The sequence below is a fragment of the Aotus nancymaae genome, unplaced genomic scaffold, assembly GCF_030222135.1.
Source record: "Aotus nancymaae isolate 86718 unplaced genomic scaffold, 86718_ANA_hifiasm-v0.15.2.pri h1tg000049l, whole genome shotgun sequence".
Taxonomy (NCBI): domain Eukaryota; kingdom Metazoa; phylum Chordata; class Mammalia; order Primates; family Aotidae; genus Aotus; species Aotus nancymaae.
Genome location: NW_026988463.1, coordinates 31,267,078 through 31,411,256, shown reverse-complemented (window position 1 = coordinate 31,411,256; position 144,179 = coordinate 31,267,078). Strand labels below are relative to the sequence as shown.

General features: G+C 40.1%; 3 protein-coding genes, 1 non-coding gene and 1 pseudogene across 8 annotated transcripts; 3 read left to right on the top strand and 2 right to left on the bottom strand.

The window, feature by feature from the left end:
* Nucleotides 1–23,198: 23,198 nt before the first annotated feature.
* Nucleotides 23,199–45,416, bottom strand: LOC105730225 (putative zinc finger protein 487). The gene is made up of 5 exons (XM_064362906.1): nucleotides 45,382–45,416; nucleotides 41,684–41,744; nucleotides 36,205–36,222; nucleotides 24,082–24,208; nucleotides 23,199–23,799 (listed from the first exon to the last, which is right to left on the bottom strand). The coding sequence occupies exons 1-5, from the start codon at nucleotides 45,414–45,416 to the stop codon at nucleotides 23,579–23,581; spliced, it is 462 nt and encodes a 153-aa protein (XP_064218976.1). The 3' UTR covers nucleotides 23,199–23,578.
* A 6,314-nt stretch (nucleotides 45,417–51,730) lies between these two features.
* On the bottom strand, nucleotides 51,731–101,632 carry ZNF33B (zinc finger protein 33B). 2 transcript variants are annotated; one of them, XM_064362751.1, is made up of 6 exons: nucleotides 101,304–101,632; nucleotides 100,827–101,135; nucleotides 99,660–99,711; nucleotides 95,375–95,519; nucleotides 95,005–95,100; nucleotides 51,731–57,062 (listed from the first exon to the last, which is right to left on the bottom strand). In XM_064362751.1, exons 3-6 carry the CDS (start codon nucleotides 99,666–99,668, stop codon nucleotides 54,979–54,981), a joined length of 2,334 nt encoding a protein of 777 aa, XP_064218821.1. In that variant the 5' UTR covers nucleotides 99,669–99,711; nucleotides 100,827–101,135; nucleotides 101,304–101,632; the 3' UTR covers nucleotides 51,731–54,978. The 2 variants fall into 2 exon arrangements, with proteins under 2 accessions (XP_064218821.1, XP_064218822.1); XM_064362752.1 differs by having other exon boundaries at nucleotides 51,731–57,059.
* LOC135269151 (small nucleolar RNA SNORA40) lies at nucleotides 63,449–63,541 on the top strand (annotated as a pseudogene).
* LOC135269130 (U6 spliceosomal RNA) lies at nucleotides 69,154–69,259 on the top strand. Its single transcript, XR_010337438.1, has one exon. It is a non-coding gene; the product is annotated as a U6 spliceosomal RNA (small nuclear RNA).
* A 179-nt stretch (nucleotides 101,633–101,811) lies between the features above and the next one.
* LOC105730234 (zinc finger protein 25) lies at nucleotides 101,812–140,518 on the top strand. 4 transcript variants are annotated; one of them, XM_064362753.1, is made up of 7 exons: nucleotides 101,812–102,019; nucleotides 126,593–126,699; nucleotides 126,807–126,923; nucleotides 132,360–132,486; nucleotides 132,788–132,883; nucleotides 136,655–136,718; nucleotides 137,206–140,518. In XM_064362753.1, the coding sequence occupies exons 3-7, from the start codon at nucleotides 126,909–126,911 to the stop codon at nucleotides 138,272–138,274; spliced, it is 1,371 nt and encodes a 456-aa protein (XP_064218823.1). In that variant the 5' UTR covers nucleotides 101,812–102,019; nucleotides 126,593–126,699; nucleotides 126,807–126,908; the 3' UTR covers nucleotides 138,275–140,518. The 4 variants fall into 4 exon arrangements, with proteins under 4 accessions (XP_064218823.1, XP_012326721.2, XP_012326722.2 ...); XM_012471298.3 differs by lacking the exon at nucleotides 101,812–102,019 and adding an exon at nucleotides 122,289–122,451; XM_012471299.3 differs by lacking the exon at nucleotides 101,812–102,019 and adding an exon at nucleotides 122,718–122,886.
* The last annotated feature ends 3,661 nt before the right edge of the window (nucleotides 140,519–144,179 follow it).

Below are 144,179 nucleotides of genomic sequence, written 5' to 3'. Positions count from 1 at the left end.
CCTTGGGCGGTATCCAGGGAGGAGGATGGGGTCCCCCTGGGCCCCGGTTCCCCTACTGCCGGGACTTCTGTCCCCTCTTGGGTGTCCTGCCCCTTAGGGTCCAGCCCTCCGGGCTGTCTGTGGGTATCCTTTCATCTGGAACTGGAAATAACCAGCTTCAAAGAACGGCTTAGCAAATCCATCGCCCATGGACCCCTTTTTCCCCCCTCATCTCTAGTGTTCTTTTTGTTTTGGGTCATTTGCGTTTTTTCTATATTGATGTGAAGCGTTTTTAAAGACACTTTATGGATTAGTCCTTTATTGGTTCATTTCTGTTGGAGGTAGTTGTTTCCTAATGTGATCTTTATTGTTTAATTTCATTTTTTATTTCCTGCTTTCTTGTACAAAGGAATCGAATCGATTTTATACCTTGATCATGCATGCAGCAGTAACTTCGCTTAATTTACCCATTAACGGTCATTATTTTAGGGTTGTGGTGAATTTTCCATGTATATAATTGTCAGTCGCATGTAATCGTTTGCTGGTTAAATGTTGGACATTTTACTTAATTTATTTTTGTTTTATTGTCCTAATTAAACCTCCGATACAGTGTTAATTCGGGTGGTGTTTTAAGGAAATCTTGTTTAGTTTTGATTCCAGGGGAAAGGTTTTAATAAGCATGTATTACGTTGTTTTTAATAAGTTTATTTTAGACTAAAGCAAATTAAAGAAGTTGCCCTCTTGGGCCGGGCGCGGTGGCTCAAGCCTGTAATCCCAGCACTTTGGGAGGCCGAGGCGGGTGGATCACGAGGTCAAGAGATCAAGACCATCCTGATCAACACGGTGAAACCCCGTCTCTACTAATACAAAAAAAAAAAAATTAGCTGGACATGGTGGCGCGTGCCTGTAATCCCAGCTACTCAGGAGGCTGAGGCAGGAGAATTACCTGAACCCAGGAGGCGAAGGTTGCGGGGAGCCGAGATCGCGCCATTGCACTCCAGCCTGGGTAACAAGAGCGAAACTCTGTCTCAAAAAAAAAAAAAGTTGCCCTCTTTAACATTTGATAAGTTATGTGTGAGTTCTTATTGAATTTTAATGTGCTTTTTCACATTTATCCTTAATAATTACGATTTTCTCCCTTTCTTTGGCCCACAATAGGATATTATACATGATTTATTTTTAAGGGTTAACCACTCTTGCATTTTTTAGTATATTGCAGTTGGTATCAGTGAATTAGGTTTTTAATAATGGTTTAATTCATGTAACAATGTTTTTCTTAGAATATTTGTATCTGTGTGTGTGAAACAGGGCATCTATTATTTCTGGAATTTTTTTTTTTCTATTGCCTGGTCAGATGGTATATTAAGGTAATGCTGGCCTCAGGAGACAAATTGAAAACATTCCTTTTTTTCTCTTTGAGATAGTCTGAACAGTGTTGATATTTTTTTCCCTTAAATATTTGGAAAATTTTCAAAGTCTGATCCTGGTGTTTTTCCTTGTGGAACGTTGTTTGTTGACTTTTAAAAATAGTTAATTAATTTTGTTTAATATATACAGGGTTGTTCTTATGCTAATTTTTGTGTCAGTTTTAGTAAGTTGGGTTTTCAGCATCATCCACTGTGGTCTCTGTTGTCAGACTTTTGATCCTATGCATTTCACAAAATTCTCTGATCATCTTATTATTATAATACTGCTATGTAGAGCAGGCTGTTGTTTTGATTCTGATATTGGTCGCTTGTGTTTTTGAATATTTCTTAATCCATTTTGCTTGTGGTTTATTAACTGTATTAGTATTTATAAAAACAACTTTTAGCCTTGGTTTATATCTGTTGTATTTTTTTTCCATTTCATTGAGGTTTGTTCTTGTCTTTATTATTGCCTTCATCATTTATTCTTTCAACTTGATTTTTCTTTCTTGATTCTTGAGAAAGAAGTTGAGGTGATAGATTTTCAGTGTTTCTGGACTCCTGCCCTGCACAGATCCTTTCTCACTGTAACCTGTTTCATGTGGGGTAGAGTTTAGAAAATGTTTCTTGGCCTCTGTACCTTATTTTTTTTTCATATATTCTTCTTACTTTGTTAACTTTTCTTTAGGGTTTTTTTTTTCTCCTTATATTAATTTGAAGGACTCACTGTTAAAAATCTGTAAGTTGGCCGGGCGCGGTGGCTCAAGCCTGTAATCCCAGCACTTTGGGAGGCCGAGGCGGGTGGATCACGAGGTCAAGAGATCGAGACCATCCTGGTCAACATGGTGAAACCCCGTCTCTACTAATACAAAAAATTAGCTGGGCACGGTGGCGCGTGCCTGTAATCCTAGCTACTCAGGAGGCTGAGGCAGGAGAATTGCCTGAACCCAGGAGGCGGAGATTGCGGTGAGCCGAGATCGCGCCATTGCGCTCCAGCCTGGGTATCAAGAGCGAAACTCCGTCTCAAAAAAAAAAAAAAAAAAAAAAAAAAAAATCTGTAAGTTAGCCCTTTATTGGCTCAGTTTTGTCATAGGTTCTTGTTCTCCAGTTTGATTTCTGTTATTTAATTTCTTTGTTTTCATAGTTGTATATAGTAATCTGGTTGCTAATGATCTTTTATGCAGTAGCTTTACCTAATTTAGTTATTAATTGTCACGCTTTATATCATGTTAGGCTGTGCTGAGTGCTTCTGGGAGCAGCCAGGTCTCCATGAACTCCCCATTCACTCTAAAGACTTAACAGCCCACATGTGTGCATGCTGAATAATATCACCTGTGTAGGGCAGTGATGTTGGGGAGGCAGTGACTCTGTTGTTCTGTGAATCCACCGCATTATCACAAATATTAGCATTAAAATAAAATGGACTGTTATGCAATTGCAAAGAACTGATGCACCTATGTTGCACAAATTTGTCTTTTCACATTCAAAGTACTTGTAAGAGTTTCAGGTTCCTCATACTTAGCCACTAACCTCAGGGGTCTTGGTACACAGCTACCCATATACACATGAATGCACACATGTGCACACATATTCATACATACATGCAGATGCACACACACAGATCTGGGTGAGAAAGTCAGATGTATATGAAATAGTTCCTGTTTTGTAAGCCGTCTGGCCGAGTAGGGAGAAAGAGGGGAAACAACACCCTGGTTATCTTGGAAGAGGAGATGAAGGGAGGAGAGCTGGATATGTCCAGTGGGGAGAAAGCCATGAGCCACTACACCTAAGATTGAGGTCTCCACATGGATGGCACCCACAAAACATAACAACAGGAAGGACACAGTCACCACCAGGTCAATGGTGAGTTTCACGAGTGTCAGCTAACTGTGGCCATCTGCATTAAAGACCTGCAGTGGGTTAAGTTAGCAGCTGAGCTTTCTGTATGTTACCTTACTTACTTTCTGTATATTTTCTTATTAACTACATGTAATTAAATGGTGATTAACCATTTTCTGAGCCAAAAGCTTTGTATAATTTCAATGTAGTAAAAAAATGTTATGAGTTTAACACTATAACTTGAGATCTAAAAACAAACAATTGCATAAGAATTGGTCAGATACCTTGTGTTTGAAACATTGAAGTCTTCAAAATTAATCTGATAGCTCTGCAGTTGGTATGTTATGTAAGAGAAAATATTTGGCATGAAGTGAGTAAACACACTACATGTGTGCAAGTAACAATGGAAAGAATGTTAACTCTAGACTTACTGAATAATTACTCTGGAATTCATGTGTAGAGAAATTCATTAGGAATATATGTGGTCAGATTATTAACAACCTTCCCAAAAGCAGAAAGCTCATTGTCAAGAAGATCGATTTAAATGGAATGATTTGGGAGATGATTTCAAGCGCAACTGTGTATTGACTCAGCATTTATTAAGTTGTACAGCAGGCTGCTGGAGGCCTCGTTGTGGCCTGGGCTGGCATTTGGTGTCCTCCTCCTTCCTTCTTAGTAGACTTCATTGGCCTTGATAACAATACATGTTAACAAACACAAATCTCAAAATACACATAATTTTCCTCCTCCACAAGCCAGAGTATCAGCTCTGCAAATCAGATGACCTCAGGGTCAGTAGCGGTGACAGGGAATGCCACCCCACTTTCCTGCTCAGCTTCCATCTCCTGAGGAACTCTGGGGCCTTCCTTCTGGACAGGGAATGTGTCTGTCTGGCTTCCTTTGCCAGGTATGAGAGGCTTTGAGGACCTGTGTCTGTCTCTGGAAAGGAGGAAGGAACCTGTGGCATCTTCCCCAAGCAAAAGCACATCCAGCCCATGGCCCAAACTTCAGAGTGGGGCAAGAAGTCCAGCACAGCCCCTCCATTTCTGCAGCAGAGCCCAGAAGATGCATCTGATGTGGTGGCTGGCTCAAACCTCCAAACGTCATAGGCTTGAAGTGTCTTTGTTGACACAGCCATGACCACTGTCCCCATGGGCCATGGCAAGTTTTTATTTTTGGCTTTTGTTATTTGTTTGAGACAAGGTCTCACTTTGTGGCCCAGTCTGGAGTGCAGTGGTGCAAACTCAGCTCATTGTAGCCTTCGCTTCCTGGGCTCAAGCAGTTCTCCCACCTTGGCCTCCTAAAGTGCTAGAATTCCAGGCTTGAGCCACCACTCTGCGCCTTGTGTAGAAGTATTATACATGATTTTTAAAACATAGTTTGGTGCTAATAATCTAAAACTGGGTTGCTGTTTATTATTAATATGCTCTTTGTGGAGCATCTAATAAAATGCTTTGCTTCATAACCTGAAACAAAAGGTTTCACTATATTTCCTTGATCAGATCAACAACTGTGGAAGTCTTGGATAATGATATTGTCACTCCAAAGAAAAGCAACAACCCATCTTTAAGGAAACTTTCTCTGTTTTATTGGTAGTTGAGAAAGAACAGATTCCTTCAGCAGTGGCAGCAGTCAGATAGGATATGGATTTTTATTTATTTATTTTTTTACTTTGCTAAATATTGAGGCTCTGTTGAAGAGGAAGCTTCCACAGTAGGACCTAGGAGAGCTGCAGCCGCCATGTCCACACTGTGTTAGGCACAAACAGCAATGTAGTTTCCCACAGAAAACAACTTCCAATGGTAGATTTGTGATCAAAGTTTGTGAATAGCTTTACAAATCCTTAGCAAGTCTGGACGTGGTGGCTTACACTGGTAATCCCAGCACTTTGGGAGACTGAGGCGGGCAGATCACCTGAAGTTAGTAGTTCAAGACCATCCTGACCAATATGGAGAAACCCCATCTCTACTAAAAAACAAAAATTAGCCGGGCATGGTGGCACATGCCCATAAGCCCAGCTACTCAGGAGGCTGAAGCAGGAGAATTGCTTGAACCCAGGAGGCAGAGGTTGCAGTGAGCCAAGATCATGACATTGCACTGCAGCCTGGACAACAAGAATGTAACTCTATCTCAAAAAAAAATCCTTTGAAAGATTATTTACTTATAATCTCCTCCTTCCTCAACAAGTAGTCTCAGCATTTCTGCAGTAACCAAGTCTCAGCATCCAGTGAAGCAGCTTGCAACATCTGGGAGCTCAGGGTATTGCCACTGTACATGGGGCACTTGGTGGGACTTTGGCAAGGATTTCTTCATTAACACTGAGCAAAACTCTATGAAGACATAGGCATTCTTTTAAAGACTGAAAACATAAGGTGGGGCGTGATGGCTCACACCTATAATCCCAACACTTTGGGAGGCCAAGGAGCTCAACACCATCATGGACAACATGGCAAAACTCTTCTCTCCTAAAAATACAAAAATGAGCTGAGTGTGATAGTGCATGCCTGTAATCGCAGCTACTCAGGAGGCTGAGGTGGGAGAATCACTTGAACCCAAGATCAGAGGTAGTAGTGACCTGAGATTGTGCCACTACATTCTACATTCCAGCCTGGGCAACAGAGTGAGACTCCTAAAAAAAAATGAACAAAAATACTTAAGATTGAATATACGGAGTTCTTCAATTTCTATAGGTAATCTTCAGTCTTCTATAGAAGAACATAAAAAATTAGAAAATTACATAGCCAGGTGCAGTGGCTCAGGCCTGTAATTCCAGCACTTTGGGAGGCCGGGGCAGATGGATCGCTCAAGGTCAGGAGTTCGAGATCAGCCTGGCCAACATGGTGAAGCCCCATCTCTACTAAAAATACAAAAAATTAGCCACGTGTGGTGGCAGGTGCCTGTAATGGCAGCTACGGAGACGGAGGCAGGAGAATTGCTTGAATCCAGGAGGCGGAAGTTGCAGTGAGTGGAGATCATGCGATTTTACTCCAGCTTGGTGTTCATGACAAGACTGCAAGTTCCTCAGTTCCATTGTCTATTTCATCTGTGGCTGTGGTTGAAAGGAATGACCTGAATCATGCACCTCATAACTCACAGAGTGGCCCCAAGCATTCCAGTTTTATTTTTTTCACTTAAATTCTGAATTATCCATGTAGTTTAAGATGTTCTGTTGCTCTTCACAATTCTGTCTGTGGCTAATCTTATGTCCATGGGATTCATCTGAGTATGGAACATGTCCCAGATGGCAAGATGCTGCATGCCATTGTATTTTCAAAATCCATGAACATGATTGTTTGGCAGTTCATCAGTAAATAAAGATTTGGAGTGTTCAACTATTTCTTTTATGATGTATGCTCAGGTATTGATAGTGACACTGTTGAATTTTACTCGAGCCCTGAGGCACTGGGAAACAGTGATGTTGAAGAAATGCTCACCTTGTGTTTCTGCCTTACTGCAAAAACTCCCTTTCCCCATTAACTTAGCTAAGACTCATGGATGCCTCTCAAAGGATGTCCCACCTATGACAAGGCCACACACAGACCACACAAATGTCTCTTTCATGAAAGTTTAGCTGAACTTCTTGTCCCCACCGATGCATAAGGATAAAATGCTAATTAGCTTGGCTTTGATCTGGGCTTTACCATGTCCTTCAAGACCTGCTTATTAGTTAAAGGCATTTTGGACTGCACAACTTCTTCAAGGACATTTTATTTTGTGCTTAATCATATAGAAATGCAATGATTTGATAGACGAATCAATGTGGTTTTCCTCCCTTGTTCTACAGTTGCCCACTATTTCACTTCCATTTAGGCTAAACCTTGGCATCTTGTCTTTTGAAGGGGACATTTTAACAAAAGGACAAAGAGAAAGAAAAGAGTAGACACTCACATTTTGAGTTTTAATAAACTTGGAAAAATGACACAAGAGCGAGTTTGTCCCATCCCAGAGCAGATGAGGAACTTCTGAATGAGAGTCGGGGAAGGGATGGAGCTGTTGACACTCGATGGTGATTACACTCATGTAGATGGGGACTTTGAGTGGTAGAGTCTAAGGGTACCTAGCACACCTCCTCAGACAGACAAGAAGAAACTTCCAAGTGTAGACACAGATGAGGAGTCACAGTGAAACCTGTCACAACATTCAACCTTTATTCAGGAAATACTTCATAAGACTTAACACTGTGCCCGGTACTTTTCTAGGCACTGGACATACCGTAAAGAATAAACCCATAAAAAAAAAATCGTCTTGGTGGAACTTGCAATTTTGTGCAAAAGAGCAAATAGTTCACAAAAGAAATAAGCATAACTGTAGAATGTTGGAAAATATCAAAAGTTATGGCACAAAATGAAGGAAAGGGGATAGGCACTGCTGAGGGGTGAACTGCAATCTGAATTAGGGGGTAGGAGGGGATGGAGTGAGAATCTCCCATTTGATCACTACCTTGACACAGGTGAGAGAGGCAGGAGGTGAGTGTGGGCAACAGCCACCCAAGCGGCTATAGCAGGCTGGGTGCTGCATTACATAGGGCATATTAAGTGAAATGTGATGGCAATTTTGTGTAATCTTTTAAAATCTCAATAGAAATAGGACTGTGTGTGAAGACTACATTTTGAAATAAATATTTTCAAAAGTAATTATTTCAAAAAGAGCACAGCAGTTGCATCCTTCTCAGAAGTGGGAATATTAATGATAGGTTAAGGTATCATTTTGTGTTAGAATATTTAAGCTAGTATGGCTTGGTGTGGTGGCTCACATCTGTAATCCCAGCACTTTGGGAGGCTGAGGAGGGTGGATCACTTGAGGTCAGGAGTTTGAGATCAGCCTGGCCAATATGGTGAAACCCCGTCCTACTAAAAATACAAAAATTAGCCAGTTGTGGTGGTGAGTATCTATAATCCCAGCTACTGAGATGGGTGAGGCAGGAGAATTGCTCAAACCCAGGAGGCAGAGGCTGTGCTGAGCCAAGATCGTGCCACTGCACTCTAGCCTGGGTGACAGAGCAAGACTCCATCAAAAAAAATATGTTACAACCATTAACGAAATTCCAAAGTCCCAGAAATATGGCAAGACAAGCAACCCTACTGATGGCCCTAATGAAACCCTTCAGATTTCTCAGAGGAGCCTCTATGAGTTAGAACCATACCTTAGGCCGCAGCTGGTTAAGACATTCTCCGTCAGCCTCTGGGATCAACCGTGGAGTGTGGAGGTTGTTTGGATGGGGCTGTGAGCCTCCCTCTAGGTAAAACACAAGCACAGTGGCTACATCTTTCTTGGTTTTTCCTAGTGTAGGATCACAGGCAGAGCCTAGTGTACTCAGAGCATCTGAGATCCTAGGCAGAGCATTGGATAAGATGCTGCAGATATTTCCTTCTAAAAATAAAAACTTCTCTGGGAAATGCTCAGGCATCTCAATGGCCACACCAGCTCTTGTGTGTGTTCCCAACTCCCTTCATTTGGCTCTGTATCAACTGAAATTTTTCATGTGAAATCTGGGAGGGGATTGGACAGTTTGCACAACTTAGTTAATGACTCTCCCACAGTCTTATAGATTTCACTTATCTCTGAGACTATTCACCCACCATGTGACAAAGTCACCTACTTCTGGAAATTTGGGCCAGTTCATTTTTCTAGGTCTCAGTTTGCTCATCCGTATGCAAGAGGTTTAGTGTAGGTAAACACATGGATGCCAATGTGCCTGTCTCTCCAGATGGTTAATAACATAAGAAAATCTGAGCTGGGGGCTGCAGTTCCAAGTCCCAATTCCATGCCTCCAAGATCAGCTGTTTGTCTTTATTTGTCACCAGGCATGTATTTCTTTGATACTATGTAGACATAAAATGTGACAAGACAAATTATCTATGTGCATTTTCTTCTCCATTCTACATCTTTCATTTTTCTGTCACCCAGGCTGGAGTGTGGTGGCACAATCTCGGCTCACTGCAACCTCCGCCTCCCGGGTTCAAGCAATTCTCCTGCCTCAACCTCCTGAGTAGCTGGGATTACAGGTGCCCACCACTGTGCCCTGCTAATTTTTGTATTTTCAGTAAACACAGGGTTTCAGTATGTTGGCCAGGCTGGTCTCAAACTCCTGGGCTCAAGTGATTTGCCCGCCTCCGGCTCCCAAAGTGCTGGGATTAGAGGGGTGAGCCACCACGCCCGGCCTGCTTTAACTTCTTTCCTGCTTTATTAAATTTTTTTTTTTTTATTTTGAAATAATTTTAGATTTCAAGAAGAATTCCAGAGATAGTATGAATGGTTTCAATGTGCCTTTAACTTCCCCTAAGGTTAACGTCTTATGTAACCAGACTATTTTAGTTGCCTCTTAATCAGAATAAAAAACCACGTAAGAAGGACAATAATGAACAGAAATAACTCTAGAGGAAACGAAGCAAGAGAATGAATATTCTGAAAGTCTGTTTTCAGAACACAGTGGAAACCTTTAAGATTAGCTGAAAGTGTAAGATGTAAAGGGGAGAGAGTGACACAGGAAGTAAGGTCCTGATTGTTCACAAGACAGGTCGAGAACACTGGCAGCAATTTATAAAACATGATATTTGTAATGAACTCATGTACTCCAAGCCTGTCTGTAGCCCTTCCTCTGCAGATAGGCTACAGCGCTAAAAGGATACTATAAAAAAAGAAGACCTGCAGGGACAGAACTTTGAGTTGGATATTCAAAATGTCTGAAACTAGAGGATGTGTCTTTACGAAGGATATTTAGTCTGACTCTCTGATTCTTTAGTTGTGTTAAGCAGACCCAATGAGAAGAGTTATAATTAAGAGTTAAGTAGCCAGGCTGTGATATAACTGAACTTTGCAAATTTAATGACAAGACTCTAAAATTCTAGGGCTCATCCTTTTCCATTCTGGGAAATTTGAATTTCAGACTCAATGCTGTTTGTTCTCGCGAGATTGGCTTTTAGACAGTTGGTTCCTGGTGAGCACATGCTGCTAATAAATTAAGCACTGGCAGTCCTTGTTTACATTTTCATGTCCCCATTTGTCATTTTAGACCCCATTAAGTATTCTAATCTTAATCCAATATAAGTTTTAAACATATATATATATATGCATATACATATATAAAGCTTCTTTCGTAAGTTTCCTGATTTTCTAGGGGCTTTTTTACAAAAAAGACATTCCATGAAGTACATAGTTCAGGTGGTCTATGACATTTTCTTTCTAAATCCTACTTTGTTAACTCATGTTTTTAGCTGCATTTATATCACCAAACACAGCAATAAAAGGTAAATTTATAGTTTTTCACACTGAAATCTATACTTACTCTAAGTATAGATTTCTTTCTGTGGTGTCACACTGCAAAAATTTGAAGTCAGTTGAGCTGACTGTCCCCAGAAGGCACTCATTTCTCCAATAATGAATGCCACAAGCATAGGTGAAGTTCTCTCTACAAGAGGCTTCGTACATTTATAATAATTTCACACTCTAAAGCAATCACTAACGGCAAAGCAAGGCAATTATAGTCACTCTGCAAAGTGGGCCCACAGTGCTGCATAGATACTTGATTGACTGGGATGTTAGACTAATGTAATTTTCTGATTAATCAAAATGTCTGGATTACAAAGAGTTATTTATTTTAGGATGCCAATATCATGAGTCATAAACATTTTAAATATAATAAAAGAGGAGCAAATTAGGACTTCCAATACAGGACAACTAATATGCTTCAAAGAGTATACTTTACCATTAAAATTGATCCTTAGGGGAATAAAGTCAAGAAAAATGGCAAAGTACAAAGTACCAAAAATCTATCTCTCCATTTGCACAACAATTATATTGAAAAATATTGGCTGAGGGGACTATTTTGAACCTCTGTAGTTTATTTAACACTTGCAACTTCCAGGGGATAGCTTGGCTGGTACATTATGGTAAGCTTTGTTTTATTTAAGCCACTAGCAGAGTTGCAACGACCATCCCCCAACGACAGTCTCATGTCATGCAGCATTGGGGTCCATAAATCACATTCAAGGATGAAGGGTCTTGCTGGAGCCAGGGTGAGCAATAAAGACCTGGCCTTCCAAATATCAGGGCTCTGTGTTCTAATTATGGAATACATCTCTGATAACTGTGGTGTGGGCGTGTAGGCTGGTCACCAGTTATCCAATCTCTATAAACTGAAGTAGCCACCAAGGGATTCAAAAAGGATACACCTGTTTTTGGAGACTAAAAAGTAATTGCATATGTGAGGGAATTTAGAAAGCCGACATACCTACCCAGGGAAAGACAAACACCCAGGAATCACCTGAATAAGACCTTAAGTTTTTACCTCAGGCTGATCGCTAAAACAGGGACAACATAAAACATTTTTTTAAAAACCAACAAGCCCTGGAGAAAGAGGGAGAATCTGCTTTCCATAGTTTCTACATTATAAGGTTCAAAGTCCAGTCAATAAAAACAAAACCACAAAGAAATAAGGCATAAAAAAGGGGACTGGTGGGAGGTAATTGAATCATGGGAGCAGTTCCTCCATGCTGTTCTTGTGAGAGTGATTTCTCACAAGATCTGATGGTTTTATAAGCTTCTAGCATTTCCCCTGCTGGCTCTCATTCTCTCTCCTGCTGCTGTGAAGAGGTGCCTTCTGCCATGATTTTAAGTTTTCTGATCAAGTCCAACTGACCAAGTTTTTCATTCTCTTGTCTGTGTTTTTGGTATGTCCACAAATCCGATATCATGAGGATTTTCTCCAATGCTTTCTTCTGAGAGCTTTATAGTTTTAGGTCTTGCCTTTAGATAAAAATCTATTTTGTGTTAATTGTTGTCTATGTCATAAAGCAAGGGTTCAAGTTCATTATTTTGCAATCAGATCTCCCATTTTCCCAGCACTGTTTTTTGAAGACTATATTTTTCCATGGAATGGCCTCAGCATCTTTGTCAAAAACAATTTACCATATAGTTGAGTGAGATGTTGACCACCACTTGTGGAAGTCTGGCCTGCAGACCCTGACTCAAGGACGGATAAATGAATGCACTCTCACACCATTACAGTGATACAAGTGGGCTAGGGATGGCCTTTGGCTGCTTTCAGAGGGTGAAATGCAACCAATCGACCAAGACACTCTATCCATCCACACTTTTAATCCATAGATGTTACAATAGAGGTTCTAGGTTAACACACTTGTGGGATACTTAACATGGTTAAGAGAATGGTTTTACAACTGATAAAGGTTTTAGGTTCTGGTGCCCAGAGTAAATACTATTAACAGGTAATTTCCATTTGATCTTCCCTGGAGAGGGCAACCCAGCACAAAATTAACATGAGTAAGCAGAGTGGAGACAAAGGGATGTGGGGTAAGGCCTTTGATTGTCTCTCTTTCCTGTGTTAATGAGGGGGCTGCCTTCAGCAAGACCCAATAAAACCTTTTGGCCTTACAAAAGGTTTGAGATTACAATCTATAACTTTTCCTAATAGTTAATATCTTGCAAGCTACCCCAAGTGAATATCAACATTTGAGGGTTTACTGCTGGGATTTCCATTACATTAATCTATTAGTACTACAATATTTTAATTACTGTAGCTTTGTGGTAGGTTTCAAAGTCAGGAAGTAGGAGTACCCCAAATTTATTCATCTTTCTGAGGATTGTTTTGGCTATTTGGTGCCCCCTGTAATTTTTTTTTTTTTTTTTTAAAGACAGAGTCTTGCTCTTGTCACCCAGGCTGGAGTGCAATGGTGTGATCTTGGCTTACTGCAACCTCTGCATCCCAGATTCAAGTGATTGTCCTGCCTTGGCCTCCTGAGTAGCTGGGATTACAGGTGCCTGCCACCATGCCTGGCTAATTTTTGTACTTTTAAATAAAGATAGGGTTTTGCCATGTTGGCCACGTTGGTCTCGAACTCCTGACCTCAGGTGATCCACCTGCCCAGGCCTCCCAACGAGCTGGGATTACAGGTGTGTGCCACCACACCCAGTCATGTAATTTTGTATTAATATTGTTGTACCATGTTTTTAAAACATTATTTCTGCCTATCAATGTTTTTTGATTGGAAATATTTCTCTGTTCACATTTAAAGTAATTACTGGCAACACAGGGCTTAATTTTGCCACTTCGTTGTTTGTTTTTGTTATGTGTTACAAGGTTTTGTTCCTTATTTCCTTCATTACTGCCTTTTAAAATAATTTTTTGTAGTGAAAGTTTTGATTCTTATCTCATTTATTTATGTGTATATTCTTTAGATATCTACTTGGTAGTTACTATAGGGATTACATGTTGTATCCTAAAGTTATAACAATATAATTTGAATTGATAACACTTAAATAGCATACAAAAACTGTTACTCTATAGTTTCATCCTACTTTCTGTTATTAATGCCACAGGCTGCATCTTTATTCATTGTGTGCTCAATAATATAGATTACTGATTATTTTTACACATTCATCTTTTAAATTCTATAGAAAATAGAAAGTTATATTACAAACCAAAATCGGAAAACAAAATTATTTTTTATAATTGTCCATGTATTTACTTTTACCTTGCCCTTTTTTTTTAAGAAAAAAAAATGGTGTATTAGTCTATTCTCAAATTGCTATTAAGGAAATACCAGACACTGGGTAATTTATGAAGAAAAGAGGTTTAATTGACTCATAGTTCCATGTGGCTGGGAGGCCTCAGAAAACTTAAGAACTTTTTTACATCAAATAATACTATCAAGAAAGAAAAGAGACAACCTACTCAATATGATAAAATAATTGCCAATCATATGTCTGACAGGATAGCAATATCTAAAATATATAAAGGACACCAATAACACCACCACAGAGATAACCCAATTAAAAGCCAGCAAAGGATTTGAAAATTCTTTGACGTTACTCAAAGAATATACACAAATGACAAACACTTGAAAAGACGTTTAACATTATTAGTCATTAGAGGAGTTCAAATATCAGTCATAATTATATACCCCTTTCTACTTAGTAAGATGTATATGCTAACAAAAAATGGTGAATAACATGAGGTGACAAGAAAGGGGTGAAATTGAAACCACTTGCGCATTGCCTGTGGGAATGTAAAATGGTACAACTGCTGTCAAAAGTAGTGTGGTGGGCTGGGCACAATGTCTCACACCTGTAATCCCAGCACTTTGGGAGGCCAAGATGGGTGGATCACTTGAGGACAGGAATTCAAGACCAGCCTAGCCAATGTGGTGAAACTCAGTCTGTACTTAAAAAAAAAAAAAAAACTTAGCTGGGCATGGTGGTGCACCCCTGTAATCCCAGCTACCTGGGGGGCTGAGGCAGGAGAATCACTTGAACCCCAGAGGTGGAGATTGCAGTGAGCTGAGATTGTGCCACTGCACTCCAAGCCTGGGTGACAGAGCAAGACTCTGTCTCAAAAAGAAAAAAAGGAAGGATGAGGGGATGGAGAGGGAAAAGAAAAGAATGTGGCATTTTCTCAGAAGTTTAAACATAAGAGTGCCATGTAACCCAGCAATTCTGCTTCAAGGTGTACATTCAAAAACCTGAAAATAGAGATCTGAATGGACATATGTACATTAATGTACACAGACACATCATTCACAATAGCCAGAAGGTACAAATCACCCGTGTGCTCATGAACAGATGAATGGATGAAAAAATCATGGTTTGAACATGGAAAGGAACATGATTCAGCCTTAAAAATTGTTTTTTTTAAATTTATGCTAAACATGGATGGACCATGAAAATGTTATGCTTAGTGAAATAATCTAGACACAGAAGGACACATATCTTATGATTCCCCTTATATGTTGTACCTGGAATAGGCAAATCCACAAAGACAAAAAGTAGAATAGACGTGACCAGCCAGGTGCAGTGGCTCACCCCTGTAATCCCAACACTTTGGGAGGCCAAGGCAGATGGCTCACGAGGTCAAGAGATCAAGATCATCCTGGCCAACATGGTGAAATCTCATCTCTACTAAAAATACAAAAATTAGCTGGGTATGGTGGCACATGCCTATAGTCCCAGCTACTCGGGGGGCAGGAGAATTGCTTGAACCTGGGAGGTGGAGGTTGCAGTGAGCCGAGGTCATGCCACTGCACTCTAGGCTGGTGACAGAGCGAGACTCTGTCTCAAAAAAAAAAAAAAAAAAAAAAAAAAAAAATAGTGACCAGGGACTGAGAGGAGAGAAGGAAAAGTTGTGGTTGAGTAGATCAAGTTTTTCTTGGGAAAGTGAAAAAGTTTTAGGTACAGATAGTATTGATGATTATATAGCCTTGTGAATGTATTTGATGCCATTGAATTGTACACTTACAAATAGATTAAATGATATTGTTTATGTGTATTTTACCAAAGTAAATCATCCCCAAATTATGAAATCAGGATGGAACAAGAATACCGATTTTTAGAAACAAAACCCAAAACAAACATATGTTAGTTGGGATAAGGGGTTTTGGGCAATAAATTTGAAGGTAAGTACTTAAATTATGCCTAAATATAGTGGAAAATGATAAACCTCCTAATAGGTGAACTCTCTAATGGCAGTTTTATGAGATGCATAGAAACATGTTTTAAAGATAGTTTTTTTTCTTTTTAAGTGAAAGCAAGTTTATCAAGAAAGTAAAGGAATAAAGACTGGCTACTCCATAGGCACAGTAGCCAAGTTATAGTTTTTTAACACAGAAACAGAAAACCAAATGCCTCATGTTCTCACTTATAAGTGAAAGCTAAACATTGAGTATACATGGACACAAAGAAGGGAACAACAGACACCAGGGCCTACTTAAGGGCGGAAGGTAGAGGTCCGTACACCAAACCCTGCAACACACAATTTAACTATATAATAAACATGCAGTTAGTCTCTGACTTAGCTTCCAGAATATCATGGTGTACCTTTAGAAAGAAGGCCACATGATCAGAAGAAATATGGGGGAAAAAATGACTTTTAAAATTTTAGTTCCTGATGCAAAATTTTCAATGGTGTCTCATTATCTAAAAGATAAAGCCCAAACTTCTTAACAAGGAATCATTTGGGACAGAAAGTATAATATTCTCAATCACTCCTAGTGAGTACTAGGACTGAGTACTCAAATCTTCCTAGATTGAGATTGCTTCTATTGAGTATGCATCGCTGCTGTGATTATGCTCAGATGTGTGCAATTACTTAATTCCTCCCACTGCATTTGATTGTAATATGGTTATTTTTGCTCAACATCACAACCCCAGGGCCCAATATGAATTAATGAATTAGTTAAGCCTATTAGGCCCTCTGTCTCTGCATCTTCCCTCCTATTAATCCCTTTCTCTCCTTACGTCTCTTACCAGGCCTCCTCACCCGTAAACTCTTATTGCTCAATGTATATTAAAATCTTCTGATGAGTTTCTAAAACACAATTACATCCTGTACTTCAGTGTGGATATCTTTCTCTGTTCTTCAGTAGTTTGTTTCCAACCGCAAATTTCTAGATTCTCCACATTGATCTTACATTTTTCCACACTTATTAACAAAACTGATTCACATTAGCCGCAAACATCCCCTAACCATTAGGTAAGCAACTTCTCTCAGTTTAAACTGCCTATGTGTTTCTCCGTTCACTAGAATTATACCCAAGTATCAAAATCTGCTTTAATTGTCTCTTCTTTCAGGTAACTTTCTTGTTCTTGTTCTACCTGAAAATGCAATTCTTTTCTTCTGCTTCCTTGGCACTACAGCCACACCTCTTTTATGGCATGCATTATATTGAGTTTATTACACTTCTGTAAATATTTACTTCGGCCCAAATTCTGTTGAAGCCATGAATTGGGCTGTATTTACTTCTGTGTCAATGGCATCCTCCTGAGAGTAGATGCAGGCTTGGTGTGTTAGAGAAGCTAAGGAAAGGGGTCCTGAAATGAGCTGGAGAACCAGAGAAAGATGTAGGAAGAAGTGGGAGAGCCTCTAACTCAGGTGTTCTACTAACAAACTGGCCCCTTGCAACTCCCCATCATATACCACCAGTGCACTTAGAGAAATGCACCACCTGAATGAGCTGTGTAACATTAGGAAGGCACATCGTTAGTTGAAACATTTCTGGTTTCACTTAAAACCAAGTATCACACACATTATATACACCCTTTGTTTTCCATTTTTCATTTCTAACACTCATATATCAGTATTAAAGAGAGAAATACAATTTGAGTGTTTTTATCAGTGAAGAAAGAGGTTGGCATAATTGAAAAGATGAAAACAGCAGACATTCTGAGGGTCCTCAATCTGGATGTTATTGATTTTGAAACAATTATAGGGCTTTAATGCCTCAACCTAGTCCAAAAAAAGCCAACAGCAAAACCCATACAACTACAAATCTCACTGGGTATAGCTCCCATTCTATGAACATGGCCAAAGGTGAACATATCAGTCTTGCCCAGTTCCTCAGCTTAGATCTATTTGGGGGTCAATTTAATACCATCATATAAAATTATTTGGTAATTGGAATATTTCAGCAAAAATGTTTACTTTTTTGCACTTCAAAATACAAAAAGATATAGACATAGTGTGCATCTTTATTAGAGAATACCGAAAGTCCCTTCAGGTACAAGGTTTGAAATCCCCACTTGACTGTTTGGCAGAATAGCTCATTGTCAGGTAGAGAGCTCTTTTCTAGGGCCCAAACTACATGGCTTAGATACAATGCACAGAGAAATGGACCAACTCCACCTCCTTTCTAGATCATTGGTTATTAGCAAAAAGCTTCAGCGTGGGCTGCAGTTATGGCTATAGTTGTCTTCACATGTGTGCTAAGATTTTTGCTTGATGGAGAAGGAAAACTGTGATGACAGGGCTGTTGCATGTTGCTGTGGTGGCTTTTCACTGTACAGTGAACCACCCGATCATAGCAGCCCTAAGCAGAAATGGATAACATAGTTCTTAATGGTTTCTTCCTCACTGAGTATCCCCTGACCTGAGTGGCTGTGAGGCGTTTTTACAAGGCAAAGATATTAGCTCAGTGATCAAGTAGAACAAAGGAATTGTTGCTGAACACCAGGGGTTTGGCCTAGGTGCGGTTGTTCACCACACAGCCAGTCACTAAGATGAATATTGTCAGGGACGAAGGGCTTCATTGTGGATGCTGTCAGCCTAACCATCAAATCCAACCCTCTCCCAACTGGGAAAACAGGAACTAGAGAGAAAAAAGAGTAGTTAGTACTAAGAATAAATATTGGGGCCGGGCACAGTGGCTCACACCTGTAATCCCAGCATTTTGGGAGGGCAAGGTGGGCAGATCATGAGGTCAGGAGACCAAGACCATCCTGGCTAACACGGTGAAACCTCATCTTTACTAAAAATACAAAAAAAATAGCAGGATGTGGTGGTATGTGTTTGTAGTCCCAGCGACTTAGGAGGCTGAAGCAGAAGAATCGCTTTAATCTGGGAGGCAGAGGTTGCAGTGAGCCAAAATCATGCCACTGCACTCCAGCCTGGGTGACAAGGTGAGACTCCTTCTCAAAAAAAAAAGAAAAAAAAGAATAAATATTGGGAGTTTTATTGAAATTGTATTAAATTTATAAAAACATTTGAAGAAAACTTATAATAATGGTCTTTCTAATCACTGAAATTTTACTTTATTTTTAAGTTTTACATACTAGGTGTATATATTTATGGGGTACATAATATATTTTGACACAGGAATGCAATGTGTAATAATCATATCAGGGAAAACAGGGTATCCATAACCTCAGGCATTTATCCTTTGTGTTACAGACAATCCAATTATAATTTTAAAATGTACAATTATTATTGACAATTATAGTAACCCTGTTGTGCTATCAAATACTAGGTCTTAGTTATTCTACTTTTTGTACCCATTAACATTCCCCACTTTCCCCTCACCATGCCCTCACTACCTTTCCCAGTCTCTGGTAACCATCCTTCTACTATCTCCATAGGTTGAGTTGTTTCAACTCCAACAAATAAGTCAGAACATGTGATGTCGCTGTGCCTGGCTTATTTCACTTAATGATCTCTAGTTCCATCTATATTGTTCCAAATGACAGGATCCCATTCTTTTTTATGGCTGTATAGTACTCCATTGTATATATGTACCATATTTTCTTTATTCATTCATCTGCTGATGGGCTGATGGACACTTAGGTTGCTTCCAAATCATGGCTATTGTGAGAAGTGCTGCAATAAACATGGGGGTGCAGATATATCTTTAGTATACTGATTTCCTTCCTTTAGGGAATATACCTAGCAGCGGAATTGCTGGATTGTATGGTAGCTCTATTTTTAGTTTGTGAGGTACCTCAAAACTGTTCTTTATAGTAGTTGTACTAATATACATTTCCACAGTGCATGAAGGTTCCCTTTTCTTCACATCCTCTTCAGCTTTTGTTATTACCTGTCTTTTGGACAGAAGACATTTTAACTGGAGTGAGATGATATCTCACTGTAGTTTTGATTTGCATTTCTCTGATAGATCAATGATGTTGAGTACATTTTCATATGCCTGTTTGCCATTTGTATGCCTTCTTTTGAGAAATGTCTATTCGGATTTTTGCCCAGTTTTAAATCAGATTATTATATATTTTTTCCTATAGAATTGTTAGAGCTCCTTATATATTCTGGTTGTGAACACCTTGACAGATGGTGATATTGCTTGGATAGTTGTCTGTCCAAATCTCATCTTGAGATAAAATCCTCAGTGTTAAAGGTGGGGCTTGGTGGGAGGTGTTTTGATCAAGGGAGAGGATCCCTCATGAATTGATGCTGTCCTCACATCAAGGCCCATATTTCTGCCATACACGTTTTGGAAAACTTTTTCCAGTGTTAAGAATAAATATTGGGAGTTTTCTTGAAATACTAAATTTATAGACACATTTGAAGAAAACTGCTATTATTTTAATAATGAGTCTTTAAACATTGAAATTAACTTTATTTTTAATTTTTTGTGGGTATAAAGTAGGTGTATATACTTATAGAGTACATGAGATATTTTGATACAGGCAAGAAATGTATAATAATCACATCAGGGTAAATGGGGTATTCGTGACCTCAAGCACCCTTCACAAGATCTGAGTATTCACAAAATCTAGTTATTTAAGTATGTGGCACTTCCCTCCCCCTCTCTGCCCTTGCTCCCACCATGTGACATATTCAGTCCCCTTCTGCCTTCCACCATGGTTGGAAGCTTCCTGAGGCTTCCCTACAAGCTGATCAGATGTTAGCACCATGCTTCCTGTACAGCCTGCAAAACCATGAACCAATTAAACCTCTTCTTTATAAATTACTGTCTCAACTATTTCTTTATAGTACTACAAGAATGGCCTAACACAGATGGATACTTTGCAAATACTCTCTCCCATTCTATGGGTTGTCTCTTCATTTTGTTTCCTTTGCAGTGCAGAACCTTTTTAACTTGATTTGAGCCTATTTGTCCACTTTTGCTTTGGCTGCCTGTTTGTTAGGTATTACACAAGAAATCTTTGCCCACTCTAATGTCCTGGAGAGTTTCTCCAGTGTTTTCTTTTAGCAGTTTCATAATTTGAGGTCTTAGATTGAACTAGTTTCATTCTTCTGTATATGGATATCCAGTTTTCTCAGCACCATTTGTTAAAGACACTATCTTTTCCCCAATATATATTCTTGGCACCTTTGTCAAAAGTGAGTTCACCATAGATGTATGAATTTGTTTCTGGGTTTTCTATTCTGTTCCTATGTGTTTGTTTTTATGCCAATAACATGCTGTTTTGGTTACTATAGCTGTGTAGAATAATTTAAAGTCAGGTAATATGATTCCTCCAGTTTCATTCCTTTTGCTAAGGATAGCTCTGACTATTCCTAGGTCTTTGTGGTTCCAATTAGGATTGTATTTTCTATTTCTTTGAAGAATGTTAAAGTTTTCTGGATGCTCCACAGTTTATCAAGTAGCCTGCTGAATGACGTCTTTCTTTCTTTTTTTTTTTTTTTCCTGTGACAGGTTCTCAGTCTGTCACCCATGCTAGAGCACGGTGGCACCATCACAGCTCAATGCAGACTCAGTCTCCCAGGCTCAAGTGATCCTCCCACCTCTCCACCTTCTGAGTACCTGGGACTACAGGTGCATGCCACTGTGCTTGGCTAATTTCTGTATTTTTTATAGAGACAGTTTTGCCATGTTGCCCAGGCTGGTCTCAAACTCCTGAGCTCAAGCAACCTGCACCTCAGCCTTCTAATGTGCTAGAATTACATGCATGAGCCACCGAGCCCAGCCAGAGTATTTTCTTACTGTTAGGTACATGAAATGATTCAGGCTCATCTTGTATTTCTCCCAATCTCTGACTAGGAATCAGCCCTGGTCCCCTTTTTAGTGGATAGTATTCAGGAACTAATAACTTGGCAGTTGATGTGCTTACTGTTACTGAGGTATCATTATGTTTAGGTCCTCTCAGTAAAATCACAAAACATATGCATGTATGCACACATAAACAATTTCTGTATTTGTTCCTATATATTTAAAAGATGTGAGTTCTGTATCAATCACACACTCCAAGGTTTTCTAGCTCTCCTCATTTCTATTTTTATAAATACCTTCTCTAACAAAGAGAAACCTTGTTCTCATCATTGAAGGCATGGCTCAGTTTCAGCCATTATCTCTTCATACCTACATTATGACAACAGTGTGCACACTTCCAGTTTTATACCTCTTTTCAATTCAACACAGCAGCAACAATCAAATTTCTGAAAGTTCTAATTCATAAATAGTCCTATAATCCAGGCTCCAATTCTGTGTGATTCTTTTGTTCTTGTTTGTTTTGAGACAGAGTCTTGCTCTGTCATCCAGGCTGGAATGTAGTGACACAATCTTGGCTCACTGCAATGTCCACTTCCTGGGTTAAAACTATTTTCATACCTCAACTGTCCAAGTAGCTGAGACTACAGGCATCCACCACCATGCTTGGCTAGTTTTTATATTTTTAGTAGAGACAGGATTTTGCCATGTTGGTCAGACTGGTCTTGAATTCCTGCCCTCAAGCAGTTCACGCACATTGGCCTTCCAAAGTGCTGGGATTATAGGCATCAACCACTGCACCTGGCCTAACTGTTTTTCTAGCTCTGATTCACTTTGAATAAGAGTAAAATCAATGAGTGAACAAGCCATACTTGCCATAGGATCAGGTTTATGGTTGTATTCTGGCTACGGAATTTGCCCTTTATTCCATCAAATGTACTATATAGTACTGAGTCCAATGTCCCAAAAAAACTTTTTTTTTTTTTTAAACAAGGTATCACTGAAGTAAACATATCTTTACATTTAGATTCAGATTAGAACCAAGCCATTCTTTAACAAGTCTAGAATGAATATATTTCACTCTAGATAAATATATATGAGCTGTTTGTTCCTCATAAATTACTCATTCCCATCATAATCTCATACTGATGGTTTTCTCATTGTCAGCTTATGGTCTAACAATGTTTTTAAAAAGTTGCCTTCCCAGATTTCTCCAGCACTTCCAGCTTCATCTACTAAAAAACACGAAAGGGCTGTTTGTATAATTCATTTAGGCACAAACATCAGCTGATTGCTATAACAATATTCTTTGTTAAACATTGAATTTTAAAATATTTCATGCACTTCTGTTTTCATTCACCAACTATGTTCCTGGAAGCCATTATTTTATTTATGTTTTTCTCTCAGTGTTCTGCACAGATATTTAAACCAATCGTATTTAATAAATAATGTTTATCAGTGTTACCCAGAGCTTTTTATTTTTTAGAGACAGAGTATTGCTTTGCCACCCAGGCTGCAGTGCAATGGCACAAACACAGCTCACTGCAGCCTCTTCCTAGGCTAAAGCAAGACTCTAACATCAGCTCTACAATAGCTGAGACCACAAAAATTAGCCAGGAATGGGACCAAAGGTGTGTACCACCATGCCAGTTTTTTAAGTTTTCATAGAGTTGGAGTCTCCCTATGTTGCCCAAGCTGGTCTCAAATTTCTGAACTCAAGTGATCCTCCCACCTCAGCCTCCTAAAGTGCTGGGATTACAGACATGAGCCACTTGGCTGTAATCCCAGCACTTATATGCTGTAAAAAAAAAAAATGGTAAATATGATAAATGCTAACAAATGAGCAACTCAAAAAAGCATGTATAGAAAAATATATTTAGTATTTTATAGATGGAGGGATGTTCTTTACTGGGAAGAGGACACCAGGGAGTTTTCATAGAGATATTGAAAAATCACTCTCAATGTTACATATATTCATATATATTCATCTCAGTGATGGATGCATGTGTGTGTGTGTGTATGTGTGTGTGTGTATAAAATTTTATTAAGCTGTGACTTAACTATGTAATTTATGCCACAATTAAAAAAATACAGGATGTGTGTACGGAATTGATACAGGGAGATGCTGGGTGATTCAAAGCCACTGGATATTTGACTCTTGTCAACATGTTACTTGTAAAGGTCTGGAGCCTCTAAAACATGATTCCTGAAGAACATTTCAATGGTCTTATTATCTGAACTTACCCTTTGTGATCTACCTTCCTTTAAATTCCACCTGGCACATACTAACTCACCCAGATGACTCTGGCTTGGAAATTTTTCCTCTGATATCCATGGCTCCTTGCCGTTCTCCAACTTGAGGATTACTTCTGGTTTAGGGATGCAATACCCTGTGAATGAGAATTATATTACTTGGGACAAACTGGGTGGGTTTCCCTAAGGAGGAAGACAGTATACCCCAAACAGTACACACACACATACATAGCTCATTTAATCCTGTCATGGGAGCAAAGGAAAAACCCTTCTTTCTGGTATCCAAAAGGGATAAATTGTCCTTGACCTCTGAATCTCAAACCTAAATATTTTTATATTCTACAAAAGTTCCACAAGTTTCTATTGATAAGAAAGGACATGCATTCAGGCCTTCTATATGGAAAACAATTCCTACCTACCTACTGAGACAAGGTGGCTGTAGTTCTCCATCATCACATCCCTGTACAGGGTCCTCTGAGCAGGGTCCAGATGCTGCCACTCCTCTTGAGTAAAGCCCACAGTCACATCCCTAAATGACACTGGTCCCTGGAAAATCACAGTTCTTCTCAGTTTCAAGTGATAAGAATCAGGTGATATGAAGAAAGATGTTTAGGGACTAATTCTTACCATTTTTATTGTTGAAAATTAAACAGAAAATGTTATAAAGGGCCTCCATGACACATGTGTTTTATGTTATACATTGTGGGTTTAAAATCATAGTAGAAATATCCTGTTGGTGCATTAATTTATTACTTAATGGAAAAATATTTAGTGCCCACATGTGCCTATAGGTTTCTTAGTTTCTGAGTATTCCAATTTGAATACAAGACTCTTCCTTACAAGAGAAGAATATATCTTCTCATGAGGAAACATACATACAGAGACATACCCACCACAGGACTGAAAAGATTCATACCACAGATACGTGCAACACAGATGGATCATAAAAAGATTCTGTGCAAATTCAGGTGAGAGTGTGTCAACGTATTAGATTTCACTAAAGTGATAAAACTTTAATTCCTTTGCAAACATATAACAAAAACTTACGGAAATGTTAAAAACCTGAAAAAAATATGTGGCAAGTCAATGGAATTGCTTAACAGGATAAGAGGGCATGGCTGACCTGTGATGAGGTAAAGGTTGCAGAGGCATGGGAGATGAGGGAGACTAGGAAATATTCTTGGCTTTAATACTGTTAGTGTTCTCCAATTATTTATCACTCATCTAATCTGTAAAAAAATTTTAGCAACTACTAGTTTTATTTATATTTATTTATAAAGTAAATAAAATACAGTGAACCCACATATAAGGGCAGCTTAATTTTGTTATTTTTAGATAAAAATATAAATAGGCACACTGATATTTTCCTCCCATTCCCTAAAGAACTGGCAGTATATGACATATACCCAATTATCTTGCACAATTCCTTTAGGCCATAGGCTCCCTGCTCCCCCAACACCAGATCATTGATGTGAATAGCAGAAGTTGAACTGAAATACACACCTGAATCCCTGTAACATAATTCCATTTTCACCAAGGAAGTAATGTCACCCAAGTAAAGTGGAGACTGTGCTGGGGAGCTGCATTAGAGGTAGACTGTCTATATTAAGTGGCAGCAGTGGAGATGTGGAAGAGAGAATTCACTAATCAAAGGAAGAGAGGAAGAGTGACTTCCAGAGGGTCTGCATAGAGGGCTTAGAAGGTCTGGAAAGTAGAACCAGGAGGTTGGGGGAGGGGGTAATTGCAGAGTGACAATAAGTTCACATGGAGGTCATGCAGCTATTGGAATGTCTTCATGTCATGGAAGTCAGCATGTCCAGTGGAAGGCTACAGAGATTATTCTGAAGCTCAGGAGACAGATCCAGCATGGAAATAAGGATATGGGTGAAAACGACAACTCTGTGTCACAGGGGCCACCAGTGATCAGATATTCACAAAGGAGACAAAGATGGAGGAAAAAAATTGCCAACACAGAATTTAAGAGAATACAAATATTTAAGTGGCTGGCAAGAAAAAGAAACATAGGCCACAAAGGCTGAGAAGGAATTTACAAAAATGTGAGAATGGAACCAGGAGACATTCCAGAGTAATGGAAAATAAGAGAGAACACAGTTTCAAAAGTAACTGACACTTCCATTTAAAGATGGTGAACCTCAAACACACATCTACCTCTGATGCCTTCAAAAATATAAGTGGAAGAAACATAAACAATAAATGTGCAAATAATATACACCAAAAAGACAATTATATAATTTCTGGAAGATATCAGTAGATAGTATCAGATATGAGAAACCAGAGGCAGGGTTCCTGCCACTTATACAAGTATAGGAGGGGCAGGAGTGGTGGCTTCCAAGCATAGCCAGAGACAGTGCAGCTCTAAACCTTCAACCAGGGTTAGGGGTTAGCCAAGGAGGTAGGATCAATGACTGACAAAGTACTTAACTTCCAGGGCACCTTGGTGGGCCTTACTCTTTAGACACCTCGCAGCTCATGAAGATGGAAACTAATAAGCAGCCACCTCTGGAAAGTGAGGGACTTTTGTTTAACCAGTTCTATACATAGACCATATGGACAGTTCCACCCAAAATAAAGCCAACCAAGAAATATAACTCCCAAAATATCAATCCTCTATAAGAGCATATAGTTTGTCTTAAGGCAACTACTTAATGAAAGAGAAGTCAGTGTTCTAATTTCAGGAACTGACAGATTTAAATGAAGAAATACAGAGTTCTATAATAATAGTTGGATGCTTCATTAGTCTGCTTTCATTAATGGACAGAATATCCAGACAAAAGATTAATAAGAAAACAGAGTAATTGAATAATGGTATAAACCAAATAGGCCTAAAAGAAGTATGTGGAATGCTCTACCTACCAATAGTAGAATATTCATTCTTCTCAAGTGTACAAGAAACATTCTACAGGGAAGCCCATAGATTAGGGCACAAAATAAATCTCAGTAAATTTAAACAGACAATACAAAAATAGATGTACACATGTGTATTTGTGTGTGTGTGTGTGTATTCATACATATATTTTCTAACTCTGTCAATTGAGAGGGTCTGAGGCAGTGACAACCTTTACCAATGAGCACCCAGATCTTGGTTTTTAAATTCTATCCTCCACTAAAAAGAACAATGTCCTTTGGAGAAATGGCTGATGGCAGAGATAGTGCAGGAAACGGACAAAATGGGCCAGGTGCATCTGTTGTGCCAGAAAGTAATTACTCAAAAACTGATGTGGGAGTCAGGCTGAAAATGGAATAGGTAACTCCAAAACTCCATCCCAGACAAAGCAACAGTTAAGCTGGGGGTGGGGGAACCCTCTCAGAATCAAGCTTTTCAGAATTCTACAATCTAATTAAAAAACTAGTACACCCAGAACATTCCTGGTATGCCTTGCTGGTGCCTGTGCCAAAGTAGACAGTATGCACCTTGTTTTCAGAGAACTGTAGTTGTGTATTTTGATCTCTTTGTGCAGGCTCTCTGAAGAAGTGGCTCACAGGCTTGTCTTTGTTTTGCCTGCCTTGGAACTTTCTCAGAGTTAGAGTAGTCTTCCAGGAAGTGCTTGTGGAAAACATTTAAAGCCAATTATCTGGCCATAGCAGCCAGATGAGAAAAGCAGCAGATGGACCGATAAAACTGGGAAGGAAATACATGGGGGCCACAGGTAGGAATAAGGGGTTTGAAAAGCATCTGCAATACCAGGGAATTGAGGTCATGTGCAAGGCCAGGGCAGTATGCATGCTCAGAAGAAAACCTGAGAGGAACCTAAGCTTTCACATCTGGTTGACTTTCAGTCTCTGTGTAAGCAGGAAGTAAAGGATAAGGCAGAGATGTAAATGGCCTGGCAAACCGTTACAGGAGTGCCCTAAAACGGGTTGATATGCAAAGACCAGAAGGGTTTTTTGTTTTATTTTGGCTTTGGGCATTTAAAGAAATCTCTGTCAAATCACAAAATAACCACTAAACTAACAGAACAGAGATTTCAATGATCATGTACAACAAACAACACTGACTTTACAAAAATAGTTTAGAAAAGTCACAAACAATACAAAATAAACAGCAACAACAAACTCTGGGAAAAAGGAAGAATCTGATTTCTAGATTTAGCACATTTTAATATTCAAAATGTTCAGTTTTCAATAAAAGATGAGGAATGCAAAGAAGATAATATGATCCACAGACACACAAAAAAAGAAATGAATAAAACCTGTCCCCAAAAACACCTTTGATATTGATCTTACTAGATAAAGAATTTACATCAGCCAGGCATGGTGGCTCATGCCTGTCATCCCAGCACTTTGGGAGGCCAAGGCAAGCAGATCATGAGGTTAAGAGTTCAAGACCAGCCTGGCCAACATGGTGAAACTCCATCTCTACTAAAGATACAAAAATTTAGCCAGGAGGAGTGGTGGCAGATACCTGTAATCCCAGCTACTCAGGAGGCTGAGGCAGGAGAATCACTTGAACCCAGGAGACGGAGGTTATAGTAAGCCAAGATTGCGCCATTGCACTCCAGCCTGGGCAACAAGGTGAGACTCTGTCTCAAAAAAAAAAAAAAAAAAAAAAAAAAGAAAGAAAAGAAAATAGCAAGAGATAAGGGACTAACCATGTACAAAGGATCTGAAATAAGATTAACGGCCAATCTCTCATTAGAAACCATGAAGGCCAGAGGCAGTAGGATAATGGCACCATTATAGTGCCAAAAGAAAAAAAAAAATCAAGAATTCTATATTTGGCAAAACTAGCTTTCAAAAATGAAGGAGAAATTAAAACATTTCTAGATCAACAGAATCTGAGAGAATTTATCAGTACTAGACCTGTCCTACAAGAAATGCAAAAGAAGTCCTTCAAGTTGAAACAAAAGGATGCTAGACAGTAACTCCAATCCAAACACACAAAAAATTCAAATGATAAAAGTAACTACTATAAGTAAATACAAAAGCTAGTCTTATTGTATTCTTGGCTTTTATGTTCTCTCTTTTTTCTATATGATTTAAAAGACAAATACATAAAACAATAATTATAAATCTATGGTAATGTGCACACAATTTATCAAGGTATAATCTGTAACAATAACAAGACAAAGGATGGGGACAAAGCTGTATAGGAGCAGAGTTTTTATATACTATTAAGGTTCAGTTGGTATTAGTGGAAACTAGATTGTTGTAAATTCAAGATGTTAATTGTAATTCCAAGTATAACCACTAGGCAAATAATGAATACAGAGAAATGCAAAAGGAATTAAAATGGCACATTAGAAAAAAAAACACAAAAGAATGCCTACACAGAAAAACTGAAAACAAGAAAGATGTAATACATATGGAAAACAAATAGCAAAATAGCATAAGTCCTTTATCAGTTTATCACTTACTTTAAATGTAAATAAACTCCCAACTAAAATACAGAAATTGGCAAAATAAATACAATTATATGATCCAGCTATATGTTGTCTATAAGACACTCTATTTAAAATAGATACAAAAACACAATAGGTTAAAAATGAAATGACAGAACATAGTAACTGAAAGAGTGCCAGGATGACTATATTGAGACAAAAAAAGACTTTGAGACAAAAAAAGACTTTAAGTCAAAAATCCTTACAAAAGAAAAACATTACATACTGATTTAAAAAAAAAAAAGGTCAATCTACAAAGGAGACATAGTAACAGAAATAAATCATCCTGAAGTTTACATGGCATTTCAAGGGGTCTCAAATAGCCAGTATAGTCTAGAAAATCCATGCATGTATGGTAAAATGATTTTCAACAAAGTTGTCAAGAATAGTCAATAGGGAAAGGACAATTTTTCTAAAAAATAGTGTTGAAAAAACTGGATAGCCACATGCAAAACAGAAAACTACCATAAAAAAAGTAACTCTGGCTCACACCTATAATCCCAACACTTTGGAAGGCCAAGGCAGGCAGATCACGAGGTCAAGAGATCGAGACTATGCTGGCCAACATGGTGAAACCCCATCTCTACTAAAAGTACAAAAAATTAGCCAGGCGTGGTGGTGCATGCCTGTAGGAGAATTGCTTGAAACCGGAAAACAGAAGTTGCAGTGAGCCGGGATCACGCCACTGCACTTCAGCCTGGTGATAGAGCGAGACTCTGTTTCAATTAAAAAAATAAAAGTAACTCAAAATGAATCAAAGACCTAATTTTAAGAGCTAAAGTTACAAAATTTATAGCAGAACACATAGGAGAAAGGGTTCTTAACATTATATTTGGCAATAATTTCTTGGATATAATACCAAAAAGCACACAACAGAAGTAAAAATAAATTGGACAACATCAACCTTAAAAACTGTGATCAAAGGACATGATTAACTGAATGAAAAGGAAACCAAAACAACAGGAGAAAATATTTGTAATTCATGTATCTGATGAGGAATTAATATCAAAAATATACAAAGAACCCCTACAACTCAAAGCAAACAAAATAACCTGATTCAAAGATGGACAAAGGACTTGAACAGACATTTCTCCATAAAAGATATACAAATGGTCAACAAGCTTATGAAAATATGCTCAACAGGCTGGGCACGGTGGCTCACGCCTGTAATCCCAGCACTGACCAACATGGTGAAATCCCGTCTCTACTAAAAATACAAAAATTAGCTGGGTGTAGTGATGCATGCCTGTAATCCCAGCTACTCAGGAAGCTGAGGCAGGAGAATTGGCTGAAACTGGGAGGTGGAGTTTGCAGTGAGCCAAGATTGTGCCACTGCAGTCCAGCCTGGGCGACAGACTGAGACTTCATTTCAAAAAAAAAAACAAAGAAAAAGAAAATATGCTCAACATCACTAATCATTAGGGAATTACAAATCAAAACTACTGTGAAAAATTACCTTACACCCATTACAATGGTTGCTATCACAACAATAAAAGAAAATAATGAGTGTTGGCAAGGATATGGAGAAATCAGAATCCTCTACACTGAGGGTGGGACTGTAAAATGGTGCACCTTTTGTAGAAAACAGGTTTGTGTTTCCTCAAGAAATTAAAAATGGAATTACCATAGGTTCCAACCATACCACTTCAGAGTATATAACCAAAATAACTGAAAGAAGGATCTCAAAGAAATATTTGTACACCCATGTTCACAGCAGCATAATTCACAACAGTCAAAAGGAGGAAGGAACACAAATGTCCTCTGACAGATGAATGAATAAACAAAACATGGGTACAATGAAATATTCAACCTTAAAAAAGATAAATTCTGACACATGCTACAACACTGAGGAAACTTGAGGATATTATGCTAGATGAAATAAGCCAGCCACAATAGGACAAATACTGTATGATTTCACTTATATGAGATACAGCAAAAGTAATTGTCTTGCTCTGTCACCCAGGCTGGAGTAGCTGGGATTACAGGCACTCTCCACCATGCCTAGCTAATTTTTTGTATTTTTAGTAGAGATAGAATTTCACCATGTTGCCCAGGCTGGTCTCAAACTCCTGAGCTCAAGCAGTTTGCACACCTGAGCCTCCCAAATTGCTAGGATTACAGGCATGAGCCACTACGCCCAGCCTTAAAATAAAAAAATCTGTTTTATCACTCTCTGTAGTATTAATTGAGGAAATCATACATCTGTGTTTAGCTGTAATTATGTGCTGATGCCTTTCTCCATTTTTACATACTGACAAAAAGCTTCAAAAGGAATCTTTCCTCATTTAATAAATCTCCACTTTTCAAACAATTCGTCACAAAGTTTATGCTTGCATTTTGGTATTTGACGTTCAAATACACACAAATAAGAATAGATAATAGCAACTACCACAAAAATTGAACTGAGTGTATTTGATAATCTCGTAGCTGCCTTTGTGTGTCTGTCACTCACACATCTGACCTCAGAACTAACCTCAAAGAGGGGTTGAACCATTGAAAGCATTACAAACTTGCAAACTAATAATCATTTGAAGTAGAGTTGCTATTGAAGTGGCCTGAGATGGCTATCCTATCCTTCGCTGGTATCTGGGAATGTGAATTTTGGGAAGGTTTGGGAACCTGGATTTCAGAAGGGTTCCCTCCACCGTCACTGACCAAGTAGCTCACTGTACCTAAACAGTACAGTTTTTGAGGAACACCTGCTTTTTTTTCTGGGAATCTGGAATTTTGGTGTATGCACAGTAGACAGTGTCTTCATGACCATCCCCCAATAAAAAGCCTGGACACTGAGTCTCTAAGGAGCTTCTGTGACAACATTTCACATTTGTTGTCACAGCATGTTGCTGGAGGAATTCAGCACATCTTATGTGACTCCACTAGGAGATGATGTTTAGAAGCTGGTGCCTGGTTTCCTCTGGACATGGCCCTATGACCGTTCCCCTTTGCTGACCTTGCTGTAATAAATCATAGCCATGGTGTGACTACATGCCAAGTCCTGTCAGTCCTCCTAGCAATTTGATTAACCCAGAAGTGGTCTTGGGAATGACCTATACAGTTGGTATCAGAAGTAAATTTTTTTTGCTTCTCTGTCACCCAGGCTGGAGTGCAGTGGCACAATAATAGCTCACTGCAGGCTCAAAGTCCTGGGCACAAGTGATCCTCCTGCCACAGCTAGGACTACAGATATATATTCTCCTGAAGAGCTGGGACTATAGGCACATGCCACCATCCTGGGCTTTTTTTTCTCTGTAAAGATGGGGGGTCTCACTATGTTGCCCAGGTTTATCTTGAGCTCCTGGCCTCAAGTGATCCTACCTCAGCCTCTCAAAGTGCTGAGATTACAGGTATGAGTCACTGCATCTCACCCAGAGGTGGAATTTGCTAGAACAACCATGTCTCATGAAGATTTAGCTCTTTCACTGTTTGGGAAAAGGAAGAATGAAGGGGAATGGTGATGAACCTTTGGTACCTGGGTGTCTATGGAGCCCTCCAGGATTTGAGAGCAGCAGCTGAACTGCTGTCTGCTGTTAGAAGCCCCAGTGACCTATGGGATTAGAAATGGATCCAACCCTGGCTTCTTTGAGCTATGCTGGATGAAGTGAGGGGGAAAATATACAGCTGCATAATCTCTTCTTCAGGTGGAAGGAAAAAAAACAACAGTGAAAAATTATAAAGGTGAATGTTGGGTGCCCCCAAAATGTTAAAAGTTCTCAGGACTAGAGCAAAGCTGGGCTGGGAGGGTGGGGAGGGTGCAAAGACTCCATCCAGCCTCCTCTTCAGCCCAGCTGCTGCCATGTTGCAAGAGCTGCCTCCTTCTTTACCTCTCCCTTTACTCGCCCCTTCTGCTTTCCAATCTGGATCTGTCCCACAGCAGTAATGCTAACCTAACTGCAAATGCTGGATTTACTGTTACGGGTGTAGTTTGCAATAGAAAAAAAAATGTTTAATGGCTTTGTGTTTTGTGGCTATTACAGCTACATGTCTTAGTATAAAATTAGTACAAAATGTTAAATGCTTTCAATTTCATAAATTCTAGAGGGAACACACTGATCAGGAAAAACTGCAGAGGAAGATGAGCGGGACACAACTTCCTCACTTTTCGCAGCTAGTGGGCAGCTTGAAATTTAAATTCTCAATACTGGAAACAGAACTTATCTCCAAAATTAACAATTTGTGCTATGGGTTTTGCCTATTGGAGCCACTGGGAATACAATGTGAACAGAGGCATTCTTGAGCTAGAGATATGCTTTGGAATTTACAAAGCAGTTTTTCATCTCTAATGAGCTCTTGTAAGATCAGAGAGCTGACCCTTAGAGGCTGGTGATTTTCTGGCCTGATGCGTGTAGTTTTGAGTTGGTCAGCTTGGACTCTAAGGTGAATAAGGTAAAAAGAGCTCAACAAAGCCTTACTTGTCACTCCGCTAGGAACACAGCTGTCTGGCCCTGCAGTATCTCAGTCTCCAGGTACTGGAAGAACATACATTAGATGTTGGGGAAACTATAAGGCTACAGGGTGACCCTGCATGTTGGCAGGGAGAATTGTTCAAGGTAGAAACTATGGGGAAGAGAGAGAGAGATTTCCATCTGTGTAGCTGCTGCTATGTGCTAACTTGGGGGTAAGAAAAATGTTAAGGAATAAAAAAATCAAGACCTCTGTCCTCACAGGGCTTCCAGGCTAGAAAGGAATGTGGCCACCATATAAATTGTACACACCTCAATTAGTACTTAAGAGGTCTGGGCCAGGCATGGTGGCTCATGCCTGTAATCCCAGCACTTTGGGAGGCCGAGGCGGGTGGATCACAAGGTCAAGAGATCAATACCATCCTGGTCAACATGGTGAAACCCTGTCTCTACTAAAAATACAAAAAATTAGCTGGGCATGGTGGCATGTGCCTGTAATCCCAGCTACTCAGGAGGCTGAGGCAGGAGAATTGCCTGAACCCAGGAGGCGGAGGTTGTAGTGAGCCGAGATCGTGCCATTGCACTCCAGCCTGGGTAACAAGAGCGAAACTCCGTCTCAAAAAAAAGAGGTCTGTTTTATTGCTTTGAAACACAAGTGCAGGATATTTAAGGTTTATCTGCAGCCTTTCCTTTTCTGGGAATTGTAAACTAAAAATAAAATCTTAAGCCCCCACCAACTGCAGGACACTTCCCTTAGCCAACGGGACCCCAGAAAAACCTTACAACTGAGTTCCTGGCCATGACGAGATGGGAAGTCACACATGTCTCATTATACCTTCTCATGTTTATGGTTTAGACACAACAAATTACCAGCATTAATGTTAATATAGAGATCATAAGACTGGCAGAGCAGACTTTTTGTGGGAATGAGATAGCAAATTATAAAGACCTAAGGCCATGCCAGGCCAGGGTTAAGTCAAGCACCCTAAACTTAAAGAGTAAACTATGGTCTAACTGCCACAAGGCTTTTCTCTTTTTCTCTAGCAGCTAAATAAGCACTGGCCTTGAGATAAGCAAAATGAAAACACTTGTAGCTCATCGCCAAACCCTAATCACCAATTCCTGTCCCAAGCATTGAACTACAGCTTTGATTGGAAAAGAGACTGAATTCAGTAACTCTCTCCTGATAAGACCACCCACCATGAACTGGTTCTGGCTGGATTTACAGAAGTTTCACACTTCAGTGCCTTCATGTCCTGAAAAGATATTTTGACTGATAGGGCCTAATACATTGAAATATTAAGTCTCCAACCCCAAATAAACATGGGCCAATTGTTACATGCATGTTGATTCAATAAAGATGCATCAGGACCACCTTCTTGCATATTCGTAGCTCTTCCTGTAACCTGTTGAATATGTATATTTAGCCAACTGGTCCAGCATAATGCTTCTACCCCAACCTGTCTTCCTTCAAAGTGCCTATTTCTGGTCTTAGCCAGAGGCACTCTTCTCAGCCTATTGCAGGCTGTAATCCCTTTTAAGAAATAAAGCCTCCTCTCCATTCCAAATACTTAAATCTTGTGATTTTTTTTTTATTGAGATGGAGTTTCGTTCTTGTCACCCAGGCTGGAATGCAATGGCACGATCTTGGCTCACTGCAACCTCTGCCTCCCAGATTCAAGCAATTTTCCTGCCTCAGCCTCCTGAGTAGCTGGGAGTACCCATCACCATGCCCGGCTAATTTTTGTGTATTTGGTAGAGACAGGGTTTCACCATGTTGGCCAGGCTGGTCTGAACTCCTGACCTCAGGTGATCCAGCCACCTCAGTCTCTCAAAGTGATGGGATTACAGGCATGAGCCACCGTGCTCGGCCTAAATCTTGTAAACAGTCAATTAAATGGTTCCTTGATAGAGCAACATTTAAGGCAGATATTAGCTTTTATTGCCCCATAACACTTCAGTAAGTTTCCCTGAATCTTTGCATTTACTTGCCAATCAACTCATAGTGATTGAGGCAGAAGTAAAACCCACAATTACCTTACCCCTGGCCTATGCGATAAAGTAACAGATCCTTTATCACATATTTGAGAGGCATCTCTGCTAGAGTATATTTCCATTTTTATTTAACCTTTTGCTTTAGGTTCAGGGGGACATGTGCAGGTTATATAGGTAAACTCATATCATAGGGGTTTATTGTGCAGATTATTTCATCACCCATGTACTAATCCTAGTTATTTTTCTGATCCTCTCCCTCCTTCCACCTTCTACCCTCAAGTAGACCCAGTGTCTGCTGTTCCCCTCTTTGTGTCCATGAGTTCTCATTATTTAGCTCCCACTTAAAAGTGAGCATCAGCAATTGCTGACCTGTATCTCTCTTGGGTGGATCTCCCAAGACATAAGCAAAAGACCCTTGGTCACAACTACTACCAAGGTCCATTCGTCTGCTGCTTCCAAGTTTGTGAGGAAATGTAAGCCCTAAGATCACTCCAGAGCTATGGTGGGAAGCCTAGGAGAGCTAAAACCTGAGTAGTTTTAAACTAGAATATGCCTGTGGCTTTTTAAAGATGTTTGCAATTTTTGCTATTCTCTCCTTGAGAGTTGGGGGGTCTATGCCCACACTTACCAGACCGGACACTAGTGCTCACTTGTCACTGATGCATGACATGGAAGTGATGCTGTGTAACTTCCCAAGTTATGTTTAAAAAGGCCATGAGCATCTGCCTGGTTCACTCAGGTCACTCACCTGACGTGCCCTTGACCACTAAGTCAAAGCTCTGAATGTTCAAGGTAGCAGAGGACTACCTGGAAGCCTGGGCACCTGGGAAATCTGGGAGGTCTCCTGTAGGTACTGCACCCATGTCCTCTGCAGACATGTGAGTGAAGTCACCTCCAGATGATGCCAACCCCTTGCTATGGATTCAACTCCAGCCAATGAGTCTTCTTCTGCAGTCCCCAAACACCAATAAGCAGCAATAAGCCATCTTTTCTGTCTTCCTAGCCCTGTGAACCATGAACAAAATAAAATGATTGCTTTATGCATTATTTTGTGGTGGTGGTTCTTTCTTAAAAAAAAATTCACAGTGAAAGTAGCAACAATAACACACTTGTAGGACATTCACAAGGTACAAAATAACATACACTGAAATCTAAGTTTTCTTTTTTCCCTATTGTGCAGCCTACCAAGTTCTGCCTCTGAAACTAACAATGGTTAAGTTTCTGCACATCTTTCTAGATTTATTAATTAAGCAATCATATAGCACTGACATTGTGACAAAGCTTTTTAAGGGCTTTGCTTACATTTATTCATTTACTCTTCATTTACTGTGGACACTCAGGTAGCAGCAGGAAGGAAAGTATTTTGCTCATCCAAATGAAAGTCTGATCTGCTCTTTGAATGTTTTTCCTTCAATCAGAGAGCTCTATTTTATTAATATATTCCTAAATCTTTTCTTATTTTCTCCCCTAATTGAGTATTCAGAGATGTGACTGTTTTCTAGTTTTTCTTAAATATCACCACTAAATCTTAAACTTCATATGAGAGAGGCAGTGATGAAATTCCTGAGTCACTGGACATGTATATGTATGTTTATGATAGTCCCATACACACACACACACATTTTTCTATCTAGCTATTAACCATTAAAATTCTATACCCAGTCGGGCACAGTCGCTCATGCCTGTAATCCCAGCAGGCCAAGGTAGGCGGATCACAAGGTCAGGAGTTTGAGACTAGCCTGACCAACCTGGTGAAACCCCGTCTCTACTAAAAATACAAAAATTAGCTGGATGTGGTGGTGAGCACCTATAATCCCAGCTACTCAGGAGGCTGAGGCAGGAGAATCACTTGAAACCAGGAGGTGGAGGTTGCAGTGAGCCAAAATCATGCCACTGCACTCCAGCCTGGGTGACACTGGAGGTGTCCTGTAGGTACTGCACCCTGTCTCAAAAAAAAAAAATTCTATACTCTTGAGTGAGGAAATACCACATGTTTCTTCCCAAACCCTGTAAACTACCCCCTCAAATAATCCCTGGAAAAAAAATGGCAACATCTATATTAATGCAATTTTTATATCTCATCCATGACCCATTTGATGAAACTTCTAGAAACCTGTGATGAATCAGCAGTGATGGAAATTTGTGCTGAACCATTTCATATCTAAAAGGGTATCTACTGTATTTTAGACATGACAGCTCTCTCCTGTTTATTACAGAATTTTTCATTGTTGCATGTTTAAAGGGCTTGTCAATTCCCTTCCCTTTCCTAATTCTCATGACCAGATCATAAGAGTGTGTGTGATCAGGCTGACTGATGTGCCACAACACACATTTAATCCTGGAATTTGGGGTTATCAGAAGTCTCCATTTTAAAAAGTATTATGTTTTCAAACAACCCACTGGTGAACATATAGTGCTTCATTTTTCTTAATTTGTCAGTGAATAACCAGGCTTTTATGTGTATATGTGGTAATAATTTTTAATTCTCAAATCTGTTTCTTTTTAAAACTTCTTAGCTGTATATATCAGAAGTTCAGCCTTTACTGTATTTTTTTTACACATTATTTACAGATCACACATCATTGTCTTCTGTTTCTTTTCCCCTTCAAAAATCTTTGTACTGTAAGACAAAATGTTGGCTAGAATGGTAACTTTGCCCTTCAACTTTTCCATCAGTTTTTTTTTTTTGAAACAGAGCTTCACTCTTGTTGCCCAGGCTGGAGTGCAATGGCATGATCTCAGCTCACCGCAGCTTCTGCCTCCTGGGTTCAAGCAATTATCCTGTCTCAGCTTCCCAAGTAGCTCGGATTACAGGCATGCACCACCATGCCCAGCTAATTTTTGTATCTTTAGTAGAGACAGGGTGGTCTGGAACTCCTGACCCCAGGTGATCTGCCCACCTTGGCCTTCCAAAAGTGCTGGGATTATAGGCGTGAGCCACTGTGCCTGGCCTCCATCAGCTCTTTTAACTTTTCCCCATATTCTATTTCTGCTGTTATAATACTAAAATATTGATCTCAAAGGTTAAAAAAAAAGTTTTCCTCAGATGTAACATGATTTTGTACTCTTGACTTTTTTATATGTCTGAATTGTTGCATGTAATTAGAAAACTTCCCATGCTATTAGGTTGGTGCAAAAGTAATTAAATTTGTTTGTTTGTTTGTTTTTTGGGTTTTTCTTGAGATAGAGTCTCACTCTGTTGCCAGGCTGGAGTACAGTGGCATGATCTTGGCTCACTGCAACCTCTGCCTCCTGAGTTCAAGCTATTCTCCTGCCTCAGCCTCCCAAGTAGCTGAGACTACAGGTGCCTGCCACCACACCCAGCTAATTTTTGTATTTTTAGTAGAGATGGGGTTTCACCATGTTGGCCAGGATAGCCTTGATCTTTTGACCTCGTGATCCACCAGCCTCGGCCTCACAAAGGTGTGGGCCACCATGCCCAGCTGAAGTAATTATGGTTTTTGCCATTGCTTTCAATGGCAAAAACTGCAATTACTGCACCAACCTAATACTAGGAGCCATATATCCACATGCTCAAGGTGCTAGATTTCATGTTTACATTCCTCTGTAATACAGTGTTCATTCATGACCTTGAACACATTGTGCCTGTGTCTAATTAAATTCAAGTATCCTTTTCATCAAGTTTGACTTCCAAGTTATTTAAATAGACTTTATTTAGGCACTTCCCATTCTCAAGTATACCTTAGTTCAGGTTGTTCAGGTAAGTTGCTCAGATTAAGTCAGTGAGACAGTTGGGGTCACAGATTTAATTTATTAAACCACTAAAGCATCAGCCCCAGGTAGCCCTATTTTCAGTTAATTCCAATTAACTGCTAAGGGTTGACCAGTTGAATGGAAGTTGATTCTTGGCACAGCCATCAAGTGACAATTGGTTTAAAATGTCCTGAGTTCTAAGCCAGCTTGGGGGCTGATATATTTTGGATATGTGTCCCTGTACTGGAGCCTGGTGGGAAGTGATTGGATCATGAGGGTGTATGTCTCATAAATGGTTTAGGATCATCCCCTTGTTGCTGCTCTTGCAGTAGTGAGTGAGATCTCGTTGTTTAAAAGTGTGTGGCACCTCTTCCCACCTTGCTCCTGCTCTGGCCATGTGATGTGCATGCTCCCCCTTAGCCTTCTGCTATGATTCTAAGTTTCCTGAGGCCTCCCCAGAAGCCACATAGATGCCAATATCATGCTTCCTGTAAAGCCTTCAGAACCCTTAGCCACCTAAATCTCTTTTCTATATAAATTACCCAGTCTCAGGAATTTCTTTATAGCAGTGTGAGAATGGCCTAATACAGAAAATTGGTACAAAGGAATGGGGCATTGCTATAAAGATACCTGAAAATGTGGAAACAGCTCTGGAACTGGGTAATGGGCAGAGGGTTGAAAGAGTTGGGAGGACTTGGAAGAAGACAGGAAAATGAGGGAAGGTTTAGAACTTCTTAGAAACTGGTTAAATGATTCTGACCAAAAAGCTGACAGTGATACGGAAAGTGAAGTCCAGGCTGATGAGGTCTCACATGGAAATGAGGAACTTACTGGAAACTAGAGCAAAGGTCACACATGTTATGCCTTAGAGAAGAGCTTGGCTGGATTGCATCCATGTCCTAGGGATCTGTGGAAGTTTGAACTTGAGAGTGATGTTGTAGAGTATCTGGCAGAAAAAAATTCTAAGCAGCAAAGTGTTCAAGAAGTGGCATGGGCCAGGCATGGTGGCTCACACTGGTAATCCTAGCACTTTCAGAGGCCAATGCAGGCAGATCACTGGAGCCCAGGAGGTCAAGAGCAACCTGGGAAACATGGCAAAACCCCATCTCTAACTAAAAATATTTAAAAAATAGCTGGCGTGCAGCATGAGCTTGTAGTCCCAGCTACTCAAGAGGCTGAGATGGGACCATTACCTAAGCCTGGGAAGACTAGGCTGCAGTGAGCCACAATTATGCCATGACACTCCAGCCTAGGAGACAAAGTGAGACCTTGTCTCAAAAAAAAAAAAAAAAAAATGGTGTGACTGCTTCTAACATCCTATGCTTAGATATGGAATCAAAGACATAAGTTGGAACTTCTATTTAAAGGGGAAGTAGAGCATAAAAGTTTGGAAAATTTGCATCCTGCAGCCTCGTCATGTGGTAGAGAAAAAAGCCTATCTTCAGAAGAATTCAAGTGGGCTGCTGGGCAACCACCTGCTAGAGAAATCTGTATAACTAAAAAAGAGGCAAGTGTAAATTAGTTCAACCTTTGTGGAAGACAGTGTGGTGATTCCTCAAGGATCTAGAACTAGAAATACCATTTGACCCAACAATCCCATTACTGGGTATATACCCAAACCATTATAAATCATTCTACTAGAAAGGCACATGCACACATATGTTCATTGAAGCACTGGTCACAATAGCAAAGAATTGGAACAAACCCAAATGCCCATCAATGATAGACTGGATAAAGAAAATGTGGCAAATATATACCATGGAATACTATGCAGCCATGAAAATGGGTAAGTTCATGTTCTTTGCAGGGACATGGATGAAACTGGAAACCATCATTCTCAGCAAACTAACACAGGGAACAGAAAATCAAATGCAGCATGTTCTCCCTCATAAGTGGCAGTTGAACAATGAAAACATGGACAGTGGGGGGAGGAAACATCACACACCAGGGCCTGTCAGGGGTTGGGGTCTAGGGGAGGGATAGCATTAGGAGAAATACCTAATGTAGATGACTGGTTCATAGATGCAGCAAACCACCATGGCATGTGTATACCTACATAACAGACCTGCACGCTCTGTACATGCATCCCAGAACTAAGGTATAATTAAAAAAAAAAACCTGTGATTGTATTAGGAAATTCTTGTAGTTGAGTTTTTTTTTTTAGCTCTAACAGATCAAGTTGGTTCATTGTTAAAATGGCTATTTCATCTTTCAGCTTCTGTGTTGTTGCTCGTGTATTGTTCCTGTATAGTTCCCAATTCCATGAATTAGGTTTTGACTTTCTCCTGAATCTCCACGATCTTTGTTCCTATTGATTCTGAATACTATGTCTGTCATTTCAGCCATTTCTGCCTGTTATGAATAATTGCTGGGGAACTACTGTGGTCATTTGGAGGTAAAAAGGCATTCTGGATTTTTTAGTTACTAGAGGTCTTGCACTGGTTCTTTCTCAACTGTGTGGGCTGATGTTCTTTTAATCTTTGAAGTTGTCCTTTGGGTGGGGTTTTTCATACTCTGTAATACCCTTGAGGGTTTGATCGTGTAAGAAGGTAGGTTAAGTTAATTGGCTTTGTTCTGGAAAATATCAGGGGGCCAAGGCTCAGGTCAGCATTCCTGGGCTGCATGTTCTAACCCTGGGCCCCAAGCATTGTTCTGTGGACCTCAGGTTTGGAACCTGCAGCACTGGAGATGCTGAAGTGCTCTCATTCTACTAGCAACAACACTCCAATGGGGTGAGGGTGCTAGCCAAAGCACTTCAAAGGGTGCTGGCAGTGGGATCTGTGCTCACTCATACATGCATGGCCAGCAGCAGCAGTGGCACAGAGGACAATCTTGAAGTCCAGTTTTTTCATAACTGTCTTTATCTAGTGATTAATTTTCCATTTAATAGGGCAACCATTTTATCTTCATCAATATTTGTGTCATATGTTAGTGTACAGTATGAACTGTAATTGTGACATCACTTCTTCATTAGATGCTGGCTTCATTTCTTGTTGTATCTAAAATTAGACTTCTCTTCTCCTTCTTCCAAGACATAATGAGTTTGTTTCCAGGGTCCCTCTCCCAGCCTGGGAGCCTGAGCCAAGCTCACCTGCACACTGAGCAGTAAGCATAGCACCTACACCACTGCATGGTAGCATGGCCAGGGAAGCCCCTTGGTGTGTGATGTGGCTTAAGAGTGATGGAAGCTGCGGCAAGGGGGACGGGATCCCTGATCACTTCTCAGCTCCAGGTCTGAGGCTGACCACTCCTTAACCATCTCTAACATCCAGTCCCAGGACAAAGCTGACTGTATCTGTAGTATATCTCACAGCACTGCAGTGCCATGTGAGTGAAGCACAGTGACCCAGATGAATGGAGATGTGGGAGAAAAACTGTTTTCTCCACTATGAAGGCTGCCACACAGCTCTCAGAAATTGTCTGGTCTCATAAATCCAAGGAAATGTTGGTGGGTTTTTTGTTGTTACTGTTGTTTCCTTTTTAATATTACAAGGAGTGACAAAGATGCATTCTGATTCCTGTCAAGAGTTCCTTGGGAACCAGTTTGCTACAAAGATCTTCGGTAATGCTGCAAATTTTATAACAGCTCTTGACACCTCTGCTGGTCACTCTCCCTGCATGGGGGATGCAAGGCCATTCTCTCTCCTCTCCAGATAGTTTACTGGGACTCAACTACATGCCTCCTTCCTACCACATCAGGGTTCATCCTAATGACCACCCTTTGAAGATAACATGTATTTTTTTAATTTTAAATAATTTCTATTTTTATCTTAGATCCAGGGGTTACATGTGCAGTTTTGTTACAGGGGTATACTGCGTGACGCTGAGGTTTGGAGAACACGATTGATTTCATTAACCAAATAGTGAGCATAAAGCCCAACAGGTAGTTTTTCAACCTTGCCATAAACACATTTAACTCAGAAAGTCTAAATTTGGTTTTCACATTTATTTTGAAACTAAATGTTTCATTAATGTCCCCTTTTTCAACTGGTTTCTAAGTTGTTTGTGTGTAACTTTCTGTATGGCAGGAGATTCAGTTTTTGGTATGGATCTCCGGATGAATGCTATCACCCTTTCTAATCTGTGTAATGCCCTGTGCCCAGTTAATCATGGAGTGTGTATCCAAAAAGTACAAACACAGAGCGACCACTGGGTCTCAACACCTTGAACCTAGCATCAATATAAGGCCTGTGTCTGCATCACAGATGCAAATCCACGACAAATCCTTCCCACAGCTTTGACCTATTTCTCTGTACCAGGCTGTCTCCCACAATAATCTGAATAGAAATTGTTTTGAACCCAAGTCAAAAGAATCCCCTTCAAGCATTATTTGAGCAGAACTCCTATCCTGGCATACGAACCAGGGAACAACTGCACAAAGAAATTGGCAGTCTGGAGTCTGGGATACAGGTGGGCTTATATTCCCATTTCATTTCCTTGGTGTCAAAAGAAAAGAGAGACGCTGGGCTAAGCAGTCTCCAATTGTACCATGTTGAGGATGAACTGAAATAAGATCCCCTATCTCTGCCTTTTACCAATCTTGGAACACATGGTCTCATGTAATCATTGATGGGAGAAGAAAGTGAAATTGGGCCTTTTTCCTGATAGGAGAAAATTAAATCATATTTGCATGTTCTAGAGAATATAGGTAATAGGGTCACCATGATCATGATAGGTTGTCATTGATACCTGGAACCAATGTCATTGATACCTGGAACAGAATTCTTGTTCTTTAATAGGCCGTATTGAAAATAACGAGGTCAGGGCTGCCATAAAGTCCCATTTTTCATCCCATGGATTTTGTTTCTTATCTACTGTTATATTTTGAGACAGAGTCTTACTCTGTCACCCAGGCTGGAGTGCAGTGATGCAATCTCAGCTCACTGCAACCTCTGTCTCTCGGGTTCAAGCTGTTCTCATGCCTTACCCTCCCAAGTAACTGGGATTATAGGTATGTGCCACCACACTTGGCTAATTTTTTTATTTTTAGTAGAGATGGGGTTTTGCCATGTTGGCCAGACTGGTCTTGAACTCCTGGCCTCAAGTCATCCACCCACCTTGGCCTCCCAAAGTGTTGGGGTCACAGGTGTGAGCCATTGTGCCATGAGCCACTGTGCCTGGCCTCTATAAAGTGTTTTTATGTGAGTTTTACACACTTAATCTCGTTTTGGAATAATATTTTGAGTAGAATAATGGATATAAAAATGAAATCATTCTCCAGTTAAGAAAGAAATAGCTGGAAAGGTCACAATCACACCAGAAGAAGTGTATCCAGACTGTGAACAGCTAAGTAAAAGAGACTCTGTTGAAGAAAAGCCTATGGTCAGGGTTTCATATCAAATGCTATAATCCCCAGTAAGTGCTGGGATACAGGGATCTGAGTTTCAGGCAGGTCAGGTGAAGACGTATTTCCTTCTCTTTATGCACCCAGTCCAGGTGTCAGAGTGCTTCATCAAATCCCAGAATGACAGCGTGTAGGAAGCCATGGAGATCGGCTGGTGCACTGGCACCAGGCCCACCTGAATTGATGGTGGGGAAAGAAAGTACAAGAAACCATGTAGAAAGAGGCTGGATCTGCCCGGGTATTCACTAATGTATTTGTTGCCTCCACATTTCCAGTCATGTTTAAGACTTCTTTCCTGATCATATTTGAAGTGATATATTGAGAGAATAGATTTAACAGTTTTACAAACTGCCTGGGATGTAAGAGCAGGTCAATAAGTATTGCTTGTCTTTTGGGATAGAATCTTTATCATGAGTTATCAAGTCCCCACATGAAACACTCAGGAATGATTAAAAGCACATTCCTCTATGCCCTCCAGTAAGGAGGAGGCAGCCACACATTTTGATTATGACAGTCACAATCTATTTAGTTAGGTATCTGGTTCATAGGAGTCTTCTTATCTAGTATTGCCTTTGGAATGAATGAACTCTCAGGTATATATGAATAATTCCAGCTCAGGAGCAAGTATTGGTAATTAGTGAGCTCCTCTTTATATGAATTCTCATCAGAGGTCCCTTCACATGGATTGTGTGTTATGAAACGCCTTTGACTATGGGGAGATGACAGAGGGCCAAGGAAAGTCAGTCAGTCCTTGACCAAAGACTTGGTGAGACCTAGCAAGTGAGAGGGAGGGCAGAGAGAGCAAATGAGAGTGAGAATGAAACAAGTGTGGGGTGGGGAAGAGGTGAAGGAAGAGTGGACACATACCCATTGGTCAGCTCTCCCTTTAGGATGCCAGCCATTGTCTCCTAACCCAGGGTCCTTTCCTTTGGAGACCACGGACGTGACAGAGAAGGAAATGATTCTTGGTATTGAGCTCAAATACATACTTAACATTATGTAAAGTAGACTGGATAAAACTGGAATCTTTTCCCACATAATTTTGTTTTCAAAACCAGAGAAGACACTTGAGGCTGAGCTGGCTGCAGAGTGGACACCCCTTGGGAGAAGAGTAGCTCCAGGGACACAAGAAGCCTCAGCCCTGGGCCCCAGGTGAGTCCCCAGCAGTGCCACTGCAATTCCTTAGTGCATCTCTTTGAAGTAGAAATGTCTCTTTAGGCTGTTTCCAATTTTGTTGCAGAGAATGCTGATGTCTCTTCCACAGCACACTAGTGCTGGGGACGTGACCAGCATCCCCATCTGGTGGGAAGGTAGTTTGGAAAAAGGGAAGGCCATGGATCTTCCAGTCCTGGTATGGCAGACAGTACAGAGTCTCTTCTTTAATCCAAGAGCCAGGATCAGTGCATGAGCACCTCAGGGGCCTGAGAGGGAGTCAGGGTACTAAAAACAATATTTTTAAATGTCTACTTAAATGTCTTTTAAATGTCCCAAGGTTGATGTGAAGATGTCCTGAAAGCCCTCTTTTCTTCCTGTGTTTTCCTCCAGAATGCTTAACAAAGGAGGGAGACAAAAGTGATGCCATCACTAAACTGCAGACAGGTGTCCTCCTTCAAGCCTTTCAGAGGAACCAGTTCCTGGGAACTGCCATCAAGGAAGAGCTGGCAAAACAAACAGGCACTCCAGAATCCAGAATGCAGGTAAGTTTTCTGTCTGTGGTGTACAATTTGTCCCATAAGAAGTGGTAGTGCCCGTGGAGATGGTACTAGAGAAATGGGAGCTGGTATCTTGAAAGAAGATGACAGTTCCTTGTTATGAGGGTGCTGTCTTAGGTCATATTTGTCTTATGTCTTATGTGTTGTTACCTTTATCTCCATCCCAGGCTTCTAGGCACTAAACATCAGTGTAGATTCTGCCCCTCCACTAACCCCGAGGTGTGATAATCTAATCATCTAGGGTCCTCTCTTGTGGGAAAATTCTGCAATCCTAGCATATCAATGTGCGATCCATTCATGGGCCAGTGCAGTAATTCCCCTAACTCATCCATATTTTGCAGACTAAATGTTACGTACAGACAGAATCACCGAGATTAAGCCCAACATATGTCACTTCTGCCTCACAGATGGAATGAAGCAGAACCTCTTAGGTCTTCTGACAGCCTTGTTTCCCTTTCTCTGTCTTAGACTTGGGCTCAGAACTGAAGAGCTCAGCCCCCAGGCCAGAGCAGAGGCAGCCCCAGTCACAGACCTCGCCTGAATGCTCAGCAGCAGCACAGCAACCTGTGCATTGCCCAAGCAGCTCTGCACACAGGCCTCCCTCAAGCTCCCCACAGCTCCCAAAGCAGCCATCAGTCATCTGTACCAGGCCTTCCTCCACTGTGCAGGTCTGTGGCCTTTAGGGGGTCTTCTGGGGGCTGTGTGAGCCAGGCACCAAGGGCCATGATGTGCCAGTCCACCTGGGCTGTGCCACAAGATCTCTCCTTTCAGGACCCATGTGTCAACAGGACCAACTCTCGGAGGAGCACAGCCACTCACTTAGTCTCCTTTCTGGCATGTGTACCAAGGAAACTGCCAGGATGACAAGAACAGTGATGACACCATCCTGGGAGTTCTGCCCTTTAAGGATGCTACTCAGCCTCAGCCTGGTCATTCTGATCAAGGATCACAAGGTTGTCAAGACACAGCCCACCTTAGGCAACAGTGGCGTGAGTAGCCCCAGGATGTGATCAAATCACCACCTGGGGACAGGGTGCTGCTCCACAACCTGCTCGCACAGACACACCTACAGCAGCCTAGGGGATGGCCAAGCAAGGGGCCATCCCTTCCCTTTGAGCAATCGTACCAGCAACCTGCACACACCTCACACCAAATTTTTTTTTTGAGACAGAGTTTCACTCGTCACCCAGGCTGGAGTGCAATGGCGCGATCTCACCTCACTGTGACCTCTGCCTCACAGGTTCAAGCAATTCTCTTGCCTCAGCCTCCCGAATAGCTGGGATTCCCACAGCCACACCCTGCTAAATTTTGTATTTTTAGCAAAGACAGGGTTTCAACATGTTAGCCAGGATGGTCTTGAATTCCTGACCTCAGGTGATCCACCCACCTTGGCCTCCCAAAGTACTGGGATTACAGGTGTGAGCCCCCGTGCCCAGCCTCACTTCATACCTTTTAGATGAACTCCTAACAACCTCAGAGTTTCAGAAATCAGCATCACCATTTAGAATTAGGACAGGAGAACCCTCTGTGGCCCTCAGCCAAGAAGAGTTTCAGGCTCGGCTTGATGCCCTGCAGAGCTCACTAGGGCTTCAGGTTTAGGAGCAAGAAGGTGTCCTTCTCACCACTCTGTCAGGCCTCCTCCCCAGGATGAAGTAGCGTGACCCACAGGAGGATGAACAAGGAGACACGTGGATTCTGAGCCCACGTCTAAGAAAGAGAAAGGAAAATAAGGATGTCAGAAGACCTAAGAGGTTCCAGCTTCAGTCCCTCATCTGTGAGGCAGAAGTGACATCTGTCAGGCTTCATTGTGGTGATTCTGTCTGTACATGTCCTGGAACAAGACTAATGCAAGGGGAAACTGACCACTTGGAAACCCAAAAGGAGTGTCTTTTCTCTGCCTTGTGGATGCTGCTTAAGTTCTGACTTCACTTCATGGCCTAAGTGATTGTTTCTGAGCTCCACACTGTCCTGTAGGCACCATGGACACCAGGCAGTGGATATCTTTGCCACATCCTAAGGAGCCAAAGCATTTTTATGACAAACATGACCTCCTCCCTGTGACTGTCACCTCCTGAGCAGTCTGGACAATGCACAAACTAAGGTGAGAATGGGTAAAGGAAACACACCCGCACTTCACCCCCTTCTGATGAGTTCACAGGGTGAGCCTGAAGGCAGGCTGATGCAGAGAAAATGGAGGTGGTATATTTCTTCATGTGAGTTCATCAAAAAGGGTTTCCATCTTAGCTTTTACCAGTGGAGATGGGAACTGGAAGTTATCTCACTATCTAGCTACCAATGATTGATAACACAAGCTTAGATGGATAATACTGAATAGTGTTCACATGTAATCCTCCCTTTAAACATGTAGACAGAGAACATGACAAGGAAATGCAAAACAGCAACTCCCTGAAATCACCGAACAAAGCAGGATGTTCATCTTCTCACAGTTAGCATTTTGCATAAATTTATATGCACAGCTATGCACAAAGCTGCCCTTTTTGTTATAAATAAATTTCTGTCAAGTTTAAGCCTCTTGGTTGTCTTTGTGTCTCCTCTCTTCCATTCAAGTGGTACCTTCTGAGAATACACTACGGAATACCAAGCTATGTCTGCTTCCACTGGTACCTTAAAAATATCCTTAAAAAGAAAATGTGATTTCTTTATCAAGATGCCTGTCTTTCCCACAATTCTTGCATTCATTTGTGCTGTCTCCTTTCCATGTGAACCTGTGGGACCAGAATCAGGATGCCTTGCTCTAGTTCATAGCTTTTATCTGCAAAGATGTTAGTCTGTTATTACTACACACAGACACAGATGCATTTTGCTTAAGGATTTCTCTAGGGTGTGCCTATTCCAAATTCACTGTTTACTTCCAGATGATTGGAACAGGATACTTCTCTTCAGATTGTTTTTTGTTTGTCTTTAAAGAGATGGAATCTCACTCTGTCACCCAGGCTGGAGTGCAGTGGCATCATCATAGCTCACTGCAGCCTTGAATTCCTGGGATCAAGCAATCTTTCAGATTGATTCTATTAACTAGGGTATTATAAATCTCTCTCCCAACCCCACCTCACATACACATAGGGCAATGCACACACACACACATGCAGTCATTATAGTCTCACAGTTTCCCCTGAAAATAATCAGACAAATGTCTTAGGCAGCATTGGGACCACACTGTTGGGTGTTGGCCTTAATTTTTTCAATAGTGCCCCAACATATTCTTCATGTGCAGCGATGAGACTATAGTATGGATGGTCAAATGCCAAATTTCCAAGAGACATTTTGTCTTTGTCCTTTTGTGCTACTATAACAAACCATCGGAGACTAGGTCGTTTATAAACAATAGAAATTTACCTCTCACAGCTCTGGAAGCAGGGAAATCCAAGATGAAGGCACCAGAAAAGTGAGTGTCTGGTGAAGGCCAAGTATCGGCTTCCAAGGCAGCCCCTCCTTGCTGTTTCCTCTCAAGGGGAGTGACATTGGGCCCTCATATGTCAGAAAGGGGAGGGGCAAAAAGGGGTCTAGTGTGCTCTCTCCAGCTTGCTCCTAAGATCACTAATCATTCAAGAGGTGGAGCCCTCATGACCTTACCACCTCCCAAAGGCCAAACCTTTGCAAGCTATTGCACTGTGGATTCAGTTTCAACATGACCTTGGTTTTTTGTTTGTTTTTTGGTTTTTTAAGATGGAGTCTTGCTCTCTTGCCCAGTTTGGAGTGCAGTGACACAATCTCAGCTCACTACAACCTCTGCCTCCTGGGTTCAAGCTTCTCCTGCCTCAGCCTTCCAAGTAGCTGGGGATTACAGGCACCTACCATCATGCCTGGCTAATTTTTGTATTTTTAGTAGAAAGAGGGTTTCACCATGTTGGCCAGGCTGGTCTCGAACTGCTGACCTCAAGTGATCCTCCCAAAGTGCTGGGATTACAGGTGTGAGCCACCACGCCTGGCCTCAACATGACTTTTGGAAAGGGCACAAACACGCTAAAGCATAGTGGATGTCACAGTCACTCTCCCTATGGTCAGAGTAAGGTCATGTGGTCTGTGGCCCAGGTGCAGGCCATGAGGCCCCGTGAATCTAAGGTTCACCCAGTGGTATGTTGGCAAGCAGCAGTGCCAGGCCACGCTCAGGCACACTGGTGAGGAGTTCTGCATTGGGAGAGCAGGACAGTTAATTCCTCTGGTAATCTGGGGAGAACTGGTACCTTTCTCTCTTTTCATAGCACCTGGGCCATGGGCCACCATGGATATGCACCTTGACGCTCTGAGGGGTCAGGAGAGCATGTGTGATAGCAACAAGTAAAGGAGCAGCAGAGGAGAGGGGTGCAAGTACTACCCTTCCTGAATGCCTTGTTAAGCAAGTAGAGTTCCACACTCACCTCCCTCAGTGGTCTCCTGCCTTTCCACAAACCTCACAATAGGCCATCTGCATGCACAACCCAGGAGTGTGTAATAACAATGTTCTGTAGGAATGTTCCATGCAGCCAGTGATAACCAAAGAGCTCCAGCCAGACCCCTGGAAAGTGGGGCTCAAGTGATTAGTTCATGTGCAGTGTGATCACTACCTTTATAGGTGGGAGCCTCAGAGACCACCTACCAAACAGGTTGAGCCCAAGTCAACTCATGCAGGGATACAGCCAATGAGTGAGCACTCTTATCCTGCACACAAGAGCATTTTAGGATGGGAAGAGATGTGACACTCACCTCTCCTAAGAAAAGTGCATTACAATGAAGGCCAAAGTGCAAACCTGCCATATCTGGTGGTTCTGTCCAAAAAGCACTTGCCATAATATGGAACCTGTCAGTTGGCCAAGAGCAGTTAGTTAAAATTGGACTAGATGACCCTGGCTTTGATGGGCCATCCTGTTTATTCCAATGGTTGTAACTACTTACTTTTCACCCTGATGGTGAAGGAGGTAACCCCACCCTGGTGCTATAGAAATGTTGAATGCTGAACACCTGACGCTGGACAGATAAGATCTAGGTGAGTTTGTCAGTGACACCAAATCTCAGAAAGGTAACAAAGACTACATGCCAGGCAGAGCCACACAGGGTTCTGCTTGGGAGCAGAGAGGAAAAGCAGGGGCTGTGGTGAGCAGTTGTATTATCCAGAGAGTACAGTGACCACTGTTTGCTGTGGGAGGATGTGAGAGATTTGATAAATAATTCCAAGAGTTGGCAAGGAAGCAAATCTTACTATTTAGGAATAAGCAAGAACTGAGCCTAGCCCCCTGGACAGGGAGGATTGTCTGCTAAGTTACCTTACCTGTGGAAGCACGGTGGGGATGGAAACAAGGTTAGATCATTTGAGGCCCTTTCAGCTTCAGATGTCAAAAGAACCAAGAATACTAGACCTTACTTTCAGGCCACAGTTACCATAATTTGAAATATATTCAGGACATATAAAAGCAATTCAAATGTTAATTCATGGTGATTACAGGTTAAGTCAGAAATATATGACTAATAAAAGAACACCCCAGTACAGAAACAAGATGGTAGTCAGGTTCGTTGGTTATTTACTTATTTATTTACTTAATATACTTCATTTTTTTAGAGTAGCTTCAGGGTTACAGAAAAATTGAGCAAAAAGTACAGAGAATTGTCATATAACCCTTCACCCCTCCCATCCTCCACAGGCTCTCCAATTATTAACATCTTGCATTATTATGGTACATTTGTTACCATTAATGAGCCAATAGTAATAATTATTAACTGAAGTCCAGAGTTGACACTAGGGTTCACTCTGTTTTCCATTCACTGTTTTCCATTCTCTGCATTTTCACAAATTACAGTACCCTAGAGAGTACTTGCCCTAAAAATCTCTCCACCTACCATCCCTCCTTTCCCCTGAACTCTCAGCAACCACTGGTCCTTTCACTGGCTCCATAGTTTTGCCTCTCCCAGAATGTCACATAATTGCAATCAGAAACAAATAGACTTTTCAGACTGGTTTTCACTTAACGATAAGCATTTAGGAATCCTCTGTGTCTTTTAATGACTTGATGTCTAATTTCTTTTATCATCTGTCTGAGCACTATATCCTGCAACCTTGCTATAATTGCTTATTAATGCCAGCAGGGTTTTTGCTGGTGTTTGTTTAGAATTCTCTACAAAGAGAATCATGTTATTTGTTAACAAAGACAGTTGTATTTCCTCCTTCCAAATCTATGTGCATTTTATTTCCTTTTTTTTTTTTTTTTTTTGTATCACTGCATTAGATAGCACTTCTAGTACAATGCTGAAAAGGAGTGGTGAGAGGGAATATCCTTGCCTTGTTCCTGTTCTTACCAGAAAAGCATCTAGTTGGAAGGATGATGTTAGCTGTCTTTTTTTTGTAGTAGTTCTTTACCAAGTTGAATAAGTTCCTCTGTATCCCTTCTGTGTTGAGTTTTATCATGAATGGGCATTGGATTTTGTCAAATGCTTTTTCTGTACCTATTGATATGATCAGATTTCATCTATGAGCTGATTATCAAATATTGAACCAGGCTTGCATTCCTGATTTGCTAATATTTTGAGGATATCTGCATCTGTGTTCACTGGCAATACTGATCTATAGTTTTCCTTTCTTGTAATATCTTTGCCTGGTTTTGGTATTAGGGCAATGCTGGCCACATAAAAATGAGTTGGGAAGTGTTATCTCTGCTTTCATTTTCTGAAAGAGATGGTAGAGACTTGGTATCATTTCTACCTTAGGTATTTCAAAAAATGCACATCAGTGAACCCATTTGGTCCCAGTACTTTCTTTTGGAAGGTTATTAATTACTGCTTCAATGTATTTAACAGATATATATGCCCACTGAGGTTTACCTTGTATGAGTTTTGAGAGAATGCATCTTACAAGGAATTGGTTCATTTTAGCTATCAAATTTATGGACAGAGTTGTTCATATTTTTTATAATCCTTTTGGTAATCATAGGATCAGCTGTGATGGCTTTTCATTTTTTGATATTAGCAATATTTGTCTTCTGTTTTTTTTTCTTAATCTAGCTAGAGGTTTATCAATTTTACTGACCTTTCAAAGAACCAGGTTTGGGTTTTATTGATTTCTTTCTTCAATTTCACTGATTTTTACTCTAATTTTTTCCCAGGTTACTTTGCATTTAATTTGCTCTTCTTTGTCTAGTTCCCTAAAGTGGAAGCTTAGATTACTTGCATAATCTAGGATCACTAGACTGTATAATCTTAGATTATTTGTATGATCTGATCATGTAATATAGTGTACAGTCTTCACACTGTCAATAAAAGCCCCACGCCACCTTGATCCTGGCTCTGCTCCAGCCTCAACCCTCCTCTTCATATTCTCAAAAGTCTCTGAGGGCCCAGATCCCTGTCTGGGTACATTGAGCCTTGAAATGACAGTCCAACAGCCCTGGACAGCAACTGCACTATATTATATGTGTCGGCCTCTTTCCAGGGCCTTGTCTTGGAAAGCAGCTGCTTAAAGAAAATTTGGACTATCATTTAGGCTGAAGGCTGAAGTGTTCACATATGTACCCCAGGCACTTCATGGCATGGGATGAGCCATGGGTAAGAAGAGAAAGGGAGTAACATGGAGGCAGGCCTAGATTTTCACATGTAAAGGACAGATTGTTTTTGGACAACTTGTTATTTTGACTTATTACTTTAAATGGATAAACATTAGCTCTGTGGGTCTCCTTTAAATTGTTTCAGAATATGACAAACATCTGGGATGGGCCTGATGATGTAACCACTACTAAACTAGGGATACCTACTTCTTATTGACAATTACATTAAATTCCATTATGCATATGAAGCACATGGTTTGTATCACATACCACTTGCATATATGTAAGTCCTATGAACTTCAGAGATAATTCACAGATGTGTTTAATGCTATTGCCCTGATTATTCAATTTATCTATGCTTTAAAAAAAACTTCATATTCAAAGTGGATGCCAGGGATAGGATTGCAGAAAAGGTGTGGTTATTAATACAAGGGAATTACTTGAGGATAAATCCTGATTCCTTTGTAATCCTGATACAATATGGATCTCAGATTCCTTTCCAGTTAAGTGTGTTGATGGTTACTCAAATGTAAAAGTGGTAAAAGTTTGATATAACCACACACACATACATGATACATGCAAACCATGGCAAAATCTGAGTAGGTCTGTATCTACTAGCATGGTAACATCAATTTCTTGGACTTGACCATACACTATGATTATATATTATCCTCACAGGAAGCTTGGTGAAGTTTACATGGGAATTCTCTGTACTCATTACAACTTCTTGTGAGGTTATTTTAATTATTACTTTTTTTAAGTCCTTAAAGCTTTACATTCTACAATATACATCTATAAATTATTGTTAGGTGCCCTAAAAACTATTACGGCATCAAATGGAAAACAACATGTTATGTTTTATTGCTAAGCAAAATTTTCACTTTAGATTTCTTAAATTGACACTTTTCTCCACAGTGTAAACTCTAACATAATCATGTTTGTATTTTTGCCAAAAACTTTCACAAATTCAAAAAATTCTGTAAGGTTTTATGCCAGTATTAACCATCTGATATTCAATAAAATGTAACTTCCTAACAAAGGCTGTCCTATAATTGTTGTAGTCTATGGGTTTATTTCCTGCTGTTACTTTGGAGTAACATAAGGCGAGTTTGTGGATAGTTACTAAACATTCAGGATGTCAATAGGGCTTTCTCCACAGTGTGAATACTCTTGAGGCACTGTGGAGGCTGACTTGTGGCTGGAAATTTCTAATATCCATTTCATTAATAAGGTTTTTCTCCTATGTGTGTTCTCTGATGTACAATGAGGTTTGACTTTTGAGAGAAGGTTTTCCTGCATGTGTTACATTCATAGGGCTTTTCTCCTGTATGTGATCTCTGATGTTTAGCAAGGTCTGATTTACGGTAAAAGATTTTTCCACATTCATTACATTGACAAGATTTCTCTCCTGTGTGAGCCCTGTGATGTACTGTGAGTGATGATTTGTGACTGAAGGATTTCCCACATTCACTGCATTCATAGGGTTTCTCCCCTGTGTGCTTTCTTTGATGTAAAATAAGTCCTGACTTCACACAGAAAGATTTTCCACATTCATTACATTTATAGGGCTTTTCTTCTGTATGGGTTCTCTGATGTACAATTAGAGCTGACTTATGGCAGAAGGCTTTTCCACACTCATTACATTCATAGGGTTTCTCCCCTATGTGAATTCTCTGATGCTGAGTGAGTTGTGACTTCTGGCAGAAGGTTTTTCCACATTCATTACATTCATAGGGTTTCTCCCCTGTATGTGTTCTATTATGTTTAGTTAGGTATGATTTATTGTAAAAGATTTTTCCACATTCATGACATTCATAGGGTTTCTCCCCTGTGTGTGTTCTGTAATGCTGAGAGAGGGTTGACTTATGGCTGAAGAATTTCCCACATTCAGGACATGCAAAGGGTTTCTCCCCTGTGTGAGTTCTCTGATGTACTGTGAGGTCTGACTTCAAGCAGAAGGTTTTCCCACATTCATAACATTCATAAGGTTTCAACCCTGTATGAATTATCTGATGCCTGGTGAGTACTGACTTGTGGTAGAAAGTTTTCCCACATGCACTACATCCATAAGGTTTATCTCCTATGTGAGTTCTCTGATGCTGTGTAAGATGTGATTTTTGACAAAAAGATTTCCCACACTCAGGACATTCAAAAGGTTTCTCACCTGTGTGAGTTCTCTGATGTACTGTAAGGTGTGAATTCATACAGAAGGATTTTCCACATTCATAACATTCATAGGGTTTCAGCCCTGTGTGTGTTCTCTGATGTTTAGTGAGGTCAGATTTCTGGTAAAAAGTTTTTCCACACACATTACATTGATAGGGTTTCTCCCCTGTATGTGTTCTCTGGTGTAATGTGAGGGCTGACTTATGGCTAAAGGCTTTCCCACATTCATTGCATTCAAAAGGTTTCTCCCCTGTGTGTGATCTCTGATGTTTAGTGAGGTTTGACTTCTCCCAGAAAGTTTTCCCACATTCATTACATTGAAAGCGTTTCTCTCCTGTGTGCACCCGCTGATGTCGCGTGAGATGTGACTTCTCCCAGAAAGCTTTCCCACATTCATTACATTCAAAGTGTTTCTCTCCTTTATCACCTTTCTGAAGCTGTGACAGACACAATTTCCTCCTGAAATTATTCCCACTTTCACTACAATCATAGTGTTTCATAGGTACCTCATGATGCTTAGAAAAGGCAGACTTCACACATAAGGACTTCTCACAATCACTAAATTCATAGTGATTGGCCTTTGAGGGAGGTTTCTGATGGAACAAGAGGGATGAACTATCACAGAAACTTCTCCCAAATTCATTATATTCACAGTTATTCTCTTCTGCATTCTCTCTCTTCTGTGTATTGAATATTGCCTTTTCAAGGATTGTTTCCTGACATATACTATATTCAAAATTGTGCTCTAAAGTTTGAATCTTCCCATGTTCCAAAGTGTCCTCACGAAGACTCAGAGTGTTCCTATTTTTCAAAACTTCATTTTTCTCTTGAGTATGAGTTTTACCATGCTTAATATTGAGTAACAACTTCCCACAGGCATTAAATTCATCAGGCTTTTTTCCTAAATAGTTTATCTTACTGAGAACCAATTCTGAAACAGTGTTGAAACTCATTCCACATGAGTCACACTGACAGAACATTTTTCTGGAAGGAAAAGAACTTACATCCAAGTTAAATGGTATTCCTATTACTTTACCTCGTTCCTTAGTCAGCATTTCATTATTGATGAATACAACTTCCCACAAATGTTTAGATTGGTTTTCTTGGCTCTGCTCTTTTAGGTGATGAGCTGTCCAGACTTCTAGAAACAAGCAAAATTAATCTTAGCATATAAATACCAGAACATTTCTTAGGGAATGAGATCTCTATACAAATGCCCTATGTTGTAGCCAATGCTTGTTTTTTGGCCAAGTCCCAGAGATGAACATAACTGTAAGTACATGTTTTTTGTATTTCATGGGCTTGGGGTGAAAAAACACAAAATCCAGAAATAAAAGACCTAGGCTAGTGGAAAAACAGAGAGGAATTTAAAATTTGAATGCACACATTTGGTTTCTAATGTAAAAAGAGTAACAGCAACTGCTTACATGTATGCATTTCCCATGCATCCCCCCAAGAACTATAAAGGTCAACATAAGTGGAGCAAATAATATTATTTGTAATAACCCATGACTTTAGCATAACTAGGAGATGGAGAATATTACTAATTTCAAATCACCACTAAGCAATAAATATTCCAATACAGCAAAAAGTAACAGCCCATGCCAACAAAGAGTCAGCCAGAGACTGTAGTGATAATGTAGAATAGAGGACACAGAGAGCCCAGAGGATATGAAACACAAAACTACTCCCAGAAAGGGAAAGTTTCACTATGAGTGGGAAAATACTCAGAAGATGTCTGAGTTCATGTAGATTAAAGCTCAGGCTACTGGGAAATCCAAAAGAAGAGACTTGGATTGCATGCAAACTAAAGAGGCAAAGGGTAATCAAACTCAGGAATGAAGTTGTAAAGAGGACAATAATCACAGAAAATAAGACTTGTAATTTAGGACTTATTAAAGACATTCCTTATTAAGAAATCTGTTATGGACTAAATTGTTCCCCCCCAAAAATGTATATGTTAAAGCCCCAACCTCCAGTGTGACTGTATTTGAAGATGGGGACTTTAAGGAGATTAACAAAGGTTAAATGAGGTCATAAGGGTAAGACACTAATACAACGGCATTGGTGCCCTTATAAGAAGAGGAAGAGACTGGAAAGCATATGCATAAGCTCTCTTTCTACCCCTCACCCCCAACCATTGGTCATATGCACAGAGAAAAGGCTGTGTGAGGACACTACAAGAAAATGTCATCTGCAAGCCAAGGAGAGAGACCTCACCAGAAACCAAACCTGCTGACACCTTGACTTTGGAATTCCAGCCTCCACAACTGTGAGAAAGTTTATTTAAACTATCCAGTCTGTTGAACGTTGTTACAGCAGCCTGAGTAGACTAATACAAAGCCAAAGAGGAAACTATACTTGACTGAAACCGGAATAAACAGCATTGTAAAGGAGAATGAAACAAGAAAAGAGAGAAGCAGCCACAATTTTAAAAGAGTAAGAAAAAAGAAAATTGGATCAGAAAGTTCTAGATAAAGATGATCTACAATTAAATAAATAAATAAAAGTATAATGTAGTATATATGTTATTGCAGTCCTTACAGAAGAAAAAACAGTGGAATAAATCTAATATTAAAAAGTATAATCTAAGACAACTGTCCAGAAATAAAAGACCTAATCCATATATTCAAAGGAACCACCATGAACCTGGGAAAACTGTTCAACAACATTTTTCTCTAAAACAAATCTTAATAAAACTACTAGATGTTAAAAATTGAAGAAAAAGTCCTCTCAAGAAAAAGACCAAGTCTCAGCAAACTTTTACTTTGATAATGAGTCCTGAAATCAAGTAATGTTATCCATACAACTCAGCTTTTATTTATTTTTATTTTTTATTTCTAGACAGAGTTTTGCTCTTGTTGCCCAGGCTGGAGTGCAATGGCACCCTCTCGGCTCACTGCAACCTCTGCCTCCTGGGTTCAAGCAATTCTCCTGCCTCATCCTCCCGAGTAGCTGGGACTACAGGCACGCACCACCACGCCCGACTACTTTTATATTTTTAGTAGAGAAGGGGGTTCTCTATGTTGGTCAGGCTGGTGTCGAACTCCCGACCTCAGGTGATCCACCCACCTCGGCCTCCGAAAGTGCTGGGATTACAGGCGTGAGCCACTGCACCCAGCCTTTCAGCTTTTATCTTTCAAAGTTTTAATTATTCCCGTGTATATTTCCACATAAAGTTTAGAATTAGTCAATTACTATGAGAAATCCTGCTAATTACTACATGGAATTATATTATTTTGAATCTATAAGTCATTTCAAAGAGAAAACATGTTAACAATATTGAGCTTTCTGACTTTTCAATACTGAGCTTTTCTCAATGAAGAGAGAAACTTCAATTTCTCTCTGCAGATTTGCCAGACAGAGCTGCAAAAAAAAAAAAAAATATTTTTGAAACTATTACAAATTGAACCTTTTAAAATTTCAGTTTCCAATTGATCACTGCTAATATATAGAAGTAAAATTCATTTTTACATATTTTTATCCTACTACCTAGCTACATTCAATAATTCTACTCATTCTTTTTCCTGTATCTTGGGAGACTCCATTAGATTTCCTATATAGATAATCATATCTTTTGTAAATAAAGACATTTTTACTTCTTTTCCACTCTAGTCTCCTGTTTTTTCATTCCTGGTTATACTAGGTAGTATATATTTACAATAACAACTATGAGTGCACATCCATGTCATGTTCCTGATATTGGAAAGAAATCATTCCATTTTTCACAATTACATACAAAGTCAATTATACATTTTCTGTAGATGACTTTTATAAGATTAAAGAAAGTTATCTTCCATTCTTCATTTGAGTTTTAATCAGAAATGGATGCTAAATTTTATCAAATGCTTTCTCTGCATATATTGAAATCGTCATATGGCTTTGACTTTTTTTCTATTGTTTCTTTTTAATACAGGACAGAGATGACTACATAATTGATGGGGCCAGTGCAAAATAAAAATGTGAGGTCAGTTACTCAGAATGTATAAAAAGTATAGTAAAAGGTAGAATAAATTATGTTTTGTAAAAAATATTTTATTACTTGTAAAATGTAATAGGTATAATAGAAATATGTAACAGCAAATTTACAAATCATAAAAGAAGTTTTGTTGTAATAACTTTAATACAATGATTTCTAATCATTTGTTAATATGATATCTTGATTGATCATAAGATTTTCTGGCACCTCACAAATTCATTTATTAAGTCATCAAAATTTATATCTTTAGCAACCTCATTTTCAACATATAATTGAAAGTAACATCTATTCTTGGCACATGCAAGATAAGTAATTTTTAATTTTGAGAAGGTTGATTTTTCAGCTGATGCAATCATTACTGGAGCTCTCTCTCTCGCTCTCTCTCTCTTCATGGAGTCTAGCTCTGTCACCAGGCTGGAGGACAGTGACACAATCTTGGCTCACTCTAACCTCCCCCTCCCAGGTTCAAGCAATTCTCCCGCCTCAGCCTTTCAAGTAGCTGGGACTATAGACACGCGCCACCAAGCCCAGCTAATTTTTTTATTTTTAGTAGAGACAGGGCTTCACTATGTTGGCCAGGATGGTTTCAATCTCCTGACCTGGTGATCCACCCACCTTGGCCTCCCCAAGTGCTGGGATTACAGGCATGAGCCACAGCACCTGGCCGCTCTTGGTTCTTTATACATTGTGACAATATGGGCTAAATTTCTGATTTCTGATACATTATTGCATAATAAAAGTTAAAAATATATACAAGTTGGGCCAGGCACAGTGGCTCACATCTGTAATCCCAGCACTTTGGGAAGCTGAGGCAGGTGGGTCATAAGGTCAAAAGAAACCATCCTGGCCAACATGGTAAAACCCGTCTAATAAAAATACAAAAATTAGCTGGGCATGGTGGTGCACACCTGTAGTCCCAGCTACTCGAGAGGCTGAGGCAGGAGAATCACTTGAACCTGGAAGGCGAAGTCTGCAGTCAGCCAAGACTGTGCCATTGCACTCTAGCCTGGGGACAGAGCGAGACTCCATCTCAGAAAAAAAAAAAATACACACACACACACATATAAGTTTTGGTATATATAGACATAGAGACTAGAGTAGTAGTTCTCTGAAATTAATTCTTCGTGAATAGTTTTGTACAAAACTGAATTCAATTTTACATGTAAATTTATACAGTGGCACTTAACATTTCCCCTGATATTTTCTACATCTTGTACAAGAAACCAAAAACAGCTTCATTATTTGCGTGTAATTGGAAACACCTGTTTATGCAGTGTATTGCTATATTTTCAAATGCAAAAAAAACCTATTTTTAGAATTGACTTCTTTGTTAACACTTGATTCATCCAAAATTTCATGTAAAAATAATGTTCTGTCCTATCAAATGAAATTCCTATTTCTAAGCATGTAGATATTTGCTTTGTGATGTTGCGGCAGTTCTTAAAACCAGAGAATTTACACTCCAAAGAATTCTAGTAACTGCCTAGTCTGCCTTAACACAATGTCCACAAGTATGCTTTTATTTTCTAATAATTTACTGACAAGATAACTGCCTGAAGGCTGGAGGTTACCATCCCAATGTTTAGCCCAAAAAATTACTATTTTCTAAGATGTCAAAGGGACAGGCTCAGGGAAGAGACAAGCAAGCCAGCCTCACACTATGTGTCCTCTCTGGGATGCAACTATTTGTGAGTTTGCTGCTGCTGCCACCAATGTGGACAAAGGTCATGGCCTTGGCCACCCACACACAATTCCAGGACACTCCCAGGCCATACTACACAGACTAGCTTAGTAGGGCACTACCTCTCAAGTATCCTGTCTACTTGCACACATAGTCCAGTGTCCATCAGACTTCACATACGAATCACAAGTTCAAATATAAAACTGTGAAGAACTTCAAGATGGCAACAGCAGGGCATTAAGCCAAGTACAGGGTCCCTTCTTACAAGAGTGCAGCAGCATGTGACTGTACAAGTCACCTAGCCACAAAGTTGGCCTGGACACAGGGAATTACACTGACTGCTTTTCAAATGTTGAAGAAGCCCACCAGGGATTAACCACACTTGGTCATGAGGTATTAATCTTGTTATATACCACTGGTTTCCAATCCCTAGAGTTTTTTAATTTATGTTCATGAAGGGCACTGGTCTATAGCTTTCTTTCTTTGCAATGTCTTTGTCTGGTTTTGTTATTAAGGTAATGCTGGACTCAAATAATGATTTAGGAAGTATTCCCTCTTCTTGAATTTTCTGGAACAGTTTGTATAGAATTGGTACTAATGTTTGCTGGAAGTCACTACTGAAGGCATCTGGAGACCTGGGGTTTTCTTTGTGGAAAGGTTATCTATTTGTTTTGGAGTAAGTAGTAGCAGTTGTTTATTTGAAGGAAACTGTTCATTTCATCAAAATGGTAAAATTGATAACTTACAGGTAGAGTATTCCCTCACTTCCTTCATAATATCTATAGAACCTTCAGTGATCCATCATTCTTATCTTTGATATTTGTAATCTGTTCCACCTAGACGTTTATCCATTTTATCAATCTTCTCAAAGAACCAACTTTTGGTTTCACTGATTTTCTCAACTGTTTTTCTGTTTTTACAGATTATATTGTTCTCTGTTTTTTGTTATTTCCTTTCTTCTACTACTGTATGAATTTGTCTTATTTTCTACATTCTCAAAGTGGAAGTAGCTAAGACCATTGATTTCGACCTTTCTTCTTATCCAACACAAGTTAAACTTCATGCATGTGTATACTGGATATATACATATGCATAAATATATACACATATGAAATTCCATATATGTGAAATTTACATATTATATATTTAATATATAATACACATAATACATTATATCCCATATATGAGAAACATATATACATTTATATATGGTGGATATATATACACACACAATACAAACATACACAATGCCTATTTGTGTTGCATAAGAAAGATCTCAGGCTGAGCATGGTGGCTCATGCCTATAATCCCAGTACTTTGGGAGGCTGATAGTGAGGTTAGGAGTTTGAGACCCACCTCACTAACAGCAAAACACCATCTCTACTAAAAATATAAATAATTAGCCGGGTGTGGTGGCATGCACCTGTAGTCTAAGATACTCGGGAGGCTGAGGCAGGAGAATTGCTTGAACAGGGGAGGCAGAGGTTGCAGTGAGCAGAGATCACACCACTGCACTCTAGCCTGGGCAACAGAGCAAGACTCCGTCAAAAAAAAAAAAAAAAAAAAGATCTCAAATCAATGACCTCTGGTGCTTCCACCTTAAAAAGCTAGAAAAAGCAAATTAACCCCAAAAGTAAGTAGAAAAAAGGAGTAAGGATCAAAATGGAAAACAATGAAATCAATGAGTATTATATGTATTTTATATCTAAATTTATATATGTAAATTATATTGAAATTTCTATATCTAAATTCACTATATGTAAATTTCCCATGAATTCTGTTCTCATTAACCCAAAGTTCAAAATACTTTGTAATTTCCCCTTTGAACTCTTCTTTAAAGCATGTGGTATGTAGAAGTATATTCAGTTTCTCTTATGGATAGGTGCAAAAAATAAATCCTCTTTTGTAACCCAGAACTCATTGTTCAGTATGAGTTTTGATACATATAAGAAGGGATATTGTGAAAGAAATAACAAATAAAAATTTATTCAGTTTCCAACTATTAGGGATTTTACAGATACTTCTGTTGATTTTTAACTTAACTAAATTTAAACCCATTCTGGTGGGAGAAACTATTCTATATGACTTAAATCCTTTTAAATTTATTAAGATTTGCTTTGTAACCAAGAATGTGATTTGCCCGTTAATATATTCATTCATCTGCCCTTGAAAAAAGTGTATATTCCACTGTTTTATTTGGGAAGAAGGGTACAGAAGAATATTTTATAAATGTCAATTAAGTTATTTAGGGTTAACTCTATTATATCTCTGCTCCTTTTCCATTTCCTGTTTTATCAATTATTAGAAGAATGCTAAAACCTCTGATTATAACTGTGGATCTGTTTTTCCTTCCAGTTCTAACAGATTTTGCTTCAAATATTTCATAAATCTGTTACTAACCTAAGTTTAGGATTTTTAAATCCTTTTGACGAATTGATCTCTATCAATATGAAAAAATCTTTATCACTGGTATACTTGGCTCTGAAAGCTACGTCATCTGACTATCACAGCACTGGAGCCTTATGAGTACTTGTATCATTCTATATCTTTTCTCATTCTTTTTATGTTTATCTATTTATCTTTGAATGTAACATGTTTCCTTTATAGGCAGCATGATTGGATCTTACCATTTTTATTTATCTTATCCAGAAATCTCTGCCTTTAAATGGGGTGTTTTAGACCATTTATATTTTCTGTGATCATCAATGTTCATAAAAGCTTTAACTAGGCTGGGCACAGTGGCTTGTGCCTGTAATCCCAGCACTTTGGGAGGCTGAGGTGGGCAGATCACAAGGTAAGGAGATGGAGACCATTCTGGCTAACATGGTGAAACCCAATCTCTACTGAAAAAATATATACAAAAAAATTAGTCGGACGTGGTGGCATATGCCTGTAGTCCCAGCTACTCGGGAGGCTAAGGCAGGAGAATTGCTTGAACCTGGGAGGTGGAGGGTGCAGTGAGCCAAGATCACTCCACTGCACTCCAGCCTGAGCAACAGAGCAACAGACTCTGTCTCAAAAAAAAAAAAAAAAAGGCTTTAATCAGTGTACTTTTCAGTAGTAGTACATATATGAAACTTTAAATAGTATATACTTCTTTTTCATAGCCTTTTTAGGCTATGATTGTCAGATACTTTAAATATATGTTATAAACCCCATAATACATTTGTTGTTATTTTTGTATAAAGTTAATATCCTTCTTAGAGATTTAAATAAAGAAAAATATCTGTATACATATCCAAATAGTCAACATTTTCTGTTCTTCATGCCCCTGGATAGATACAGATTTCCATCAGACATCAGAACACCTCTTGTGGTGCAGGTCTGATGGAGAGGAAATCTTTCAGCTTTGTTTGTCTGAAATGTCCTTATTTCTTCACTGTTTCTTACCGCTATTATACTGAGTATAAAACTCTACATTGAGTTTTTTTGCTTTTAAAACTAAAAATAATATTCTATTATCTTCTCTGTTGCCTCATTTAAGGAGAAATCAGCTATCATCCTTACCTTTGTTCCCCATAAAGCTTGTCCTTTGTCTCTGGCTGCTTTGAGGACTCATTTTAAGGCTAATTTAGAGCATTCTAGTTATGATTCATGTGCCTTGGTATAGTTTTCTTCATGCCTCTGTGCTCAGGGTTTGATGAGCTTCTTGGATCAGTAGGTTCCCATCACATTTGGAAATGTTTTCATCATCCTCAAAATACTATTCTCTGTTCCTTTCCCACTTTCCTTCAAAGACTCCAATTCCATGTGTGTTAGCCTACCTGAAGTTCTCTTAAAGCTCACAGGGGCTTGTTTATTTTTCTTTCTTTCTTTTTTTTTTTTTTTTTTTTGAGACAGAGTCTAGCTCTGTCACCCAGGCTGGAGTTCAGTGGCGCGATCTCAGGTTGCTGCAACCTCCACCTCCTGGATTCAAGCAATTCTCCTGCTGTAGCCTCCTAAGTACCTGAGACTAATAACAGGCGAGCACCACCCATGCCCAGCTATTTTTGTATTTTTAGTAGAGATGGGGTTTCACCATGTTGGCCAGGATGGTCTCAATATCTTGACTTTGTGATCTGCCCACTTCAGCCTCCCAAAGTGCTGGGATTACAGATGTGAGCCATCATGCCCAGCCTGTTTTTCAAATATGCTTTTTCTGTTTCATTTAGCTGGTTTCTATTACTACATGTTTAAGTTCACTAATCTTTTCTTCTGTATTATTTAATCTACCCTTAGTTTTTGCCCTATGTGTTATTCTTTTTTTCTTTTCTTTCTTCCTTTTTTTTTTTTTTTTTATGGAGACAGGGTCTCACTCTGTCACCCAGTCTGGAGTGCAGTGGCACAATCTTGGCTCACTGAAACCTCTGCCTCCCAGGTTCAAGCAATCCTCCCACCTCAGCCTCCCAAGTAGCTAGGGCCACAGGCATGTACCACCACACCCAGCTAATTTTTTTGTTGTTGTATTTTTTTGTACAGACAAGGCTTCCCCATGTTGCCCAAGCTGGTTTCAAACTCCTGAGCTCAGGAGATCCACCTGCCTTGGCCTCCCAAAGTGCTGGAATTGCAGGTGTGAGACACCAATGGCCGGCCATATATTTTTCATCTCAAGCATTATCATTTTCATTTCTAGAAATCTGATTTCTATCTTTTCTGTTACACTGAATTTTGATTTAGGATTTTAAAAAATTCTTCCGAGTCGGGTGCAGTGGCTCACGCCTGTAATCCTAGCACTTTGGGAGGCTGAGGTGGGTGGATCACCTGAGGTCAGGAGTTCAAGATGAGCCTGGCCATCATGGTGAAACATCATCTTAAAAAAAAAAAAAAAAAAAATTCTTCCATGTCTCTACTTAAGTTTTAGAACAAAGAGAACCCAATTATAACACTGTTTTCACTTAACTTCTCAGTTAATTCTAACATATACGGCAATTCTGAGTCCATTTCAATTTCCTGGTTAGTCTCTGAGAAAGCTCATGTTTTCCCATATGTCTGTAGGTCTGGTAATCTTTCAATGGATGGAAGACTGGGAATTTTACTTGGCTGGATGTTGGATACTTTTGGCTTCCTGTATGTTTGTGCTTTGTTTTAGGAGGCACTTAAGTCACTTGGAAACAATCTAACACTTTCAGGTCTTGCAGTACTCAGTCTGAGGCACATTACTCCTCACCACTGAGAAAAGACCTTTCTGATCCCTCTACCCAATACTCTAAATTATGAGTTCTTCCACTCTGGCAGGATCAGTCGTTTTCCAGGCCCTATGAGAGTACTGTGTACTGTTTCTTCTGATTCTTTTTAAAAGTTCTTTCACTCATTTCCTCATATACATCAGCTGATTAGTACTTTGCTGAACATTCCTGGAGGCCCCTTTATGGATCTCCAGACCTCGCTCTGTGTGCATCCATCTCCTGCAAGCCACCAACACTTCTCAACCCCCACAGCTTCAAGTTCTAGGAAAGAACAGCCAAAAGGCCTTGAGACAGCCTCCTCCACCACCCCAAATAAAAGATCCAGCCCAGTCATGGCAGTCTGAGCACAATGCCCACCTAGCCCATTGAGAAGAGATTCCAAAAGAAACCAAGAAGAACACAGACTACTGCCGCAACACAGATCCCTGATCATAAAGCAGTGTCACCCAACCAAATAAAACGAAGACACTGCTGTAGCCCCCAGATCCAGAATAATGGAGCAGGCCTCTCATCCAGGGCCAGAGGCCAGCTTTTGTAAGGACAGAGACCTCCAAACCTCTCCTCCAGAAAACTCACTTTGTTCAGAACACAGTGTAGGTGAGTGTACCCTCAAAAAGAATGGAATTTCAATGAAAACCAATTAAGAAGAGGGTGGCAGTTCCATGACAGCAACAAGCTAAATCACAGACCAACTGAAAGTTTACTGGAGAAAGCCAGGGAAAGAGATGGCCAAGAAGAGATATCCGGGACAATTAGATTTGTTCCTATCTACCAGAAACGTTCATAAAAATACATACACAGATTGTCTACAGTAATGATTTTTAAATTTATATTTTCTAGGAGGTGACTTTCAGAATAGCAACATAAAAAGCAAACTCAAAGCCTCAAAGACAAGCCTCTAGAAGGAACCCAAATTTAACAAGACAAACTAAGAGCAACATATGGTCCAGGACAGTGCTGAAAACAATAGAGCAATACATCAGCAATCAGTAGCGGCTACCTGCAAGTGTAATACCAACAGAGGCAGACAGGCTAACACAGCAATCACAGAAGGACACACTCAAAGAGAGCACTGTTAAAACCACTGCCATCCTAAAGACAGTGTACATTTCCAAGGCAGAGCCCTCTGACAAGCAACATCTGTGAGAACACAATGTGGGTGAAAAAGCTTCACTCAAATAGTCTGTCAAGTCACCTAAATAAATAAGAAACAACAAGCCATAGAGAAAATAGAGGAACCAATATCTAGAGAAAGCACAAAATGTTCTCTAAAAATGTCTATTCTTCTACAAAAAAATTACAAGTCTGCAAAGAAACAGGAGGCTGTCACCCATATACAGGAAAAACAGCAGGCGACAGCGACTGCCCTTGAGAAGATCAAGATATCAGACTTAGCAGACTTCAAAGCAAATATGTTCAGGGCCAGGCACAATGGCTCATGCCTGTAATCCTAGCACTTTGGGAGGTTGGGGCGGGTGGATCACCTGAGGTCAGGAGTTCTAGACCAACCTGGCCAACATCGTGAACCCTGTCTTTACTAAATATACAAAAATTAGCCGGGCATGGTGGCAGGCACTTGTAATCCCAACTACTTGGGAGACTGAGGCAAGAGAATGGCTTGAACCTGGGAGGTAGAGGTTGCAGTGAGCTGAGATCATGCCTCTGAATTCCAGCCTGGGTGACGGAGTGAGACTCTGTCTCAAAATAAAAATAAAAATAAATATGTTCAAAAGGAAACACTATTTAAAAAAGAAAAGGGAGGTATGATGATGCTTAATCAAACAGAAAAATAATAAGAAAAGAATACAATGAAAATTCTGGATTCAAAAATTATAACTGCAATGGAAATCTCTCTAGAATGACTCAAAAGATTGGGCCAGGCATGGTGGCTCATGCCTGTAATCCCAGCACTTTGAGAGGGCAAGGTGGGCAGATCAACTGAGGTTAGGAGTTTGAGACCAGCCTGACCAACATGGTGAAACTCCGTCTCTACTAAAAATACAAAAAAAAAAAAAAAAAAAAATTGGCAGGCGTGGTGGTGTGCACCTGTAATCCCAGCTACTTGGGAGACTGAGGCAGGAGAATCCCTTGAACCTGGGAGGTAGAAGTTGCAGTGAGCCAAGATCATGTCATTGCCCTCCAGCCTGTGCAATAAGAGCAAAACTCCATCTCAAATAAAATAAAAAAAATAAAGATTATAGCTGGCAAACAAATCAGTAAACTTGAAGATGGATCAATAGAGATTAAGTAATCTAAAGAACAGACAGAAATAAGAATTATGAAAAATGAAGAAAGCCTACAGAAATGAGGAACACCATTAACTACACCAATATATTCATAACAGAAGTACCAGAAGGAGTGGAGGAATATCAAGTAGCAGAAAAAATATTCAAACAAATGATTGGCTATGGTCACTTTACAACATATATACTAAAACTAGAACAATACCAAGAATATTGGCACGGCCCCTACACGAGAATTACATGCAAATTCCTGAAATGTTAAATTAAAAAAAAAAAAAGTCCAAAAATTTCTAATCTGTTGACAAAGAGAAAATCTTGAAAGCATCAAAAGAAATATAACTCCTCACATTCAAGGGAATGTCTTAAGGTATGACTTCTCATCAGAGACAGCAGAGGCCAGAAGGAGGCAGGATGACATACTCAGTGTACTGGAAAAAATTTTTTTGAATAATTTGTCACCTAAAATAGCACAACAATTTTGCAAAACAAAGGGTAAAAATTTAAAATCCTCAAATTAAAAAACAAATAGAAACAAAAAAAAAACCCTTGAGAATCCATTGCTAGAAGATTAACCATAAAAGAAATAAAAGAAGTTTTTTAGGGTGAAAACAAGTGATTCCAAATACTAGTACACATCCATAATCATTGTAAAGGCAATGACACGAGAATAAAGAAGGCACAGTTCTTCTCCTTTCCTTTCCTACACAATTTAATAAGCAAATGTATAAATCAATATGTTTATAATTGTATTGTTGGGCCTATAACATATAGAAATGTAATATATTTACCAATAAGGCAAGCCAGGCACAGTGGCTCACGCCAGTAATCCCAACACTTTGGAAGGCTGAAGCAGGAGAGTCACTTAAGCCCAGGAATTTGAGATCAGCCTAGGCAACATACTGAGAACCCATCTCTAAAAAAATATATATATTTTTTAGGCTGGGCACTGGGATTACTCACGCCTGTAATCCCAGCACTTTGGAAGACCGAGGTGGGAAGATCACGAGTTTAGGAGTTCGAGACCAGCCTGGCCAACATGGTGAAACACTGTCTACTAAAAATACAAAAATCAGCTGGGCATGGTGGTACATGCCTGTAATCTCAGCTACTCAGGAGGCTGAGACAGGAGAATCACTTGAACCCAGGAGGCAGAGGTTGCAGTGAGCCGAGATGGCACTACTGCAGTCCAGCCTGGCAACAGAGTGAGACTCTGTAAAAAAAAAAAGGTTTTTAATTAGCCAGGCAGGGTGGCACACACCTATATTCTCAGCTACTCAGAAGGCTGAGCTGGGAGTATCGCTTGAGCCCAGGAAGTTGAGGCTGCAATAAGCTGCGATCCAACCACTGCACTCCAGCCTTGATGACTCAGAGAGACTCTGTTTCAAAAACAATAAATACACTGATAAACAATAAAACAAATAATAAAGCAAAAATAAGAATAAAGAAAAAAAAGACAGAGGGGCTGGTGTGGTGGCTCATGCCTGTGATCCCAGCACTTTGGGAGGCCATGGCGGGTAGATCACCTGAGGTCAGGAGCTTGAGACCAGCCTAGCTAACAGGGTGAAACCCTGTCCCTACTGAAAACACAAAAATCAGCTAGGTGTGGTGGTGCATGCCTGTAATCCCAGCTACTTGGGAGGCTGAGACAGGAGAATGGCTTGAACCCAGGAAACGGAGTTACAGGGAGCTGAGAATGTGCCACTACACTCCAGCCTGGGTGCCAAAGCGGGACTCCATCTCAGGGGAAAAAAAGAACAAATCTGTACTGGAGTAAGGAAATTACACTAGATAGTAACTCTGAATCCACACAAACAAATGAATTGAAGCAGCAATGATGAGTTAAGAAGGTTAGCATAACAAACTCTACAAATAGATACTTTCTTTCAGCTTCTTTAAAAGACATCAACATATGAACACAGGGTGGGGAACACCACACACTGGGGCCTGTTGGGGGGTTGGGGGCAAGGAGAGGGAACTTAAGAGGATGGATCAATAGGTGCAGCAAACCACCATGGCACACATATACCTATGTAACAAACGTGGACATCTGCAAATGTATCCCAGAACTTAAATTAAAAAAAAAGACATCAAATGATATAAAGTAACAATTACAGGTTGAGTATCCCTTAACTAAAATGCTTGGCATCAAAAGCGTTTCTGATTTCAGATTTTTTCCAAATTTTGGAATATTTACATTATACTTACTGGTTAAGCTTCCCAAATCCAGAAATCAAAAATCTGAAATGCTCCAACAGGCATTTCCGTTGAGCATGCTGGCACTCAGTTTCAGATTTTGGAGCATTTGTGATTATCAGATTTGGGGTGCTCAGCCTGTATAACAATGTATTGTTGGGTTTTAAATATATATGTAGTATACATAAAAATAACAAATGAAGAGGAGGAAGTAGAGCTATATGTAAGTAATGTTTCTGTATTTTACTAGAGTTAAGGTGGTAGAAATCTAAAGTAGATTTTGATAAAGTAAGATTTATTAGAAAGTTCTAAAGCAACTACGAGGTAAATAAATTTTCAAAGGGACATAATAATTTAAAAAATTAAAATATTATTCTAAAATATATTCATTTAATGTTGCGTACACAAAAACATAGAGTGGAATGATCATAAACATAGTGGAATGATAGACACTGGAGACTTGGAGGGGTGGGGAGGAGGGTGAGGGATAAGAAATTACTTAATGAGTGCAACGTATACTATTCTGCTGATGGTCACACTAAAAGCGCAGACTTCACCTCTATGCGATATGTCTGGGTAACAAAACTGCACTTGTATGCTCTAAATCTATAAAAATAATAAAATAGGCTGGGTGCAGTGGCTCACGCCTGTAATCCCAACACTTTGAGAGGCCGAGGCAGGCGGATCACCTGAGGTCCAGAGTTCAAGACCAGCCTGACCAACATGGAGAAACCTTGTCTCTACTAAAAATACAAAAAAATTAGCCGGGCATGGTGGCGCATGCCTGTAATCCTAACTACTCAGGAGGCTGAGGCAGGAGAATCACTTTCTGAACCCAGGGGACAGGAGATTGCAGTGAACCGAGATCACACCATTGCACTCCAGCCTGGGCAACAAGTGAAAATCCATCCCCCTCCACCAAAAAAAGTAATAATAATAACAAAATATACTCATTTCATGTAAAAGAAAGCAGAAGTAAAAGGAACAGAAGAGTATCAAAAGAGCATGAGACAGAAAACAAAAATGGCAGATGTATGCTACAGATGCTCCTTGACTTATGATCAAGTTACACCCTGATAATAGTCAAATTAGTTGAAAATATTGTGTTTTTCCACTTAAAATGGGAATACATTCTAATAAAATCAGAAAAAATAGTAAGTTGAACCTTTGTAAATCCAGATGCTCCTGAATATACAAAGGGGTTCCAACCCAAAAAACCCACTGTAAAGTTAAAAAATCGTAAGTCAAACCATTGTAAGTCAGGAATCATCTGTATAGCAATAATAGGAAAATGGGAATGGATTTGAAAATCCAATCCAAAAGCAATAATTTTCAGGTTGTAAAAAGTGTGAAAATTTAAACATGTGCCGTCTATAAGAGACAGATACAAATAGGTTGAAAATTTGAAAACAGAAAAAGATATATCAGGAACATGGCACCTGTAAGGCCGGAGTAGCTATCCTAATATCACACAAAGTACACTTTAATACAAAAATTTTACTAAAGATAAAGAGGGAAATTTTATTAACATAACAATAAAAGGGTCAATCAATAAAAGAGACATAACAATTCTAAGCATATGTACTACTAACAGAGCCTCAAAGTACATGTAGCAAAAACGGACAGAATTGAAAGAAAAAATACACAAGTCTATGATACTAACTGCAAACTGTAGTACCCCATTTTCATTAATGGTTAGGACAACTAGGCACAACATAAACATGAAAACAGAAAATATACATGATACTCCAAAGCAAGCAGATCTAAGAGATATAGACAGAACATTTCACTCAAAAACAGAGGAATAGATATTCTTCAAAAGTACACATGAAACATTCTCCAGAATAAATTTAAACCAATTCTCTGACTACAGTGGAAATTACAAATCAATAAGACAAAGGAATTTTGAGAATTCACAAACAGGTACAAACTATATAACACATTCCAAAGTTTAAAAAAAAAAAGAGTGAAAGAAGCAGTAAGAAGGAAAATTAGAGGCCAAGCACAGTGGCTCACGCCTGTAATCCCAGCATTTTGGGAAGCTGAGGTGGGCAGATCACAAGGTCACGAGTTCAAGACCAGCATGACCAACATGGAGAAACCTTGTCTCTACTAAAAAAACAAAAAAATCCAGAATTAGCCAGGCATGGTGGTACATGCCTGTAATCCCAGATACTCAGGAGGCTGAGGCAGGAGAATCACTTGAACCTGGGAGGCAGAGGTTGCAGTGAGCTGAGATCGTACCATTGCACTCCAGCCTGGGCAACAAGAAGAAAACTCCGTCTCAAAAAAAAAAAAAAAAAAAGAAAAAAAAAGGAAATTAGAAAAACTGCTTTGAGATAAAAATGAAGACATAACATACTCAAACTTATGGAACACAGATAAAGCAATAAAGCAAGCTTAGAGAGAGATTTGTAGCTGTAATAACCATATTAAAAAGAATCTCACATCAATAAACTAATTTTCCACCTTAGAACACTGGACAGGAAAAGCAATATAAACCTAAAGCAAGCAGAAGGCAGGAAAGGAGAAAGATCATAGAGTAAAAATTAATGAACTAGAGAGAACAAAAAAACAATAGCTGATTACTGGAAAAGATCAACAAAATATACAAACTTCTAACTAGACTGACATTGAAAAGAAAAGAAGATTCCAATTACTAAATGCAGGGATAAAAGATGTATTCAAGACCAGCCTGGCCAATATGGTGAAAACCCGTCTCTACTAAAAATAAAAATAAAAAAAATTAGCCAGGTGTGGTGGTACACGCCTGTAATCCCAGCTACTTAGGAGGCTGAGGTAGGAGAATCACTTGAACCTAGAAGGCGGAAGTTGCAGTGAGCTGAGATCGCACCACTGCACTCTAGCCTGGGCGACAGAGCGAGACTCTGTCTCAAAAACAAAACAAAACAAAACAAAAAAGATGCTGTATTACTAACACTCTTACAGAAATAAAAATAATTACAAAGAATGCTATGAACAATGTATTCCAACAAATTATATAACCTCAATGAAATGGAAAAATCCATAAAACAAAAACTATTGAAACCAACTCAAGAAAAAACAGAAAAACCTGAAAAGACCAATACAAGTAAAAAGACTGAAGTTGTAAATTTAAAACTCCCCATCACAGGTGGGACGCAGTGGCTCATGCCTGTAATCCTGCCACTTTGAGAGGCCAAGGCAGGTGGATCACTTGAACTCAGGAGTTTGAGACTAGCCCAGGCAACATGGTGAAACCCACCCCTACAAAAAAATACAAAACATTAGCTGGGTGTGGTGGCATATGCCTGTAGTTCCAGCTACTTGGGAGGCTGAGGTGGGAAAATTGCCTGAGCAGTTTTCAGGCAATTTTGAAATGACTGCACCACCGCACTCCAGCCTGGGCAATATAGTGAGGCCCTGTCTCAAAAAAGACAAAAAACAGACAAGAAAACTTCCCACTACAAAAGCAAAAACAAAACCCAGGTCCATATGGGTTCACTGGAGAATTTTATCACATATTTAAAAAGAATTATCAATTACTCAAAAACTCCAAAAAAATAAGAAGAAACACTTGCCAACGCATTCTATGATCTCAATATTACCCTGGTACCAAAATCAGACATGAAAAAACTGCAGACCCATGTTTCATGATTATAGACCCATAAAACCTCAACAAAATATTAGCAAACTTCATGCAGTAGTATATAAAAAGGATTACATACCATGATCAAGTGGGATTTATCCTAGTAATGCAAGTCTGGTTTATCATTTGAAAATCAATTGGTCGGGTGTGGTGGCTCACACCTGTAATTCCAGTGCTTTGAGAGGCTGAGGTGGGCAGATCACAAGGTTAGGAATATGAGATGAGCCTGACCAACATAGTGAAATCCTGTCTCTACTAAAAATACAAAAATTAGCTGGTTGTGGTGGCACACGCCTGTAATCCCAGCTACTCAGGAGCCTGAGGCAGGAAAATCCTTGAACCCAGGAGGTGGAGGTTGTGGTGAGCTGAGATCATACCACCGCACTCAACCTGGGTGACAGAGCAAGCCTCCATCTTTCTCTCTCTCTCTCTCACACACACACACACACACACACACACACACACACCCCACACACAATTAATATGCCATATAAGTAGAAAAGAAACAATAACCACAGGATCATCTCGGTGTACACTGAGAAAACATTTAACACAATCCAATGCCCATTTTCTCTATAAAAACAATCAGCAAACTAGGAATAGAGTTAAACTTCCTCAGCCTGATTAAAGGCAAATACAAAAAGCCCACCACTAACATCATACTAAATAATGAAAAGTACAATTATTTCACTCTAAGAACAAAAACAAGACAAGAATGTCCTCTTACCAGTTACATATTACACAGGAGATTCTAGTCAAGAAAAGCAAGGGGAAGGAGAATTCAGACTGGAAAAAAAAAAAAAGAAGTGAAACTATCTGTATTTGCAGTTGACTGCTCATACATATAGAAAATCTTAAAGAGGCCGGGCGTGGTGGCTCATGCCTGTAATCCCAGCACTTTGGGAGGCTGAGGAGGTTGAATCATGAGGTCAAGAGATCAAGACCATCCTGGCCAACACAGTGAAACCCCGTCTCTACTAAAATACAAAAATTAGCTGGGCATGGTGGTGCATGCCTGTAGTCCCAGCTACTAGGGAGGCTGAGGCAGGAGAATTGCTTGAACCCGGGAGGCAGAGGTTGTAGTGAGCCGAAATTGTGCCACTGCACTCTAGCCTGGCGCCTGGTGACAGAGCAAGGCTGTCTCAAAAAAAAAAAAAAATTAAAGAATCCACTGAAACATTATTAAAACTAATAAAAGAGTTTAACAATGTTGCAGGGCGCAAGTCCACTAACAATAAACAAATCATAGATGAAATTTTAAAAAGAATTCTGCCCGGGCATAGTGGCTCAAGCCTGTAAACCCAGCACTTTGGGATATTGAGGTGGGTGGATCACCTGAGGCCAAAAGTTTGAGACCAGCCTGGCCAATGTGAAACCCTGTCTCTACTATAAATACAAAAAAATTAGCCAGGCATGGTGGCATGTACCTGTAGTCCCAGCTACTTGGGAGGATGAGGCAGGAGAATTGCTTGAATACCAGAGACAGAAGTTGCAGTGAGCCAAGATTGTGCCATGGCACCCCAGCCTGGGCAACAAAGGTGAAACTCTGCCTCAAGAAAAAAAAATTCCATTTACAATAGCACCAAAAGAATAGAATACTTATAAATAACTTTATTTAAGGAGATACAGCGCTTATAGTCTGAAAACCATAAAAAAAGAAAGAAATTAAAGATAGCCTAAATAAATAGAAAGGCACTGAATAGCATTCATATTGTTAAGATGGCAATAACAGCCAAATTAATATCTAAATTCAACACAAGCCCTACCAAAATCCCATCTGCCTTTTTGAAGGTCTAAAAATTCAGGTGGAAATCTAGGGAACTAAATATAATCAAAACAATCTTAAAGAATAAGTAGAAAATTAGAACACATACACTGCTCAATTTGAAAATTGACTACAAAATTACAATAATCAAGATGGTATGATATTGGCATAGAGGTAAACATATGAAATAAAATTGAGAATTCATAAATAAACAGTACTACACATTATGTTCAGTTAATTTTCAACAATGATGCCAAGATAATTTAATGTTGAAAAATCGCCTTTTCAAGAAATGATACTGAGACAACTGTTACTTGTATGCAAAACAATGAAAATTCTTCCTTTCCTTACACCATATAAAAAAACTATTTGAAAATGGATCACAGGTCTACATTTAAAAGCCATTTGCTTAAAGAAAATATAAGAATGAATCTTCATGCCCTGGGGATAGACAAAGCCCTATTAGATAAAGTATCAAAAATACAAGCAACAAAAGAAAAAAAAATGACTTCATCGAATGAAAAACTTTTACTACCAAGTACAAAGTAAAGACAATAAAATGACAACCCACAAATGGAATAAAAATATTGGCTAATAATATATGTAATTAGGGACTGGTACACAGAATATGTTAAAAAAAAAAAACTATTACAACTCAAAAATAAAAGGACAAATAACACAAATACGTAACAAAAAATCGTTTTCTATATTAAGCTTCTAGCCTCCAACTTTGCTATAAAGACTTAATAGTTCTGGGAATTCCTTAAAATTTTCTCCTTAGACAATCATGCCTGTATGAACAAAGAAAGTTTTATTTCTTCCTTTTCCGTCTGTATGCCTCTTATTTTGTTGTCTTATGGCATTACCTACAATTTCTAATAAGATCCTGAGTAAGAGTGATGAGATAGGACATCTTGTTTCCTTATCTTAGGAAAAAAGTATCCAGTGTCTCACCATTAAGTATGACCTTAGCAGTAGGTTTCTTGTAGATTTTTAATAAATTTGAAGAGTTGAAGAAGTTCCTCTCTATTCCTAGTTTCCTCAGTTTTATCATGAATGGGTGTTGAATTTTATCAAATGCTTCTTCTGCATAAATTGACAGGATATGCTTTTCTTTAGTAGCCTGTTGATGTGGCAGGTTACATTAATTGATTTTTTCTTTTTTTTGAGACAGAGTCTCACTCTGTCGCCCAGGCTGAAGTGAGATGGCACAATCTCTGTTCACTGCAACCTCCGCATCCCAGGTTCTAAGCGATTCTCCTGCCTCCGCCTTCAGATCACAGGCACACGCTATCACGCCTAGCTAATTTTGTATTTTTATTAGGGACAGGGTTTTACCATGTTGGCCAGGCTGGTCTCGAACTACTGATGTCAGGTGACCCACCCACCCTCGCCTCCCAAATTGCTGGGATTACAGGCATGAGCCACCACGTCCAGCCACATTCATTGATTTACAAAATCTGAACCAGCCTTGAGTGGTCATGGCATCTAATTATTTTTATATAATGTTGGATTCTATTTGGATTTTTGCATCTATGTTCATGAGGGATATTAGTGTGTGGTTTTTCTTCTTTGCATGGTCTTCATATGTTTTTGGTATTTAAAAAAAAAAAAAACAGCCTTTTACAAAAGTGTTAGGAAGCTTCCCTTTGCATCTCTTTTCTGAAAGACACTGTAGAGAACTGGTATATTTCTTCCTTAAATGTTGCACAGAAATCACCAATGAAACCAAAAAGTCTAATAATTCTTCTGCCTCCTCGGTTCAAGCTATTCCGCCTCAGCCTCCTGAGTAGCTGGGATTACAGCCGCACACCACCACGCCTGGCTAATTTTTGTATTTTTAGTAGAGAGACAGTTTCACCATGTTGGTCAGGCTGGTCTCAAACCCCTGACCTCGTGATCTGCCTGCCTTGGCCTCCCAAAGTGCTGGGATTACAATCATGAGCCACCTCACCGAGCTGGATTCAATTTCTTTAACAGATACTGGCCTGTATGAATGGTTTATCTCTTCTGTGTAAATCTTGGTAATTTGTGTATTTCAAGGAATTACCCATTTCAACTAAGTCATGGGTTCAGGAGAAGAGAGGAATAAAGGTAACCTGTACCAAAACCATCTAATTGCATTACAAATGCAAAAAATAGTAACAGTGAAGGACCCCCTTCATTGCAGAAGGAAGTACTCATCTTAATTACTTTGGAAAGAGATAGAAGTCTGTGAGACTAGGCTGGCATGGTAGCTCACGCCTGTAATCCCAGCACTTTGGGAGGCCAAGGTAGGTGAATCACCTGAGGTTGGGAGTTTGAGACCAGCCTGACCAACATGGAGAAACCTCGTCTCTACTAGAAATACGAAAAATTAGCTGGGCGTGGTGGCACATGCCTGTAATCCCAGCTACTCATGAGGCTGAAATAGGAGAATCACTTGAACCCGGGAGGCAGACGTTGCGGTGAGCCAAGATCCTGTCATTGCACTACAGCCTGGGCAACAAGAGCAAAACACTGTCTTAAAAAAAAAAAAGAAGTCTGTGAGACTAAAGGCAAATCTGCACATAAGTACTGTATTTTAGTTGACAAAATTATAAAATTATTTCCCACATGAGCATGATTAACAATTCTAACAGTACATGTATGTATATAGGGAAAGAATAAACGAAGGTAAATGGAAGGCCAGGTGCTGTGGCTCATGCCTGTAATCCTAGCATTTTGGGAGGCCGAGGCAGGTGGATTACCTAAGGTCAGAAGTTCAAGACCAGTCTGGCCAACATGGCGAAACCCCATCTCTACTAAAAACACAAAAATTAGCTGGGCTCGTGATGGTGCACACCTGTAGCCCCAGATACTTGGGAAGCTGAAGCAGGAGAAATACTTGGACCCAGGAGGCAGAGGTTGCACTGAGCCTAGATGATGCCACTGCACTCCCGCCTGGGTGACAGAGCGAGACTCCATCTCAAAAAAAAAAAAAAAAAAAAAAAAGAAAGTAAATAAATGATGGATGGTTAGAGCCAGATTTCTTACTGTTAGGTATGGTAATTTATAGGGAATATAGGGAAGCAAGGGAAGAAACCTAGAATAATCCGGGTGGTAATGAAGAGTTGAAGGTATAAGTATAAACACGGGTTTAGCTTAAGACAGATACAAATGGTTACATTTAGGATCTATTTATAAGTTAGTGTATTATATGGTTTATACACATTTATATTTCCCTGTTCTGTCGGCTGAGATGGCAACACCCTACTGCTGTAAGTATACCATCAGTCCGTATCTTGGTTTCTAATACCATTCTCAAATAAAAGGAACCAGGGTTACCTGAAGAAATGGCTGATTTCAGAAGGGAAATATAAAAGACGAGCCTGGACCATCTTGTAATCACAGAAAGAAAGTGATTTAAAAAAACAACAGCAACAAAATTCATAAATCTCCACTTCTTACAGTGTGAGTTGTGCAAAGTAACATTGTTCCAATGTGTATAATATGGAAAATAGGAAAAAGATGGTAACTTTATAGTGGATGACTTGTATGTTAGCCAAGTCAGTTAAGGCCAACGATAAAAGTCATAAAACATGGTGACAGTATGCATGCTTGATATAATGTGACAAAAATGGTACTTTACCACTGTGGCCTTTCTCCCCAAAACCTATAATCCCAGTCTTATCTTGAGAAAAACATCAGACAAATTCCAATAAATGGAATTTATATCTATCTCACCAGGACTCCTCCAAATTGTCAAAGTCATCCAAAACAAGCAAAGTCTGGGAAACCACCATAGCCAAGAAGAGCCTAAAGAAATATGACAACTAAATGTAATATGGTGCCCTGGAACAAAGAAGGATATTAGGTAAAAATTAGCAGACCCTAATCAAACTATGGACTTTAGTCAATAATCATGTGCCAATGTTGGTTCAACAGCTGTTGCAAATGTACCATCCTAATAAGTTAATAGCAGTAGAAACTGGGTAAATGGCAATTCTTTCTACTGTGTTCCCAATTTTTCTGTAAGTCATGAAACAAAGTGAATGTTTTAAATAGACAAAGGAGATACATATATAGCCAATGAGTATATAAAAAGACGTTCAACATCATTAGCCATTGGAAAATGCAAAAAGCACAATGAGATACCTCTTTACAACTACTAGATTGGTATAATAAATAATATTGATATTAATAAAAATGTTGGCAAACTGGAGAAACTAGAAAACTCATGCATTGCTGGCAGGATTGTAAAGTATTATGGCTGCTATGAAAAACAATCAGGCAGTTCCCAAGAAGGTTAAACACAGAGACACCATGTAACCAGCATTCTACTTCTACGTATATATCCTAAATGACTGAAAATACATGTCCATGTGAAAACTTATATATGAACAATTACAGCAGAATTATTCGTAATAGTCAAGAAGTAGAACTAAAATCAAATGTCCAGCCACTGGCAAATAGATAAAATGTGGTATATCTATACCATGTTATATGGCCATAAAAAACAAGTGACATATTGACACATGCTACAACAAGGATGACCCTTGAATATGTCATGCTGAGGAAAAGAAGCCAGGCAGAAAAAGTGACATACAATTCCATTTATATGAAACATCCAGATTAGACAAATCTACACAGACAGAAAATTCAATTTTGGTTGCCAAGGGCTACAGGGAAGAGGAAAGAGAAAGTAATTGCTAATGGATATTGGCTTTGCTTCAGGGATGATGAAAATGTTCTAAAAACCATTGTCAGCTGGGCGTGGTGCCTCACATCCGTAATCTCAGCACTTTGGGAGGCCAAGATAGGCAGATCACTTGAGGTCAGGAGTTCAAGACCAGCCTGACCAACATGCTGAAACCCCATCTCTCTAAAAATACAAAAAATTATCTCGGCATGGTGGTGCACGCCTGCAATCCCAGCTACTCAGGAGGCTGAGGCAGGAGAATCACTTGAACCTGGGAGGTGGAAGTTGCAGTGAGCCAAGATCACGCCACTGCACCCCAGCCTGAGCAACAAAGTGATGCTCTGTCTCAAAAAAAAAAAAAAAAATTGTCAGCTGGGCGCGGTGGCTCGTGCCTGTAATACCAGCATTTTGAGAGGCTGAGGTGCGTGGATTACCTGAGGTCAGGAGTTCAAGACAAACCTGGCCAACACGGTGAAACCCTGTCTCTACTAAAAATACAAAAATCAGCCGGGTGTGGTGGCACATGCCTGTAATCCCCAGCTACTCAGGAGGCTGAGCCAGGAGAATTGACTTGAACCTGGGAGGCAGAGGTTGCAGTGAGCCAAGATTGTGCCACTGCACTCCAGCCTAGGCGACAGAGCAAAACTCTGTCTTAAAAAAAAGAAAACAGTCATGAAAGTTGCACAGTTCTGCAAATACACTAACAATGATTGATTTATACTTGTAAAATTGGTGAAGAGTACAGTATGTGAATTATATCTCCATAAAACTGTTAAGAAAATTGTTTCTTATATACCTGTTTCGTTGTATATAAATAACACACAATTGATATTATGCATTGTTCTTACAATCACCTCACTAAACTAACTTTTTTTTAGTAATTTAAATCACTTCTGCGTAACATTTTGCATTTATCCTCCTATGAATTTGTTGAACTTTTTGGATGAATATATTAGTGTTCTTCAAAAAATTTTGGGTGTTTCTGTGACTTCTTCAAAAAATTTTTCATTCCTTTTCTGTTCTCTTATATTGATACTCCCATTTGTATATGCTGGTGCACCTAATGATATCCATTTTCGAAGGTTTTTTTCATTTTTCTTTATTTTACTGGATCTTCCTCAAATTATATAATATACGTTGATCTGCACCAGACTACCCAATTTCTGCCAACTTAAATGGCAGTTATTATTATGTTGCCTGTTATTAGTCCTGTGCATGGGTCACATTTTTCCTGTTTCTTTGTATATCTCATTTTTAGTAGAAACCCTGTCTCTACTAAAGAGACATCACCACCATTGCACTCCAGCCTGGGTGAGAGAACAAGACTCCGTCTCAAAAAAAAGAGTTTATTACTTACAGAGACAGGTTTCTAGGGAGATCAGAGAAGGCTCCCAAGCAGGTCTAAATGTAGATTAAGAAAGAAGGGAGAAGAATGGCTGCTCGTCATCAGGAATTTGGGCTGGGAAGAGCCCACACAAAAAGAATGGAGTTTGTGTGATTTGAGTTTCCTACTGGCATTGAGGGAGGGACCACTTAGGCTTTAATACTGGCTTGCCCAAATGTAGGGTAAGACGGGAGATGAGTGGGATTTGAAATCTATTAGCAGCCAAATACCAGAAATGCAGTTAGGTTGTTTATTGTAATACCTCATGATTTTATTTGTGTAACTGTTTTGAAATGACAACATAGAGATGGAGAACAGATTTGGTTGCCAGTGTTAGGAAGGCAGAGAGGGCAGGAGACAGCGGTAGTTACCATGTGTGGGTTCCTCGTGATGAGACTGTTCTGTACCACCAATGTTGTGATTTTCACAAACATTTATTCATGCGGTAAAATTTATAGAACTAAATATACACAACTAATGCATTTGAAACTTGTGAAATCTGAATAAGGTTGATTGAATGAATCATTGTCAGTTATTGGGTGATACTGAACTCTAGTTCTGCAAATTGTTACCATGGAGAAAACTGGGTGAAGGGTATACAGAATCTTATTTCTTCCAGCTGTATGTCAATTTAAGAATTGCTTCCAGGCCGGGTATAGTGGCACACACCTGTAATCTCAGCACTTTGGGAGGCCAAGGTGGGTGGATCACTTGAGCTCAGGAGTTTGAGACCAACCTGGACAACATGGTGAAACCCCATGTCTATAAAAAATAAAAACATTAGCCAGGGTGAGGTGGCTCATGCCTGTAATCCCAGCACTCTGGGAGGCTGAGGTGGGTGGATCACAAAGTCAGGAGTTTGAGACCAGCCTGGTCAGCATGGTGAAACCCTGTCGCTACTAAAAATACAAAATATTAGCTGGGCATGGTGGTATGTGCCTGTAATCCCAGCTACTTGGGAGGCTGAGGCAGAATTGCTTGAACCCGGGAAGCAGAGTTGCAGTGAGCTGAGATCAGGCCACTGTACTCCAGCCTGGGTGACAGTTAGACCACGTCTCAAAAAAAAATTAGCCAGGTGTGGTGGTGTGCACCTGTGGTTCTAGCTACCTGGGAGGGTAAGGTGGGAGGATCACTTGAGCTCAGGAGGTCAAGGCTGCAGTGACCTGAGATTGCGCCACTGCACTACAGCCTGGGCAACAGGTCAAGACTACGTCTCAAAAAAACAAAAAAAAAAAACCCTGAAAGGCTGATAAAGGATATTGCATGAAAATAACCAAAAGAAAACTGGGATGGCTATACTAATTTCCCCCAAAATAAATTAAGTCATAAGCTGTTATAAAAGACAAAGAACAACACTATATATGAATAAAGGTTGACTTCATCAATAAGATAAAAATTGTACCTATATATGTACCAAGCAGCATCCGAAAATACATAAAGGAAACACTGAAAGAATTTAAGGGAGAAACTGACAGTTCTTACAGTAATAGTTTTAGACTGAGGCTGGGCATGGTGACTCACACCAGTAATCCCAGAGCTTTGAGAGGCCAAGGTGGATCACTTGATGCCAGGAGTCTAAGACCAGTCTGTGCAATATAGTAAGACTCTGTTTCCATCAAAAAACAAAAACAAAAAAAAGATGGCTGGGCATAGTGGGCATGGTGATATACAGGTGTAGTCCCCTCAGGAGGCTGAGTGGGGAGGATCACTTGAGTCTGGGAGTTGGAGGCTGCAGTGAGCCATAATTGTGCCACTGCACTCCAGCCTGGGCAACAAAGTGAGACTCTGTCTCTTAAAAAAAAAATACAAATGCAAATGAATAAATGAATGAATCATGCCTATGAATACAGATACAAAACTGCACACACACACAAATACCAGCAAAATATATTTAACGGTATATTAAGAGGACTATATACCATGACCAAGTTACCAAATGGGACTTATCCTGGAAATGCCTGTGTGATTCAACATAAGAAAATCAATGTTTATAACAAAAAAGAAAAGAAAAAAAGAAAATCAAAGTAATATACTTCGTTAATAAAAAAATAAAAAAAAAGACACGATCATCTCAGTTGATCCAGGAAAGGTGGCTGACAAAATCCAACCCCCTTTCAGGATAAATACATTCAGAAAACACAAAACACTTCTACAAAATGATAAAGGGCATTTATGGAAAATTCACAGCTTTACATCACATTTATTGATCAAAGAAAGCTTTCATCCTAACATCAGGAAGAAGACAAACATACCCACTTTTGCCAGTGCTATTTAACACTCCAGCAGAAGTTCCAGCCAAACAAGAAAAAGAAAGATATCCATTGCAAAGGAAGACATAAAACTATGTCTACTCACAGGTGATATAATCCTAAAGATAGATCATAAAGAATCTACAAGAAAGATACTATAGCTAATGAATGAATTCTGCAAAGTTGCAGGATACATCAACACACAAAAATCAGTTGCATTGCTACAAACCTGCAAAGAACAATCTGAATAGAAAATTAAGAAAACAATTCTATCTATACCACCATCTATTAGAATAAAATGCTACCTAAAAATAAAGTTAACCAAGAAGGTGTAAGACTTGTACACTGAAAACTACAAAACACTGCTGAAAAATATTAAAGGCATAAATAAATGAAATAGTATCTCATGTTCATAGTTTGAAAGATGTCACATTGTTAAGAGGACAATACCATCCAAAATGATCTACAGATTTAACACAGTCCCTAACAAAATTCCATCAGCATTTTTGCAGAAATAAAAAGCTGATCCTTAAAGTCACTTGGAATTAATTATAAGGGCCCTAAATAGCCAAAACAATTTTTAAAAAGAACAAAGTCAGAGGACTCACAATGTCCAATTTCACAACTTATTAGAAAGCTACAATACTCAAAACAGTGTGATCATGGCACAGGCATAGGCATACAGATAAAAAGAATACAAATGAGAGCCCAAAAATACACTATCTATAGCCAACTGATTTTTGACAAGGGAGCCAATTCTATTCACTAGGAGAAAGAAGTCTTTTCTTTCAGTTGATGCAGGCCAAATATTGTCACTCTACTAGCATAAAATACAACACTCAACTCACAGAGACAAAATAGATTAGAAGTTACCAGAGGCTGGTGGGAGGGGGGAATGAGTAGTTACTGCTTAATGGCAATAGAATTTCTGTTTGGAATGTTGACAAATGACCAAAAAATATGCTGGGTCAACTGGATTTCCACATGAAAATAAAGTTAGAAAATGAAGTTAGATCCCTACTTTAACCATATACAAAAATGAACTCAAAATGGATCAACAACCTAAATATAAGAGCTAAAACAATAAAATGTTTAGAATAAAACATAAAAACAACTTTGGGTTTGGTGATGGATTCTTACCTATGACATAAATGCATGAGCAACAAAAGAAAAAATAAAGACCAGGTGTGGTAGCTCACGTCTGTAATCCCAGCACTTTGGGAGGCCAAGGTGGGTGGATCACTGGTGTCAGGAGTTCAAGACCAGCCTGGCCAACATGGCAAAACCCTGTCTCTACTAAAAATACAAAAATTAGTAGGGTGTGGTGGCATGTGCCTGTAGTCCCAGCTACTCAGGAGGCTGAGGCAGGAGAATCACTTGAACCCAGGAGGTGGAGGTTGCAATAAGCTGAGATCATGCCACTGCACTCCAGCCTGGGCAACAGAGACTCTGTCTCACAGACAAAAAAAAGAAAAAATATATACATTAAAAATAATTCAGTGGTACCAAAAAGCTAAAGGAAATACCCTTTGATAAAACAATTCTACTCCTAGGTTTATATCCAAAAGAACTGAAAACAGGAACTTGAGTAGATAATGACAAGTCAATGTTCACTGCAGCATTATTTACAACAGCCAAAAGGTTTACGACCCAAGTATACATCAACAGATGACTGGATTAAACAGCTAGAAAAAAGTCTTGATACTTGTTACAATACAGATAAAAGCTGAAAGCATCATGCTAAGTGAAATGAGGTAGACACAAAAGGCCAAATATTGTCACACTACTGACATGAAATAGTCACAACAGCCAAACTCACAAACTAGATTAGAGGTTACCACAGGCTGGCAGGAAGTGGGGAACAAACAGATACTGCTTAATGGCGATAGAGTTTCTGTTTGGAATAATGAAAATGTTTTAGAAATAGTGGTGATGGCTATACAACACTGTGAGTATAATGCCACTGGAAGGTACACTTAAAAACCATTAAAATGGCAAATTTCATGTTATGTATATTTTATCACACACACAAAAAGATATTATCAAAATGCTCCAGCATCATTTGCTGAATACCTGACTGAATTCCTTTTGCATTTCTGTCAACAGTTTGGCAAATGTCTTAGCTTCAGCTGCCATAACAAAAAACTGCAGACTATGTGGCTTAAACAACAGAAGTTTATTTCCTCACAGTTCTGGATGCTGGAAGTCTGAGATCAAGATGCTAGCATGGCCAGGGCCCAGTGAGGACCTCTTCCCAGCTTGGAGATGGCCACTGTGTATTCACACGGCCTTTCCTGTGTAGAAGGAGAGTGAACAAGTTCTCACTTCCTCTTCCTGTATGGCACTAACCTCATCATGAGGGCCCTACCCTCATGACCTAATCTAACCCTAATTACCTTCCAAAGGCTCCATATGTCCAAACACCACCACACGGGGGGTGAGGGTTCCAACATATGAATTTTAGGGAGACACGAACATATAGCATATAACAGTGTATTTCTGTGAATCAATTTTGAGGTTTCCTATCTTTTCCATTGTTCTATATATATGTTCTATCAATGTGTATATTCTACCAACATCACCCTACTAATTTTTGTATTTTTGATTCTGTTCTCTTGATTATTATAACTATTAATATATACATGCAGTAGTCACTTCTTATCCAAGGGGGATACATTCCAAGATACCCAGTGGAAGCCTGAAACCTCGAATAGTACTGAGCCCTATAAATACTTTTTTTTCCTATATATACAAACCTATGATAAAGTTTAATTTGCAAATTAGGGATAGGAAGAGATTAACAACATCATAAAATAGAAAAGTTATAGCAATATGCTAGCATCACTACTCTTGCACTTTGGGGCCATTATTAAGTAAAATAATGGGTACTGGAACACTTATCATGACAGTAGATAATCAAGACAGTTACTAAGTAATTAACTCATGGGTAGCATATACAGCCTGGATATGTTAGACACAGGGCTGATCATGACCTGGAACAGGACAGTGCAAAATTTCATCATGCTACTCACAACAGTGTGCAATTTAAAACTTATAAATTATTTATTTCTGAAATTTCCTATGTAATATTTTTGAGCCACAATTGACCTGAGGAAACTGAATCTGGAGATAGCAAAACCACAGAAAAGCTGGGAGATTAATGCAATAAGCCTTAACACTGGATACAATAATTCCTCCTATTCTTTTCTCAAAGATTTTAAGAAAAATTTTCTCAAAATTGTTTCATATATATATACACATATACATGTAGTTCCTTTGTTTATGCAACTTTTGGAATAAGCTTATTTTTAAAGCTGAGAAAAACCTTACTGGGACCTTTTTTTTTTTTTTTTTTTTTTTGAAATGGAGATTTGCTCTTGTTGCCCAAGCTGGAGCACAGATGGTGCAATCTCAGCTCACTGCGACCTCTACCTCCTGGGTTGAAGTGATTCTCCTGCCTCAGCCTCCTGAGTAGCTGGGATCACAGGCATGCACCACCACACCCAGCTAATTTTTTAGTAGTGACAGCGTTTCTCCATGTTGGTCAGGCTGGTCTCGAACTCCTGACCTCGTGATCCACCCACCTTGGCCTCCCAAAGTGCTGGAATTACAGGCGTGAGGCCAGCGCACCTGGCCTGGGATCTTGAGAGGAATGCCATTAAACCTACAGATCGATTTGGAAAGAACTGACACACTTACTAAGTTGAGTTTTCCAATCTATCAAGAGACCACATGTCTTCATTTATTTTAGTATTCTTTTATTTCTTTCATCAGCATTTTGTAATTTTCAGCACAAAGGCCCTATACATATATCGTTCAATTTATACCAAAGTATTTAATTTTTTATGGAAAAAGTGGTATTATGTTTTTGATTTAGATTTTCATATGTTCATTGCTAATGGAGAGAAATCGATTGATTATATGTGTTCATCTTGGATCCTGAAGCTTTCTGGAAATCATTCATTCTGGGAGGTTTTTATATTCTAAGATTCTTTGTGATATTCTATACATACAATCATGTCATATGTAAATATGGACAGTTTTATTTATTCTCTGTGTGCCCATTTCATTTTCTTGTCTTATTGTGCTTGATAGGAGTTACAGTACTACAATGAGTAAGAGTGGCAAGAGCAAACATCCTTGCCTTGTTTCCAGTTTTACAGAGAAAGCATTCCTCCTACCAGCAAGTGTACTTGTTATCGATATTTTGTGCATGTTCATCTATCAAACTGAGGAAGATCCTCTCAATTTCTAGTTTGGAGAGGTTTTTGTTGTTTTGTTTTGTTTTGTTTTTTTATTTTGGAGACAGAATTTCACTCTTGTTACCCCAGCTGGAGTGCAGTGGTGTGATCTCAGCTCATTGCAACCTCTGCCTCTCTGGTTGGAGCGATTCTCCTGCCTCAGTCTCCTGAATAGCTGGGATTACAGGCACCCACTGCCATGCCTGGCTAATTTTGTATTTTTAGTGGAGTTTCTCCATGTTGGTCAGGCTGGTCTCAAACTCCCAACCTCAGGTGATACTCCCACCTCAGCCAAAGTGCTGTGATTACAGGCGTGAGTTACTGCGCCCAGCTATTTGGAGTTTTTATCATGGATGGATACTGCATCTTGTCAAATGCTTTCTCTATATCAACTGATGTTATATATATAATTTTTCTACTTTAGCCTATGGTGGATTAATACACTGACTGATTTCTGAATGTTTAACCAGCCTTGCCTGTATAACTCAAATAAATCCCACTTGGTTATGGTGTATGCTTTTTACGTGACTGCTTTCTATTTGCTAGTATTTTGTTAAAGATTTTTGCTACTAAGTTTATGGGAGCTACAGATTCGTAGTTTTATTATTTTTGTACTGTATAGTTTTGGCATCAAAAGAACTTTTTAAATGTGTTAAGAAATGTTCCCTCCCGGCCAGGCACAGTGGCTCATGCTTGTCATCTCAGCACTTTGGGTGGCTGAGGCAGGCAAATCACGAGGTCAGTAATTCGAGACCAGCCTGGCCAATATAGTGAAACCCCATCTCTACTAAAAATAAAAAAATTAGCCAGGCATGGTGGCACATGCCTGCAGTCCCAGCTACTCGGGAGGCTAAGGCAGGAGAATCACTTGAACCTGGGAAGCAGAGGTTACGGTGAGCTGAGATGGCACCGCTGTACTCCAGCCTGGGTGACAGAGCAAGACTCCATCTCAAACAAATAAATAAATGATTAAATAATTTAAAAAAAACAGAAGAAGAAGAAATGTTCCCTCTTCTATTTTCTGAAGACATTGTGTAAAATCATCAATTATTGTGTAAATGTTTGGTAGAACTCTCTAGTGAGGACTACAACACTCTTTTTTTGGAGGTTTTTATTTAACATTTAAATTCTTTGATTCAAATTATGTCAATCAAGGCAGGGCCCCGTGGCTCATGCCCGTAATTTTGGCACTTTGGGAGGCTGAGGCGGGTGGATCATGAGGTCAAGAGATCGAGACCATCCTGGCCAACGTGGGGAAACCCCGTCTCTACTAAAAACACAAAAAATTAGCTGGGCATGGTGGGGCGTGCCTGTAATCCCAGCTACTCAGGAGGCTGAGGCAGGAGAATTGCCTGAACCCAGGAAGCGGAGGTTGCGGTGAGCCAAGATCACGTCATTGCACTCCAGCCTGGGTAACAAGAGCGAAACTCCATCTCAAAAAAAAAATAAAAAATAAAAATAAAAATAAAAAATAAGAAGTCTGATGTTTAATTTCTAAATGATTAGATATTTTGCTATTGTCATTCTATTATTGATTTGTAGTTTGGTTTCACTATGGCTAGAAAACATACATACTCAGAATGATTTCAATTCTTTAAATCTGCTGAGGCTTATTTATGGCCCAGGATATAGTCTATCTTTCTGAATATTCCATGGGCACTTGAGAAAAAATTGTATTTTGCTGTTGTTGGGCCCTATTCTTGTTTGTGAGACAGTCTCCTCTGTAACCCAAGCTAAAGGGTAGTAGTGCTATCTTGGCTTGCTGCAACCTTCTCCTGGGTTCAAGCAATTCTCCTGCCTTAGCTCCCAAGTAGCTGGGACTACAGCACGCACCACCATGCCTGGCTAATTTTTGTATTTTTAGTAGAGACAGAGTTTCACCATGTTATCCAGGCTACTCTCAAACTTCTGACCTTAAGCAATCCACCCGCCTCAGCCTCCCAAAGTGCTGGGATTACAGGTGTGAGCCACCATGCCTGGCCTTGTTTGAGCACTATTCTACAATGTTGCTTCAGTCCTGTTGGCTGATGTTACTGTCCTGCTCTTCTATATCTGCTAGTAATCATATTTCTACTAATTCCACCAATTGCTAAGAGTGAAGTGGTGAACTTTCCAACTACAATTAAAAATGTGCCTTTCTCTTTTTAGCTCTATCAGTTTTGTTTCATGTACTTTGAGGTTTGCTAGAGACAGACACATTTAGGATCCTCGCATTTTTGTTGGATTGATCCTTTTATCATTATATAATGTTCTTTTTGTGTAATAATTTTCTTTGCTCTGAGTCTACTGTATTTGATATTAATAGTGCCACTCTTTAATTAATGTTTGTGCAGTTCATCTTTTTCTATTCTTCATCAACCTATGTTGTTAACTATGCTATGAGTTTCCCACAGAAAACATTTTTTAGGATGGGTGGAGCAAGATGGTAGAATAGAGAACTCTACCAATCGTACCTACTCCCCTGCAGGAAGACCAAGTTTGCCAACTATCTACACAAAAGACGCAGCTTCGCAGGAACTAAAAATCAGGTGAGCACTCACAGAGCATGGTTATTGACTTCATATGGCTGAAAGAGAACAGTTTGGAAGTCCCTGGAAAAAGTAAAAATAAGGCTATCATATGATCCAGTAATCCCACTCCTAGGCATATATCCAAAAGAAATCAGCACATCAACGAGGTATCTGCACTCCCATGTTTATTGCAGCACTGTTCACAATAGCTAAGATATGGAATCAACCTAAGTGTCCATTCAAAGATAAATCCATAAAGACCATATACACAATGGAGTACTATTCAGCCTTATAAAAGAATGAGATCTTGTCATTTGCAACAACATAGATGGAACTGGAGGCACAGAAAGATAAATTTTGTATGTTCTCACTTACTTGTGAAAGCTAAAAATTAAAACAACTGAACTCATGGAGGTGAGGTAGACAGTAAAAGGACAGTTACCAGAGGCTGGGAAGGGCAGTGCAGTGGGGTATGGGGAAGGTGAGGATGGTTAATGGGTATAAAAAAATAGTTAGAATGAATAAGACCTAATATTTGCTAGCACAACAAGGTGACTACAGTCAAAAATCATTTCATTGTACATTTTAAAGTGACTAAAAGGGCATAACTGGATTGTTTATAACACAGAAGATAAACGCTTATAGGAATAGATACCCAATTTGCCCTAATGCGATTATTACATATTGCATGCCTGTATCAAAACATCTCCCATACTCCAAAAATATTTATGCCTACTATGTACTCACAAAAATTAAAAATTTTAAATCATGTTTTACATTTTTTTCCACTCTGCCAATTTACATTTTAATAGTATTTTGATCATTTACATTTAAGGTAAATATTACTCTGTTAGACTGCTATTTGTTTTGTTTTCTGTTTTCCATTCATCTGTTCCTTTTATCTTATTTTCCTATTAGTTAACTAAATTTTTTTTTAGATTTCATCCTGGTTTATTTATAGTGTGTTCTTTTTTTTTTTTGGAAACAGAGTCTTGCTCTTGTTGCCCAGGCTAGAGTATGATGGCACAATCTCGGCTCACTGCAACCTCTGCCTCCTGGGTTCAAGCGATTCTCCTGCCTCAGCCTCCCTAGTAGCTGGGATTACAGGCACCTGCCACCTTGACTGGCTAATTTTGGCAATTTTAGTAGAGACAGAGTTTCACCATGTTGGCCAGGCTGGTCTTGAACTCCTGACCTCGTGATCTACCTGCTTCGGCCTCCCAAAGTGCTGGGACTACAGGTGTGAGCCACCATGCCTGGCCTATTTATAGCATTTTTAACTGTCCCACATTTTATAGTTTTCTCAGTAGTTATTCTAGGTGTTAAAATGTACATATGCAACTTATCACAGTTTGTCATTTTACCACTTCAAGTGAAATGTACTAAGTTTCATTCCACTTAGGCCCCTTTACCCTCCCCACTTTTTAAATGTAATTGTTTCCCCTACATAAAGAGCGTTTTGCTCCAACCATCAAATATGATTCTAGAAACTCATAAGAAAAATATATTTATCCCTATTTTTGCCAGCCTCCACTATTCTTTCTTTCCTGCATTCCAAGCCTTCTTGTGTTATTTCCTTTCTACTTAGAGAACTTCTAGCCAAGTTTTAAAGTCTGCTAGCAACATTTTCTCTTAGCTTTCCTGTCTAATAATGGCTTTAGTTCCTCTTCATTCATGAATATAATTTCAAAAGATATAGAATTTTTATATGATAGGTCTTTTCTTTCAGTACTTGAGAAAATATACTACTTCCTTCCAGCCACCACGGTTTCAGAAGAGAAACCCACAGTCACTCCCTATAGGGAATGTGTTGCTTCTCTCTGGCTACTCTGAAAAATTTTTTTTGTCTTTAGTTTTCAAAAATTTAATTACAACATGAGTTTGCCATGGACTTAACTTATTTGATGTTACTTCAGACTCGGGATTGTGTAGTTTATATCTTTTGCTAAATTTGAGAAGGTTCAGCCATTACTTCTTCAAATACTTCAAAAATCTCTTTTCCCTCCTTCTGATGTTACAAATGTTTGTTCCTTTGTTATTGCCCCACCTTCTAAATACTGAGAGAATCAAATCTCCTCCCATTCCCTCCATGCCTTTCAGCTTTGTCTATATCACTATCACTCATAAGGAAAACTACTACAGCGCTTTAATGAGCTCTCTATGCCCTATGCCCTGCCCAATATTTTCTCTACAGAGGTAAGAAAGATCTTATACAAATAGAAATCAGATGTTACTCATCTGCTGAAAATCTACCACTAAGTTAAAAATAAAATTAACTGAATGAGGCTTATGATATGCTCACCTTTGGGCTCTAACTGCTTCCCTCCAGTCAACCCCTCCCTTCAGCCACTGTCACTTTTTGGTTATTCCTGAAAACCACCAAGCACATTCCTGTCCAAGCCTAGCAGCTGCTATTACCCCTGCTGAAAAGGGGCAGAATCCTCATGGCTCACCCATTGAATTTTATTCAAATCTCTGCTTTAATGTTGATTTCATTAAGGTTTCCCCTGACTATTCCTTAAAGTACCACATTCGGCCAATCTAACTTGCTTTAATTTCTTTGATCGTCTTTAAAACTACAGAACATTTAATATACATAAAGATATAAGTATACATAATATACTTAGAGACATAACTTGTTATTTTTTTATATTTATTTACTTATTTTTGAAACATTGTCTCTCTCTGTCACCCAGGCTGGAGTGCAGTGGCATGATCTCAGCTCACTGCAACCTCTGCCTCCTGGGTTCAAATTACTCTCCTGCCTCATCCTCTCAAGTAGCTGGGATTACAGGCACCCACCACTATGCCCAGATAATTTTGTATTTTAACTACAGATGGGTCTTCACCGTGTTGGCCGGGCTATCCTCGAACTCCTGACCTCAAGTGATCTGCCTGCCTCGACCTCCCAATGTGCTGGTATTACAGATGTGAGCTACTGCGCTTGGCCTTTTTTTTTCATTATTGCATCCTCAGTACACAGCAAATACTCAAAAATTATTTGCTGAGTTTAAAAATGAGTGTGTAAGTGTGTAAAAGTCTGACAACAGAATAAACACAAAACAATGGAGGTAAGGTGGGACATTCAAAGTGCTTTGAGAAAAATAATAACCAAGAAAAACAACAGTAAAAATGAGGTGGGCAAAGACTGAACTATTGGCAGGTGTAAGAATGGTAAACATTCAAAATATGATTCAAAGAGGAGAATATTTTTGTGAGTAGTATCTGAAGGTCTGATTTAGGAATCAGTATTCTTCATCACTTCCAGAGGTTAGGACCCCTATGGAGATGTTCTTGAAAAATGTTCCAAAGTTGCCAACCTCCGAATTAACTACAGGAAATAACAAATCCCCTCATGTAATCTGTGCAGTACACATTAACTCACCTGGGAAGCTCTGGCATGGGAATTCTTCCTCCAGTCTCCATGGCTCTTCTCCTTGCTCCAGCCTGAAGATCACCTCTGGTTTGTGAAGACAATACCCTGTTAACAGGAAATAATTCAGGATTTGAACCAAGCAGTCTAGACTTCAGGGCTTTGAAGCAGGAAGAAGCTTCTGGGACTGCTTGAAGTTGCCACTGAACATTTTCACTGCAGAGATGAACACAAGTATCTTCTGGTGCTCAAAGGTGATCGATCAACACTGACTCCTGAAGCTTAACCTTAAATATCATTAAACTATACAGACTGCCCAAATGCTTCGTAACCAAAAGAATAAACAAATGCTATTTAGAATGATACAGTGAACAGACCTTACCCACTGAGACAAGGTTGCTGTAATTCTCCAGCATCACGTCTCTATACAGAGCTCTCTGACTAAGGTCCAGGTGCTGCCACTCCTCCTGGGTGAAGCCCACAGTCACATCTTTAAATGATATTGACCCCTGGAACTTCTGTTCCACCTGAAATGTTCAGAATTAGGTGGCATGAAAAAAGAATTATGGGCTAATCCTTACCATAATTATTACTTACAGAATACTTGTTTTGCTTTATACTTTTAGGGATAAAAGAAATCCTAACAGAAATATGCCATAATGCATTATCTATTAATTCATGCAAAAGAAAATTACCACGTTCCTACAATATACCTGGAACTATCATCACTGCTGGAAATACTAAGAATAAAAAAATCTTCTTCTGTTCAAAGAACATACAGAGTGGTAGGAAAATGTATGTGGTAATATGTAACAAGTACTAAGGAGAAAGTACAAACACAATGGACTAATGTTAGGAGTAAAGTTAGTTCTGTTTTGAGCTTCATTGAGAACTACAGCTGTTGGTTGAATTATGAAGAACACTCTATTATGTTCTTCATAAGCATGGGGCCATGAAACAAGCAAAGGTGAGGAACTCCAACACACTGCAGACATCAACAAAAGGGCAGACGACACAGGAGATGGCTTAGTGCTGTCCAGAGAAAAGGCCAGGGAAGTAGTCAGGAAATGGGTTGTAGAGTAATTTTAGACCAACAGTCTCCAAAGTGATCATTTATCATTTTCAAGAATATTACTGAGAACTACAGATTTATATTCACAAATCACAGAAATAAACTGTCAGTACATTTATTATGAATTCTAATTTGTCATTTGGATTTTAAAATGTAGAAATACTGCAATACATATTCTGGGTTCTAATCCTTTAATTCAGAGACAATAATAAGGATGTGTAGAAAATGAAGATTTTGGAACTATTACACTTGAAATATCTGTGGAGCACACAGGAGAAGATATCCAACTGGATTGTTCTGGATATCCTCTAGGGCACATCTTTTAGGGATCACTGCTGTGAAAAAAGGGAGGGCCAACGATGAGATGTGAGCATATACTGAAATTACGTGACCAGGTTTTGTTTACAAAACCAGTTCAATTGAGAAAGGCAAAGGACAAAACAACATTACATAAACTACTGCAGAAGAAACCAGGAGGACATGGATAATAGGAGACTAACAGCAACAAAATGTGGTCAATAATACTTTAGGAAAAAAATGTTTCCTCAGGTTATCCCCATGAACAGCTCCCCAGATACTAGAGCCACAATGTAAGCCAGGAAAGTGAGGGCAAAATAGGTTAGACACAGTATTCTAGCAATAAAGGTCCTAAATATATTAAATTTGAAGCACAGGCCAGGCACGGTGGCTCACGCCTGTAATCTCAGCATTTTAGGAGGCTGGGGCACTGGATCACCTGAAGTCAGGAGTTCAAGAACAGCCTGATCAAAATGGTGAAACCCCGTCTCTACTAAAAACACAAAAAATTAGCCAAGCATGGTGGTGAGCGTCTGTAATCCAAGCTACTCAGGAGGCTGAAGCAGAAGAATCGCTTGAACCCAGGAGGTGGAGGTTGCAGTGAGCCGAGATTGTGCCACTGCACTCCAGCCTGGGCAACAGAGCGAGACTCCATTTCAAAAAAAATATATATATATTTTTTGAAGCATAATATGGAGATCAAGAATGAAATAAGGACTACAGAGACATTTATAATTTAGTGGTATTCAAAGACATCAAGAGGGAATCAGAAGGTTGTCAGAGAAATGGGGAAAGAAAATAAAGTAGTCCTCACACCTGTAGTCCTAGCACTTTGGGAGGTCAGATCAGGTAGATCACTTGAAGTTAGGAGTTCAAGACCAGCCTGGCCACCATGGCAAAACCTCGTCTCTACTAAAAACACACAAAAATTAGCTGGGCAAGGTGGCAGGTGCCTGTAATCCCAGTTCCTCAGGAGGCTGAGGCAAGAGAATCACTTGAACCCGGGAAGTGGAGGTTGCAGTGAGCCAAGATCACACCACTGTACTCCAGCCTGGGCGACAGAGGAAGATTCTGTCTCAAAAAAAAAAATAAAAAGGTAAGTAATTCTTCCAAAATTTATGTATAGGTTTAATTCAGCCCCAAAGAAAGTTTCAGCATGTTATTTATGAATACTAACAATGTTTGTATGGAAATGCAAGGAGCTAGGAAGAGCCAGGATCTTGCTGAAGAAAGAATGTGTTAAACCCACTACTAGACACCAAGATGCTTCACCAAGTGTGGTACTGGCACAACCAACCAACAGAACATAGTCCAAAAAACACCCAGACATATATGTACACATAATTGATGACCAATATCACAATGTAAACCAGTGGGGATAGGATGGTGTTTTCAAAAATAATTCTACATTAACGCTATGCAAAAAAGGAAGCTGACATCTACCTCATACAAAAGTAGATATTCATTCCAATGAAAGAGACATAAAAGTGAATGCCAAAACAATATTTTTTTTTCCTGAGATGGAGTTTCGCTCTTGTTGCCCAGGCTGGAGTGCAATGGCACGATCTTGGCTCACCACAACCTCCACCTCCCAGGTTCAAACGATTCTCCTGCCTCAGCCTCCTGAATAGCTGGGATTATAGGCATGTGCCACCACACCCAGCTAAATTTTGTATTTTTAATAGCGCCTGGGTTTCTCCATGCTGGTCAGGCTGGCTTCAAACTCCCAACCTCATGTGATCCGCCTACCTCAGCCTCCCAAAGTGTTGGGATTACGGGCATGAGCCACTGTGCACAGCCAACAATAAATATTTTAAAATATAACAAAAGAGATTATCTTCATGACCTTGAAGTAGGAAAAGTCATCTAAAATAGGACAAACATCAACAAATAAACTTAATAAACTAATCTAGGGATTGGAAAACTTCTTCTGTAAAGAATCAAACATTAAATATTTGCCCAGGCATGGTAGCTCATACCTGTAATCCTAGCATTCTGGGAGGCTGAGGCAGGTGGATCACTTGAGGCCAGGAGTTCGAGACCAGCCTGGCCAAGATGGTGAAACCCCACCTCTATTAAAACAGAAAATTAGCCAGGTGTGGTGGCATGCGCCTATAATCACAGCTACTTGGGAGGCTGAGGCAGAAGAATCCCTTGAGCCCTGGAGGCAGAGGCTGCAGTGAGCCAAGATCGAACCATTGCACTCCAGCCTGGATGACAGAGTAAGACTCTCTCCAAAGTAAATAAATAAATAAATAAAAAGAATCAGACATTAAATATTTGGAGCTTTGCAGGCCAAAAGGTTCCCGTCACAACTACTCAACTCTGCCACTGAAGCCACAAACTAAATGTAAATGAGTGAATGAGCAAGGAGGTGTTGAGACTGTGAAAGGGACAAGACAAGAGCTTCGGGAGTACTGGTAATGTTTCTTTTGACCTACGTATTCATTATTTGCACCATGGAGTTGTAATAATTCATTGAGTTCTATATTTAAAATGTAGGATTTTTTCTTAAAATGTAGGGGTTTTTCTATCTATCTGCTCCACATGTAGAAGTAAGTTTCATTAAAAATTAAAATACAGCTGGGTGCAGTGGCTCATGCCTGTAATACCAGCACTTTGGGAGGCCGAAGCAGGTGGATCGCCTGAGGTCAGGAGTTCGAGACCAGCCTGACCAACATGGAGAAACAGTCTCTACCAAAAACAGAAAATTAGTTGGGCATGATGACTCATGCCTGTAATTCCAGCTACTCAGGAGGCTGAGGCAGGAGAATTGCTTGAACGCGAAGGTGGAGGGTGCAGTGAGCCGAGATCACACCATTGCACTCCAGCCTGGGCAACAAGAACGAAACTCTGTCTCAAAAAAAAAAAACTTTAAATACATTTTAATTTATTGATCTAACACTATATCCCAAAGAAAATTGGAATCTGAGTAACATAAAAATTAAAAAAGCAGTTTAACTCAATAGGCTGCATTCATTTCAGGGCTATCACTAGGTTATTCACTATATGTCCCTATGTTATGACCGAAAAAGGTATCTTCCAGGATGTCTTTGTGTCTTCAGAGGAGTCGGTCTGTCTGTATCCAGTGACTTCCTCTCTGCCATGGTTGTCAGAAACATAAGAAACATGAAGCTCAACTTACTGACTCTAACTTTGCCCTACTATTGATCTGTTACTTTACATTTTCTGGCAAGTTCAATTTTCATTTATTACTAATTTCTCATCCTAACATATTGACTCACAAATCTCACAAAGTCCCCTATAAAATAAAGTAGGGAATTAATAAACAACTTACCTTGTTCATTTTGGTCTGTTCTTGAAAGACGGATACAACTCTGAAGATACAGCTGAGTTAGAAAAAGAGGAATGCGGTCATGAAAGATTTGGCCTGGTTGGCAACTCCTAGATTCTTCTGCCTTAAGAAGCCATAAACACCCAACAGGTAAAATGCTCCCTCTGGGAGAATATCAATGTCCTCTGACACTTTGGAACAGGTAGTAGAAATGGTGAAACACCACCCTAATATAACTCCAACATGATCACGTAAATCTTGGGCACAAGATTTTTCACCAGGTAAAGGTAAATATTTGCTTCCTAAGGATTTTAATCTCCCTTGGTGTTCACCAAAAATTTATGATGACAGTATTGGCCATACAAGTTAGCAATATATTTAATAAAGGAACATTAACACTTCACTAAAACTATTGTAAAAAATAGGACTAAGCCATCTATTTTTCCAGTAATGTTACTTAACTTCTGGTGAATGACTCCACAGAAAGTCATAAGCAGCAGTGCTTCAAAGAAAAAAAAGTTTTAATTTTTTTCAACTTTGTTGCTATTTCTCAAAAGGACATTTTAAACTTGCTTTGATGTGTGTGGAAAAGTAGACAGTAATGGCTTGGAGGGTCAGGAGATGTGTCTTTTAGTCTTCCCTACTAACAAACTGTGATCCTGAACAAGTTAGTAACCTTCACAAACAAAAAAACTTTTTTTTAAAAATTGTTTTCTTCTAGGCCGGGCGCGGTGGCTCACGCCTGTAATCCCAGCACTTTGGGAGGCCGAGGCGGGTGGATCACGAGGTCAAGAGATCGAGACCATCCTGGTCAACATGGTGAAACTCCGTCTCTACTAAAAATACAAAAAAAAAAATTAGCTGGGCATGGTGGCGTGTGCCTGTAATCCCAGCTACTCAGGAGGCTGAGGCAGGAGAATTGCCTGAACCCAGGAGGCGGAGGTTGCGGTGAGCCGAGATCGCGCCATTGCACTCCAGCCTGGGTAACAAGAGCGAAACTCTGTCTCAAAAAAAAAAAAAAAAAAAAAAAAAAAAAAATTGTTTTCTTCTAACAAAGGAATCGAAATTAGCTAATTTTTTTTTTTTTTTTTTTTTTTTTTTTTAGACGGAGTTGTGCTCTTGTTGCCCAGTCCGGAGTGCAATAGTGTGATCTTGGCTCACTCCACCTACCGAGTTCAAGCAATTCTCCTGCCTCAGTAGCTAGGATTACAGGCTTGCGCCACCACACACGGTTAGTTTTTGTATTTTTAGTAGAGAAGGGGTTTCTCCATGTTGGTCAGGGTGGGCTTGAACTCCTGGTCTCAGGTGATCCATCCGCCTCGGCCTCCCAAAATGCTGGGATTACAAGCGTGAGCCACCGCGCCCGGCCAAAATTAGGTAATCATTGAAGATCCTTCCTGAGTCCAAGGTCAAGTCAGGACAGAGGAACAGCAAATATCAAGATGCAATGATGGACACGACTAGAAGGCAGTTCGGAACCTAGAAGGATGAATGCAAAAGAGGAAACCGAGTCTGTCTATGCTGGGCTGGCGACCGCACCCGCCCTTCAGCCCAACTCCCGCGGTGCCCTCACACACGCGTACAAGCTCGCCCCGAGCACTGCCCCTCCCGCAAAGCTCGGCGCGCGCACCGCGCAAGCGCACATACCCTTTTCCGCGGCCTCCCCCACAAATGGGGCGGCACGCACTGCGTAGGCCGCTCCGTACAGACGCTGTCCCTCTGAAGAACTGGTCTGGCGTCCTGGCAGATGCTGCAGCCCAGTCGTCCCGGAGTTCCCTAGTGAGGTCCCCGGAGCTCCTCCCAACAACCCGGCACCTGCCGCCGGTCCCGGGAGTCACGCGGGGCCACCCTCTGTCCCTGCCCAACCCGCCGGGGCTTACCCCGCTCCCTCATCGGGTTGCATTCGCCCTAGAAGAGCGCGCAGACCCTTGCAATCCCGGGACTGCCTCCTACGTAAGACCTAAGAAAAACAGAAGGAAAGGCGGAAACCTAGAAGTAGCCGGCAGACAAGGCATGCGCAGAGCCCGCGCACAAGGCCTTACGCTGTCCGCACCCAACCTGGAAACTACCTTTCCCATGAGGCCGCGCGAGCAGCCTTTTGGGATTGGCCGAGAAGCGCCCGGCTTGGCAGTGAGCAAATGCGGTCTGAGTTGGTGCGCGAGCTACCTGCAGCCCTGGCTCTCCCCGGGCGCCCCAAAGGGATGCACTGCAGGGGAGGTCTGTGTACAGCTAGTGTGCAGTTTAGACACAGACGTGTCAAGGAACAGCTGCGCGTCAGTGTCACTTCAGTGTTAGGAAGTAGATCTCACCGTTACAGTAAAAGACTGACCCTATCAGCGATTGTTTTCGGGTGGAGAAAAGGGGTAAGTGTGACCGGAAAGCTACTGCATCAAATCGGTAAAGCCATAAACGGAAATTGAAACTCAGTCAGAAAATAAACATAATCCGAATGAAGAAAATGTCACGTTACTTCCTCTGTGACACTAAAATTGCTTGACTAAATGGAAATACATGTAGTCTATCTATACCTTTCGTAAATAGGAAGACAAAATTTCTAAAAATATCAACAAATTTTTGTATGTATTTTTTCTCTTTGATCTTTAGTGTACTGTGTACTTTACAAAAGCATTCTCAACTTTATCCAGAATAAGTAGAAACCTAAATGAAGAGCGAGTATACGTTTTTATAAGCAGGAAAAAAATGCCTAAGAAATATCTCTATCTATCTATAAAATACTGCTCTATTCAAAGTAGTTTGGCACCTGCTACATGGAAGTAAGACACCATGATTAAGAGTATTCCTTTAGGGCCAGGCATGGTGGCTCACGCCTGTAATCCCAGCACTTGGGAGGCTGAGGTAGGTGAATCATAAGGTCAGGAGTTCAAGACCAGCCTGACCAACATAGTGAAACCCCGTCTCTACTAAAAATAAAAAAATTAGCCGTGCGTGGTGCCATACACCTGTAGTCGCAGCTACTCAGGAGGCTGAGACAGGAGAATCACTTAAACCTGAGAGGTAGAGGTTGCAGTGAACCAAGATTGCACCACCCAGGCTGGGCGACAGAGCGAGACTCTGTCCCAAAAAAAAAAAAAAAAAACTCAGATGAATACAAGATTGAAACATTTAAACCACTAAAGGAGTATACATATTTAAAAATTGACATGTGGGGGCCGGGCGCGGTGGCTCACGCCTGTAATCCCAGCACTTTGGGAGGCCAAGGCGGGTAGATCACGAGGTCAAGAGATCGAGACCATCCTGGTCAACATGGTGAAACCCCGTCTCTACTCAAAATACAAAAAATTAGCTGGACATAGTGGCGCGTACCTGTAATCCCAGCTACTCAGGAGGCTGAGGCAGGCGAATTGCCTGAACCCAGGAGGCGGAGGTTGTGGTGAGACAAGATCGTGCCATTGCACTCCAGCCTGGGTAACAAGAGCAAAACTCTGTCTCAAAAAAAAAAAAAAAAAATTGACACGTGGGCCAGGCACGATGGCTCACACCTGTAATCCCAGCACTTTGGGAGGCGGAGGCAGGAGGATCACTTGACCCTTGGAGTTCAAGACCAGCCTGGGCACCATCGTGGGCATGGAGGCAGGTACCTATGATCCCAGCTACTCAGGAGGCTTAGATGGGGCGATCACTTGAGCCCAGAGCTGCAGTAAGCCATCACGGCACCACTGCACTCCAGCCTGTGTGACAAAGTAAGAGCTTGTCACACAGCAAAAAAACAACAAAAAGGGATATGATACCAAAGAGAAACCATAAATTTAATATCGGTTACATTTTAAAATAGAGAAAAATAAGCAACTCCATTCCCTTTCCAGAACAACTTTTTAAGTCCGTTATGGGAATTCAAAAAATGCAAATATTTAAGTAAAAATATGTGAAATATAATTTATTTAAATTTATTTTTTTTTAATTTATATAGTTTTGGTTTTTTTGTTTTGTTTTGTTTTGTTTTGCATTTTGGAGACAGAGTTTTTTGCTCTTGTTGCCCAGGCTGGAGTAAAATGGCACCATCTCAGCTCACTGCAGCCTCTGCTTCCTAGGTTCAAGCGACTCTCCTGCCTCACTCTCCCGAGTAGCTGGGATTACAGGCACCCGCCACTACACCCATCTAATTTTTTGTATTTTTAATAAAGACAGGATTTCACCATGTTAGCCAGGCTGGTCTTGAACTCCTGACCTTAGGTGATCCATCCGCTTGGCCTCCCAAGGGCTGGGATTACAGGCGTGAGCCACCGCACCTGGCCAAATTTATGCATTATATACTGAAAAGTTCACTTTATTTAGTGCTTTTTTTTTTTTTTTTTTTTTTTTTTTTGAGATGAAGTCTCGCTCTGTTGACCAGGCTGGAGTGCAGTGGTGCAATCTCAGCAACTTCTGCCTTCCAGGTTCAAGGAATTCTCTGCCTCAGCCTCCCAAGTAGCTGGGATTACAGGCATGTGTCACCATACCTGGCTAATTTTTGTATTTTTAGTAGAGATGGGGTTTCACCATCTTGGCCAGGCTGGTCTCGAACTCCTGACCTCATGATCCACTCATCTCAGCCTCCCAAAGTGCTAGGATTACAGGTGTGAGCCACTACGCCTGGCCTATTGAGTGCATAAATTTATGAGTTTTGACAAATACTTAGATTTGTGTAGCCACCACCACAAGCAAGATACAAAATTGTTTTATCTCTGTCAAAAAAGTTCTCCATGCTACCTTTTTAAAGTCAGATTCTCTTACCACTCTTGGCCTCTTGGAACCACTATCTATTTGTTGGGCCTACATGTTTGCCTTTTTTAGAATATTATATAAATGGAATCATACAGTATGTAGTCTTGAATCTGTTATATTTTACTTAACACAATGCAATTGAGATCCTTCTGTGTTGTTTTGTGTCCCAATACCTCTGTTTGTTTTTCTTGCTGAGTCCTATTTCTTGGTGAGTCCTATTTCTTGGTATGGATTTGCCAGTTTCCTCATCCATTCCCCAGTCCAGGGACATACAAGTTGTTTTCAGTTGGTGGAACTAACAAATAAATAAAATATTTTTAAGTTTAAGAATTGAAGAAAAGATTAATATACACTTATGGTATGGGCTTGAGGAAATGTTTATTCCTAGTGTGTTAGGATTCTCCAGAGAAACAGAACAAATAGGAGGAGGGAGGGAGAAAGAGAGATTGATTATGAAAAATTGGTACTCATGATTATGGAGGCTGAGAAGTCCCACAATCTGTCATTTGCAAGCTGGAGACCCAGGAATGCTGGTAGTGTAATTCTATATTGGTTCAAAGACCTAAGAACCAGGGAAGCCAATGGTGTAAATCCCAGTCCAAGGACAGAGGATAAGATGAAATGTCCCAGCTCAACAATGAGACAGAAAATATGGGTGAATTCCTCCTTCCTCTGCCTCGTGTTCTATCCAGGCCCTGAGCAGATTGGATGATGCCTATGCACATGAGGAGGGCAATCTGCTTTACTGAATCTCCTGATTCAAATGCTAATCCAATCTGGAAACACTTTCATAGATGCACCCATAAGTAATGTTTAATCTGGACACCCTGTGACCAAGTCAAGTTTACACATAAAATTAACCATCACAGCTATTCATTTTTATTGTGAATTTGATTTATATAAACTCTGGAGGCTCATTTTTTGCCTCTCATTTCTTCTTTTTTTGTACCTTTCTCCCTTTTATATTTAGTTGACACCTAATAATTATACATATTTAGGGGATATAGACATATTTTGACATGTGTATAAAATGTATAATGATCAAATCAGGCTGATTAGCATATCCCTCACCGCAGACATCTATTTTTCTTTGTGTTGTAAACATTAAAAATCCTCTCTTCTAGATTTTTGAAAATATACAATAAATTAAATCCAATCATATTTACCCTACAAGGCTGCAGAACACCAGAGCTCATGTCTTCTATCTAGCTGTTATTTTGTATTCATATATAAATCTTTCCCCATCTTCCCCTCCCCCCATCCCCTCACCTTCTAATACCCATCATTCTACTACTTCTATGAGCCCCAATTTTTGAAGCTCCCAAATATAAGTGAAAACATGCAATATTTATCTTTCTGTGCCTGACTTATTTCACTTAGTGACATTCAAGCCCATCCATGTTGTTGCGCATGATAGGATTACATTTTTTATAGCTGAATAATATTTCACTGTGTATATATACCAGATTTTCTTTTTCCATTCATCTGTTGGTGGACGTTTAGGTTGATATCATATCTTAGCTATTGCAAATAGTGCTGCTGTAAACACAGGAGTGCAGGTATCCCTTTGATATACGGATTTCCCTTCCTTTGGATACGTGCTCAGCAGTGTGATTGTTGGATTGTATGATAGTTCTATTTTATTTTTTGAGAAACCTTTACATGATTTTCTATAGTGACTGTACCAATTCACATTCCCACCAATGTCTAAGAGTTCCCTTTTCTCTGCATCCTTACCAGCATTTTTTTTGTCTTTTTGATAATAGCCATTCTAACTAGAGTGAGACAATACCTCATAGTGATTTTGATTGGCATTTCCCTGATGATTGAACATTTTTTTCATACATTTGTTAGCCATTTGTATGTATTTTTGTGAGAAATGTCTATTCGGATCCTTTGCCCACATTTTAATCAGACTATTTGTTTTTGTTCTGTTTTTGCTGTCAAGTTGTTTCAAGTTATTTGCATATTCTGGATATTAGTGCCTTTTGGATAAATAGTTTACAAGTATTCTCTACCATTCTACAGGTTATCTCTTCACTCTCTTGATTGTTTCCTTTGCTGTGCAGCTTTTTAGTTTATACAGTACCATTTATCTCTTTTTGTTGTTGTTATCTGTGCTTTTTATTTATTTGTTTGTTTATTTATTTTGATACAGGATCTCACTCTGTTGCCCAGGCTGGAGTACAGTGGTATGATCGTAGCTCACTGCAGCCTCTACCTCCTGGGCTCAAGTGATCCTCCTGCCTCAGCCTCCTGAACAGCTGGGATTACAGGCACCTGCCACCATGCCTGACTAAATTTTGTATTTTTAGTAGAGATGGGGTTTCACCATGTTGCCTAGGCTTGTCTCAAACTTCTGTGCTCAAGCAGTCTGCCCACCTCAGCCTCCCAAAGTGCTAGGATTACAGGTGTACGCCACTGTGCCTGGCCTGTCTGCTTTTTAAGTCTTAGTCATAAAATTTTTGCCTAGACCAATGCCCTGAAGAGGTTTATCTAGGTTTACTTCTAGTATGTTTACAGTTTTGGTCTTATGTTTAAGTCTTTAATCCATTTTGAGTTGATTTTTGTATGTGGTGACAGGTAGGGATCTAGTTTTGTTCTTCTGCATATGGATATCCAGTTTTCCCAGCACAATTTATTAAATGGGGCCCTTTACCCAATATACATTCTTGGCAAGAACCTCATTTTAATTAAACTTTAAAGGACTTATAATATTGCAGTTCCACTTATATGACTTTATAATAATGAAATAAATTTTTGTTGATATATATGCAAGTATGTTTACATCAATCAAGGTCCAAATGGTAAAGGAGAGATCACTCAAGTATTACAACTGAGAGAATTTGATGAGGATTGGTTAAAGCAGGTGTTTTTTTTTTTTTTTTTTTTTTTTGAGATGGAGTTTCGCTCGTTACCCAGGCTGGAGTGCAATGGCGCGATCTCGGCTCACCGCAACCTCCGCCTGCTGGGTTCAGGCAATTCTCGTGCCTCAGCCTCCTGAGTAGCTGGGATTACAGGCACGCGCCACCATGCCCAGCTAATTTTTTGTATTAATAGAGACGGGGTTTCACCATGTTGACCAGGATGGTCTTGATCTCTTGACCTCGTGATCCACCCGCCTCAGCCTCCCAAAATGCTGGGATTACAGGCTTGAGCCACCGCGCCCGGCCGTAAAGCAGGTGCCTATTTTAATGGTAAAAATGAACACTGAGCTAACATAGGATGACAACAGCAGGTAGCAGCTACCTGTGTAGTGCTGGGAAACAAATGGAAAAGATTAAGATCCTCAGAATCTAGAAGCTCACGAGTGGCCCCACAGAGCTAGAATTAGACAGACGGCGGAGGCAGGATCATGCTGGTACCGCAGGTATTCAGAGAAGAGCTTTGCAGAGCTGGAATTCACACCTTCAGAAGGGTGCTGTTCAGTTGCTAACTGAACTTTCAGAAAGGCATGTGGAAGCATATTGTGTTCACCTCTGAGAGTCCTTACTGTCCAGCTGGTGCTGGTAGCTAGAGCCCAGCTGAGTTACAGTTCAAATTTTTATAAAATGGATAAAATACCAGGGAAAATATTCTCACTAAACTGATAGCAGTCATTACCTTTGTGGAAGAAGCTACCTGGAGACACTGGTCAAAAGAGCTTTTATACTTACATGAAAGGGCAATGCTTTTACTGTTACTTATGACAGTATGAATTAATAATTTTAAAGAATAGACCACACAAACCTGATACATACACTCACATTTGGGACAGCGGGAGAGGGGACAACCTAACATGGCTCTTTCTCCATGGCATGGGAACTTCCCCTCTCTGGTTTTCACTCTTGCCATCTTCAACTGGGCTCTGAAAATAAAATGTGGGAGCTCCTAGCCCAAGGCCTACCTGGAATATTGTAATTCCTTATAAAATGTGATTTAACTATTGTATCAGGGTTCTCCAGAGAAACACTGTGTGTGTGCATGTGTGTGTGTGTACATATGCATGTATGTGTGTGTATATATGTATATATATGAGAGAGATTTATTATAAGGAATTGGCTTATGCGATCATGCAATCATGGCGGTTGACAACTCTCAAGATCTGAAGGATTATGAGCCCATGTTTGGGGACCCAAGAGAGCAGTTGTGTAGTTCCAGACTGAAGGCCTGCAGGCTTGAGACCCAGGAAGAGCAAATGTTTCAGTTCAAGTCCAAAGGTAGGAAAAAGCTAATGTGTCAGTAAGAAGGTAGTAAAGCAGGAGGAATTTCCTCTTACTTAAGGGACAGTTAGCCTTTTTGTTTTATTCAAGCCTTCAAGTGATCAGATGAGGCCCACTCACATGAAGGAAGACAAGCTACTCAGTCTCCCAATTTTGTTTTCTCTTGTAGTGGGGGTTTTTGCTGTTTTTCTTTGAGGGAGGAGTCTTTTTTTTTTTTTTTTTGAGATGGAGTTTTGCTCTTGTTGCTCAGGCTGAAGTGCAATGGCACTATCTCAGCTCACTGCAATCTCCGCCTCCCAGGTTCAAATGATTCTCCTGCCTAAGCCTCCTGAGTAGCTGGGATTACAGGCATGCATCAGCATGCCCGGCTGATTTTTTATATTTTTAGTAGAGACAGGGTTTCTCCATGTTGGTCAGGCTGGTCTCAAACTCCCAACCTCAGGTGATCTGCCCACCTTAGCCTGGCAAAGTGCTGGGATTACAAGAGCCACCACACCCACCCAGGGGAAGTTATTTTTAGCATAATAAAATTTTTACATTTTTAATTGTGCTCGATTTTAGATTCAGGGGGTACATGTGTGTGTTTGCTACATGGGCATATTGTGAACTAGTGGGGATTGGACTTCTAGTGTACTCATTACCTAAGTAGTGAACATTATCCAAATAGTGAGCCCTCACCCGCTTCCCACCCTCCTCCCTTTTGGAGTCCCCATTTCCATCTTTGTAGCTATCATTTCCGTCTTTGTGTCGATGTGTACTTATTGTTTAGCCCCCACTTATAAGTAAGAACATGCAGTATTTGCTTTTCTGTTTCTGAGCTACTTTGCTTAGGATAATAAACTCCAGTTCCATCTACGTGGCTGCAAAGGACTAAAAGCTGGGTAATATTCCATGGTGTATATGTACTATATTTTCTTTATCCAGTCAACTGTTGATGGACACTTGGCTTGGTTCCGTGATTTTGATATTGTAAATAGTGCTGCTAGGAATATTCAAATGCTGGTGGTGGGTTTTGTTGTTTTTTTTTTTGAGACAGGGTCTACTCTGTCACCCAGGCTAGAACGTAGTGGTGCATTTCTGGCTCACTGAAGCCTCACCCTCCTGGGTGCAAGGGATCCTTCTGCCTCAACCTACCAAGTAGCTGGGACTACAAACACATGCCATCACACTAGGCTCATTTTTGTATTTTTTGTAGAGACAGGGTTTTGCTGTGTTACCCAGGTTGGTCTTGAACTGCTGGGTTCAAGGGATCTGCCCGCCTCAGCCTCACAAAGTGCTGCAATAATAGGCTTGAGCCACACATGCCTTTTTTTCTTTTTGAGACAGAGTCTTGCTTTGTTGCACAGGATGGAGTGCAGTGGTATGATCTCAGCTTACTGCAACCTCCGCTTTCCAGGTTCAAGCAATTCTCTGCCTCAGCCTCCCGAGTAGGTCAGATTACAGGTGCATGCCATCATGTCTGGCTAATTTTTGTATGTTTTTAGTAAAGATGGATTTCACCTTATTGGCCTGGCTGGTCTGGAACTCCTGATCTTGTGATCCACCAGCATCAGCATCCCAAAATGCTGGGATTACAGGCATGAGCCACTGCACCCAGTGATCTTTTTTTTATATAATGTCTTCTTTTCCTTTGGGTAGATATCCATTACTGGGATTGCTGGTTCTATTTTTAGCTCTTTGAGAAAACTACAATGTTTTCTGTAGAGGTTTATACTCCCACCAACAGTGTATACGTGTTCCTTTTTCTCTGCATCCATGCCAACATCTGTGTTTTTTACTTTTTTTTAAAGACTAGTCAAGTGCAGTTAGTGAGAAGGAGAGAAAGAGTGGAACAAGGAGTTCAGTCTATAACTGACCATGAACAATCAACTGAGATAACTCAGTACCTTCAGACAAGTCTTGTCTTTCTAATAATGGCCATTCTGTCAGTCTGCTGGTTTAAATGTTAATCTCATTCTGAAACTCCCTTACAGACACATCCAGAATATCTGGGCACCCTGTGACCAAGTTAACACATAAAATTAACCGTCACAGATATTAACTCTCATTGTTGTACATAGGAGGAATCTGAGCCCAGAAACGCAAAATGAGGTCACAGAGCACTCACTAACAAACTGGAACTAGCACCCCAGTTCCCCAATGAGGCCCCATTCATTGCTCTACAGGGACAACCTCCCAAGATGTGAAGGCTAATCCAAGTAGTCATGCAGAGACCTGGAGTCCAGTTCCCACAAACCCTGGCTCCACTCCCATCTGTGACTCTATTTGAGATCCCTAATTCATTGACCATCTTTTCTGTCACCTGGAGTATGTCCTATAGCTGTGTGGGTGCCAACTGAGTCTACATCAGTATTCTGAGCTGGAATAACCTGAATATATATTCTGAACCCCCTCCCTGCTGCCTGGATGTCTTAGATTCCTTATAGGAGAAAAAGGGATGACTTGGTGATGAAATTCTTAGAATATTCTTGAGGTTAAAACCCCTCATCCAGCTGAGGGATGACTTTGAAAGGTGGGATGCTGAGAACAAAGTTGTTAATGACAGGTCCAGAGTCTGAAAGGTGGGTCACAACCATTGCCCCCCAACTCCCTTAAATAAGAGAACTACAGGCTTCATCCCCGGTGAGGCCCTTTACTTCCAGGAGAAGCAGCCCCTTTTACCAGGATCTCTTTCATACCTATTCCCTCTGAGCGAAAGGGGCTTGCTGGCTGCTGCAATCTGTCTTGCTCCCACAAACATGGTAGTGGAGCCCCAGAGGACTTGCAGCATCAGAAGAAGGACTGGAGAGATGGGACTACTGTGGCCTCAGAACAACCACAAAGACTAACTCCTAAACATCTCGGTGGCAGAAGCAACAGGTTCAGTGTGGACAGTGGTGTGATACAGCAGCATATAACAATCATGCCTTTGTGTCTCTTATTTTCTGGAATATATAAATGGCTATGGACTTATGCTTTCAGCCAAGATGAAGTAACAGGAACCAACTTTATCCTCCTGTCTGAAAGAACTCAAACAGCAGACAAAATAAAGGAAATGGTGGCTCACCAGACCATGGACATCAGGCAGTTGAAGGACAGTGTTCCAGAGAGGGATCAAGTGAGGTGAGCCCCTGACTGCCCCAGCTTACAGCCTGAGAAACTCTAGGCAGTGGCATGGGGAGGAGAGCTGTAGGCAGAGCCCAGTGCCCTCCCTGGTTAAAGGAAATGAAGCTGGGGCCAGGCACTGTGGCTCATGCCTGTAATCCCAACAATTTGGGAGGCCAAGACAGGTGGATCATTTGAGGTCAGGCATTCAAGACCAGCCTGGCCAACATGGCAAAACCCTGTCTCTACTAAAAATACAAAAATTAGCCAGGCAGTAGTGGTGTGTGCCTGTAATCCCAGCTATTCAGGAGGCTGAGGCAGGAGAATCACTTGAGCCTGGGAGGCAGAGGTTGCAATGAGCTGAGATTGGGCCACTGCACTCCGTTCTGGATGACAAAGTGAGACTCCATCTCAAAAATAAAAATAAAGGAAATGGAGCTGGCATTTGTAGGACTGAGTCTGCAGGGGAGGGAATTTCAACAAAAGGAAACTCCAGAGATAAGCAGAGGGAAAAAAACCAACCAGAAGAACTTAAGAGAACAGTGCCAGGCATTAAACTCTAGGTTTTTTGAATATACTCCCTGCATCATTCTGTCCTTTCCAGCTGGGCTCACTTAGCACTTCCAAGTTTCAGGGGAAGTTCTGGAGTGGGTATGGCACTGGAACTTGCCAAATACAAGTTTTCTTTCTGTGATTTGCTCTCTTCAGAACCCTGGGACTTATAGCTTAGTCCAGTGCCCCTGCTCTCTCAGTGCTGGGAGAGAAGGGTCCCTCACTCTGTGTCAAGGAAGCCCCCAGGCAAGCAGGCAGATTCCCTTGGACTTCTCTCTGGAAGCCACCATACAGTCATGGCCCTGATGACACCCAAGGGTGCGTAGAGCACAGGACTCTGGATGGAGCTCTGAGAGCAAATCTACCTTCTTACTTTCAAAATCATGGAAGTAAGGTTTGTGTATAGGTCAGAATTTGAATCTCCTTTGGAAAGTGACTCTTTTAGGGAGAGGAGACACAGGTTAAGAATCTGATGTGTGCTATGAGCTGTCTCTTCAGAAACATGAACTTACTCAAGCAGAGACACAATTTTGCTCATTCAGTGAAGTTCATTAACTTCCTGCACCTCCTTAGCAGGCACCAGCTCAACTGCTGGAGACAAAGATGTCAGTTTCCTGCTTATCTGCATATGGAATCTGTGACTGTTCTTCAAAGAGGAGACTTGAGTAGCCTAAGCTTGATAAAGAGAGCGAGCTGGTCATGCTCAGTCATTCCCTTCTGACTGGGTTAGGTACATAGAGCCGCCTGCTGGCCATTCTGAACCTAAGGCCAGAGAGAAGTTTGATGGTAGTCATTTAGCCAGTTAGTTATGCAGGTGCTCAGTGACATCTGTACATGGTCTAGATTTTAAGGCTTTGTTGGTCAGAGCTGGGCAGGCAGTTGGTTAGAATTCAGTCACCCAGTGAGCCAAGCAAGCAAGAGGGGTTTGGCAAGGATCAAATCATCAAGCCAAAGTTTCCCACATGCAGCAGTGTGATAACCTCTGTGCACAGATCCCCTCCATCTATTATGGACTGAACTGCATCCCCTTCAAAATTCCTATGTTGAAGTCCTAATACCCAGGACCTCAGAATGTGGCATTTCAAGACAAGACCTTGAAAAATGTAATTAAGTTAAATGGGGATCATAATCCAATATAACTGGTGTCTTTATAAAAAGAAGAGATGAGAGCCCAGTCTCACACACTAGGATGACCATGAAACAGGGACGGGAAAAGATGGCTATCTAAAAGCTGAGGAGAGGCCTCAGGAGAAGCCAACCTGCTCCTTGATCTTGGCCTTCTAGCCTCCACATGGTGAGACCATAGATTTCCATTGTCATTGCTGCCCAGGCTGCAGTGCTTCGCTATGGCAGCTGCAGCCACCCTCCCACCCTGCCACAGTGCACTGAAGATGCTTTAGCATGGGTGTCCAAGGGAGAGAATACAGTCATGGGTTCTTAGTTTCTGTTTCTGGTTGGGCCAGCAAAGCCCATTCCTCACCCCTCTTTTCTGCTTGTCACTAGAGACGGAAATTAAAAACCACGGCTTCAGGCTGCTGAAATCCTGAAATAAAATGAAACAGGACAACAAGAACAAGAACAAAACAGGGTGGGTTGGACAAGTTTGGGAGAGTGGACAGAAAGTCTGACTCCTCCTGGGAGTCCAAATGAGACTTCCATTTGCTGAATGAAAGACAGAGACTTGGCTAGGTACAGTGGCTCATGCCTGTAATCCAGTGCTTTGGGAGGTGAGGAGGGAAGATCACTTGAGCCCAGGACTTCAAGACCAGCCTGGGCAACATAGTGAGACCCAGTCTCTACTTAAAAAAAAAAAAAAAAATAGCCAGGTGGTGGTGGCTCATGCCTGTAATCCCAGCACTTTGGGAGGCTGAGGCATGTAGATCACTTGAGGTCAGGAGTTCCAGATCAGCCTGGCCAAAATGGTGAAACCCATCTCTCCCAAATAATACAAAAACTAGCTGGGTGTGATGGCACATGCTTGTAGTCCCAGCTACTTGGGAGGTTGAGCTGGGAGAATCACTTCAACCTGGGACGGGGGAGCTTGCAGTTAGCCAAGATGACATCACTGTACTCCAGCCTGGGTAACAGAGTGAGACCCTGTCTCAAAAAAGAAAATAATAGGTATGATGTTGCATGCCTGTAGTCCCAGCTTCTCAGGAGGCAAAGGTGGGCAGATTGCTTGAGGCCCAGAGGCAAAGGCTGCAGTGAACAGAGATCGTGCCACTGCACTCTTGCCTAGGTGACAGAGCAAGACACTTGCTTCAAAAAAAAAAAAAGCGACTTGATGAGGAGGAAGGAGACCCAGGCAGGGAAAGATGGCACTCATGATCATGACCCAGAAAGTCCTCTTCAGGAGACAATATAGTGTGAGGCATGAACAGTGGGACAGAGGAAATGGGGAAGGGCAATTGCAGCTCAAGCCCCTAGCCACTCGATCTGTCTTCTGGTCTTCATGGAATGGCTCTAGCAACTGGGTTCTATCCAGTTGAATGAAAATTGAATCCAAATCTTAAAAATTCCATCCCTGCAAGAAGTGGGTGTCAAATAGATTCTAAGAATTCTAACACATTCTACAATATCTTAAAAAATAATAAAGTTGGCTGGGCACAGTGACTCACACCTGTAATCCCAGAACTTTGGGAGGTCGAGGCAGGCAGATCACCTGAGGTTGGGAGTTCAAGACCAGCCTGACCAACATTGAGAAACTCTGTTTCTGCTAAAAATACAAAATTAGCTGGGTGTGGTGGCACATGCCTATAATCCCAGCTACTTGGGAGGCTGAGGCAGGAGAATCGCTTGAGCCTGGGGGGCAGAGGTTGTGGTGAGCTGAGATCTCACCATTGCACTCTAGCCTGTACAAAAGAGGGAAACTCAGTCTCAAAAAAAAAATTAAAGTCATAGTAATTAAACTATATTTAGCACAGTATAAATGAATAATTGATTAAAGCAGAACTCAGAACAGATGATGGTTCATGGAGAATGGTGATATGTATGTATGTATTAAATATTTAGAGACAGGGTCTTGCTTTGTCACCCAGGCTGGAGTGCAGTGGTGCAATTACAGCTCACTGTAATCTCGAACACGTGGGCTCAAGCAACCTATCACCTCAACCTCACAAACAGCTGGGATGACAGAAGCATACCTAACCATACCCAGCTAATTTTCTTTTTTTTTTTCTTTTTTGAGATGGAGTCTCACTGTTTTCCCCGAGGCTGGAGTGCACTGGCACAATATCAGCTCACTGGAACCACTGCCTCCCAGGTTCAAGCAATTCTCCTGCCTCAGCCTCCTGTGTAGCTGGGATTACAGGCACCTGCCACCCCACCCAGCTAATTTTTGTACCTTTTTTTTTTTTTTGTACTTTTTTAGTAGAGACAGGCTTTCGCCATGTTGGCCAGGTTATTCTCAAACTCCTGACCTCATGTGATCTGCCCGCCTTGGCCTTCCAAAGCACTGAAATTACAGGTGTGAGCCACAGTGAAAGATCAACTGGCTATTCATTTAGAATAAAACAAAGTTAGCTTCTTAGTTCACACCATATTTAATCGAGAAACAAGAGACAGGGGTAAAGAGAGTATTCTATTTTTTAAAAAGACAGAGTATTATATTTAAATTAAACAGTTGTTTCATGTCTTAAACATAAGAAAAACCTGAAAAAATGCAAATTCTAAAAAGAATCTTGGCCAGGCACAGTGGTTCATGCTTGTAATCCTAGCACTTTGGGAGGATGAGGCAGGTGAATCACTTGAGGTCAGGAATTCAAGACCAGCCTGACCAACATGGTGAAACCCTGTCTCTACTAAAAATACAAAAAATAGCAGGGTGTGGTCCTATAGGCCCAGTTATTTGGGAGACTGAGGCAGGAGAATCACTTGAACCTGGGAGGCAGAGGTTGCAGTGAGCCAAGATCATGCCACTGCTCTTCCACCTGATCTCAGAAAAATAAACAAAAAAATAAAATAAAATAAAAATAAAAAGAATTTCATATTAATACAAGAAGAAGAAACTTCTTTCATAGAATGGAATGACCAACAATTTTATTTCTAATGTTTAAATTCTTAACTTATATGCCTTTATCTCTAATAACAGAAAACTCCATGCCAAACTGTTCAGTATCTGTGAGGAAGGCAATATTATCTTCACTCTGCAGCTGAGATAACTGAAGTATAGAAAGATTAAACCACGATATAGGTCACACAGATAATAATCAGCAAAGACAGAATAGCCTGTCTGGGAAAACTGAGGGGATGTATTCTCTTCCTGGGTCCACAAAGGGGTGTAGTTTCAAAGGCAAGACTTTCCCAGTGCCATAACTCCCAACTCCCGTCCATCAGGGACTAGAGGTCTTTGTTTAAACTTTGGTGTGCGCAGGAAAGAATCAAAGTTCAGTCACTCCAGCTAAAGTTTAAAGGAACTCCTTTCATAGGCCCAGAAAACCTGTGGAAGCTGCTCTTTCTCTTTTCTATTTATTTCACCTTTTTCTTTCTCTCTGCCTAAATAAATCACCTTCTGCAAAACTCTTTGGGGTCTGATACTTGCTCACCGCAGCTGGCATGGTCCCCTCTTCCATTCTTGGGTGAGTGAGGGACCAAGGGCCTGGAAAAACATCCCCTCAGGCAAGCTGAGCCTCCCCTGCTTCCCGGAATTTGGTCACAGAACTATACTGTGGTGCATACTCTTAGGAAGGAAGATATGGCATTCTATCACAATAAATACAAATGCAGAATGTTCTTGCTTTACATCCAATCTAGCCTTCAGACAAATCAAAATAGGCACATCATTTAAACATATTACAAGTATAAAGTAGGAGTAATTTTTTCAAATAACATGCTTTTAATCTGAACAGTGTAATAAGTACTAGTGTTCAAGGCCACTTTGAAAATTAACTCAGATATGTGTTATAAACAATTCTGTGCTTGATACTTGCATATTTTAATTCTGGTTTTATTAAACATTGTTTGGTTTATCTAATGAAAGGAGAGTTCTGTAACATTGTCTGTACACTTAATATATAGTAGGAAAGAGAAGATAACACATATGCTACATGTCACTTTGTATCTTCAAATGTTTCTTTTATTTTTATTATTATTATTATTTTTGAGACAGAGTCTCATTTTTGTCACCCAGTCACCCAGCTTGGAGAGCAGTGGTGTGATCTCGACTCACTGCAAGCTCAGCTTCCCAAGTTCAAGTGATTCTCCTGCCTCAGCCTCCTAAGTAGTTGGAATTACAGGCATCTGCTACCACATCTGGCTAATTTTTGTATTTTCAGTAGAGATGGAGTCTTGAGCTCCTGACCTCAGGTGATCTGCTCACCTTGGCCTCCCAAAGTGCTGGGATTACAGGCATGAGCCACCATGCCCGGCCCAAATGTTTCTTTTAAAGTGCATGTTTTTGGCCAAGAGCAGTGGCTCCCACCTGTAATCCCAGCACTTTGGGAGTCCAGGGTGGGTGGATCATGAAGTCAGGAGTTTGAGACCAGCCTGGCCAATATGGTAAAACCCTGTCTCTACTAAAAATACAAAAATTAGCCGGGTGAGGTGGCAGGTGCCTGTAATCCCAGCTACTCAGGAGGCTGAGGCAGGAGAATCACTTGAACCCAGGAGGCAGAGATTGCACTGAGCTAAGATCATGCCACTGCATTCTAGCCTGGGTGACAGAGCAAGACTCTGTCTCAAAAAAAAAAAAAAAATTAGGTGCCTGGGTGTAATGATGCATGCCTATAATCCCAGCTACTTGGGAGGCTGAGGGAGGAGAATCGCTTGAACCCAGGAAGGAAGGAGAGGTTTCAGTGAGCCAAGACTGGGCCACTGCACTCCAGCCTGGGCGACGAGCAAAATTCCATCTCAAAAGAAATGGGCCAGGCACGGTGACTCACACCTGTAATCCCAGTACTTTGGGAGGCTGAGGCAGGTGGATCATGAGGTCGGGAGTTTGAGACCAGCCTGACCAACATGGAGATACCCCATCTCTACTAAAAATACAAAAAAGCACCCGGGTGTGGTGTCATGTGCCTGTAATCCCAGCTACTTGGGAGGCTAAGGCAGGAGAATCACTTGAACCTGGGAAACTGAGGTTGCAATGAGCTGAGATCACACCATTGCACTCCAGCCTGGGCAACAAGAGTGAAACTCCATCTCAAAAAAAAAAAAAAAAAAAAATTCAACAAGTAAGGTTGTTTCACTATAGAGAAGGTTAATGGAAATCATTTTGCCATTTCAGAAGTCAACTACTTTATTTATTTATTTAATTTTGAGATGGAGTTTCACTCTTGCTACCCAGGCTAGAATGCAATGGCACATCTTGGCTCACCACAACCCCTGCCTTCCAGATTCAAGCGATTCTCCTGCCTCAACCTCCAAAGTAGATGGGATTATAGGCACACGCCACCATGCCTGGCTAGTTTTGTATTTTTAGTATAGACAGGGTATCTCCATGTTGGTCAGGCTAGTCTTGAACTCCCAACCTCAGGTAATCTGCCCGCCTTGGCCTCCCAAAGTTCTAGGATTACAGATGTGAGTCACTGTGCCTGGCCCCTATTTTTATTTTTGACACAGAATCTCCTTCCGTTGGCCAGGCTGGAGTGCAGTGGCATGATCCTGGCTCACTGCAGGTGGGCACTACCACACCAGGCTAATTTTTCTATTTTTAGTAGAGACAGGGTTTCACCATGTTGGCCAGGCTGCTCTCGAATTCCTGAAATCAGGTGATCTGCCCACCTCAGCCTCCCAATGTGTTAGGATTACTCGTGTGAGCCACCACACCAGACCAACTACTTTATTTTTTTGTATGGCCTGAATGTACTAGCAGATCCTCCAAAACAACATAGAATAGACATGGTGTGAGTAGAAACCCTAGCCTTGTTCCCAATCTTGGAGAGATTTTTATATCTTTAGTAGGAATGGGGTTTCATCATGTTGGCCAGAATAGTCTTGAACTCCTGACCTCAGGTGATCCACCCACCTGAACCTCCCAAAGTCCTGGGATTACAGACAGGAATCACCAATTGCATATTTTACTTAAAATATGCAAATAGGCATAAGCCACAGTGCCCAGCCCCTTGCTTCATTTTAATGTCTGTACAATCTGTAGTGATGTAACCACTCTTATTCCTGATATTAATCATTTGTTTTTTCCCTCTTTTCCTAGTTATTCTGGCTGGAGGCTTGTCAATTTTATTTATCTTCTCAAAGGATCAGTTTTTCAGTTCATTTATTTTCTCTATGTTTTTCTATTTCATTGATTTCTACTCTGATGCTTATTATTTCCTTTCTTCTGCTTACTTTTAGCTATTTTTGCTCTTAAATGTTTCTAGTTTCTTAAGGTGGGAAGCTGAGGTCATTCATTAGAGACTTCTTTTTCTTAATGTTTACTGCCATAAATTTTCCTCCAAGTACAGTTTTAATGGCATACCACAAATTTTGATGTTTTTATTTTCATTCAATTAAAATTACCTTCTAATTCCCTCTCTCTTTAATTTGCAATTTGACCCATGGGTTATTTAGAATTATGTTATTTAGGTTAGGTGCAGTGGGTCATGCCTCTAATCCCAGCATTTGAGAGGCCAAAGTGGGAGAATTGCTTGAGTCCAGGAATTTGAGATCAGCCTGGGCAACCCAGTGAGACCTGGTCTCTACAAAAAATAGTTGGAGGCATGGTGGTATGTGCTTATAGTCTTAGCTACTAGGGAGGCTGAGGCTGGAAGATCACCTCATCCCAGGGTTTGGAGACTACAGTGAGTTATGATCACACCACTGCACAGAGCCTAGACAACAAAAAAGAAAAGGAAGAATAATAAAGAGAAGGAAAAGGAGGAGAAGGAAAAGGAAAAAGAAAGAGGAGGTGGGGAATGGAGAGGAGAAAAGGAAGAAGAGGAGGAGAAAGAAGAAAAAGAAATGTGTTTGGTATTTAGTTTCCAAATATTTGATTATTTTCCAAATATAATTAGGTATTAATTTATAATTTAACTCCATTATGGCCAAAGAATGTATTTTGAATGACTTGAATTCTTTTAAATTTATAAGACATCTTTGATGGCCCAAATTATAGTCTTTTGGCATATTCCATGTGCACTTGAAAAGAATGTATATTTTGTTGTTGTAAAATGGAATGTTTTATAAATGTTAGGTCAATAACCTAACATGATTGATAGTGTAGTTTAGGGCTTTGATATCGTTGTTGATTTTCTATTCCACCAAATATTAAGAAGGAGTATGAGATCTCAAACTATAATTGCAGATTGTGGTTTATCAAGCTTCCTGGTTCTCTGAAATATGATTTTCATAAAATGCATAAAATTTCTGGCCATTAATGTTTCAAATAAAAATTTTACCTTCCCCTTCTCCACGCTCTTCTCCTTGTGGATTTCAATTACATACATGTTAGACAGCTTGAAGTTGTTCCACTGATGCTTCTTTTTCACTTTTTATCATTTTGAAGTTTCTGCTGCTATCTTCAAATCTACCAATCTTTTATTTGGTTTCTAATTTGCTATTAATCCCATTCAGTGTATTTTTCATCACAGACACTGTCGGTTCCATCTGTATGTTTGGTTTGATCTTTTAATATATTCCATGTCTCTGCTTGTCTGAAAATCTAGACACAATTATGGAAACTTTTTAATGTTCTTATCTGGTAAGTCAGACATCTGTATCAGTTCTGGGTCAGTTTTGCATAGCTCATTTTTCTCCTCATAGTGAGTTGTTATTTTCGTGTTTCTTTGCAAACCTGCTGATCTTACTTATTTATTTATTTTGAGACAGAGTCTCACTCCGTTGCCCAGGCTGGAGTGCAATGGCATGATCTCAACTCACTGCAACTTCCACCTCCCGGGTTCAGGCAGTTCTCCTGCTTCTGCCTCCTGAGTAGCTGGGACTACAGGCGCCCACCACCACACTCAGCTAATTTTCGTATTTTAAGTACAGATGGGTTTCACCATGCTGGCCAGGCTGGTGTCCGCCCGCCTCAGCCTCCCAAAGTGCTGGCATTACAAGCATGAGCCACCACACCCGGCCTGCCGGCTAATCTTTGAATGAGATTAGCAGATATTGTGAATTGTATGGTGTTTTTACACCATAAAATGTTTTTGTATTCTCTAAATATTATTGAGGTTTGTTCCGGGGTGCAGTTAATCGATAGTGTTGAATTTTACTTTTAACATTTGTAGTGTTTATTCTAGGGCTAATTATTCTTCATTGCCGAGACAAGACCTTCTGAGTACTCTACCCAATGCTCGTGAATCATGATTTTTCACCCTGGCCAGTGACAGCAGACACTTTCCCCAGCATCACTGGGCTCTATTCCCTTTAATCTTTTTGGATGATTCTTTCCCCAACCTCAGGTGGTTTCCTCATACGCATGTTCCAGACAGCACTCTGCTGCGGTATCAAGGAGGACCTTCTGAAGATCACCAGAGCTCTCTCTCTGTGCGGCTCTCTTCCTGGGTAACTTGTCCTGTAAACTCTAACTGCCTTGGTCTGTCTGGACTCTCAGCTGCATCTCCCCAATTCAAGGAGTCCACGACACTCAGCTTGAGATCCCCCTCCTTGTGCCACAGCCTGCAGACTCTTTTAAGGCAGGAAACTGTGGCAAATATAGAGCTTACTTATTTCATATGATTCTATACCATTAGGATAAAATCTGTGTAAATTTATGAGAAGGGTGTACACCTAACATTAAGCGTTTTTGTTTTTGGGAAGTGGTATGTGTGGCACTCGTTTTCTGTTTTAGCTTACACATATTTTCTAGTTTATTACGTTTCATGTATCATTTGCACAATTGTGAAAGCTAGGCATTATCCCTCATATCCTATGTACTACCGTAGCCACGGAGTTCAATCACTTTAACGAAACTGCCCATCAGTGTTCCTTGCAGCATCTCACGGTGGCCTTATCTTCAAGGCCCACTATGCGGGGTGTGGCTCTAGGACCATCATTGAGCAGGGCTATCCCGTTTCAAGAAACCTGACAGCAATCACTCAGGCCACTGGAGTAGGCAGCGCCTCAGGACGTCATCCAAAATGCAGTTGCAGCCAGGCCTTCTGGGAAGCGTAGTTCTAGGGTAGGGCTCGGAGAACGTTCTGCGCATGTGCAGTGCCGACTTCTTTATGGCGTAGCCGTTTTTGTCTCACGCCTCAGGGAGTGAGAGGACTCCGGGGCTTCCAGGTCTCAGCTGAGCGGCAAAGGGCGGGGCCTGGGCTCTGCACCGGCCGACTACAGAGACTGAGCCCCTGCAGGTGTGTTGAAGGTCTTTGCGGGCGGGAGGGCCTGGGAGGCGGGGTCTCAAGCCTGGAAGCCCCCCTCCTGGCCCGGGGGCGGCCTTCGCGAAGGGCCGCAGGTGGGAGCGGCCTGGCGTGAATGTCGGCTGTCTGCGCTCGTGCCTCTGCTCTGAATGGCGTTTGCGCGACCTGTTTGAGGGGTGGCCCAAGGAGGCCTGCAGCGGCAGGGCAGCGGGCACCTGAGGCAGCCACCCTGCGTGAGTGGACTGGAGCTGTCACGTCAGGCGCGCTGGCCGCTGCAGACGTGGCACTAGGAAGCCGGAGGGACATGGATCCCAGTCCAGCGTCTGCAAGTGGTCCCATTTCGGCTCGACGCCCGTCTGGGAAATGATGGGGGCCTTTGGGTACTGAATAGGGTAGTAGATGTAAAGTATGATACAGGACTCAATAAAGGTGAGCTGCTTCTATTATTACAAGACATGCTGTTTTCATCATTGGCTCATTTAATCATCGTTAACCATCCTTTGGACTTAATCACTTCCATTTAAAGAAATGTGACTAAAGATTCAGAGAGATAAATTTGTTTACCCAGTATTAGCAAGTGGGATCTAAATCCTCACTTTTTCCTCTGAGTTCATGCACCTTCCCACACTAAAATCCAGTCTTGGATTGTATTTAGCACAGCATTTGTCCCTTGAGCACCACCAGAAGACAGTTGTGGGGTATACTGAACCCAGTCTTACCAGGTAGTGTTTTGTTTCCAAAAATGCTTGGGGAGTCTTCAGAGCCCTTGAGTCAAAAGGTTAATCATTTAAGGCCTTCCTGCATCCTCCAACCTTAGTCTCTTCTCAAAGGACTGTTAAATGTGTAAATTGAAACCACCATTTGAGTCCTCAATTTTGCATTTTACAAGAGAAGCTGGGAATCCCATCCAGGCCAGAGGTTAGTTTCCAAAGACAGGAAATGGGACAAATAATTTTCTTTTACAGATGAAAACTGTATTTCATCAGTGCCCCCATATTATGATTGTGGTAACATAATGCCTCTGATGGCTGATAGCTTTCCTTTTGTAAGCACCATGCTAGCTGGAAGTGGTTTTTTTCCTTGTTTTATTTTGGGGGAGGGGGATACATAATGTACATATAGGGTACACGTGAAATATTGATATATGTGTACAATGTGTGATGATCAAATCAGGGTAATTATGATATCCACCATCTAATTTATCATTTCTTTACGTTATGAATATTCCAAATCCTCTAGCTATTCTGAAATACACAAACAATTTACTGTTATTGCTAACAACTGTCACCATACTGTGCTATTGAACACTAGGACTTATTCCTTCTATTTAACTGTATTTCTGAACCCATTAATCAGTCTTTCTTCATTCCTCACCCCCTGCTTCCCTTCACAGCCTCTGATAACCATCATTCTACTTTCTACCTTCATGAGATCAACTATTTTAGCTCTCACATATGAGTGAGAACATGATATTTGTCTTTCTGTGCCTGGTTTATTTCATGTAACATAATGTCCTCCAGTTTGATCTTTATTGCTGCAATGACAAAATTTCATTCTTTTTATGGCTGAATAATATTCCACTGTGTAGAAATACCACAATTTTCATTATCTATTCATGTATTGATGAGTACTTAGATTGATTGTGTGTCTTGACTATTGTGAATAGCGCTGCAATAAAAATGGGAGTGTAGAGATCTCTTCAATATACTGATTTCCTTTCTTTTGGATATATAGATAGCAGTGAGATTGCTAGATCTTAGTTCTATTTTTAGTTTTTTAAGGAACCTCCATACTGTTTTCCATAGTGGCTGTACTAATTTACATTGCCACCAAGAGTACCTGAGGGTTCCCCTTTCTCCATATCCCAGCATTTGTTATTTTTTGTCTTGTTTATAATAGCCATTTTAATGGGTAAAATGATATCCCATGAAGTTTTTGATTTGCACTTGTCTGATGATTAGTGATGTTGAGCATTTTATCATATAACTATTGGCCATTTGTATGTCTTCTATTGTGAAATGTCTGTTCAGATCATTTGCTCATTTTTTAAAATCAACTTTTTGTTGACTGTTGAGTTCCTTATATATTTTGGTTATTAATATCTTTTCAGATGGGTAGTTTGCAAATATTTTCTCCTATTCTTTAGGTGTCTTTTCACTGATTGTTTACTTTGCTGTGCTGAAGCTTTTTAGTTTGATGTAACCCCATTTGTCTATTTTTGCCTTTGTTGCTTGTGCTTTTGAGATCTTACCAAAAAGATATTGCCCAGACCTGTTCTGAAGCATTTCCAAATGTTTTCTTCTAGTAGTTTCATAGTTTTAGGTCATACATTTAAGTCTTTAATCTATTATTATTTGATTTTTACATGATGAGAGACGGGTTCTAGTTTCATTCTTCTGTACTTGGATATCCAGTTTTCTCAGCACCATTTATCAAAGAAACTGTCATTTCTCCAATGTGTGTTCTTGGTGCTTTTGTCAAAAATAAAATTGGCTATAAATGCATGTATTTATTTTTCAATTCTCTGTTCCATTGGTCTATGTGTCTGTTTTTATGCCAGTACTATACTGTTTTATTTACTATAGCTTTATAGTATATTTTTTAAGTCTGGTAGTGCAATGACTCCAGCTTTGTTCTTTTTGCACAAAATTGCTTTGGCTATTCAGGGGCTTTGGTAGTTTCATATAAATTTTAGTTTTTTTCCTATTTCTGTGAAGAATGTCATTGGTATTTGGATATAGATAGCATTCAACCTATAGATTGCTTTTAGTACTATGGACATTTTAACAATATTAATTCTGCCAGTCCATAAGCATAGGATATCTTTACATTTTAATATCATTCATCCATGTTTTATTATCATTATTATTATTTTGAGACAGGGTCTCAGTTTGGCATGATCTTGGCTCACTACAACCTCTGCCCCTTGGGTTCAAGTGATTCTCCTGCCTCAGCCTCCCGAGTAGCTGAGATTACAGGAGTGCATCACCACACCTGGCTAATGTTTTTTGTTTTTGTATTTTTAGTGGAAACGGTTTTGCCATGTTGGCTAGTCTGATTTTGAACTCCTGACCTCAGGTGATCCACCACCTCCGCCTCCCAAAGTGCTAGGATTACAGGTGTGAGCCATGATGCCCAGTCTGTTTTATACTTTTAATTGTAGGCTCTTTCACTTTTTTGGTTAAATTTATTCCTAGGTGTTGGAGTATTTTTGGTAGCTATTGTAAATGGGATTGCTTTCTTGGTTTCTTTTTCAGATTGTTCACTGTTGGTGTATGGAAATGCTACAGATTTTTTAATGTTGATTTTGTAACCTGAAACTTTACTGAATTCATGTATCAGTTCTACCAGTTTTTTGGTGGAGTCTTTATGTTTTTCTAAATATAGGGTCATGTCAACTGTGAACAAAGATAATTTGACTTTTTCCTTTCCAATTTGGATGCCCTGTATGGTTTCAGCTGCTTATGAAAAGGACCTAAGGATTATCACATGTAGTTGCCTTTTGCTACCCCCTTGAAGCACTTGAGAATTATGATGCCTGTTACTTTAGAAGCTAGATTTGTTTCATTGTCAGCAGATTAGATTGTCAAGTCAGAGTTCATCAGGCCCTAATTAAATTTTAGGCCCAGCCCAGGTTTTGAGGGGACAGTGCATTGCAGGTACTGTCTGTATTTGTGGTCCTGGGTGAAGACTTACAGAATCAGAATGGTACATGAAGGGTTATTCAAATTATCTATTTCCTACTCATTTTAAAGACAAAAGCATTGAAACTAAGACAGTCACTAAGTTTGTTTATAGCAGAGCCTAAGGTAGAACTGAGTCTTTAAGTTCACTGTGTCATATTTACATCAAAAGAAGGTTCTTGGAGAAGTAGTTTTTGAGAAACTGCAATTTAAGGACAAAAAAAGTCTTGTTTTTGAGAACTTTGAAGAGACTTTTGAACCTTGGGTTTATAATAGAAAAAAAATGGCTATGATATGTAACTTAAGTACCTTTTATGTGTCAATAAATATATCTCTCTAACATCATTTCTAGTGTCAGCAAAGGACTCCATACTTTGAATATATTATACATGTTATTTAACTAATGTGTCATTATTGGATACTTAAGTTTTCAATTCTTTCGTGTTATTCAGAAAACAGAAATGTAATTTTCAAAACAGCCAACAGGAAAGAGATGTTTAGATTCATTCAAAAATGTCCCAGGTTCATCAAGATTTATATCAGAGTCACCAGTGGACAGGTGGGTGCTACTTTATCATGGTCCTTACTATTCTTTCTAATGGGTCAAAGGGACATTTTCTCAGACATATATATTTTACTAAAATGTTTTATGGAAATTTCTCACAGGTGATTCCTGGGGCTGCCAGATAAGATCCCTTATGACTTCTGTCTTTCAACTTTCCCTGATCTGGCTTTGTAGTTTTCACCCTTTCCCAAAAGCAGCAGAAAATGAACAAGTTCCAGGTGAGTCATTTATTTAGCTCTTACTTTTCTTCTGTGTGTGTGTGTGTGTGTGTGTGTGTGTAATGAGTTTTATGAACGAGAGCCTATATACTAAATTAGAAACATAGAAATAGTTAAAAACCACCTTCAGGCAAAATGTCATTTGAATAAAACAGTAGTTTTCAAAATGTAGTCTGCAGATCCCTGGGGGCTCCAAGACCCTCTCGAGTATATGAAGTCCAGACTCAGAGTGCCAAAATGCAGATTGCCTTTTACACTGTTGATACTTGCACTGATGGCATGAAAGCAATGCTAAATAGATTGCTGCCTCTTGCTCTGTTGCCCAGGCTGGAGTGCAGTGGCACAATCTCAGCTCACTGTAGCCTCTGTCTCCCAGGTTCAAGTGATTCTCCTGCCTTAGCTTCCCAAGTAGCTGGGATTACAGGCACCTGCCACCATGCCCAGCTAATTTTTGTACTTTTAGTAGAGAAAGAGTTTCACCATATTGACCAGGCTGGTCTCAACTCCTCACCTCATATGATCTGCCTGCCTCGGCCTCCCAAAATGCTGGGATTACAGGCATGAGCTACCAGTCCTGGCCAAAAATGTGATTTTAAAAATATATTTTTATAACAATATGTCAACATTTGAGTAATATTTCTGAGGTATATATTCAGTGATAATCTCAAGCAATTTAGGAGAACAAAGTGATACAGAGAAGTGAGGAACCAGTTATAGGTTGGTTAGGACAATGCTGCCCTGAAAGATAATATTTGAGGAAAGTCCTGAATTAAATGAGAGAGAGAGCCAAGTAGAAATCTGAGGGAGCAGCAGGAAAAACAGTAATCCTAACACCCCAAAGCATGTTCGAGAAACAGTATGTAGGATATTGAAGCTAAAGAGATGTGACTTAGGGAAAGAATAGTAAGAGGTAACATCAGAGAGGCAGAGGAAGCTAGAATATGTATGGCCCTTGTAGGCTGTAAAAAACTTTGAATTTTGATTTTTTTGTTCATTTAAAAATCATCCTTTATATAATCAAAGGAATGTACATAATGAAACCTGACCTTGGGGGGGAAGAATTTAGCCATTTAATAATAAGTATGGTATAAGCTACAGATTTTACATAAATACCTTTTGTCAGATGAAGGAAGTTCCCTTTTTTTTCCTAGTTTGTTCAGTTTTTATCATGAATGGATCTTGAATTTTGTCAAATGCTTTTCTGCTTTTTTTGAGATAACCATATTGTTTTTCTTTTTTAGTTTGTTAGCATAGTGAAATACATTGATAGATGTTCAAATGTGGAATCGACCTTGCATTGCCAGGATAAATAGGTCATAATGTGTATATACATGTATGTTTTTTTGAGTTGGGTCTCACTCTGTTGCCAGACTACAGTGCAGTGGTGTGATCTCGGCTCCTGCAACCTCTGCCTCCAGGGTTCAAGTGATTCTCCTGCCTCAGAAGCCAAAGTAGCTGGGACTACAGGCTCGTGCCACTACACTGGCTAATTTCTTGTATTTTAGTAGAGACAGGGTTTCACCATGTTGGCCAGGATGGTCTTAATTTCCTGACTCTGATCCGTCTGCCTCGGCCTCTCAAAGTGCTGGGATTACAGGCATGAGCCACTGTGCCCAGCCTGTGTATATTTTTATATATTGCTGAATTAGGTTTGCCAACATTTTGTTGAAGATTTTTGCATCTGTCACCATCAGGGATGTTGATCAGTGATCAATATAGTAGTAAATGTTTAATAATCATATTTTAGGAGTTGGGAAAGCTGGTTTATACTGTTTCTCAATTGTTGTAGTATAAGTACTCCCACCATGGCAAATTTCAAGTACATCCTAAAAACTTAATCTTCTGAGCTGATACAAACTGGTGCCAGCAACTACTGTAGTTGTCATTTCTGGTAATGTTTTTGTTAGATTTGGGTCTCAGATTGTTAGATCTAACAATCCCTTTTGTTAGATTTGGGTCTCTCTTTTATGTGAGCCTCATAAAAAGAGTTGAGAATGGTGATTTTTTTCTTGCTTTTATGGAAGAAATTGCATATAATTGGTATTGTTTCTGCCTCACTGTTGGATTGAATTCAATGAAACCATTTAGGCCTGCAGTTTTTTGTTCAAAGATTTTGTTTATTTGTTTTAATTGAAGTGAAATTTACATACTATTTATTCATCATTTAAAAGTATACAATTGGCAGGTAGTGATATTTAGTACATTCACAGTGTTGTATAATACCACCTCTACCTAGTTTCAAAACATTTTCACCTTCCTAAAAGAAAACTCCATACCCATTAAGCAGTCATTCCTTGTTCTCTCTCCCCCTTATACCCTGGCAGCCACTAATATGCTTTCTGTCTCTATGGATCTATCTATTCTAGATATTTCATATAAGCGAGATCATACATTATGTAACCTTTTGTGTCTGCCTTCTTTCACTTAGCATGTTTTCCAGGTTCATCCACCTTGGAGGATTTAGCAGTACATAATTCCTTTTTAGGATTAAAATGCCATTGTGTATATATGCCACAATTTGTCATTCATCCATTGACAGACATTTGAGTGGTTTATAAGTATTTGATACCTATTTTCAATTCTTTTGGCTATATACCTAAAAGTGGAATTGCTGGGTTGTATGGCAATTCTGTTTAACTTTTTGAGGAACTGCCAAACTTCCACACCAGCTGCATCATTTTACATTCCCATCAGCAATGTACAAGGGTTTCAGTTTCTCCATATCCCCCTACAACACCTGTTCTCCATTTTAAAAATTATGCCCATTGTAATTGGGGTGGGGGGTGAAGTGGTATTGTTGCGGTTTTGCCTTGCATTTCTTTAGAGATGAATGATGTTGAACATCTTCCAGTGTGCTTTTTCTTTTTCTTTTTTTTTTCTAGTGTGCTTTTTAGCCATTTGTATATACTGTCATCATTTGGTATATGCAGGTGATTGGTTCCAGGACCCCTGCATATACTAAAATCCAAACATACTCAAGTCCTGCAGTCAGCTCTTCAGAACCTATGTATGCAAAAAATTGGCCCTCCATATGTGTGTTTCCAATCTTGCAAATACTGTATTTTCAAACTGAGTGAGGTGGCTCATACCTTAATCCCAGCACTTTGAGAGGCCAAGGCGGGTGGATCACCTGATGTCAAGAGTTTCAGATCAGCCTAGCCAACATGGTGAAACCCCATCTCTACTAAAAATGCAAATACTATATTTTCAATCTTTATGTTTGGTGGAATATAATCTACATCCATGCCTATTTTGTTCAAGGGTCAGTTGTATTATTTGGGGAAATATTGATCTTTTTGTTGTTAAATTATGAGAATGTTTTATAGCTGGGCACAGTGGCTCACACCTGTAATCCCAGCATTTTGGGAGGCCAAGGTGGGCGGATCACTCGAGGACATGGTGAAACCCCATTTCTACTCAAAATAAAAAAAATTAGCTGGGTGTGGTGGTGTGCACCTATAGTCCCAGCTCCTTGGAAGGCTGAGGAGAATCACCTGAACCCGGGAGGTAGAAGTTTCAGGGAGCCAAGATCATGCAATTGTGCTCCAGCCTGGGCAACAGAGCAAGACTCTGTCTTTAAAGAAAAAAAAGAAAAGAAAAGAAAAAAGGCCAGGCACCGTGGCTCATGCCCATAATCTCAGCACTTTGGGAGGCCAAGGTGGGCAGATCATGAGGTCAGGAGTTTGAGACCAGGCTGGCCAGCATAGTGAAACCTCATCTCTACTAAAAATACAAAAAATTAGCCAGGAGTGGAGGTGGGTGCCTGTAATCCCAGCTACTGGAGAGGCTGAGGCAGGATAATAGCTTAAACTGGGGAGGCGGAGGTTGCAGTGAGCTGAGATTGTGCCATTGCACTCCAGCCTGGGCGATAGTGTGAGATTCTGTCTCAAAAAAAAAAAAAAAAAGTGTTTTATATATTCTGGATAATATACCTTCATGAGATACAAGATTTGCAAATATTTTCCACACTGTGGGTTGTCTTTTCTGTCATGACAGTGTACTATAATGCACAACATTTCAAATTATGATGAAGTACAATTTATTTTCCTTTTGTTCATGCTTTTGATGTCATATAGAAGAATCCACTGCCAAATTCAAGATAGGCTGTTTTCTTCTAAGAGTTCTACATATTTAACTCAGGTATTTAGGACATTGATCCATTTTGAATTGATTTTTGCATATGATGTAAGGTAGAGGTCCCATTTAACTCATGCATGTAGGCATTCAGTTTTCTCAGTATTATTGGGTGAAGAGACTATTCTTTTCCCACTGATCTTGGCATCCTTGTTGAAAAATCAGTTGGTGCTGGACATGATAGCTCATGCCTGTAGTCATCGCTGTAGGTGGCCAAGGTGGGCAGATCTCTTGAGCCTAGGAATTTGAGACCATCCTGGGCAACATGGCAAAACCCTGTCTCTACAAAATACAAAAATTAGCTGTGTGGGTGGTGTGCACTTTTAGTCCCAGATACTTGGGAGGCTACGGCAGGGGATCATCTGAGCCTGGGGAGGTCCAGGCTGCAGTAAGCCATTATTGTACCATTACACTCCAGCAAGTAAGACATTGTAACCTTCTAACTAATCTTGGTGCTATGCTCTATTCTTATATCATAAATCACAAGATTTCCTGAACTTGTGATTTCTCATGCATTCATGCCTTTGCCACTTGTGTTTTCTTTATTCCTAAAGTTTACGTTAGGTAGTTTGACCACCTAATAAAATCTAACATGACAGTACAAAATGCAAATAACTACCCCCATTTGTGAGTGTCTTGTATTGTGTACATGTTTCTATCATGGCACCTGCTTCACATACTGTATTTTAGCATTTTCACCTTTGTCTCCCCAGCAAAACCTATGCTCCTTGATAACAAAATACAGTCAAGTGAAACCTAGTGATGGGAATATGTTCTGAGAAAGGTATCATTAGGTGACTTTGTCACGCATACAGTGTCCTTATACAAGCCCAGATGGTGCAGCCTACTGCACACCTAGGATATGTGGTATAGCCCATTGCTCCTAGGCTACAAACCTATATAGTATGTTACTGTACTGAACACAGTAGGCAATTTGTAACACAATAAGAATCTGTGAATCTAAACATAGAAAACAGACAATAAAAATACAGTATCTTCTTGTAGGATTGTCATCATATATGGAATCTGTCAACTGAAATGTCATTATACAGCACATGACACTCATTTTTTTCTTCATCTTTGTATCTTCAGCAGAGTTCCAGGCATGCAGTGGGAGCTCAGAAAATATGTACTGAACAAATATTTCCTCTACAAATAAAGCAGGGTACAGCATGGCACATATCCCAACTCTCCAGAGTGAACTTTGCAATTAGTACACTAAAAGCTAGCTCACATGTGTCTTTTCAATGGTACTCTATCTATTCTGGTTACTTCAGATTAAACTGAAATATGTTATTCCAGGGACCCGTGACATTAAAGGATGTTACTGTGGAATTCACCAAAGAGGAATGGAAATTACTGACCCCTGCTCAGAGGACCCTGTACAAGGATGTGATGCTGGAAAACTATAGTCACTTGGCCTCAGTGGGTGAGGAAACTTCCCCAGGTGTAACTCCCAGTAGTCTGCATCTCCCTTCTCAGTTGCTGGAATATAAGAGGTCCCTATAGGGTTGAATGATTGACATTAGCTATGATTCAGAGGTCCAAGTTAATAAATCCACTTTGGGTACTTGAAAAAAATTGTGTCCCTCCTGCCCCACTGAAATAATCTAAATTTGCCAAGTCTAACTGGAACCTTCATCATTCTCCTGCAACTGCACTTCCTTATCTTTCACAGTCCCTAAATTCCAAGCAATTTGTATCATTTCCTTGATATTTTCCATTCATAGGTTACCGTGTGAATAAGCCAAATGTGGTCTTCAAGTTGAAGCAAGGAAAAGAGCCATGGATGTTAGTAGTAGAATTTCCACATCGGGGCCTCCCTGGTGAGTTAGAAGAAATTATATCCCATGTTACTGTTGAGATGGTTGGTGCCTCTTGCCTTCTGAAATATTTTTCAGCAATTTTTTTTTTTTTTGGAGACAATTTCGCTCTTGTTGCCCAGGCTGGAGTACAATGGAATGGCATGATCTCAGTTCACCGCAACCTCCACCTCCCAGGTTCAAATGATTCCCCTGTTTCAGCCTCCTGAGTTGTTGGGATTAAAAGGCATGCACCACCATGCCTGACTAATTTTGTATTTTCAGTAGAGACTGGGTTTCTCCACATTGGTCAGGCTGGTCTCGAACTCCCAACCTCAGGTGATCCTCCTACCTTGGCCTCCCAAAGTGCTGGGATTACAGGCATGTGCCACTGCGCCCAGCCTCAGCAATCTCTTTATAAATGTCCTATAGTTTTGGAAGCGATTAAGGACACTTGATCTGCACATGTAGAAAACCCAAGTCACACTGCCAATTTTTGTTCTCTTTACTTAAATTCTTTTCTTTGCTAGATATGTTTTAAATAGATTTACTTCTCCTTCCTGTATACAAACTCTAATCACTCCTTACACTTGTAAGATTTTTCTTTTTCTCTAGAATCACCAGTTACTCCCTGCCATTAGAGTATGCAACTATAAAGTATTTGTAAATCTGAATTATAACTTTTTTAAATGATATATTCCTCCTTTTATTAACAAAATACCTCAGTTATTTTGGCATCAATCTTAACTTCCCATTTTTTCTTTAAACTCTGAACTGAGATTAGAAACTGTTCTGCCACTCATCAATTCTTTCATTTCAGAGTTTCTACTTCCTGCTATATAGTGTTCATCCTTCCCACAAAGCGTTGCTTATCCTCCCTAAAATCTACTGCACCTTATTTGGATAACACTAAGACAATCTCATCTTGCCTCCTTAAATATTTCTCATGTATTTTCTAACTTGTGCACAGATGTGTTGGGAGTATCAGGATCAATGCGTATTACATATTAGTTGCTCACTAGATATTTGTTGAATATTAATTAACAAGAGATTGGCTGGATATGGTGGCTCATCCCTGTAATCCCGGCACTTTGGGAGGCCAAAGTGGGTGGATCACTTGAGGCCATGAGTTTGAAACCAGCCTAGCCAACATGATGAAACCATGTCTCTACTAAAAATACACAGATTGGCCAGGCATGATGGCATACACCTATAGTCCCAGCTACTTGGGAGGCTCAGCCATGAGAATCGCCTGAACCCAGGAAGCAGAGGTTACAGTAAGCCAAGATTGCCCCACTGCAATGCAGCCTGGGAAACAGTGAGACTCATGTTTATGAAAAAAAGAAATAAAAAGAATTAATTAACAACAGATAGACACTCCCTACTTTCTGCTCTGTGCCCTTTTTGTAATGCCTATAAGAGCGCCTCCATTTTTAAGGCCAATGTGTTGGTTTTTATGATAACTCCTAAAATTGACCTCTCCAGCATTTTTGCCCTATATATATTCTCATCGTATATTTTACCTTCTTATAAGATAGTTCCCGCTTATTCTACTTCGTTCCTTGTTAGGGTCAAAACAAAAAATGTTGATTTAAATTCCTATAGTAGTTGTATAATGCAGCAGATGTACATCGCCACAAGCCTGCATGGTATACTTAATACTGACTTAGTATTACAATACACATTAAATGAATTTTCTGTCAAGAACTAGTCTGGCCCTCTCTTGCCTATGCAACTTATTTCTCCTTGTGGCCCCAAAACATATGTTAATCTCCATTTTACTAAGCTTTTAAATGTTTTCCAGCCAGGTGTGGTGGCTCACACCTGTAATCCCAGCACTTTGGGAGGCTGAGGTGGGTGGATTGCCTGAGGTCAGGAGTTCGAGACCAGCCTGGCCAACATACTGAAACCCCGTCTCTACTAAAAATATAAAAATTAGCTGGGTGTGGTGGCAGGCATCTGTAATCCCAGCTACTAACTAGGGAGGCTGAAGCAGGAGAATCGGTAGAACCTGGGAGGCAGAGGTTGCAGTGAGCCAAGATTGCGCCAATGCACTTCAGCCTGGGCAACAAGAGAAAAACTCTGTCTCAAAAAAAAAAAAAAGTTTTCCATACGTAAGATCTTTTTTTTTTTTTTGAGATGGAATCTCGCTCTGTTTCCCAGGCTGGAGTGCAGTGGCACAATCTCGGCTGACTGCAACCTCTTCCTCCCCAGTTCAAGTGATTCTCCTGTCTCAGCCTCCTGAGTAGCTGGGATTACAGTGCCCACCACGCCCAACTAATTTTTCTATTTAGAGACCAGGTTTCACCATGTTGGTCAGGCTGGTCTCAAAATCCTGACCTCAGGTGATCCACATGCCTCAGCCCCTCAAAGTGCTGGGAGTATCAGCATGAGCCACTGTGCCCGGCCCATACCTACGATCTTATTTCATGTGTATCTGAAATAACGTTGCACAAGTCCCTATTAAGTGACTTTATTTTTGAGGTGGACTCTCACTCTGTTGTCAAGGCTAGAGTGCACTGTTGTGATCTTGGCTCAATGCAACCTCCGCCTCCCGGGTTCAAGCAATTCTCTTGCCTCAGCCTCCTGAGTAGCTGGTATTACAGGTGCCTAGCACTGTGCCCAGCTAATTTTTGTATTTTTAGTAGAGATGGAGTTTCACCATGTTGGCCAGGCTGGTCTGACCTCGTGATCTGCCTACCTTGGCCTCCCAGAGTGCTGGGATTACAGGTGTGAGCTACCATGCCTGGCCTGTGACTTTTCTTATGTATTCTCCACCACTGCCATGAAATTCCAACCCCAAGCCTCTGCTAATAATCTTTCACTTGCTTTATGCTCTTAAAGATGGATAAATATGAAGGTCACTAAAGATTCTAGAATGATATTCGATAATTGAAACTTTAAAGATCCTGTAGTAAATTGGAAGAAAAGATGGAGGAAGAAAGATATGAAAATGAAATTCAAGATTAGTGTTGAGTCATGAGTAATAAGTGCTTTAGAAGTTTAGGATTTGGTGGTCAGGATAAGTTCAGGATTGAAAATCTCCAGTGGTACAACTAGGAATTCATCCCTGTATAGATGGCTTACCCTGCTGCTTTTAAGAAAATCCTTCCTTTTGGATATATGTGGTCCTCAGTCTTCCTGTCTTGAAAATAAAGCCAACTAGATGGAGAGTGAAAGCTCAAGCTACAGGACTCTTCCTCTAAGCCTGAGGATACAGATGTTCTGAGAAAGTCACTTTAGTATTGACATCTAGATTGTTGCGGATGGATGAAGAGGAAATAAAGTGGAAGTCTGTCTGCTAACTACTAGGAATCCTAGCACAGTAATCATCTAGGTTTGAGGGAATAAAGACCTACACTTCAGCTCCTTCATCCAGTTTACTCTTTTCCATGTAATTCCATGGCACACTGTTTTCCAGTAGTTTTTCATATCCTGCTTACTGTTCATGGTCCTTAAGGGGCCCACACTCCCATTCAGCAACACTTCAGATGTCCTGTTTTCTCTGCTCCTGATACTTTGTTTTTTGTTTTAACTTTCTCTTCCAAGCTCTTAAGGTCATATTTGTAAAAATGTCAGAGTAACTGGGCCTACAACTAAGCTCCTTCTTCTGTGTGCGACAGCAGTTTTTAGTGTTTTAGTTTTTTTTTTTTTTCCCAAAACAATGGGCTAGAGGAAATTTACATTTCAGAATTCTTTCATTACGAGAGATTGGCCTGAGGCCTAAGAATCAACCCTATGACAATATTAATGTGTTAGTATTTATAAAGTATTAAATTTTTTATTATTTCGTAGAAGACCTACGGAATATTCATGACCTAGAAGCAAGATACCAGGAAAGCCAAGCTGGAAATTCAAGGCAAGTTCAAGTTAATGTTTAAGATAGATTTGTAAGCAAGAGTCTTGAAGGGGTTACTAGAAATTGGAGGGCACTAGTTAATACTAAACATGAGAAAACTAACACTGCAAAGCAAATCCAGAGAAATATCATCCAAATGGGAATGTCCTTTTTCAGAGACCTCGTGCGGGATCAGGAAATTCAAACTCTGAAGTAGTCTTTTGACTCTTCTGAATTAAATAATAAAGGGAGGCTTTATTACACAAAATAGAATGCAGGCAATTGAGAGACCCTGTGAATAGTATGCAAATACAGGTTCACCTGATCAAATGTTTAAACTACAGTGTAGGTCAGAGAATGCTCACAGTGGATAACCCCTATGGATCTAATAAATATGGGAACATTTCTAGAAATCAGTCTTCAAATGTACTTGGAAAATACGCCCAGTGGCGGGGGGGAAAAGCCTTAAAAGCTTTACACATTAATGAATGTGGAACTTTCTCTCTAGGAATGGTGAACTCACAAAACACCAGAAAACTTGTGCCACAGAGAAAGCCTACGAATGTAAGGAATGTGGGAAGTTCTTCTGCCAGAAGTCTGCCCTCATTGTACATCAGCATACTCATTCAAAGGGCAAATCATATGACTGTGATAAATGTGAGAAATCTTTCTCTAAAAATGAAGACCTCACAAGACATCAGAAAGTTCACACAAGAGAGAAAACCTATGAGTGTAAAGAATGTAAGAAAATATTTTACCACCTATCATCTCTCAGTAGACATCTGAGAACCCATGCAGGAGAGAAACCCTATGAATGTAATCAGTGTGAGAAATCCTTCTACCAGAAACCACATCTTATAGAACATCAGAAAACACACACAGGGGAGAAACCTTTTGAATGTACTGAATGTGGTAAGTTTTTCTATGTGAAAGCATATCTCATGGTACATCAGAAAACACACACAGGGGAGAAACCCTATGAGTGTAAGGAGTGTGGGAAAGCCTTTTCCCAGAAGTCACACCTCACAGTACATCAGAGAACACATACAGGGGAGAAACCCTATAAATGTAAGGAATGTGGGAAATTCTTCTCTAGGAATTCACACCTCAAAACACATCAGAGAACTCACACAGGAGAGAAACCCTATGAATGTAAGGAATGTAGGAAATGCTTCTTCCAGAAGTCAGCACTCACAGTACATCAGCGAACTCACACAGGGGAGAAGCCCTTTGAATGTAATAAATGTGGGAAAACCTTTTACTATAAATCAGACCTCACTAAACATCAGAGAAAACACACAGGGGAGAAACCCTATGAATGCACAGAATGTGGCAAATCTTTCTCTGTGAATTCGGTCCTCAGATTACATCAAAGGACTCACACAGGAGAGAAGCCCTATGAATGCAAGGAATGTGGGAAGTCCTTTTCTCAGAAGTCACATTTTATTATACATCAGAGAAAACACACAGGGGAGAAGCCCTATGAGTGTCAGGAGTGCGGGGAAACCTTTATCCAGAAGTCACAACTCACTGCACATCAGAAGACACACACAAAGAAGGGGAAGGCCGAGAAGTAAGATGAGTTGGGAAATTCTCCTGACTGAATTCATCTTTCAGAACAATCAGATATTTCACACGAGGTACCTTATGAATGGCATCAGCATAGGGCAATTTTTAGCTACAATCTTTCCTCTCTCTGTATATCACCAAATATATAGAGAGAAATTCTGTACGTTTATTTAGGAGAAAATTTTATGTGGTGGGTTTTTCTAAATATTAGATAATATAGATAGCAGAAGCCATTCAAATTGTAAAATACAAAGGAAACCGTTCAGGAGTCATACTTTTGTTTTGTAACATAGAAATCACACAGGAGAGAAATCCTGTAAGTAAAATGAATGTCAAGACATTTTCTGTCAGGGGAGCCAGCTGTAGACATCTAAAAGCTCACAAGTGAGAAGCTCCTTGAGTATCTAGAAATCTCTTTACAAAATTGGAGCTCATATATTAGAGAATTCAAAGGGATAACTGCATAGATGGTAGCAGATATAAAAAGCCTTTATCAAGAATTGATGTTTCATTCAATGTCAGATTACTGGTACTTAGGTAGATATCTTAAGTATTTGGAAGGTTTTCAACAAAAATTCAAATAATTTGTACTGAGGGAAACTGTTATACTAGAAATTAATTATGTTGCAGATCTGATGCCAAGATTTAAAAGGAAACCTGCAAATGTCTACATATATGAAGCTTTTAAAAAGCACAAATTATCAGTCAACATCATTAAACATACATTAAACTTCTTTTAGTATATGTGAGGACTTTGTGTGTATGTGAGTGTGCTACAACGTGTAATTTGTGGATGTTCAATGTCCATGTGGAACCCATCCATAATTGTACATAGGGAAATATGTAATCTTAGTTCAGTAACTATTGTGTGTATGAAGATGTCGCACATTGTCTCAGTAGTGACTCTTGTATTTGTATTGTAAGTGTAATATTCCTTTTTAATTATAAGGCATCTTTTTCTCCTATTTCTTGGTGTTTGTAAATGGCTATAGACAGTGGCACTTGTTTTTGTAAAATTTTCAACTGTCAGCCAAGTTTTGCATTAGGGACACATTTATTTATATATATAGCAAAAGGCTGAGCTGTTTTTAAACAGCTAAAAACAGTAATATTTATTACAGTCTACACAATGAAAACAAATAGTGCAATGTAAGAAACATATATCTTACTGTTGATGTGTAAGCAGAAAGCAGAGCTATCTGCATTTGTATTTTGTCTGAGAATCCTAAATACCCTTCGCTTTTTCTTCCTTGTAAAAGCAACATGGGATAGTTAAGGGTGTGGACTCTGGACTCCTGCTGCCTGGGCCCAGATTGCAGCATGGAGCATGCTACTTAATGTCTCTGTGCCTCGGTTCCCTTTCCAAGAAGAGTAGTGATAGTGACAACATCTTAGGATTGCCTTGAGGTCTAAATGAGTTAACATTTTCAAAGCACTTACAATAGTGTCTTAGACACAACAGCTGTATCTTAGAGGTTATCTTCATTATTTGTATTTTGTGAATTACGCTGCAAGAAAAAAAAAAGTTGGCTACTCAACATTCATCCTCCACCTTCTTGCTGCCAGTGCCTTGATTTGGTTGTTTGTTGTTTCTTTTCCTACAAGTGATTTAGGGGCAAGAGCACATCCTGATTACGCTAAGTCAGGATTTGATAAATGACAGTCCATCGACAGATGTGGCCCCCTACCCATTTTTGTATCCTGCAAGCTAAGAATGGTTTTGTATTTCTAAATGGTTGAAAAAAATCAAAGAATATTGTGACACATGAAAATTATGTGATATTCAAATTTCAGTGTCCAAAAACTTCTGAAAACACAAATACAAACAAAAAAATCTGCAAAAAACATCTGTTTATGTTTGGCCTGTGGCTGTCTTTGCATTACCCCAGCAGGGTTGAGTAGTTATGGCAGACACCACATGCTCTTTGAGCCTAAGATCTAGCACTTTGCAAAGTAAGGTTTTCTGTTACTTAGAGCTGAAAATGCAAGAACGTAGAGTTACGCTTTTATAAACATTATGTGTTTCAAAATGATGCATACAGCAATTTGTAGGTGGGTGGTTTTTTTGCAGTATATTTATTTTGTGCATTATATTTATATGTTAAAAGCCTGGGCTTAGAAGTATTTTTTCAAAGAAATGTGTTTTTTACTTGCTTAATTATCATAACATCAAAACAAAAAATTTCTTGATGGAATGTAGCAGTAAATATATGAAATAAACATTGTCTAAATTAAATTGAATTGTTCACTGATCCCTCCCTACAGTATTCCTTTATTTTCTCCGAAATCAATGGCCAGTTTTCCCTATATCATTCTATAATTTGCTTACTATCCCATAAGATAACATTGGTAAGTTATATTTGGCTAACGTAACCCAATAACAAAAAACTTACAATACCCAATTCCATCAGCTACATTACTATTGCCTGTACTGCATGTAATTGTCATATGCTGCTACAATCTAAACCCTGCCAGCATCTTACTTCCCCTTCCTAATAAAGAGACTTTCATTCATGTTCAGCTTCTTTTTGTGTGTGTGTGGCAGCAGGGTCTTGCTCTGTCACCCAGGCTGGAGTGCAGTGACATCATCTTGGCTCACTGCAACTTCTGCTTCCCAGGCTCAAGCAATTCTTCCACTCAGCCTCTCAAAGTAGCTGGGACTACAGGCATGTAACACCACATCAGGCTAACTTTTGCTTTTTTTTTTTTTAAGAGATAGGGTCTCCCCATGTTGTAGGCTGGTCTTGAACACGTGGGCTCAAGCAATCTGCCTGCCTCAGCCTCCCAAAGTGCTAGGATTACAAGCATAAGCCACTACACCTGGCTAATGTTCAGCTTCTTAATCATGTCTTGTTGTGACATTCTGACCTGTCTGATGTTTATTAGCATTTATGAACACCTAATATGATAATTTAGTGATTACTTGTATCTCAAGAAGATATATTTTGTATTTACATGTTATAACTTCTGAATACTTTATGGAAAAATATTTTTACCAGTATTTCATTCTACTCAGCTTTGCCATGAGCATTGCCATCTTGATGGAGGTTTGAGGTAACATCTATCAATAGATAAGCCTTTAAGGTGGTTCTTTAACTTATTGTGAAAGAAAAGACACTTTCTAAATTCCTCAGGCTTCTCAATAAAAAGTTAAAATAAAAATGAATACTTTCTGGGGACAGTCCAATAACTGTAACAAATCTGTTATCAAGAATAAAGCCAGCTCTGTATGGTGGCTCATGCTAGTAATCCCAGTACTTTGGGAGGCTGAGGCAGCCAGATCACTTGAGGTCAGGAGTTTGAGACCAGCTTGGCCAACATGGTGAAACTCTCTCTCTCCTAAAAAGACAAAATTAACTGGGTGTGGTAGAAACAGCTACACAGGAGGCTATGGCAGGAGAATCACTTGAGCCCAGGAGATGGAGGTTACAGTTTGCCAAGATCATGCCACTGCAGTCCAGTCTGCATGACAGAGCAAGACTCTGTCTAAAAAAAAAAAAAGGATAAAGCCTGTAATAAGAATAATACTTTAATACTCTAATGATGAGAATATTCCTGTTCTCCAAATTCATGCCTGAAACAGTTTCTTGGCCATAGTCTCAAGCCATGAAATGGTAACCACGAAAATTGATCAGAGACAGGTAATCAGACACTGAAAGCAATTAATCAGACAATCTCTCCTCTGTACACATTCTTATGAAGGTCACCCAATCTGACAGCTATATATTTCAGAAAGCCAGTTGGCACCAGCCTTCACTCATCATCCTTTGGAAACTTAAATGGTTGGCTCAGGCCAGTGACCATGCATGCTTTTACCACCAAAAGAAAGTCAGTCCCTCAACACTCTTGCTTTCAAAAGCCAGCCAATCCCTGAATGCCATATTTCCTAAAGCTCTGTATCGTCTCATACTTTGGCTGTGATTTACAAGTACAGTTAGTGAAGGCCACAGATACACTCTCAATTCCTTCCTGCCTGCCACTCTGGTCACAAGAGGGAGATTTTTTCTCCATCTTTAAATCTGGGCTGGCCTAAGACTTGATTTTGCCTAGTACAAATGGAGAGGTTCCAGGCCTACCCTTTAGGAAGCGTGGCAGCTTCCACTTTTCTCCTTGAAGCTAACTATCCTGCAAAAAGTTGGACTAGTCTGAGGCCACGTCATGAAGAAACCCAAGCAGCCCATGGTGAAGCCCCTGGTAAGCATGACCGTGAAGCTGGATTAGCCCCTCCAGCCCAGCCCCTCTGCTGCTGAATGTACTGGTGACCCAGATTAGACTCCAGCCACTGCCAACTGAAGCAGAATTCCCAGTACGCACAGAGAAGAAATACATCAGTCACTGTTTTAAGCCATTAAGTTTTAATGGCTCACCCTAGTAATCCCAGTACTTTCAGTATTTCAGAATGAAACAGAGAGTAAGCAATAAATCAAAGTTTTTTGTTTAAGAAATTGAATGGTTAGTCTCTTTTGCAATAATAGTTATGCCGTCTAAGTGGTCCTTAGAAGTTTGCCACCATTTAAAATGACAGTTGTTTAATTTCAAAAAGGACTTACCCAGGCCTGGCATGGTGGTTCAGGCCTGTAATCCCAGCACTTTGGGAGGCCGAGTCTTGTGAATCACTTGAGGTCAGGAGTTTGAGACCAGTCTGGCCAATATGGAGAAACCCTGTCTCGACTAAAAGTACAAAAATTAACTGGGCATGGTGGTGGGCACCTGTAATTCCAGCTACTCAGGAGGCTGATGCAGGAGAATCACTTGAACCCAGGCGGTGGTTGCAGTGAGCTGATATGGCGCCATTGCACTCCAGCCTGGGAGACAAGAGCGAAACTCCATCTCAAAAAATAAATAAATAAAAAATACAAAGGACTTTCCTAAATATAACAATCTGTCCCCATTAAAGAGATGCAGTGTTGGCTAAACTGGATTGTCTTATACTGCAAGTTGTCAACCAAAACTATATCCAGACCTTGAAACTTAACATAGCAAAGAATAAACCCTCATAACCTGAAAAACTTGTCCATATTTTTTAAAATGAAGATTTTATCCAAGAGATTTAACAGGCAACCACATCTTGCCTCATCCGTAAAGTTTTACAGATGGCTTGGGACACTGCCTCATAGAACATTTAGACATTTACAAGTGAGTTAATTTAGCTACTTGAAAGCATTAAGTTTTTTTTTTTTGTTTTTTTTTTTTTGAAACGGAGTCTTGCTTTGTCACCAGGCTGGAGTGCAGTGCACTATCTCGGCTCACTGCAACCTCTGCTTCCCGGGTTCAAGTGATTCTCCTGCCTCAGCCTCCTGAGTAGCTGGGACTACAGGCATTAATGCTTTTTAAATAGTTTACATAAATTCTGTTTTGATTATACTTTCTCTTGTCAAATAATATTTTGATTCAAAAGTTTTTTTAAAATTTTGTTTCCAACCTTGAGAATCCATTTCCCAGTGAAACACTTAAGCTATATGATATTCTCATTAAAAATAAGTTTCATCACCTAGATTGTCCTCAAAGCTCTAAGACAACAAAATAAGTGAATTGCTTCAGATTCAAAACTTTCGGACATGTGTGGTGGCTCAGGCTGGGCGCGGTGACTCACACCTGTAATCCCAGCACTTTGGGAGGTCAAGGTGGGTGTATCACTTGAGGTCAGGGGTTCAAAACCAGCCTGGCCAGCTGGTCTTTAGTAGAAACCCCATCTCTACTAAAAATACAAAAATTAGGCGTGGTGGCTTACGCCTGTAATCCCAGCAGTTTGGGAGGCTGAGATGGGTGGACTGCCTGATGTTGGGAGTTTGAGACCATCCTGGCCAACATGGTGAAAATCCCATCTCTATTAAAAAAAAAATACAAAAACTGGCCAGGCATGGTGGCAGGTACCTATAATCCCAGCTATTCGAGAAGCTGAGGCAGGAGAAT

What these genes read in the sequence shown, in the direction of transcription:
- ZNF33B (XM_064362751.1), bottom strand. An exon ending in CAGCAACCTTGTCTCAGTGG is followed by an intron (nt 95,101 to 95,374) that starts GTAAGGTCTGTT and finishes TCCTGTTAACAG; the next exon opens with GGTATTGTCTTCACAAACCA. An exon ending in CCCATGCCAGAGCTTCCCAG is followed by an intron (nt 57,063 to 95,004) that starts GTGAGTTAATGT and finishes GCTTGTTTCTAG; the next exon opens with AAGTCTGGACAGCTCATCAC.
- LOC105730234 (XM_064362753.1), top strand. An exon ending in TCCACATCGGGGCCTCCCTG is followed by an intron (nt 132,884 to 136,654) that starts GTGAGTTAGAAG and finishes ATTATTTCGTAG; the next exon opens with AAGACCTACGGAATATTCAT. An exon ending in AGCCAAGCTGGAAATTCAAG is followed by an intron (nt 136,719 to 137,205) that starts GCAAGTTCAAGT and finishes CTTTCTCTCTAG; the next exon opens with GAATGGTGAACTCACAAAAC.
- LOC105730225 (XM_064362906.1), bottom strand. Translation starts at nt 45,416, where the DNA reads ATGGCTGGCATCCTAAAGGGAGAGCTGACCAATGG. An exon ending in AAGGGAGAGCTGACCAATGG is followed by an intron (nt 41,745 to 45,381) that starts GTATGTGTCCAC and finishes GATATTTTCCAG; the next exon opens with AACAAAGCCAATTAACTTAA. An exon ending in CAGCCACCTTGTCTCAGTAG is followed by an intron (nt 23,800 to 24,081) that starts GTAGGTAGGAAT and finishes TCTCATTCACAG; the next exon opens with GGTATTGCATCCCTAAACCA.